This window comes from Leguminivora glycinivorella, chromosome 16, assembly GCF_023078275.1.
Source record: "Leguminivora glycinivorella isolate SPB_JAAS2020 chromosome 16, LegGlyc_1.1, whole genome shotgun sequence".
NCBI lineage: Eukaryota > Metazoa > Arthropoda > Insecta > Lepidoptera > Tortricidae > Leguminivora > Leguminivora glycinivorella.
Genome location: NC_062986.1, coordinates 14,786,495 through 14,930,673, shown reverse-complemented (window position 1 = coordinate 14,930,673; position 144,179 = coordinate 14,786,495). Strand labels below are relative to the sequence as shown.

The window sequence follows — 144,179 nt, the reverse complement described above, 5'->3', positions numbered from 1 at the left end:
TATAAGTATAGGTACGTAACAATTGCATACAGGTATAGGTTTATTTTATACATGCATAACTTTTCTCGTCATTGGTTTACTAGTAACAATTATAAAGTTATGCTGTATTTTACGATAGATTCCACGAATATTAGGCAACTATTTGGTATTCGGTCTTTTCAGCCATTTTGCCGAAAATTTGGTATTCGGTCATCATTGTTTATTTATTACTATTCTTCCGAACACCAATTAGGTAAGTAGTTATATTAGTCATATTATATGTACTTATTTACACACAATAAAAACAGACATAATATTAATAATTTAAGTCATGTTTTAAAATATTTAAAAAAACGATGGGCCTTATTTAGTAATACATAGTTTGTTCAGGTTGGTACCAATACCTGCCCTTAATAAGGCCCAGTGCTTAAATTTCTTCTAAGTTTTATCAATCATGCCGTTTTGTATATTTTCTTCGCAGACATAGAATCAAAAAAATGCCCTAAATAGTTACTTCTCTAAATAAGGCCCATCGCTCGCTTCTTAAGTTTTATAACTTTGTGTAAACATTGTGTTCATGAATTCAATCATCAATTTTTGTGATAAGTATTTATACTACGGTCTGTCGTCTAAAACCCATTTATTCAGGACTATGCATTTAGGATATGGTACTCTAAATTAGAGGGGTTCAAGTCTTAACAAGCAGTGCGTCAAGGTCAATGTGGTCAAGATAGGCAGACTTTATTTCATATTAAGTTTAAAGGGACAAAATTAGGTACTTAATTAAAGTAGTGTGGGGTAGCCTGCTGTCCTACGGGGCAATAAATATTATAATGTATTGTGTTTATGTGTATTGTGTATCATAAGTACTGGGCGTTTGCGGGGTCGCCTTCCACTCTGAGGCCACCACTCAAATACTGGCGCTGTTGATAGCTCATCTTTGAAGATTATATCCGATCCATCTCTATTTCCGCAGCGCTACTTCTTGGGTATCGAAGGTTGTGAACATGTGGACACATGGGCGGCATGGGCCTTATTTCATACCTGCATCAAATAAGACCTATAGTTTTTCTGTTTAATAATACTTACTTTTTACTTTTTTACTTACTGCACGAAATTTTTGAACCATTTACACTTATCAAGTTATAAAATGTACATAACATTTCGAAACTTAATAGCCGGGCCTTGTTTGCATTGACATTACATATGCCCTTAGTAGGTAGATGAAATGAGTATTACCAACGTTTTAATTCTGCGGTAACAAAAATGCTTTGCCGAAAAGTATAAATAAGATCTAAATAATAAAAGTATATAAAGTATCTATACGTTTAAATAGCCTAGGTTTAAACTTTAAATTTAGCTGGCAAATTAGTTAAGCATTTTTATGGTTGGTATGCATGTTGGTAACCACGAAAAAATGCACATTTCATTACATTATGATTATGTAAGTAATTAAATAATTAAATAAATATTGGGGATAACTTACACAGATCAATTTAGCCCCAAACTAAGCAAAGCTTGTACTGTGGGTGCTAGGCGACGATATAGCGTAGGACACCATCGCGAGCGCAGACTTCTGGCCGAAAGATGTGGTTTTTCGGCGATTCCGGGGCAACTTGCCGAATCCTACACCGGGGCAAACGACGCAAAGGAGCCACGCTGTTACGTCATCGCCCAAATAAATTGTTTAGTTTTAAACTTTATTGTTTGTTTTTTATTTCATGTTCTTACTTACTGTTTTTTTTTTCTTTTTTGTTATCTAAGTTTCGTGACGCATTGGTTTTACTGTAATGTCATGTAAACATGTTTTTACTAATAAATAAATAAATAAATAATACATACTTAAATAGATAACATACATACATACAATCACGCCTGTATCCCATAAAGGGATTAAAGGGGTAGGCAGAACACATGAAACTACTAAAGATTCAGTGCCACTCTTGGCAAATAAGGGGTTGAAAGAAAACGAAACTGTGACATTGCAGTGACAGGTTGCCAGCCTCTCGCCTACGCCACAATTTAACCCATATCCCATAGATAAATACAAAACCATACTTAAATAGATAAATACATACTTATATACATAGAAAACATCCATGACTCAGGAACAAATATCTGTGCTCATCACACAAATAAATACCCTTACCGGGATTCGACGAACGACGAACGACGACGGGAACCGAAGACAACATTAAAATTAGGTAGTTAATTAAAGTACTTTGAAGTAACCTGCTGTCCTACGGGATAAATATTATAATATATATAGGTATCCATATATTTTTATTCTTTTCCTTCCGGCGACCGTCCTTTGTCACCCATGTTTCACAACTAAAGAGTAAGACGAAATTGACGAGTGAAGATGCTCTGACTGAAACAATTACTTTTCATATTATTAATGTTTACCATTACACACAGAGCACAATCTCATCGGTAAATATTGTCAATTTTACTTTATTTCGACGTGCGTTTATCATAGCGCTCTTGAATAATACGATTTTGTAAAGAAAATATCTCCTAGATACATACTATCAATTGTGTCGCTTAGTTTCAAACTTGGGTACTTAAATCCATTCTGCTTTAAGATTGAATATATAAAAAATATATATTAACCTTGTAGCAGAATGGATTTATCCAGGTTTGAAGTTAAGCGACACAATTACGCTTAATTCGGTATGTAAGAAATACCTTATTTTTTGTTAAGTTACTGATGGGCCTTATTTCATACATGCAGCAATTTGGGAAAAGTGCACCTACTTAATGCACAATTGCACATGGACCCAATTTTTTGACCCATTTACACTTATCTAATTATAAAATGTACATAACATTTCGAGACTTTTAACCGGGCCTTATTTGTATGTAGATTACAGATGCCCTTAGTTGGTAGATGAAATGAGTGTTATATACGTTTTAATTCTATGGTAACAGAAATGCTGATATGTAAGTATAAATAAGTTAAATAATAAAAACTTTTTAACAAAAAATAAAACCGCCTTCAAAAATAAGCGCGTTACAAAACACGGAGAAACTAAAAAGCCAAAAATAATAAACCTTTGAATTCAGATTTCTTATCGTATTGCAATAATCTAAACATCCAAATTATAAACAAATCAATTATTTTTGAAGTCGGTACCAGACCTGTTTGCCCCTCCCAACCATACGCAGGCTGGCCCCGCCTTCAAAAATAATTGATTTGTTTATAATTTGGATGTTTAGATTATTGCAATACGATAAGAAATCTGAATTCAAAGGTTTATTATTTTTGGCTTTTTAGTTTCTCCGTGTTTTGTAACGCGCTTATTTTTGAAGGCGGTTTTATTTTTTGTTAAAAAGTTTATTTATTTGTTGATTTTTAGTGGTTCCTATTGATATTATATGTATCAGTCCGAATACATGTACAGTAGTGAAAGAATTATCCTTTAACTCCTAACCATTGAGGAGTTGACCTTCCATCATCAGCTCAGCCACATAAAATTACTACCGTCAGGCGTAAATACTGGTGTACCTTTGAAAAATACACTAAAAACCTTACATGTGCCTATAACATTTGAAGAGTTCCCTCGATTTCTCCAAGATCCCATCATCAGACCCTGACTTGGTCCCAATGGGACCATCTCATGGTTATACCCGTTCGATCAAAAAAAAAATTTTGAAAATCGATCCACGATTCTCGGAGATATCGAGTAACATACATACAAAAAAAAAAAAAAAAAAAAAAAAAAAACATTCAGTCGAATTGAGAACCTCCTCCTTTTTTGAAGTCGGTTAAAAATATCAAAAGTATCTATACGTTTAAGTACCGATACCTAGGTTTAAATTTAGCTGGCAAATTAGTTAAGCTTTTTTATGGTTGGTCTTGTTCTGTGCTAAGCCTTGTATTTCTAATGCTAGGTAGGTAATATGTATACACAACCCTAGAAAATTAGAAATATAAGATGCATATGTAGCTTTCCATCTGAAAAAGGTCCTTATGCTTCATATGCAATAAGATTTTGTTTGGCAGATTTTTTGTTAGAATTCTGCTAAAAAGTTCTAATTACCTTGGAACATAATCCGGAGTCTGGTAAGTACCTATAATAGGTACCAAATTGTTACCTAGTTAAATTTTCCTACGCTGTCACTTCTGTCAAACATGTGCAAAAAAAAAAGAATAAGATTCACATACATTTTTAGAGATACTGTCAACCAATTATGTAGAATCCTAGGCCACTCTAGAACCCTGTCGTATTGACACCGTCCTTTATTTGCTACAGAAGTCAGTTTTACTTTTTAAGAAAAGTACACACCAGTCGTGCAATGAAGCCCAACCAACGGTACCCTAACAAGGAATTTATTAATGACTCCAACAGCTCCCGCGAACCACTAGGCCTAACCAAGGTGACAAGCATTCGTAGAGAAACGAAAAGGAACTGAAATTTGAATTGATAATTTTCGAAATAATTAGCGCGACATGATCCTCGAGAGTCAAGAGACGCAAAAAGAGCATTTTCATAAAATAGACTAGCAATTACTCTTTTTTATCAAAATGCTCTTTGAGTGTGTTGTACGCTTTATTGTCATCTTGACTATACTCTCCAGTAGAGCTGCATATGCGTTTACGCCGATTCAAACCATTGTAAATTTACCTCTGAAATGAATAGAAATGATGCGTCTTTAAAGCCTTCTTAGACTGGTTTCCTGAGAAACAATTCGCTATCTATCACCGCCAGAGGAATGACATAACAGCCAAGATAATACCACTGTCATATACGAAAAGCTACATTCGCGCGACAACCGCGCGCCATGTTGCATCCATTACGGAGATCCAGTTGATTTTGATTGTTGGTTGAATTTCAGTTGTTTTCGGTTGTTCAGTTGGTGGGTTTTAGTGTTTCGACTGTGTGGTGTTATGGACTAAAATTATGTGGAGACTAATTTTTGGTGAGTGTTCCATTTTTTCTTTTTAGTTTTGTATAACAATTTTTCTTCATAAGGCGCGAAAAAGTTATGTTTGTGTGTGTAACTATGTTTGTGTACCCTATGAATGGACATTTACGTACCTAACGCAGATTATATTTCTCGTACTGATTGCATACATTTTGTGTGCAAAACTTTTGTGAAAACCTGTACTGTACTGTGTTTTTAACCTACAATAGTAAATAGTAACAACTCTGTAAATACTAATCAAAACTAGCAAGCCGAGTAAAAGTATGAAAAAGCAAGATAAACAGACCTCAATAAAATGTAGGAAATTGAATTCAAAGTTGCAACTCCCTTTGATGTTCCATCTTTAATTCTGCGGACTTCATCTGAGAACTAAAAACTTCCGTAGTTTTACATAACGCCAATTTGTATTTACTCGATTTCAAGGAGATATCAAATATGTGACTTATCTGTGAATATTTAGAGTCAAAATCTATTATATTTTTTTCGAAAGAGATACGATGTTGAGAGTTTAGCCGACGATAAATAACTTCGACGCTGTTTGATTGACTTTGCAGAGAGTAACTTACTGTCTTGTGAATAAAAACTGGAGGACATTTTTCGATAAAAATACAGTAGGTTTTATATTTAAATTACATTGATTTACGGGCAGTTTTTTGGAAAATGGAACATTCCACGAGCTGTCCCGTACAAACACATCATGTTTCGTGTGTCGCGATTTTTTTTCGGCGTTTAAAGCATGCAATCAGTTTTCTGTGCATAATTTAACATTAACTACATCAGAAAAATAAATAAATAAATATTGGGGACACCTTACACAGATCAACTCAGCCCCAAACTAAGCAAAGCTTGTACTATGGGTGCTAAGCGACGATATACATACTTAAATAGATAAATACATACTTATATACATAGAAAACATCCATGACTCAGGAACAAATATCTGTGGTCATTACACAAATAAATGCCCTTACCGGGATTCGAACTTAGGACCGCAGGAATACTTTTTACCCCAGCCAATTTTGAGAATATTCACGTTTCTACGGGACATGGTAGACTTTTTCATGGAATGGTCTAAATGACAGCAGAACAGTGTGAAAATGTGATGAAGTGAATTGAGTTAGATTTGGATCAGATTAAATCGCGAACCTGTGATACAATGTACGCTCTTGAAAGCTCGAATTTGAACTTTAGTTTTCAGTAGTCTACAGTATCTACTGCTTACTTTATTTGCAAAGTAACAGACCGGCATGAAAAGAAAAGTGCAAAATAGAGTAGAGACTTACCTACTGACTGTTATAACATAACAGCACATTCTTGACTTCCGACATCAAAGACCGCCGCGCTTCTGTCCAAAAGTCCAATATCGCTACGATGTTTTTGCACTTTGTCTATCTTTCGGTGCCTAGAAGCAATAAGAAGGTTTTCTTGACATAAAATAAATTAAAAACGTTTAAATAGTAGGTATAAGTAATTTAACTATCGTAGGGTTTCTCAAAGTGTATTGAGCGAACCTTAAAGGTCGTCAGCGTTCGTAGAGGAGTTTGCGACAAGCAACCGTTCGCATGGCATAATTTCCTGCCGATCGCACTCTCCAGCTTTAGTTTTGAATTTATAACGCTCTTTTTATTCAACAAAAAATTGTATCCTAGATGGCGTTGTTTCGTAACCCGGGAGTGGAAAAAAACATATTTTCACCCATATTTTTACTTGTTTTTATATTATACTATGAATAACTATCAAAAAACTTTATTTTAATATCAAAATATTGGCTCAAAACACAATTTTTACAAATTATATTTTTTGGTCGGTTGTGATCGCTTCGCTGGCTAAGTTTGTTCGCATGTTGTCTAATTATTGCCAAATAAAATGACTAGATGACGTTGGTGGACTAGGAAAATGTCACATCCGTTTCGTTGTTCATTAATATAATATACTTAGTGATAATAAACCTATATGTTGAGCTCAAATACGTTCAACAAAACGCAATCATTGTGCCAACAGATGTGACATCCATGTCACATCACAAATGTCATTGTATGATTTATTGAATATTCATAATATGGATATTAAATATTTTAGAATCGCAGTAGCAATGCGAGTAGAGATACAGAATTAATAATTGTATGACCAATGACCTCATACATAAATTTACCAGTTTAGGTGACAGAAGGCGAATCCAATTTGTAAACATTAAATGTGCTAAGAAAAAGAATCTTTCCGATTTTCAACGGGACACGGCTGAAGGGGCGAGCTGGTTTCGACTGCGCCCATGCATCTCAATTGTCCAGAAAGTTCATTCGAAGATCATTTTGCTTATAATAATCTTAGTAATCACAGTGAACGGTTTGACAGTATTTCAGCTAACATGTAGAGAGACTTGCTAGCTTCGTCGGTCAGGCTTCGTCTTGGACAAAACGCGGATAGTTCAGCGTTTCTTGTATGTCACTCCGAGCACCCTAACCATCGGCAGCGTAGGCCATGCACTGGCCGACTAGGTGTGGCACTTTGGATTACGTTTTTATAATAAATTAATGATAGATTGTATTGTTTTGGTAATATATTTTCTACTCTTATACTACTCGTTTGGTACTCGTATAAACCTAAACTGAGATAATAAATGAATAAAAAGAAATAATTAGTGAAACTCTGACATAATTAATGAGACTATGCGTTTTCACATTATCCGATCCGATATCGGATGTAGGACTGATACCCCATACATTACAGGCGCTATCTTGGATTTTTTCCATTTAAATCCTTCCGACATCCGATATCGGATCGGATAATGTGAAAACGGACTAAGACAATAGATACTTGGTTAGTGTTATATATGCCTATGTATATCCCACCAAAAACATTCTGTAAAAAATAGCCGTCTCGATGGAACTGCTTGTTTATCTCTAAAAAGTAATGAAATCTACATAAAGTTCCTTACTGCGGTTTCTTTATTATTATAGTTAACTAGCCTTTGCTGCGGCTTCGCTCGCGTTAAATTCGAAAATCTCTCCACAAACTTCCATCCTCCATTCTAAGGAAGTGGGGGGATATAAAAAGAGACAAAAAGTAGCCTATGTCACTTTCCATCCCTTCAACTATCTCCACTTAAAAAATTACGTCAATACGTCGCTCCGTTTTGCCGTGAAAGATGGACAAACAAACAGACACACACACTTTCCCATTTATAATATTAGTATGGATGTTGTGTGACTTGGCCGTTGAAGTGTAGTGGTGCTGGCGACAGATTGGTGCAATGGTGTCATGGAGCACCTGGTTATAAACTTCTTTATACCCTTGTGTATAATAGTACATTGTGCAACAAGGGGAGGAAGTTGAATATTACTAACGAGAGTAAGTTAAATCGCGACGGCTTGCCGGAGCGATTTAAAGACTCGAGTTAGTAATATTCATACTCCCCGAGTTACACACAATGTTTTTCATCACATTTGAGAGAAAAATACAGAGGAAACAGTCATAAGGCAAAACATTCAACCGGCGGCGTTGCGACTTGCGACCAGTAGTGTATCTTGATCTACATCAGATTATTCATATTAAATCCATTGTTTTTGGTAACAAACACTTTTTGAACGAAAACGAACACGAAAATACTGCATATAAATTAAATGCAACGTTCATAAAAGCATATAAATCATAATAATTGAACTAAAATTGTACTTATTTTTATGTTGTACTCTCCGTTGCTAGGCAACGGTGGGTGCCTCGCGTACGCCCGCGGTCAAGCGTGAGTAGAGAGTAATTGTCTGATTGTAAATTATAACAATTTATCTGAGTCAAATTTTACGAAATTAATGCAAAACACACTGAAATAATTGTAAAACATAAATAAAATGCATTTTTCATACCGTATAATATATTTTATAGCTTAATAGTCAAATTTTTGTTGTGCAATAAAAATCCTTGGCAGATTGAAACATCCTTTGCCTGAAGTATTGTACGGATTGTATTAATTTTTAAAACTAAATCCATTATTCCCTTGGGAATAAAATAGTACATTATGCTTCAGTACACGTAGACGTAATGATACCTTTAAACAGCAAATGTGATGAAAACAAGTTTATAAGTTTCATATTCGATGGTCCGAGCTAAGGTTCGTAAAGCCATGAAGCCAAGCTGATAATTATTGACGCTAAACGCCGATCGAAACGCAGTCTGAAGTGGGTGATAGACGTACGATACGAGCAAGTATGCGTACTTATGGCTCGACGACCTTTTTCGATTGTGTGCCACCGTAAGTACGCGTAAAAACCGCCGCGCATAGTAGTCGACCATCCAACGCGTACTTGCTCGTACGCCTATCACCCACTTGACGTCGCGCCAACACTTTATGGAAAAAGCGGGTTTTCGACAACTACCAAGTAGTTGAGTATTATTGAAGATTTTTGAATGTCTAAAATCTTCAATAATACTCAACTGTTTCGGTCGCACTCGTTCAAATATAGGGGAATATATTGGTGTGAGCGAGACGGTCAGGAGATTGATTGTCAACATGATATCTATCATAAACACCGTTCGAAATGGCCTCATTAAAATCTAAATTTTAAATATATTGAAAGTAATATTACTAATCATTGACGTCACGCTCAAAATGAAATAGATAGAAAATTTGACAGTATGGTACTCTTTTGCATGGCTTGTGTGAAACATGTATCAAATTAAAGAATGCTTTCGTATTTAAAAAAAAAACAACATTTTTATTCAAATGACAGTTCTACAAATATATAACATATTATAGGACTTTTTCTACTAGGTCTAACAAAATATGAGAAAATGTCCAGAAGTGGCAATAATTGTGACGGGGAAGGCTTGTTTTCAAAAAATTTCCAAAAATATATAATAGAAATTCATACATAATCACTAAGGCATAAGAGCAATTTTAGTAAACGTTGCAGATTAATTTTAACCCCCGACGCAAAAACGAAGGGGTGTTATAAGTTTGTCGTGTCTGTCTGTGTGTATGTCTGTCTGTCTGTCTGTCTGTCTGTCTGTCTCTCTATCTGTCTGTCTGTTTGTCTGTCTGTCTGTCTGTGTGTGTGTGTCTGTCTGTGGCATAGTAGCTCTCGAACGGATGAACCGATTTTGATTTAGTTTTTTTTGTCTGAAAGCTGAGTTAGTCGGGAGTGTTCTTAGCCATGTTTCATGAAAATCGGTCCACTAGGTCGCGGTCGGGGGTTTTTTCAAAATTTTTGTATGAAAATAACTCCGATGTGATGTAGACTTCGCGCCGCGCGGTTGATCCTCGTGACACTAAAACCAGCCAAAAACCAGCCCAAGTTGTGCTAAACCGTCAAGTTAGCATTTCGTTCGGTTCAATCATCAAATCCCATATCCCTTCCAAATGAATTGGCATGACAGTGACAAGGTTTAAAGTGATATGATCCAGTTAGTATGCCCGTCGGCATCCGTTATTCGATTATGAAAATCCGCATTCAATGGAGCAATATATTGGAAAACCAGGGTACGTAGCCAAATGCACAAACGCTCACGATAATATAGCTATCTCTATCTCTCTTTCGTATTAGCGCGACAGAGCCAGACTGCATTTCCATCGGCGCGGCGTTTAGCGCCATCGATTGTCATTCGGTTAGGCCGGCGGGGTTGGTAACGCCGTGTCTTGCGTGGGTGACGGTCGCGCGATCGTCGCGCGACCGTCGCCGTCGCGTCTCATACTTCCATATCGATAAGGTTTGATTTCGTATGCGTCGCATCGCCGTCGCGCGACCATGGCGCGACCGTCGCCCACGCAAGCCACGGCGTAAGGGTTGATCTATAACTTTCCCAAACATAGGTAGTTAGATGTTTATAGTACTTATATGTGATTTACGAAGACATCGAGCTTTTCTTACTTATTACCTTATAACCTAACCACAAAATTAAAATTTTGAAAAAACTCCCGACCGCTACATATTGGACCGATTTTCATAAAACATGGCTAAGAACACTCCCGACTAACTCAGCTTTCAAACAAAAAAAACTAAATAGAAATCGGTTCATCCGTTCGGGAGCTACGGTGCCAAAGACAGACACACATACAGACAGACAGACAGACAGACAGACAGACACACACACAGACACGTCAAACTTATAACACCCCGTCGTTTTTGCGTCGGGGGTTAAAAATACAACTCTGCAACCTTTGTGCAGTGTAGTAGCTCTATTTACATCTATATTTAGCCATGTAACGTACATGTAGATGTACATAGAGAAAACCTTTAGACCTTCAAGAATAGTACGTACACCCATCACAAATGCCGGCAATGCACCTCCAACCCTTTGTGCTTCGGGTGTCCATGGGCGGCAGTGATCGCTTACCATCAGGCGACCTGTCTGCTCGTTTGCCTCCTATTGCAAAAAAAACTCATTCGAAGCCGGGTCGGTTCGCTAGTAAAAATGATGAGTGGGATTTAGTGTTGTATTTTGACAGCCACAGCCAGCAATACTCAAAATGTGCGACAGTCATATGTATATTATTTATTAGCGTGTAGGGTTGAAGATTTATGCTTCACATTTCAATATTCATTGGAAGCGGAGAATGTCAAATGTCCGCCGCCCACTTGACCCAATTGTAGACCTCTACTGGGTCTCTATAACGCTCTAGTGCTCTTGCACATTCTTCCGATATCACGGTTAGTATTCCAAAAATACGCACGCGTTTCGCTTCAACATTTATTTTGCGAACCGCCAAGGAGTGGAATGCCCTGCCTGAGTCTGTGTTTCCACATGAGTACAATCCAGGTCTCTTTAAAGCAACATTATGAATAATACCTACATTAATGTTCCTTTTGCACGGAACTTTGACCTTTTGGTGTCTAACCCATTGGCCCATTGACACAAAAATCACACCCAAAACCATAATAAAAGTCTAATCAAGACCCTATTAACCTCGTGTCATCACTTCGCCTAAACTAGTCCATATCATTACCTAATACGTCGTGTCACCCACGAAGACTCATATTTTCGTTTGTATTTTCATACATTAAACGGTTAGATCACGCGTCTTCGTGAATGACGCGAGCTGTAGAAATTCACTTTCTAGGTTTCTACGCGAACACCGAATATCACGATCGTTGTAATTTATGCGAATCTTACGAAATCGCCGATGATGACGAATATTAATGAGGATATGTGGAATTGTGGATGTAGGAACTATTTTATGACAAAACAAATGATTATAGCGGTAAAGATAGATAGATACACAGATGTCATATAAACCATAGATCAAGCAAACGTATCTACTTAGCGTGTCAAATGAACTCAGTGAAATCCACTGAGTTGTCCGTCTTTAATCGCAGCTTGCAGCTTTCGGGCGTCAATATTTGTAAGTTGAAGTCAACAAAAACATTAAAAATGCCTCGTTACATGATATTTAATTGCAACAACATAAAACTTATCAACACTCAAGGGCCTGAGACATATTTAAAATCACAGGCAAGTAACAACTTCAGTACAAAATCTGACACGCTCGGCCGCCATACAAATAAATGAACTCGTTTCTTCTATCTAAATCTAATTCTGTGGATAGATAGAATACTCTTTATTGGCACGCCTCAGCAAAAGATACAGTGGAGACAAAACAAATGATTATAAATAGAGGCAGACAACAGGCGGTCTTATCGCTAAAGAGCGATCTCTACCAGACAACCTTTGGGTAGCGGAAATAACAAACATAATCAAAAAGAGTAGGTGCTTCGAAATAAAAAAATCATAATTATTCTAATGTCCAACATACAAATTGAATAAACATACACATATAAGAGAATATAAATAGACTTACATAAACATACTTAAATAGTAATATACAACAAACCAGATATATAGTATCAAACCAAAAATATACAGCAATCATACCAACCACAGAGTAAATATAGCAATACGATCACTAAGGGAGAGATAGATAATGTTCTTTAAGCATTTTTTTTAAAAACAGAAAGAGACTGAGCCCGTCTAATGCCCGGAGGTAGAGAGTTCCAGAGTCGAACAGCTTTGAGGGTAAAAGAGGAGTTGTAAAATTTTGAAGAAGAAGATGGGACAGACAGAAGTAGACTGCGGGACAACCTTACAGAATTAAGGTAACTAAAAAAAGCGGTAAAAAGCGTAGGTAACAGTAACAGATTTAGATAAACAAAGCGTGACAGTATTATTATTGACTGAGGTGTTAGCGTAGGTCCACATTTTTGTCTGAAGTTTTGGCATCTAGTTTGATTATATTGATTAAGTTTCTGGAAAATTTTCAAAATGAGGAAATTGCTGATATCACCTACGGCGCTTAACTTCTCTGCTTTGCCTAAAGGTTGACTGATTGAGAATACCTTATGACATTAAGTTCGCCTATTGTACATTGTGTTTCTTTGTTCAATAAAGATTAAATAAATAAATTATTATTACTACAGTTTTTAATATCCTCATGTCACAGTCTCACTCTCTTTACTTAATAACACAGCAAAAGTGAATGTACAAGTTTCTAATGGGGTGGCAACGCGCATGTGACACTGTTTGAGTTGCAGGCGTCCATAGGTTACGGTGACCGCTTTACATCAGGCGGGCCGTATGATTGTTTGCCACCGACGTAGTATTAATGATGAGATGAATGGTGATAGATATGTATGGAAGAGGAAGACATGCTGCCCCAAGTGAGTGGGATGCATGGGAGGAGGGCAAGAGGATGATGACGATTTATTTTGAAGGACAGTTTTAGCAATTTTTATTGTAAGGTAACGGACCCAATCATGGACAGTTTAAGAAAAATTTTCGACTGTTTTTGATATTTCACTCATAAATGTAAAAATTCTACCGCTAAGCGTGTTAAATCTTGAATGTCCTCTATCCTTCTTTTATATTTCAAGCGTATTGCAGAATGGATACTCCTATTAATTTCTTCATACTTAACAAATTAAAACTAGGTGTTTGTTCTCCAATTATGGACGGTAGTTCTCCAGTAATGGATCCCCCATTATGGACAATGAAATAAGTTAAAAATTTTACTTTTAAAGGCAACTGATACTCAATGAGTCAATTTTATATACCATAAATACAATTAGTTTGAGTTATTTTAACATAGCATTGTTTCTTGTAAATTTTGGTTTTGTAAATTGTTCCTTGTCCAATGTCCATCATAGGAGGTAGGCAGTTTTTCGGTTCCAGTAATGGACACTCGCAAAATAACGCCATTTCTTTATATCTTTGGAGCAACAAACTAGTATGTTTTATACCTTATCTCATGCTTAATGCAGTAAGTAAAACGCATTCAAGTTTACACCGAGTATTATTTTTTTATTATTTTATACATGAACTCAACTCTCTTAGCAACATTACTAAGAATCCGTCTTGATATTTTTTTCAGTAAACTGATGAATTTTATCTTGTCGCCAAATCCTTCAGAAATAACCGAATTAATTGAAACTTCAAAATGAAACAGCTCTACAACTCTAGTTTATGGTACATAGTCGTCAGTTTTTAGAAACTAATTTTAGAAACTAATTTTAGATACTTATTTTTAAGGATTTGTGTTTTTTTGCCCATAATGGCATCACCGTCCATTATGGGGTATTTCACCTTACCAAAACACAATCATTCACACATTGTCAAACTTTTGCAAGTTCAATTTGTTTAAGTAAACTTCGATCGACCAAAGTCCGACAAACAGTATTCAAATAACTCACACCTTACCTAATTATAATTATCCTAATTATAGCAACAATAACGCCGAACTTATCCTATGGAGTAACAATACCGCACATTGCCCTGCCATTGATACTGTTTTTGCCCGATTGCTGCCAACGCGACAAAAAGTATGGGAACTACTTGGTTAGATTGCGACATTTGTTACTCTGTGGAAAATGTACGCTGACGCCATGTGATGTCGATTTCGTTTCAAAAAAATTAGATCGAAACGTTTATTTTATTTACTTAAGTCACTTTATAACTTGAAGTATTTACATTTTATCAAAGTGTATTTTATCTCCATACATGCACTGCAAAAAAATCTGATGGAAATGTGCAGTTGTGTCACTTGTGTTGTGTAGAATTTGAAACAATTCTTATTAATAACACCAGATACTTAGTATGACTTTGTTATTTATTATAAAGCAAACGTATATTTGTACTTACACAAGCTTAGAAACGTTGATAGTAAATTTTCATTCTGCATCGTAGTGGTAATTTTGTAAATTTTAAATAGCACAATTTTCAGAACAACCTCTTCTGATTATTTTCGATTGTTTTACCATTAGGCCTAATATAAATTATGATTATGTTAATAAAATTATTTTACAAGCATTCCTATCATATTTTGTTATTACCTATAGAAAAATTTGTTAGGTATGACACTGTATGGGATCTGTGAAATATTTTCTTGAATTGTCATTATCTGGAATTTTGAAAGATTTATATATAAGTAGGTAACTTATATTGTATATATCTAAATGTAGAATCGATAAATTCTTTATGTTGCTGTTTTTAGAAGCATTTATTTACTACTTCCCATTCATCGATTGAATTGAAACTCTTTGTGTTTTGGTTTGTCATAAATTCATAATCATAATTGTCTTGATGAGTATAAGTTGCTGGAGTTACAAGAAAATAGTTAATATTTATCAAGTGAAAGAAAAAAATACAGATATGAAAGCTCGTGCGTATTCAAATTTAAGAAAATGAAAATGATGACTTAAAATATTAACAAAAACGTAATTTGGCTCAACGACACAAAGAGTTGACCTTGACTAAAAATGTATCAAAATTTGTGACGTTATCTGGGTGAAGGGACCTTGTTGTCGGTGGCACTAACGTCCAGCGGCGTCGTATTTGTATACGAACATCGTTCATAACGCCGTAAGCGCCATTGACAATAAGGTCCCTTTACTCAGATAACGTCACATTTAATATTCTCTATTTCAGTATGCTTGTTTTCCTGGGCCGGCGGGCAGAGCGGACGCGCTCCGCGTCAAGACCATCACGGACGAGGCTGGGACATCAGACTCGCAGTACCGGGCAAGCCGGGGAACGACTACCCAACCCTTGGGAATATCCCAAGAACGAGCTTCTCCTGTGCTGGTAAACAACCAGGTAAGAGCTACTGAAATTTTTTATTGGTTCACGGACGTAGATGGGACATCAGACTTACCGTGCCGTACAAGCCAGGAAGGCATGACTAACCCACGCTTGGCAACATCCCTAGTCTTGGTAATCTCTAAATAGCAGAACAATCTGAGTCACAGTTAATAGAGGTGATTTTTAGATATAAGATTGAATATCAAATTAACGTTAGACCCATTGCGTTACAGGTTACTATGCGGATCTGGAGACAAACTGCCAAGCCTTCAGGGTGTGCACCGCGGGGTCCACCTACGGCTTCCAATCCTTCCTCTGCCCCAACGGCACTCTGTTCAACCAAGCCGTTTTCGTCTGCGACTGGTGGATGAACGTCAAGTGCGAGGCCTCGCAAAAGTTCTTCAACAACAATGAAAAATTCGGAAACCTCAAGCTTGGACCTCAATTAATGAAAGATATCAAGAAGATGATTACGCATCCCATGAGAAACCCTATCGATAAAGGTGCCATGAAAGGGAATCTTGTTGTTATGCAGAACTATATACCTCCTTCCGGACAATTGTTCCCCAACAGTGCTCTAATAGCAAGTGCAGATAGAACTCCTAGTAATGTCTTCGTCCCACCAAAAATCACACAGCAGAACTTTGGACAAACAAACTTTATTAGAGATACATCATTTGCTGGTTCAACTCCGAGTCCATCGTACATACCATTTGACGTACAGCCGTCCCAAGCAGATGCAGAAGTGTTCCAGCGACAGCGACAAAATGGACAACAGTGGCAACAAAATGGGCAACAATGGCAAAACGGCCAACAGTGGCAAAACGGTCAACAATTGCAAAATGGTCAACAGTGGCAAAATGGTCAACAATGGCAAAGTAACAGACAAAACTCACAATCCGGAAATCAATTCGGTCGACTCGTACAAGCTACTACTAGTAACAGTAACAATGCTAATACACTTCGTCAAAATCAATTAACACAGACTCAGCTGAACCCAGCACCAACCACCTACAATCCACAGAATTTCAACAATCAACGAATACAGGGTAACAGACAAAATGCACAATACACTGCCAATAAAACTCCCGCACAATGGAATAGTGGAAAGCAAGCTGAATTTGGAGTTTCTTTTACAAAACAACAGTTTAATTACAACTCAAACCAAGCAAGTCAACAACAAAACTCAGGTTTCCCGAAATTCTCAAGTGACGTTAAAGGTCCCGCGGGCAATGCAGCCAAAGAAAATCTGGTAAGTAACAATGACATACCATCTACTGTCATAACAAAAACTATAACTGTTAATAGGATTATTCCAGAACCCAAAACAGGGCAGCCAAAATCTCGAGTAGTGTTCAAAACTTGGATTGTTAAACCATCTAAAGCTGCTAAATTAGTTGCACAAACAACTTCTTACACTTATAATCGTCCCACTCCTCCAATTAGTGAACGACAGGTAGAAGCAAGCACTCCCTATGTATATGATAGACCAACCACCCCACCCCCACCACCACCAGCAAAAATTGTCTCAGAACCTGACGAATCTTATGTTTATAATAAACCCACAGTGGCAGCTAAAGTAGTATCGGAGCAAGATGAAGCGTATGTTTATAACAAACCTACAGTAGCGGCTAAGGTAGTATCAGAACAAGATGAACCATATGTTTATAACAAACCAACAGTGGCCGCTAAGGTGAGGTCAACTATTAGACAAGTGCCTCAAGTAACTGAAGCAGATGAACCTTATGTTTACAACAAGCCAACAGCTGCAGTTAAAATAATATCTACAGTTAGACAAGTTCCTCGGGCGTACCTTCCACCAGCGACACCAGCTCCAACAGTAGCTAGATTATATCAACCACCAATTACAGTAGAACCAACTAAACCCTCTCATCTGTACTTGTCTCCAACTACGGTTAATCCTCTAGAAAGAATCTACTTACCGCCCTCTCCACCTGCCCCTTTTAGACAATACTTGACACCTAATACAGACCTGCAATCTCCTTTGTCTCAAAATGAGAAACTCATAGCAGCTCCGACCTCACCGTCGCCCGTCTATGTTGCTCCAACTAAAGATATATCTACTCAGCCATCTTTCACCCTCACTAAACACTCCCGTATTAACGCAAACCACAACAATTTGACCTTTGCTGATATACTAACTAAGGAAAAACTCGATATTACAGTTAACGATATCGTCAAAGACACCAGTAAAATTCTTAAATCTGCTTCTAACGAACAGTTTGGTCGACTTACTCAAGATTTGAATTCAGTTGACTATCCTGAAGAAAGTGCATATTTACCACCAGATTCAAATCCATCAAGTAAAGAGAGTTTAACTCCGTCAACTTTACCAGATACGGCAAAGAGTTCACGCCTCACCCAAGCCCCATCAAAAGACTTAGAACCTCCATTAGAAAGCCCTAAAGATATTCAAAATACTAATCAGCTCTCTAATCTGCCTTATTTTAAACAGCCCACAAACACCATCGAACGAACAGTTTCTTTGAAAATCTCTATTCCGGAAAACGTAGCCTCATATCTTTTTAAAAATACCAACGACAGTGACTTGGATAGGTTAGAGATACTCAATACGGGAAGCAGCAATTACTTAGTCCTCACTAACCAACTCGCCACAAGTACCACTCCAACTTTCATCCCAATAGGTAAACTAATTGCTGATAAAAACTCATCACTTTCAAATTCACAGGCACTGGTGTTCTCTTTACTGGCTAATTCTATCAATGTGGCCAAGGAATACAGCAACATCGCACAACAAAACGTACTACAAGCAACACCTACACAACCACAGTTCCAGAACGTAAACGAACAGGAGCTAGCTCAAATCACGAATCAAATATCACAACTCACATCATCCCAATACTCTGGCAATAATCAAAATGGCAATCTTGGTAATGCTAAGATTGTATCTACTTCTCAAACTACCACAACAAATTCTGGCACTCAACACAGTCAAACGCAATTGCCGAATAACTTAGTACAGAATAGTGAAAAGAGTGGACAGCTAAACGCGCCACCACAACAAAGCGGCAGCTTTTACTCATCACAATTTCAATTCGGAAATGGTTTCGGATCAGTAGTTGCTAAACAAAATCAAAATCAAATTTATAGCGGACAACTATATCAACTCCCGGTTCCACAAGTAACAGAGCAGATCTACAACAAAGGTAGTCCAGCCAAGCTTATTCAAGCGAACAACGTTAATAATTTTGCAACTGAAGCTGAACACTTGCAGACCAATCAACAGTCAAATGTAAATAATAACATCAATACAGCGAAACAGTCAAGTGCAGAAGTTGAAATAGTTCAATCACACAGTTTACCAGTGCCAAGCCCGGCGAAGTTACAGGTCGCACCAGACCAGGCTAATTTTAACAGCCAAGAATCTTCACAGGCTTTCATCAACAACTTTTTAAGTAACGAGGGAATATCGGCTCAAGTGCAAGATAATATTATCGGGGTAATACCGCATCCTTTAGAGAAAAATAAACTTGTTACATACAAAAAAGATCAATCATACTCTTTTTACACACGATTAGATGGAAATGGTTTAGAACAACCAACGCCGAGCATTAGAAATCCTCAACTGAATGCAGGGAACCAACAGAGTGCCAAACTTATACAAGCAAATGAAGACATTTTCCAACTCATCCCATCTGTTGGCTACCAATTAGAAGATGAGAAAGAGCAAGAAAAAATACTGAATGCTTTTAATATTAACGAATTTGGAAGTCCCAAATCAGAAAACATTAACAATAACGAAGGGTACGTACTTCCAACGCCTAATAATCGCAGGAGTGATGTCCTTACTACTAATGTAGATTTTTCTGTGACACATCCTTTTGCAAAGCAACTGTTGGTTCAAAGAAAACCTAATGCTATTTATGATGGTCCTTCGTCATATTTAGCTCCTCAAGGATCAGTCGGCTTTTTAGATAACAGGCAAAGGATATTGCAGAATCCAAATTTAAATGCTAGGCTAGAACAATTTGACATTAGTAGTAATGGAAATGGATATCCTCCAGCTCAAAGGCAAGTTGGATACTAATAAACCTCTGTCCTACAATGACGCGTTCTTGCTAAGCAAATGGTAAATGGACCTTTTTTGTCACTTTACTAGATTACTAGATAATTGTCACACCACTCGTTTTTGGCTGTTCATTTGCTCAGTAATGGACGCATCTTTACAAAAAGACTTCCTTTGTATAAAATTAAGATAGTGTAGATTGAACTGTAAATACGAGAAATAAATTATAACGAGATAGATATAAGTTTGTAGTTGTAATCGACTTAATGTCAAATGATAGTTATTAATACTTATTATGAACTAAGTAAGAGAATTTAAATAAATATACAAAAATCTGTTGTTTCGATCATTTTCCTTTTAGAAAATAAAGGCTACACCTGCAGCCAAAAGTCTAATTGTTGACTCTCCATGGCAAACGACAAGCAACTGGGTCTTTCGCACGAATAAGGAAGAGTAGGTAGAGAGAGATAGCTACAATATGAAAAGGGGCGTCAGCAATTGGCTGTCCTTGGCTTAGAAGGCGTTTACGATAAAAAAGATCGCCAAGTGCATAATATCATTTTCAGATATCCAGTTTCCCATATCAGGAAGATTTTAATTACTTGATATAAAACATAAAATGTCTCGATGTTTATTACTTGCACTAACCATTTTATATCTTAACATGATTAGCAAAACAATCTTTTTTTAAAAACTTAATCATTTATTCCAAGAGCGTAAACGTTTTGTTCAGTGATAATTATTACTCAGAAGCAAATCAGCAAGTTCTTAAAAACAAGTATAATATTTCTTGGTTCTAAGTAATAAAATTGTTGTATTAAGAGTTATGACGGTTTTCGGTTAAGAGTTATGCATAATTAAAGTAAAAGTTAATGTTTCTTGGGGTGAAACAATTAGTTACTTACACCAAATATATACATTTTTCATTTTAAAAGTTCTGACGGTATTAGATGAAGATTTACATGTTTGAAGTTAGATTTAATGTTTCTTGGGGTGAAACAGTAAGTATCTTAAACCAAATATACTTACTTCTTGGATGTAATTTATCTTATTTCATTTAAAATATATAATTTCTTGAAATGAAATTTTATATTTCTTAGATTGAGTAAATAATGTTTGTAGCGGGGGTGCGCGCGGGGAGAGAAGGGAAAGCCGAAATGACGTGAGAGGTGTGTATTATGTTCAATAACCCGTACGTTACAAGCTTATAACTCAGAACGAAGACGAGTTCCCCAGCCAGTTAGAGAGAGAGAGAGAACTGGAGCGGAAGCACGTTTAGGATAGTCCTCAATAATAGCGCGTAGTTCCCAGAGGGAAGCAGGGGGCTATTATGTCGGAATTTGTATTCCTATGATTCGATACATATCAAGTTCCAACCGGCGAGCCTAACCAAATCGGGAAAAATCTTAACACCGCGATGTACGAATTCTATGGGCTGGGGTCAGCGCCATCTAGCGGGTTTTTTGGTAACTAAACCGGTGTCGCCGCTCGGCGCGCGAACTAAATCTTGAAGCAAAACTTTATTATTTTTCGATCTAAACGTGTTGATTCTCAAATGGAACTTGTAGGCATTAAATCAAGAATTTGTGATATGAAGCCAAGAATGTAATAAATCTTGACCTAAGTCCGTGTTGATTTTTTATTTAAAACCTGCTCGAATTATGAATGAAGTCTATAAGCATCAAACCAAGAATTATTATAATCAAGCCAAGATTGTTCTGAATCTTGAAGTAAAACCTTGATATTTTTTGATTTGAACTTGTTGATTCTCAAATGGAGCTTGTAGACATTAAATCAAGAATTTGTGACACAAAGCCAAGAACTTAATAAATCTTGACATAAATCTGTGTTTATTTTTGTTTTAAGTTATTCTGGAACTTTGAATGGAGTTGCAAAGCATCAAATCAAGAACTATTAAAATCAAGCCAAGATTGAACTAAATCTTGACGTAAAACCGTGTATTTTTTTTATTTAAACTTTTATGTCTTGACTGTAGAACGTAAAAGTTAAATTAAGAAATTATGATTTCCTACCACACCAACTGCTAAAGGCTTACTTTGCAAAGCAAAGTGCAAAGTAAATTCATACAAATTTTAACATGATGTCTTGGTAGCTGGCTGGTAGAATTTACCCCTCCGGTACCATCGGTCCACTTTCCCGATCTGTCTACTTTACCAAACGGTCCACTTTCCCGCCATTTTTTGGACACAGTTTTTTCTCCTATTAGAATTGAAAAAGCTCGCGATTCTGAGTGGAAACCACATAAAAAATTTCAATTCCAAAAAAAAGTGGGGTGGACAACTTTGAAAAAAATGGCCCATTTACTTATAAATGATGATTTTGAATCATAAATATTGAATAGATTGAGGGATTTGATTTAGTTTGATGTTTTTTGTCAGTATTTTGTTCATCTTTCGCTTGTTCGGGTATCAATATTAAACAACAACTTTGCCCCCTTGTAAAACAAATAATTATTTATCTTCTAGAGGGCGATTTTTGAATCTCGCATACGGGATTTTGTCACTAAAATACCGGTTGAAAACGGTGACTTGCTTATTATTTTCGGTGACAATTTTCTGAATTCGAACGTGTGAGACTCAAATATCGGCCCGCTGTTAATGAACTCGATGAAGCGACACATGTCATAATCCATTCCATCAGCACCATAGAAATAGAACTAAGTAATTTTTCTATTATCAGGACTGACTGCGATTGTTGATCCATGTAGACCCTACATAGTTGTATTAAATAGTATTCCAGTACTAATTCTATGAATATCCAATTTAGTACAGCTAAACAGTAGAAATCTAAACGTTGCGTTTTCCGTGCGTGGATGTCCATTTCGGTTTGGAATTATTTTAATGTTTACTGATGACTCAATCGATAAACTGGATTATTCATGATTATTGGTAAATTTTTGCCTTGATTTTGAAAAAGTACATACCTTTTATTCAGTGGATAAGAGTTCACTAGCTTTCAATATTTATCAAACGAACGACATTATCCATTTGCTCAATTTTCTTTGACTTGTTCAGAGTATTTTAAATGTTCTTTTAGCGAAAATTCTTTTCATGATTAGTTTTTTCGATGAAATATAAAAAAGTTCCCACAAAATCTCAACATGATTGAAATTATTTAGTGACAGGCCTTGCAGCTGCAGTGTTGCCACTAATACATTTGCGAATTTGTCAGTGTGTGCAAAATGTATGAGTAGGTAGTAGGTAGTAAATCATAATCGGAAATTATTATTCAGGTATAATAATATTTGAGTAATAACAGTAAATCAATAGTACATTACTACAGAGGCCGGGACAAAGGGGGTTGCCGGCCGGAGACATATAGGCGGCCGAGCGAAGCGAGGCCGGATAGGTCTGAGGCGGGCAACCCCATTTTCCGCCGAGGTATGTATAGTGCTTTCCTCAAACATGGTATGAAATAAATAAAGTCTACTGAAAATAGTAACTTTGGATGGCTGTATCTCCTAAACGGTGCGTCGTAGCGCAAAAATAATCGAATTTTCGTTCCCCTTTGATACTCCGTATACGCTTATAAAAAAACAAAAAGTTAAAAAAAAATTCAAAAAAAAACGAAAATTTTTTTTTTTGTATGAAAACGCACTCAAAATCAAATATTGTCTAGGGCCCGTACCAGTTGCAGTCGGCACGTCTATAAAGCCCCTTATAGTTATTTTTTTAATTGGCTAAATACCTGGATGTTATGTCACAATTATCTGTGTTTGGAAATTAAAAAAGAGGACTTTGCCGGCCTTGGCCTGCAAGGTTTGTATGAAATTCCATTATCTATCAATCGTCCTAGCCGCACCTGCAACGTCATACTTCGCTGCCAATTATAAGGCACATAACATCAATATTTCATACCATGTTTGAGAAAAGTATTTATTGTAACTCTAGTCTTCCTTTATTGATTCATTAGACCTGCCAGTCCCTAGCCTGTCCAATAATACCGCATGAAAACCTCACCGTTGTCATAACAACGGTCGCTATGGTAACTTGTTTATGTTTTGTTTCCTGTCCGTCACTGTTTACTAAGTTTTCCTTCAGTTTTAGTTTAGTCAATAAATATAAACTTTAGTCTGTTATTCGTAGGACTTAGGATTATTATATTTGTAACTGTCGTCAATTCTACCAGGTCGTTGGGAGACAACACGGAAAAATAAGGAAACTCAGCGATGCCAAGCATATTTTAGTTTTCCGCAATGCAGTCCAGGTAAGTTTGTAATAAAATTTAAAATTCTATCGCCGTGCTACAAGTACATGTCAGCGGCCGCGACTTCGCGGCCCATTCAGTGGTGACGACTTTTGTGCGGCGCAATAAAATTCAATGTCGGCTGCTCGCGTGCGGTCCGTTTGTTAATGTAGGTAAGAATTCAAAGGAGTGAAAAAAAAACATCAAAGGAGTGAGCCTTCTGTACATGTACTACTATTATATGTTCTGTGTCATTATCAAAGTACGTTTAGAGGTCAGAGTATAGCAAAAGGGGCCCGATTCTGGGACTTCGAAAAATTTGTGTAAAAATTTTTTTATCACGTTTCATGTTTTTTGTTCTTATATGAAAGAATGCATTAAAATAAGCGTAAGCGTATCGCAGCAAGTTCCCTCTACAAGTAACTCGTATTGGCGCGACATAGCCAGTCGCGTTTCGATCGTAACGTAGACAACCACTGTCACTAATTATGGTTATGCTGGCTGGGGTGGGAAACTCCCCACAACATATATCGCCAGCTAATGTGGTGTGAAGTGAAGAATCTTCATAATTTCACTAGGTACCCCTTTTCTTTCCGTGCGTAGACGACTATGCGATATGGATTTAATTTGGGTGTGAGTAACAAATATGCTAGCATTTTCTCACTGCAATATCAAAATTTCGTTATCTTTGTACGCCTAAGAGTGGCGCTGGAACTTAAGCAGTTTCATTTGCTCTTCCTTCGCCTTTTAGGAGTACTGACCTTTTAGCAGAACCTGCCTTGTCGCGCGCGAGTCCATACATGAAGTCGCGCTTGAATCGCTTGATGTATGGACTCGCGCGAGACAAGGCAAGTTGTGCTAAAGGGGCAATGTGAGTTAAGTATACGAGTATGCTTAGGTACTTCATCCATTCCCAATCCATTGCAGGACAAAAGATCCCAGCACCCTCACGGTACAAACGGTGCAATCTTTGCCCGTGGATGACGTCGACCTAATCGACGTCAGAACTGACCCCAGAGCTCTATGGATCAAGGACCGGATCTGCGCATTCATGGGGCTCACTGATGAAGACCTGGTTTATAACATGTTCGATGAACCGGGGGTCACGGAGAAGTTTTCTAGATTCATTTCTGCTCCGATTGGACCCACGGAGCTGGGGTTGGATAAAAAGACGTTTTATCTCACAAAGATTATTGTCGATAAGCTTATACATGACGATAAGGAGTTTACTGAATGGAGTAAGTTATTTAATTACTATAAGTAGGATTTAGTCAATTTTACTTCGGCTATAGCGTATAGATTTCTTACCACTGATGGCTTAATTTTACTCTCTTTTATTACCAAAGGATTGAGCAAAAAAGTGCAGATTGAAGTACTTTGAATTTTTTTAACCAAATCACTTTTGACACTGACCAATCGGTGTTGTATAGATCTGGCACTGTTCGAATATAGGTTAACCGATACAGAAACCGCAAACGATTCAACACAATTTGAAATATTGCATTACCTACAGTCTTACCAAAAAGAGTAAATTAAAAAGTGTCAACATCGTAGTGTCGTCCCGTTTTCTCACATAATATATAATTAATAAATATTGGGGACACCTTACACAGATCAACTTAGCCCCAAACTAAGCAAAGCTTGTACTATGGGTGCTAAGCGACGATATACGTACTTAAATAGATAAATACATAAATACATACTTATATACATAGAATTGTACTGTTTTTGGTCAGACTGCTACTTTGATTCTTGATGTCCAACAAATGACCGAATTGATTGGAATTGGAACTGCATGGGTGTCTGGGTGTTTAGGCCTCCGCCACACATAAAGCGTTTTGATAGCGCTGCGTTAGCGGAGCGCAATGATGGCGGTGTGCGCCCGCTCGCAATCCGCGCGCATTCCGCTCGCAATCCGCGCTAGTTAGTTCCCGCCGGCGTCCGCTGGGCGCAACGCCAGCGTTCGTCCGGCGCACCGCTATCATTGCGCTCCGCTAATGCTCCGCCTACGCTCTCAAAACGCGCATGTGTGGCTGAGCTTTAAGTGCGTTTTCAAATTATCCGATCCGATATTGGATGTAGGACCGATATCCCATATATTTAAGTCGCCATCTTTGATTTTTGCCTCTTATATCAAAGATTCGAAATGTGAAAACGATCTAACGCACATATATGTGTCATACTGACGTGTGACGCTAAACATAAGTGAACTCCAATCTCATTTAGTAGTTTACGTAATAATTATGGCAAACAGGTGAAAGTTATGCATTTCAAATTATTGTTTATAGTTTTCTACATGACTTCTGAGTACATTTTACGTATTGTTTAGCCTGGAAATGTGTTTAAAGTGGAAATTAAAAGACAGCGGTGAAAGGCGCCATTTCGTGAGTAGATTCTATTACTGTGGTATACCACGGTAATAGTTAAAGTAGTGATATTAGTTCTTTTTGCTTTATTTTAAGTATATGTGATCAGTTATATAATGTCTTACAGTTGTTTCAATCTTGATCTATTCACGCTATCAAAGAACTATTTACGCGGTATGAAAATTATTCAACAAAACCTTAATTTTTAGCAAAAACTTCATGACTGATTTCGTAGTTTCTATGAAAACCGTTAATTTGTCAATTTTTTTAAACATTGACATAAAGTCTGATGCTTACTTACCAGTTATGTAAACTTGGTTTTAATATAAGGTTGCAATATTTTATTTTGATTTGTAATGAAAATACATCTGTATGACTTTGTTTTTATGGGTCGGAATTAGATTTTATAATACTCCAATTTATGCCTATTACCGATGGTACGATCAGATAACCCTCGGTAATAGAATATATAAGAATCTATTACCGATCCATGCAATATTTGTTTGGGTCGGTAATGGGTTCCTATAGAAGTATCTATTACCGAGCGACAATTAGTCTTGTATCAAAATATGACATTTAGTGTACCGTAAGTACAGATTTCTTAGGTGAAACTGAGTCTTCTGTGGGTATTCATAAAGGAGGATAGTATAGGTATATGTATTTGTCATAATTTGTATATTCAACCGTCGGTATTAAGCTCCGAATTTTGAGATGGGTTTCTATTTACCGATGGCAGAAAAACACTGTCTTTCTTACCCTCGGTAATGAAATCTCAATTCGCGTTAATAGAACTGCAACCTGTTCATTACCACGGTAATAGAAAATTTAGGTATGTTGGCTTCAATAATCATTTTATGACATATAATAAACTAAAATGATCCTAAAACTCTTCAAAACTAATAGTTCAATAAATACTCTTCCATAAAAAAAATATTTGTGGTCGTTAATGAGCTTTGATACCCTTAATTTTTTGGTATCTTTTGAAATCTGCCTAAGTACCACGTTAATAGGCGCCATTACCTTAAGTATTAGTATTCAACCTGAGTTTAGTAAATTTATGTTTGATGTCACGATTATATTTGTCTCTGTTAGCTATTATTTCTCCCGCGCCAACATATATGTCTCTGTTTAACCCAATGGTTGACTGGTAGAGAATGCCTTTTGGCATTAAGTCCGCCATTTGTACATGTTTCTTTAGTTGTGCAATAAAGTTTAAATAAAAAAAAAAAAAACGGTCCAAGGATTAAGAATAATCTGCTATTTCCTATTAGGGCTCGTCCCACCTCCGCCCCCTCCCCCGCCCCCGCCACCACCCAAGAAGAAAGGGAAGGGTAAGAAAGAGCCAGAGCCAGCAGCTCCTTCACCGTCTGCTGACAAACTGGAGACCATGAGTGTGAAGAGCATGAAGAGTATGAGGAGTCTTAGGAGCGTCAGGAGCCTTAGGACTTTTGGCTCTAAAAAAGGTAAAAAACATATACTTACTACTTACCTCGCTGGCTCAGCGACCCGAAGTGGATGGCCTCCGACACTAGACTTCGCCATTCGCTCCTTTCCTGTGCGATCTGATGCCATTCAGTCTCTTAAAGGGCACACAGGACTTTCTGGACCTCGTCGATCCATCGGAACCTGGGCCTTTCAACCGGCCGTTTCTCAGTGGAAAGACATGTTCGTAAATATTTGTTATTTTAGTTGCGGTTCCTGGCGCTAGGCCGGGGAAACGTTATTTTGAAAAAGAAGAAGTTGCGGTTTAAGAGGAATATCCCCCGCAAATGCTCTGACTGTAGAAAGTGTCATGAGGTCAGCTAGGCAATGAATCCCACGTATGGATTAGACAATAGATGTAGGTAGGCAGGCAATAGATGAAACGTCGTTAATGAATTTATAGATTACGTTCTGACTACTGATGTGCCGACGGAAAATTTCCAAATTTCTGAAATTTTCACATAGGAAAACTTCGGAAACTTTCCATACTTTGTATGGACAATTGTATGGATGGAAACTTTCCATTTCATAAATGTAAATTCCCTTTATTTTTCGTGAAACTTTCGTGAATTTTTCAAGAAATTCAAGATATTTTTGGAAAGTTTCCGCAACTTGCACATCACTAGTTCTGACATATATTTGCAGGTCTTCTTGAAGGAGATACTGGAGATGGTAAGATATTAATTTTATTATAATGGCTAGAACAACGATTTTTTTAACTAACGTTACCTATTTAACCCTCATAGATATTTGCATAATTTTGCTTCTAATATAACAGCAATGACTACATAATATTGTTTTCGGTTACCGCGATAGTTACTCATGGAATAAAACTATGGAAACGGATTATATCGCATTTACAATTCATCCCGACGTCCCGTTGACCACGAACTGACACTTCAGTTCGAAACGTCGGGATAAATTGTAAATTTATTATACGCGATATAATCCATTTCCATAGTTTTATTTCACGAGCAATGAATAAAGTTATTTATAAACTATGTATTAATGCTCGAATAGATATCGACAACACGGCAGTTGCTGATATAGAGGAAAGCGAGACAGAGGGATCGGACCTCACACTCGTAGAGGAGGAGCTGCCGTTGAAAGCGGAGGATTCTTACTACTTCCCACCACGTAAGTTAATACATACATACATACATACATACAATCACGCCTGTATCCCATAAAGGGGTAGGCAGAACACATGAAACTACTACGTAAGTTAATATTCTCAAAGTAATAAAAATATAAATGTAAAAACACTCCGTCGTCTACTTAATACACTTTAGTTCCTGCTTGAACCTGTTTAGATGAAAGACTAGATCTATTTACATAAAACATTTGAGTGTCGAGGAAAGACGAAGGAAGTAGGAATAACTAATAGATGGGTCGTAGATTCGTGGTAATGAAAATGAAAAACCAATTAGAAATGTTGTTAAAGCCATGTTCATAGTCAAAATATTTACCACTAATTGAATTACTTTTTCAGCACCCGAAGACATCGATCCGGAAATCGACGGAACTATCGAATATTACACAATTATCGTAAGACACGCAATTGTTTATACGGAAGCTTGTTATCTACATACTTATGCTTATTGAAATTTGGCTAAATATTTACCAACAGTTGATTTTTTTTAAGACGCAGTTCTCGCCTAACTCGTCTCTCTAGGTGTACTTAAATCTATAAAGCAATAGATACATACTCAACTGTTACTAAATTATTGAATTTCCCTTTACCAGAGGCCAGTACCCCGCATCATCAAATACCCGAAACTCGTTCCAATTTTCGGCGCCTTCACACCACAGACGTCGAACCGAAAATGCCGCTACATATACTTCATGAGGCTAGCCCCCCATGGTGTCCAGCTGGCTGAGAGCCCAGAGATCACTATGGCGACGATGCCAGAAAAGTTTCTGGTTGGCTTGCTGTCGGGAAAAGTTCTGATGAGCTTGGGATTGCAACTGAAAGAGGTGCGCAGTTTTGTATAATTACATCTGTGACTTGACAAAACCCACATAAAAGTCAATCTTATAAAACTGGATTAACAAAACCTTAAACTGACCGTCTAATCCTGGCAATACAAATCTGCAAAAAAAATTAAGCACAGCTTGTACCAAGACCAAAACACGACGAATGTCAGGAGGAAGTACGTTGCTAAGCAGTAGAATAAAAATAGGCTGTTCAAAAATATGGCAAATTAAATAAAACTTTGTTTTTGACTGTTCCAGTCCTTCATACCGCTGTTCAAGAGGCAGTTCCGAGAGATCTCCATCGCGGATGATGATGACGACGGGGCTCCGCTTACTCGCCAAGTGTCCTTCGCAGGAGGGCACGGAGATCGGGAACTGACGAAGGAGCAACACAAGTAAGTTTGAATTCTGTTTTAGCAACATGTGGAAAAGACCTTCTTTTTAACCCCCGACGCAAAAACGACGGGGTGTTATAAGTTTGACGTGTCTGTCTGTCTGTCTGTCTGTTTGTCTGTCTGTGTGTGTGTCTGTCTGTGGCATCGTAGCTCCCGAACGGATGAACCGATTTCGATTTAGTTTTTTTCATTTGAAAGCTGTGTTAGTCGGGAGTGTTCTTAGCCATGTTTCATGAAAATCGGTCCACTAGGTCGCGGTCGGGGGTTTTTTCAAAGTTTTAATTTTGTGGTTAGGTTAGGTTATGCCTGATATTTTTTCTGTGCGATCAAAAAAATTGTACCTTTTTTCTGTAAATAAAAATGTTTATCACCAGAAAATTAAAGAATTAAAATTTTCATCCATTGATTGACAAAGGCAGACCGTCTAGTTACTCAGTAGTGTCTGTCTTTGTCTGAAAGATTTTCGTACATGAATATGAGATGTTGGTCACTGACAGTATTGTCTATAAATTTATCTTAAAGAAGCAGGTGTTCTCCACTAACTGACGGTTAGTCAGAATTCGATTTAAGTAATGATTATTTAGATTTTAGTCGATTTATGGTTTGTCATAAGATCCTAACCATTTTTTCCCATTACTAGGTGAACTATCTTCGCCCTTCTGATTATCGCAGGATGTCGAACATAGCAAGAGGAGAAAATGCTGAAAAGAGGTAAACATGTTGCTCTTGCACTTAAAAACTCAATTGAAGAGATAAAAGCATCAGATCATAGGTGTTCTTATATTATTGCAAACGCTTAAAACAAGAATAAAAAATAAGAAAAATTGTGTGGATTTCAGGGACAGTTGATATTAAAAAGATAGACTTGGTTATAAGTAGCTATTTCTTGTTTCAGAATTAAAAGTATGCGTACCGTATCAGGTGTAGCTACTCCTCGGTCTACCAAGTCAAATTTTATGACGGTAAGCTTTTCATCCATTTGTACTTATTTCAACATGTTTGGCTCAAGTGTTTCACTATCACTAAACTCAACATTTTTGCGTTTCTCTTCCTTTATTTGATTTTTTCTTACTGCCTCGTCGATAAGACCAGCTTCAGTACACCTTCTTGGTTCATTTAATTACAACAGCCACGATATTGGGAACAGGCAATAATCTCATTGTTTTTTTAATTTTATTTTTAAGTTATTGTTATTTTCTATCTTTAGATTGACGAGGAAGGAGACCACCTACCATCGCAAGGCAAGACTGCAGCTGATGAAGTCACCAATGATATAACAGACCTCATCGGGATCGTCGATTGGTAAGGAAATTATCATGTTTGCAACCATGTAGCTCAATTGGATCACTAGAGTGAGCTACAATAACGGCAGTAGCGATTTAGATGATAATGGCTATATTATGGGGGCAAACAAATAATCTAGCTGGGTTTTATCTTTGGGAAACCGCGCAATCTTGACTTTTAGTATATTTTCTAGTTTAGTTATCTAGTTATAAACCTTAATCTTCTTCAATTTCCTGATATATTCTGGACTCCAGGACCATAGAGCACATAGAGGGTGAGATCCACCTGCCTATGCCGGTGATTCCAGCTCTGCAGGAAGAACAGGTGGTCCACGACCTGAAGGACGAAGAGTTTGTGAACCAGCTGCAAGAGGCCGTCAACATGTGGGCGAACCATATCGATGAGACTATCAAGGCTTGTCTGGGGAAGGTAAGACACTAGAATATGAAGTTATCCTTTTTATAGCAACAATGCAACGAAGTAAATTCACGCAAAGCGATACTCAGATTTAGTAGTTGTTGCCTACCACAACTACGTCCTCCCAAATTTTAAGTTCACACAAGGTTTAATCCCTAGGAAAGGTAGTTTAGTGAAATTCAGGAGTCACCGTCCAACACTAAACTCTACAGTAATTGTCCCTGCTGGTGACTAATGTTCCTCAATGACTCAGACCTCAATGACTTCATTGAGAGTGCGGAGTGACGGTGAGCAACGTTCATGCTGCATTCTAAGTTTTAGTTGTAGGAGTCCATTCAGGCTACAGAAACTGCTCCGACTGCTTATCATCAGGCGGCTTATATGCCGCTTCTTTGCTACAAATTGAATATAAAATTTGAAGAAAATGCTTTCGGAATCAGAAGGAGACCGTTTACATTTGTATTTAATAGTATTAATCAGCGTTCTGCATAATTTTCAGACTCGGCAAGGTGATGGTCCGGTAGCCGAATACAGGTACTGGAGAGAAAGAGACGCAGAATTGTCGCTGCTGGTGGAGCAACTGAAACAGCCGATGGTGGTCAAGATAATGGCGCTGCTGCACAAGGCGAAGCCTAAGGCACTGGATGTAAGCTAGGTTTCGTGTTAGTTACCGGACATATGTAGAACTTTCGATTGCTATAACATGAGCCGACTGCTCATTTTTATCAGGGACAGGGAATACTTTCGTGCGCAGAGTCAAAACCAACACGTAGAATGCCTTTTGTCACTTTATTTCTGTATTATTATTATCTTCTAGTGTTTAAATTATTATGACATTTTTTATTGTACTTACAGAGCTTCATGCACTATAAAGAGAACTTGCTTGAGCAGTACAACCTGGCGGGAGACAACCTGAAGTTCCTGTCTACTCTAATGCGGTTCTTTAATGTGAGTACTAGAATAAGAAGAGCGGGTACCCTCATTATCAACGTATCACTTATTATCATATCTAATATAAGCTATTTTAATATATAATCTATGTCGCGAGCAAGCCTCAAACACTCGACCGCCTGGGGAGCATACACCTGCCGTGTGTGGACGCAGGATTCTCTCACGCATTGGGCTATATAGCTCCAGCCACGAACGCGTCGTTTGGATGCTACTTAAATCATCTGACGTAGATGGAAAGGCCTATTATTATAAGCTGTTAACTGTATGTAGACCACAGACTTGCTTCTTGTAAAGGTTTTCATGTATAAAATAATTTCTAGGTGATAGAAGATGAGTCTCCCCTCGTCCAAGTGATGGAAATGCTGCCAGAACTAGTGGAGAGCATCTACATGATGTGGGTTCTTTCCAAGGGGTACAGGGATGATGACACCATGGTACCTCTGCTGTCGAGGATATCCTGGGCTCTTAGCAACAAGCTGGAGAGATTCCTGAATGTTCATAAGTTATTTGAGTAAGTAACAATGGGATTAGCTTAAGAAAGTTAAGGATTCACAAATGAAGTCCTAATAATGAAGAAGACCGATCTATTTTACGAAAACTTTAGATTCATACTCCGGAAACTTTTAATTACTTAGTCCTTAAAATGTGCATTGACCGATCGCGTTTAATAGTTATAAAAACCCGTTGAAATTTTAATGGAGTTACCATATTACACCTAATATCTTGTACAGGATTTCTACTTCATAAGTTCAATTTTAATAAGGTTTGAAGAAAACGAGTTCGATCAATTGAATTGAAATCGGGCAAATTGAACATCGAGCTCATACTTCGAAGTTATCTCACTATTAATATCCTTCTTTTATATTTACACCAGTAAATCCAACGAAGAAGTTCTCAGCGTCTCGCGAACCGGTCAGAAAATAATGGAAATGTGGCATTCCCTATATAAAGAGACAAGACAACAGATAGAAATGAGTGGGAAAGGGGCGAGGTGGGAGTTTGATCAGCCACTACTGTTCACCACCACTGATTATATAGGAGAAGTGGCGAGAGATCTCGGAGATGTTATACAGGTAATATTGGATAAGCAATAACGCGGCATGAAGCCACAAGCATAAATTGAGTATCAAGTGGTCATGGGCGCCACAAATTACGAGAGGCTATGGTAGACCAAAAACGAGATAGTGAAAAGACCTCATTTTGTTGCGGCTGGCGGGAGCATGCACACTTGCACAGAGCCGTGACGAGTGCCGGAAAGCAGGAGAGGCCTTTGCCCAGTAGTAGGACACATTATAGCTTACAGCAAAAAGTGGAAGCAATATTGGTTCGCCTTGAAAACGACAATCAATTAAGTCATTTCGTCCCTTTCTTTTCATCCATGGGGAGCCATCGATGTACTGTGGGATGGATCGTAAACAAATATTTTCATTTATCCAGGTGTTGATAGACTTCGAACGAATCTTTGGTCCAGAACTAGCATCCATCATCAGTGATCCGACACAGATCGACGATGTCCGCAAACGTGTCAAGAATCTCGTTTTCCCGATCAGAACTATTGATTTCAGGTACGTATGAAATGGCAATCTTGCCATTTCAGACTCGACTCAAAACGAGAAAGGCTCCGGAGAATCTGAAATTCAAGCACTAAGTCCATACTAGTCTATTCCTAATTTATAACCAACAGTACCTAATTGAATAAATTTTACATTAAACTCGGGAAAAATCAACTATAAGATTTTGCTATTTCGGTACAGTACGATTAACATCAGTTAACGATTTGGGTGTTATATCTATCTTGCTCGCACTTATGCAATCTCGATAAGAGCCGAAGCCGAAGCCGAATCTTTAACTGATTTTAGCCTCCTGGATCCCTGCTAAATTTTTGTGCGTTTGAATTTAGAACTTTCTTTTATTCTTGTAAAAGTTCGTACGAGGGCACCAGCCCCTTTAGCACAACTTGCTTTGTCGCGCGCGAGACCATACATCAAGGGCGACTTCAAGTATGGATCGCGCGCAACAAGGCAAGTTATGCTAGAGGGTCAGGATTCAGCTAGGTTAAATCGCACTGCATATGAGGAAAACGTTGCAGGGTATTTTCCCCAAAAGAGAAGTGGATTAATCTACTTCAGTTTCGGCATTTGGCAAGATTGTTAATAATTACTATTTTTGTCATTTTGCCTTTTAGTGTGTTCGTATACGACAACAAGGAGAACTGGGACGTCATCATGGGAGACTTTTGGACTGAAGTGCGCTTTCTGGAGGAGGAGGCGAAGAATTATATAAACTCCAGTTTTGCAAATTTGAGGTGAGATTAAATAAATAAGATTGCCTGAGTAATGTGTTTTGTAGTATTTGAATGAAATAAATGCCTCGTTGGGAAGTGAAAAAAAAAACATTAAGTATAAGACATTCTTACACAGATTGACTGAGGCCCACGGTAAGCTCAAGAAGACTTGTGTTGTGGGTACTCAGACAACTATATATTTAATATATAAATCCATACTAATATTATAAATGGGAAAGTGTGTGTCTGTTTGTTTGTCCGCCCTTCACGGCAAAACCGAGCGACGAATTGTCGTGATTTTTAGGGTTCCGTACCAAAAAGGTACAACAGGAACCCTTATGGTGCGACTCTGTCCGTCTGTCTGTCCGTCTGTCACATTCCTAAATATCTCGAGAACTACTAATGCTATCAACTTGAAATTTGGAATAGTTGTGAACATTGTAAACCTCTACAAATAGAAAGTATAATTTTTTTAAATATATTAATTTTAATTGTAGAAAATGGCCAAAATGAAAGGGGGGCAAACTGTAAATTTCAAGTTACTAGGTCAAGTGGGATATCGTTGGAAAGAGCTTAAATTGAACGTAAATAAACTATTTTTTATAATTTTTTTGTTGTGGAAAAAAACAGAATTTTGAAGGACAAAGTTTACCAACGAAAAATTATGACAATTTTAGTAAACATTGGTTTTATGCTATATATTACAGGAAAAATATAATCGTGTTTGTATTTTGAATACTTTTTTTTTAATTCACATAAAACTTTTCAGATTTTTACTTTCAATTTACCCACCCTTGCGGATGTATATCGTACTTAAAATTAATACGAGATGTTACGTAAGCCATCTTCTGTCCAATAAAGTAAAAACTGTTTAAATCGGTTAACATTATAAAGAATTATCCCTGAAAAACCAGGTCGCGCAAATTAGTTAGCAAATTGACCGGGAGATGGCGCTATACACTATAATACTCATTAGTGCCTATACTTTTGTCTTCTAGTCAAGTCATTAGAGTTATATGAAAATATGAGATTATTTTTACTAGGTAGTTTGAAAGAAAGTTTGTACGGAACCCTCGGTGGGCGAGTCCGACTCGCACTTGGCCGGTTTTTTATTTATAGTTGAAGGGATGGAGAGTGACATAGGCTACTTTTTGTCTCTTTCTAACGCGAGCGACGCCGCGGGCAATAGCTAGTACTTATATATGTTATGGACCAAGTGATTAATAAGGGCATTATGTATAATGCCCGGGCATTATGAATAATGCCTAGCTGTATTGGGCATAGTGATTAATCATTGTTTAGACGCCATTTTTTATCACATTGCCCGGTCATTATGATAATGCTACGTGATCGTTGGGCAAATTGATAATAAGTTTAACAAGTTTGCATGAACGCCATTTTTAATCACATTGCCCGGACATTATGATACTGCTACGTAATCGTTGGGCAATTTGATAATAAGTTTAACAGGTTTTTCTGAACGCCATTTTTTATCACATTGCCCGGGCATTATGATACTGTTACGTGATTGTTGGACAATTTGATAATAAGTTTAACGAGTTTGCATGAACGCCATTTTTATCACATTACCCGGGCATTATGATACTGCTACATGATTGTTGGGCAATTTGATAATAAGTTTAATAAGTATACTGGGTGTTTCCTAACAAATAATGAAAAGTAATTTGCGCTTTCTTGAATAAGCATACTTTTTAACCGCGGCCCTTAAATCTCAAGGAAGGTGGTTCTCAATTCGTCTGTATTTTTTTTATGTTTGTTCCACGATATCTCTGCCGTTACTGGACTGATTTAGAATTTTTTTTTTTATTGAATGTATATGCATACAGATTGGTCTCATTTTTATCAGAACCCAGTTCTGATGATGGATCCTGGAGAAATCGAGGGAACTCCTCAAATCTGAAAGGCATACATATAGTGATTTTTATGTTTTTAAAGGAACAGCATGCATTTACGTACGCATTCTGCAGAGCTAGTTCACCATCTAAGTTTATTAACAATTGCTTTTTGACACCTAAAGTGCTATTATATCCCTCTCCTAGCGAGAAAGGGACACTCGGTCATACCTACTAAACAAACTAGGCGTTTCACCATCTTTGCCATGCGTGAAAGTACACTATTATGATAGCGCTTACCGGTAGCTCTGCCTTATGGCTCTCGCCCTCCCCCGACATCATCTATGTCTCACTAAGGCTCGAAGCGAGCTCTGATCTACGGCCTATGTCGGACTTTTTTTTTTATACCACATCGGTGGCAAACAGGTATACGGCCCGCCTGATGGAAAGCGGTCACCGTAACCTATGGACGCCCGCAACTCAAGGGGTATCACGTGCGCGTTGCCGACCCATTAGAAACTTGTACACTCGTTTTTTGAAGAACCCCATACTGTAGTTCATCAGGAATACCTCGATAGGGAGCTCATTCCACAGCCGGAGCGTTCGTGGGAGGAAATTCCGGAGGACTTGTCGTTTAACTCTAAATCATTGATTATAAGTCCTATCTTAGCCATCCTTGACATCGAGAGGTCCTATGGCACTGCAGGCGGCTCGCGACGGTGTCCTTTGTAGTTTGATATGAAACTGCATACAGTCTCTTGAACAGATCGGCACGAAAGTCTGCTGAAGCTGCGCCAATCCATCTATTAGCTTTGCTACATGTTTTATTATTACTTTGCCCAACAGAGGACGGGCATTATGTATAAATCCCGGGCGAAATTGAGCTATTCGGTATGTTATTATCACTTTTCCCAACAGAGGATCGGCATTATGTATAATGCACGGGCAAAATTCAGCTATTCGGTGTGTCTTTTGCATATCTCTGGATCGTGGACATGCGTGGACCTTTGGGAGGCATACGTGGGGCCAAAGCCAACAGCACAGATGCCTTTTAAGACATTTTAATCTAAAGGCAAGGGATACACGTGGCGGATACCACCCCGAGCGCACAATATGATATGAGGTACAAACGTAGATGGTCCCCGCCAGGTGCTATTGCAGTGCAGAACTTCTGTGCTACGATGGGAGCTAAAGTCATGGGTTATTGTTTTATAAGTTGGATGAACTGGATAGAGGGCTAAACTATCGGGCACCTGACAATAAGTCTCACAATTGTAAAAGACAGGCGGTGACTTGCCAACTCATTGAGTGGGCCCTGCAAAACGGCCGCACACACGGTGCGACAACAGAGCAACACTTAAAGAGTGGCTGAAAGGTTGTCGAGAGGTAAGACTGCGGTAGCCAGCTTCCGGTGATCCATTCAGCAGGCCGCCGATGTTAGGACATTTTCCCATTTATAATATTAGTATGGATTCTCATACTGTGTAATTTTCTTTGTGTAAATAAAATAAAAAATCTCTATTCTTGGGCAAAATTCAGTTATTTGGTGTGTTATTATTACTTTGCCCAACAGAGGATGGGCAATATGTATAATGCCCGGGAAAAAAATCAGCTATTTAGTATGTTATTATCACTTTGCCCAACAGAGGATGGGCATTATGTATAATGCCCGGGCAAAATTCAGCTATTCGATGTGTTATTATTACTTTGCCCAACAGAGGATGGGCATTATGTATAATGCCCGGGCAATATGATTATTTGAATAGTTATTATCAAACTGCCCACTCACAATGGGCATTATTCATAATGCCCGGGCATTATGTATAGTGCCCGATTTATCACTTGGTCCATAACATATACATCGAAAACGTCCATGACTCAGGAACAAATATCTGTGCTGATCACACAAATAAATGCCCTTGCCGGGATTCGAACCCGGGACCACGGCGTAGCAGGCAGGGTCACTACCGACTGCGCCAGACCGGTCATCAATTGTAAAGGTAAAGATTTTGACGGTAGTCCCATAAACCAAGAGATACGAGATATTGTAATCCAATCTCAAAGGTGAAAGGTAACTTATAAGTATTTCACGAAATTGCGGAAATATCTTTAGGTTGCTTCCGATGCCCGCAGGGAAAATATTTTTTTCAAGAATTTTAATAACCCTTTTTGCCCCAAAAATCTCATCTGAATATCATTTCGTTACATTTCGTTCAATAACATGAGGTACGAGAATGATGTATTAATGGTGAAGTTATTTTGAGTTTCCATGTTGGCTAGAAGAATAAATTTAACTGTATTTTATCCCGTACAGATCTTCTGAAGAAGCTCTCGATGTACTTCTAAAATTCTTGGAGTTCGACACCCGGGCGTCCATCCGTAACCAACTGGTAACCAAGTTCGACTTTGTGATGCGGCAGTTCACTAAGGAGCTCACCATCATTGAGGACACATTTACGGTAATATTCTGATTAGACTTATTTTTTTTTATACTACGTCGGTGGCAAACAATCATACGGTCCGCCTGATGGAAAGCGGTCACCGTAACCTATGGACGCCTGCAACTCAAAGAGTGTCATATGCGCGTTGCCACCCCATTAATTAGAAACGTGTAGGTACACTCCCCTGTTAAGTATAAGTACACAGGAAAAAGGAGTGTACAAGTTCAAAGAAGGGTTTGGGTTGCCGATGACTCAAAGGACAATAGACGGAACAAATTAGTTCCGTAAGTCTTTCCGTCGTCAGCACCCCGCACCCTCGTTGAGCTCTGGCAGCCTTACGCACCGGCAGGAACACAACACTATGAGTAGGGTCTAGTGCTATTTGGCTGCGGTCTTCTGTAATGCGGGACGTTATTGACCGGGATCTAGACCGTGATTACCTTTTTGATTATTGTCGTGCTCCGAGTTCACTCGCAGCAGCATGCATCATGATCATGGAAAACTGACGAAGGCGGGTGGATGTCAAAGTTGCGTAGACAGCGCGCGATCTACGTAAGGTCTCAGCTAACGCGAGTGAAAGGGCCCATACTCACGGACTGCAACTCCACTGCAACTTCTATAAAAAACTGCACGTTGACTATGTGGCAACTGCAAAGACAAGTTTCTAAATTAAAAAAAAAAGTTTTTGTATAACACCTCCACACACGTCTATTTTCCTTTGAGTCGTCGGCAACCCGAACCCTCCTTGGAACTTGTCCATTCCTTTTTACTGTGTATTTAACCATAAATTAAATATAACAAGATCATACCATCCCATACATTAAAATGCGACCGCCTACGAACGCGCTTACACTCCACCACACATAGATGGCGCCACAGAAAATGCCTTGTTGCCACCGATTATTATATTTGTAGTTTGGCATTAAGTGACAATTCCGAGCCGTAAATCTATGTCAAAAGTGACACTTAACGCCATCTACAAGTATAATCGAAAGCTACAAGACATTTTTTTTGTGGTGCCATCTATGTGTGGTGGAGTGTAAGCGCGGTCTTAGGCGGTCGCATTTTAATGTATGGGATGGTATGATCTTGTTATATTTAATTTATGATTTAACACAGCAAAAGGGAATGTACAAGTTTCTAGGTGGCAACGCGCATGTGACACACTTTGAGTTGCAGGCATCCATAGGTTACGGTAACCGCTTTCCATCAGGCGAGCCGTACGCTTGTTTGCCACCGACGTAGTATAAAAACAAAAAAAAAACACTACACTAGTGTTAAAATTGTATTTAAGGTAATTTCATCAGTTACGAATAAGTTTACATCTAGAATAATTTAACATTATTATAAATTTGTAGCGGTTCCGTAAGAATCCTCCTTTACTACGGAACCACCCGCCCAGTGCTGGTGCCGTCTACTGGGCGCGAGCGTTATTCAACAAAATGAAGAGACCGATCATGAAGTTCCAAACAGTGAGTCACGTGATTTACTCGAAACCGTAGGTAATATTCGATGCAATTGTTGCCAACGATCATACCACGTTGAAAACACCGGTTCTCGTCCGATCACCAAAGTTAAGCAACGTTGGGTATAGTTAGTACTTGGATGGGTGACCGGCGACCGCCTACGCCGAGGAACACTACGTGTCGTTGGCTTTTTGCATTTATTGTATATTTTATTTGGCGTGTTGGCTTTTTTCATTTATTTTATTTCTACTTATATTTATTTTTTATTAAAGAAACTACTTGAGTGAAGACTGCTGAAGCTGTTGACTAGATGATCATTGATTACATAGTATTTTGCTTTAAGGTCCCTGAACTAAACGAATGCGAACAAAAAAAGGAAGCATTTATTCAATACAAAACCTTGTCCAAAGTCATGAAAGATTATGAAAACGTAAAATTTAAAGAATGGGTGTCTATGTCTTCAACTTTTGTCGACAATGTCATGAAGAAAAATATTCTGAAAGTTGAATTCAAAAAGGAAGACGGTAAGGATAACGACTCTTACGTAGTTTTCACTTGAAACTGTCTTTTATCATTTTCACCATTTTTAATTTATTCTGTTATATTAGTAAAATAAAAAATGATAAAATCATAAATTTGATGAAAGGAAGTAATTAAAACATAAATTTCAGCAATGTAATTTTTTTCATATGTCCCACACCATGGTAAATACGGGTACGATCCGCCTGGTGATTAGCAGTTACGGTAGCCTATGACGCCTGCCAATCTAGAGCCTCCACATGCGCGTTGCTGGCCCTTTAGGGTACCTTTCCACTATAGATGCGCAACGTGATAGTGTTTGATATCCACCAATCATGTTCACTGTTCACAAAGCGTAGCGCTAGTAGGAACGGGTTCGACTAAGCTGATTGTGGATATCAGAAGCATCCATAACACATCTCTGGTGGAAAGGCACCCTTAACAGTCCTCAGCTAGCTCGCAGGATAACGCGCGTCCGCGGGAGAAAAATCCTCCTATTGGGTAACCGTATTTACCATGAACTTGTATTTTGGTGGGGTTCAATATAAGTATATAAATTGTCGCATCCCATAAAAAAACTGTCGATAAAGCATTATATCGAACACGAGAGAAAACCAAAACCTAATAATCATCGGTTTTTCTAGTCATAAATCTGCGCATCCACACACCCTGGACCCGTATATGGTCGCACACTGCGGCTTCTTCTTCTTCAACCTAGCGTTTTCCCGGCCTAGCGCCAGGGTCCGCTTTCCTACTCACACTCAGTCTTCTCCACTTTGCCCGGTCTTCAGCATACTTAGACGTGAGATTGTTCTCTTGTATGTCCGCTCCCACGACGTCCAGCCAGCGCTTCTTTGGGCTACCGGGGCCGCGTGACTTAGAGCCTTGGACAGCGAGATTAAGGCATCTGTTTTCGATGTAGGCTTAGGAGGACTTTTCTCCCGCGGACGCGCGTTATCCTGCGAGCTAGCTGAGGACTGTTAAGGGTGCCTTTCCACCAGAGATGTGTTATGGATGCTTCTGATATCCACAATCAGCTTAGTCGAACCCGTACCTACTAGCGCTACGCTTTGTGAACAGTGAACATGATTGGTGGATATCAAACACTATCACGTTGCGCATCTATAGTGGAAAGGTACCCTAAAGGGCCAGCAACGCGCATGTGGAGGCTCTAGATTGGCAGGCGTCATAGGCTACCGTAACTGTTAATCACCAGGCGGATCGTACCCGTATTTACCATGGTGTGGGACATATGAAAAAAATTACATTGCTGAAATTTATGTTTTAATTACTTCCTTTCATCAAATTTATGATTTTTATCATTTTTTATTTTACCAAAATAGTGAAAAATATTTATATGTTTGCTAAACATCAACGCTATAAAAAAATTTGCCGCTTAATTCCCCATAAGTTGATACCAGAGACGATTTTTAAATTTTAGGATTTTTTTTCCATAGTAATTTTTCATACAACTTTTGGCGGTCGAAAAAACGCATTTTGCATAAATATATTTTACTATATTTTTAGTATGTCAAAAAGACACACACAAAGAACTAAAAAAACCAAACTTCGGTTCTGTGGGAATTATTATTATTACTTTTATTACAACAATCATGTTTTTCCAAGCGGATTCCTTTGAAGATATAGGTAAGTTACATCAAAGACGTAAAGACCGCTAAAGTCTAAGAAAAAACGTACCTCAAAACCATACAGAAAAAGGTACGGTAAGCTAGATGGCGATACATCTTTGGGGTACGCTCGGCTAGATGGCGCTAATATTAATATTTGATATTTTAACACATACTCGTATCAAGCTAAGAATATGGGCCAAATTGTCAAAACGGAGGTTCAAAAGTTTTAAGCCTGTGTCGAGAAATGGCAGTCTATGCACTGTGATTACACGTTTTACTTTGACAGTAATTCTCTATAATACTCGATCCTCTTTGGTTACATGTGTATTCTTGCCATGACTATCATTATCATCAAACTTCATAACAAAACTAAAAATAAATTTTAATTGTAAACAACCCGGCCTAACGCGAGGATCCGGCAGACCCCGCCGGCGATGGCGGGACGACTTGGATTGCTTCCTTAACAACTGGCCCGAAACTGCCCGAGATCGGGAAGATTGGAAAAAGAGGGGGGAGGCCTTTGCCCAGCAGTGGGACATAACAGGCTCCTAATAATAATAATATAATTTAATGCCAAATATGACTCTTTAGAACCGGCGACATCTACCGCGCCTGGGATGAAACTGACGGCGGCGGGCCGAGCGCACGTGAAGAAGAAACAATCCAGTACGGAGCTGCGACCGGCAGATGTCGTTAATAAGCAAATCGCTGAAAAACGGAAGAGAGATAAAGCCCGTGAGTGTTTTTAAAAATTAACCAATATTATGTATGAAAATAGAAAACAAATACTTAGCTTTTTTTACTTGTTTGCTTTGTTTTACACAATCGTTATTGAAAATAAGAAAAACTAAAAATATATGGTTCTTTAAATATTCTGAAAATAATATATTTTTGATATTTTTTATTTATTTATATGCTAATAAATAATTTTCTTTATTATACACAACCAGGAGTGTTTTATTGTATTTCTTATCAATTATAACTTGAAAGGACTGTTATTTACTTATTTACTCTTAATTTCTCTAAAAAGTTTTTTTTTTAATTTTGATTAAAATAAAATAAAAATGGCATGCAGTTTTAGTGATTAAAAAGTGGGCGAGTATATAAATCTATCCACCAAAGATAAACGAATAAGAATTTTGTTTTATTGGCGTTACATTCACTGTAGCTTTACTAGATGGCACTAGTAGTCATAGACTTTTGGTATACTCTTGGGTCGTCAAGTTCCTAAATTGTGCTCTAATTTACAGTAATGTTAATGAGGTTACCTGGTCAGCATTATGAAAACGTCAGATCCCCGAGCTCTGCGTCTCTACTTGCAAAAGAAGGATTGGTAATTGATATTTATTGTATGCATACAAAACCCTCCTCACTTGAAAAAAGCGACACATACGGCAAAATGTACAGCTTGGCAAAATAAGTAGAAATTGAACTATTTTTTTTATTGTAGCAGCACTTACTTTCTCATAATCGAAGTGTCCAAAAAAGTTGCCACATGCAAAGCAGTTAACACAGACGGTGGCACCTCTATTAATTATCTATTCTTTTTTGGTGCCGCTGCTAACGTTTTAACAACAAAATATTTATAATTTTGGAGTAATTCTTATAACAGATGGACGTGACGTGGCGAGACCTGACCGTGCACAAGTTAGTTCAGGAGTATGACCTGGAGTTCCAACCTCAGCTGGACAAGGACCTGTTCCTGTTGATACGCGAGGCTGAATTGATGGAGCAGCTGGGTTAGTAGCCTGTTATGACTACGTTTTTTTTTAATTGCTTTTATTTTTGCCAGAGATGAGCGAATCACTTAATTTGGCTATCTTAGCTCGAATTCTAGTAGAAAACACTTAAAATAAGCTGCAATCTTTATAATATTTAGGGGATACATCACCTCAGAACCGGCTTTAGCAGAGGTTTCGTCGTTATCTTTAGATGCGCCGCTTGTAATTCCTTATCTAACCATCATTAAATCGGATATCGAAGTACTCACAAAGCCCTTTCTGCAGCACCAAAAAACTATTTTAATAACTTTTTTAACGAGTACATTTCTCAGGTTTCGACCTCCCCACCAACATACGCGACGTGTCAATGCAGAAAGCCCGTATCTACTACGAACTGGAAGCTCTGACCGAGGTTATATCCATGTACAACAAAACTACGTCCTCCCTCAGTCTCTCGGAGACGTTTCTCATGAAGCGCCATCTGTTGGACATGGAGAGACATGTGATGCCGGGGCTGACTAGGCTCAACTGGAATGCGTTGGGAATTAATGATTATATTAAGGATATTAGCAAAGGTAAATTAACGGCTTCCCTGTCGCTCACAATTGAATTTTACTGGTAAAATATAACACAAGTAATGCCATCTGTTGGTATTGAGCGACATGTATAATAAATAAATATTATAGGACATTCTTACACAGATTGACTGAGTCCCACGGTAAGCTCATGATGGCTTGTGTTGCAGGTACTCAGACAACGATATATATAATATACAAAATTACAAATACTTATATACATTGAAAACATCCATGAGTTCCATGACTCAGGAACAGGATAATAAATTGCTAATACTTAATTTGCCCCTTTTCAACTCAAGTTTCAACTTTTCAAGTTTTAGAACTCTGTGTATTTGAAAAAGTATTCATTTTAGCCTAACGTGGCCAGTTATTAGAGAGGCCTAGTACCTACCTGATATTATGTAATTACAAATGAACTCTATAGTTAAGTAAAAAGAATTCATTTTCAATATACATAGGCTTACCCCCTTATTCATAAACGTTCTCTAAAGTTATCAAGCCGCTAAAGTTCGTTTGTCCCTTTCCGAGTATTGGTGTGATAGAAAGGGACAAACGAACTTTATCGGCTTGATAACTTAGATAACATTTATGAATAAGGGGGTAACAATTTAATTTCCCTACCTATGTATTGTATCTTATCAGACCACGTAGCCAAGTGCCAGTCGACTACACTCCGTAGCGAACGAAATGCCACTTTCACTGTGTCGTACTCGTACTGTACTAAATATGGAAGACACACAAAGCGTTGTATTATCGTAGACATCGTAGCCCGTGTCGTAGCGCAAAGCGATCGTCACATTAGCTATAATCCGGCCGGCATCGGCAGGTTACCTTATTAACTAAAAAGTATTCCATTACTGCCACAACGAGAAATAAAAATATAATTAGATATAGATATTACGCCTTATAATTCGCCAACGTCCATACCACGTTGAACACACCGGTTCTCGTCCGATCACCGAAGTTAAGCAACGTCGGGCGCGGTCAGTACTTGGATGGGTGACCGCCTGGGAACACCGCGTGTCGCGTTGGCTTTTTGCTTTTTACATCATTTTTTTTTCAGGTGAAAAATCGTTGAAAGCTGTTTACCAACAATTGAAGATGGTTGAGAAAGAGATTGTATTTTTGATGCAGCAGTTGGAGATGTTTGATTTATTCCCAGTACTTAAACCTAAAGATTATGTTGATCCGGTGACGAAACAACCGGATGATACGTGGCTGTATCCTTGCAAGGTATTCTGAAAATATTTGAGGAACATATCTTTTTCTATATTTGATTTCCTAACCAAGTAAACTATCTACATAACCCCGAAAAACTATCGAAACATATTTTAGTGTCACAACTATAAACATAAGCATACCTCGCTCGCTCAGCTTTCGTGATTCTGCTACCTTGATATTGGATTTACTTATACGTATAGGTACTCATGAATCTGGAAGAACTAGGGCTCAGTATATTCAGTTCCTATAACCTAATATGGATCCTTGTGCTGTGCCAAGAAATTATTCTAATAGTTCGCTTTACTTTCTTGTTATACTGATTATACCCACTGTATTTATTATACCTACTTTTGAGTGCTAGTTTGTAAACCACTTTAAGATTGGACCTTGCATGTTTTTATGTTGAAGATTGGTCAGGGTATCAAATGCTTTGCTGAAATCTATTAGTAAAATCATATTATTTGCGTGTTGTCTCATAACAGGCATTTGTGTGTATTGCAGACAATTTGCTGTTTAGATAACGGGTTTGATGACTGTGTTTCCTAGACTACTTTTATCTAAGCGCATAATATTGTGTTGTATTTTTGCCTTTTTGAATGCATCTCATCTACTTCACAGACTTACTTCGTGCAAGTATCTCACGAGCGCTTAGAGCGGGTCGCTCAACTCTCTCGGATCTACGACCGCATCGGACCCATACTCATGAAACTGGAGTACCTGATCCTTGGTTCTAGTACCGGAAAGTCCGATGTGATGATCCAGTACTATGATTACTGGGAGAAATACATATTCAAGGGGCTTGTTAAGTAAGTACAGAATTCACAAGAGCTGGCACGAATGGAACGAATGAGTGAATGAATATCTGTGACATATTAACAAGTAAAACAGTGGTTCTTGGCAGTTACGACTATATTACTATTTAGATACATTTTTTTCTTATTTTTAATATACATTATTTTTTAGGCTCACCCTGGAGAACCTGGAGAGTTTCCAACAGCAGCTGAGCGACAAAGATCCCATGTTCCAAGTGGACGCCATGCTAGTCCCGCCGGACATTACCATGCGACCCACGCCCCCTGAAGTCTGCAACATTTTAGGCCATGACATGAGACATTTCTTCAATAGGTAATCTTTATGTATATTTCGAACACATTGTCGCCAACGTCCATACCACGTTGAATACACCGGTTCTCGTCCGATCACCGAAGTTACGCAACGTCGGGCGAGGTCAGTACTTGGATGGGTGACCGCCTGGGAACACCTCGTGTCGTTGGCTTTTTGTTTTTTTTTTTTCACGATATATTTAATGGTATATCGACAATCTTAACATTATCACAACCTTCTATTATTTGTACACTGACTGACCAGGAAGGATATCGGTGTAGTGTAGTATGCAGAGAAAAACCTATCCCTTTTCTGTAGGTACCTACTAAAATTCCTAAGTGACGTATTTTTCTGTTTGTAGATTAACATCATTTCCCCGCTGGATGAAGAAGACCTGCTTGCCCTGTGCCCCCCAACAGATAAAGGAAGCCACAGGAAACGAGTTCTATGTATTCTCATTCTTTGAGGACATTCTGAGGGTAGTCTCTATTAACGACATCACCCTGCTTATACAGGACACCATCTATCGGCTGACCCAGGACATCAATACTTATATACAGAAGTAAGTGTTGTACCACTTTTGTGAAAAACACGTAAGTTGGAAAGAACTACAATGATAGGTTAACGTGTAAAACCTTGTTCAGGGTAGACTCCTTACTTGAAATAGGTACCTCTTTAATATTGCCTTTAGACTCGAGAATATCTCGGAGGCAGCTTAATTCATCCAGCAAGCGCGAAAGGAACTTTATAAACCATACAGTGTGCAACCATTGAGGTACTAAGGTTGTAAGACACCTACCACCCGATGGCGAGTGGTTCAGTGATAGAAAGAGGCCATTGGCATCAGGGTAAAATATGCATCAGAGTACACCATTGCACAAGGCTGCCACACCACAGCCAATTGTACAAGTTTTATGAATTTATACGGTGTTTTTGCATCTTTCACAAACATTTACACACATTTCTTTCTTCAATTTTGATTATTAACAGGTGGCATAAATACCAACACCTCTGGGCGTATGATAAGGCCTTATCCTGCGAAAAGTACATACAAAAACACGAGCAAATACAAAAATACGACGAAAAGTTCTTCTTCTTCGAAGACATTATAGCGGATTTAGACGCGCATGTCAAATTTGTTGATATCGGTGCTATAAGAGTTAATTTAAGACCAATTATACGACAAATACAGGACCATGCCAATGAGTGGAAACAGTGTTTGGGGAACAGTATCGCTGGTAAAACTAGAATGAATATGCAAGATTTGAAGAATCAAATTGAGGTCAGTCACAATCACTCATTTTATTTACACACATACAATCTGATAAGAAATTTCAGCAGCGCGATAGCCAACGTCCATACCACGTTGAATAAACTGGTTCTCGTCCGATCACCGAAGTTAAGCAACATCGGACGCGGTCAGTACTTTGATGGGTGACCGCCTGGGAACACCGCGTGGCTTTTTTTTTAACCAATTCGTTTTTTTTTCAGTCTTTCCGTATGACGATGAACATGAACATAAAAGGTCTTGAAGATTTTAAGTTGGTGATGGCGACAATCGCCATGGTACAGCAGTATACCATCACGGCTGAAGTCAAGTATAGAGGAATGCAGGATATATTTAATATGTTGAGACAGCATGGAATTGATGTAAGCCCTAACATTTATTAGCTTATAAGCTTTCAAAATAATTCATCAAAGTCTATGCCATATAACAAATCACAGTATTTTCAGCCTTCACCAATGATAAATCATAATCCGATTGACTTATCCTATCCATAAAAATGGTTTAAAAAAATAGTGTAAGAATTGCGTTACTGTATGTTAACAATTCGAGAGAAAACTCTATTCTGATTCTGTGTAACCCAGGTATCAGACGAAGACATCAATTCGCCAAAGGCCTCCAAGCGTCATGGGGCACACTGTACCAAACCTCCCTCTTCCGAGGGAACACTCTGAACAGACCAAGGAGAAGTTCTCGAAACTGAACGTGATAGAGATCGCCAACTTCCTTAAGGAGTTGGATGATTTTGTGGAGAAGTTCGATGCGGAGGGACCAGCGACTGTGGGAGAGGATATGGATAGAGGACTGTTACTCATGGAGGTACAATATTGGAATATCTTGTCAGTATCGACGATTTATTAAAATAACAGAAACCTCGATTTTATACCTCAAGATACTTAATATAGGAACGCAACTAGTGAACCATGATTTTATGATTTTAACCGTTAAATTATGTTATAGAGAATATTATAAAGTCAGAAAGTGTGAACTGTGATCGGCACATGTACCTTCTGAGTATTAGTCAGTGCAACAGGGGACGCTGATCTCTGTTTTTCTTTCTCGTAGCTTATAACTCTAAACTTTTTTTTTTAACCTAGACCTCGCCATGGTTTTATAAGACTAGTTATACAGGGTGGGGCCTGTAACTAAAGCAAAAAATTAAAACAGGGACTGACTTAAGTATATAGAGTTATTACAACGTGGTTTTAATGTTACAAAGTTTTGAAATTAGGAGAAATAGTGATTTAAAGTTACGATTAGTAATTAATGAATTTACACCTAGCGATACTGTCGCTTAGCTATCGTAAAATATCTTGGTACCGGGCATTTTGACAGATTGTAACATTTGTGAATATTTGATTTGTTGTGAATTATTTTTTTAAAGAAAATAAACCAAAATAGTCCTTACGCCTATACATTTAGATTGACAGTCGTACGTAGTTACTATTTTGTTGACCATAATGTTTTTGAAATAGTTGTAATTACTTATTATCTTTGCTTATTATTGTCAATCTCCATAAATTCCTGAATTATGGTTTTGATTTAATGGTTTAAAAATGATTGCAACTTTATGGTTCGTTAATAATGTCAAGATTGTCAAGTTAGAACGGCAGATATTATCAGCAATTCAAAATGCCTAGAGTTCTGTATGATTCGCGGGAATTGTGCGAAATGATTCTCCTGTACGGCGAAACAAGAGGCACGCACATCGTGCGCTGATGTTGTACGGTGAGCGATATCCCGATCGACGGCAACCACGCAACGGCCGAGTCATAACGAACGCCGTACAACGAGTACGCGACGACTTGCCTGTGACTGGAGCACGACTGCCACCCGCACCGCCACAGGGCCCTGGTGCGGCACTTAATGTAAGATTGGCATTAGAACAAAGAATTCTACGTCATTTTCGTCAAAGACCCACGACCAGCACCAGAAAAGCAGGCCGTCTATTTGGGGTGAATCACCGAACAGTTCAAAAAGTTTTAAAAAATCGAAAATATCACCCATATAAATTTTTAAAAATACAAGGTATGTTGCCACGGGATTACCCAGTGCGACTTGCATATTGTGACTGGTTTTTAAGACAGAACCAAGAAAACTTGAACTTCGTGCGTAATGTGATATGGACGGATGAATCCACTTTCACAAATAATGGAATATGGAACCCAAAAAATACGCATTACTGGAGCGGCGACAACCCATTTCTTATGAGACAAACGGCACATCAGTACCGCATTTCCCTAAACGTCTGGGCTGCTATTCACGGGCGCACAATAATTGGTCCAGTTTTTATTGACGGCACATTAAATACGGCACGTTTTATGCAATTAATCGATGGGACCGTGATAGATTACTTTAATAATTTACCCGAGAACGTTAAAAATCAAACGTGGTTTCAACTCGATGGTGCACCTGCACATTCTGTTGTGCCAGTCCGACAAAGGCTGACTCAAATATTCGGTGATAGATGGATCGGTCGGTATGGTCCCCGAAGGTGGCCGCCGAGATCTCCCGACCTTACATGTTTGGATTTTTTTCTTTGGGGAGCAGTCAAAGATTACGTGTATTCGGCAGAAGTAGACACGGTCGAGATGCTGAGGAGAAGAATTGTTGAGGCGTTCGAAAAAATTCGAGAAGTTGATCTTGACAAAGTGCACCGTAACACACTCTTGCGTTATGAAGCGTGCAGAACAGCAAACGGCCAACACATAGAAAATTTGTTTCATTAAATAGGTAGAGTAAGCAGACTGAAATGATTTAAGTAGTTTTATTTTGTAGTGTTGGTTTATGTTACAAATAATTAATAAACAGGATAACATTATTTATCGTCGCTTTTTAATCACTACGTCTAGCGGCTTTCATTACAAGTGGTTATAAAGACACCTGAGTTGAGACAAGTAGGCATGTATCATAAATAAATATTTACATAATAGAAAATAGTTATTTGTTATACAAGGGGGCAAAGTTGTATTTTAACGCCGAGTGTGGAATTGAAAAACGAGCAAGTGAAAGGATTCTATAGTTGAACCACGAGCGAAGCGAGTGGTTCGAGAATTGAATCCTGAACTTGCGAGTTTTTTAACACACGAGAAGTAAAATACATTTGCACCCGAGTGTAACACAAAACTTTTCCCCTCATTATAGCGAGGAAACTACAACGCAAAAAATGCGTTTATCACTGCTTCCAGTAGTTCCACAGGTGGTAAACCATCTTTATTACTAGATTCACCTTTTATCAATCTTGAAGCAGTTATTTTTATTTTATTCAAGGTCAAATTACTTTACCCACTAGTGGATAAAATGCGTTTTTACCCGCTGGTATTAAAGGACAAACCACGTGTTTCCGAGCTAGTGAGGGGAAAAATAAATTACTGTAATTAACTTTTTTGTACTTTTTAAGTATAAGGTACTTAGAGCGTGCGCAGACAGAGAGCGGTCTGCGTTCTGTCAGAGTTCCGCGTTCTGGTGACCGTTGACCGCTCAAGAGTTCCAACGTACACAGGCGGCGTTCAAATTCTCGCGTTCTAGTTTCGTTTGTGTCATTGTACATGCAACGTAATTGTCACTGGAAAGTTCGTTTTTCTATGAAGAATTATTGCTCAAAAATTCTACCGATTAAATTCTCCTTACAGATCAACAAGCGATTCGATATTTTTATTCGCATGTCGATTTATAGTTTCATTAATTGAGAAAAATAACGGCTAGTTGTATTTTTAGGGCATTGTAATTAATTATTAAGATAAAAATAAACATAACAGCATTTCGTCGTGTACTATCCGTAGATTCGACCTCAGAAATCCCTCCTTTTCCTAACCAATTCAGTATTTTTTCTGTGTTTGCAACCTCAGACATCCCCGCGTTCCAGCGTTCTCTGTCTCGGCGGGAAAAGAACGCTAGAACGCGGCATTCCGCTTTGACCGCCGCGGGAAGACTGCCCGCTGTGGGCGTTGTTGCTGCAGACTCGGTACATTCTAAAGAAATCAAAACTCTGAACGCGGAACGCAGAACTCCAGACCGCTCTCTGTCTGCGCACGCTCTAAACAGTCTGTTTAAAACTATGGTGTCTGTGGTCCATTACGCAAATATCATGAACTTTGTCATGAACCTTCACAGACATTCACACATTTGCAAATGATAACTTTTCGTTGTGTATTTTATTACCTACATGTCTATTGACAACATACGTCAAGTTGATAAGATACATCAAAGTTGTGCAAAAAAGCAACAATTTATTAAATTACAACGCACGTAAAATATGCAGGTACCAGATACCTATCACGAAAGAAAAGCGAAAACAAACCGAGCTTTGTGTAATAGTCGCGTTACATTCAACCCATTGCAACGAAAGTGCAGCCGCCAAATATGGTTCTGTTTGTGATCGCTGTATGCATCACAATTTTCACAGAAATTCTTTGTAAAAGGTGAAACTCTAATTCTCAAAAGATACTAACAAGCTGTATCTGGACGGGGTCAATTGGAGGACAAGCCACACAGAGTAGTTGCGGCTGAGAAATAGAAACATCTTCAACAAACTATTAAATGTGCAATTTACCTTGTGAAATGATTACCCAGTAATATTGGAATTGGAATACCTAATTTTTATCAGTGATTTCATTTATTGTTGGAACTTCGTAATAAACAGTAAGTTACGTTAAAACATGATTTACTTACTTTTATCCTTTCGTTACTACACCTTAAACCTGGGTACCTACTTTAAAGAAAATAGTTACCTCGCGTTGAAATAAGTGATTAAGTACCTATGTAATTTAGATCAACTGCATTGCATACGTTTAAACAACATTGTTAATAGGTTTAATAATAAGTATTATTGAAAACGATCCCAAATGTCACTGTCAAGTATTTCGCCTGGACATAATGTTTGAGGTACATTACTTGCTCGATTAAGTTTGTTAGAAAATAACAGTAAATTTATTTTTCATTTTAATTAATTAAGACCATTTGTACGTGATTACTGATTAGTTAAAGGGTGTATATTTTAATTTTTTGCTTTAGTTACAGGCCCCACCCTGTATAGAAACCATAATAAGGTGTATCTATTTTAGTTTTAATACCTTCTTTAGTGTCTAGATAAGGGTAGAAAATATTAATCAAACTTTGTTTCCTATGTATTTGACATTTAATCAATACACCTATTTATTTTGTAATACATTCTGCAGGAGTACACGAAACATTTCGACGAGCTGGACGCCAGGAAGAAAGCGTTGCAAGCCGCTGAACAGCTGTTCGACAATCCCCTTGCAGACTTCTCGAATTACAACCGCGCCAAAACTGACTTCTCGTACATGGAACAGGTAAACATCGTGCTCACGTTTTTGGATTAACGATTTTGGACCGCTCCAAAACTTGAGCTGCTGTTTCAGACGAAAGTTGACGTGTGGAAACCACGCAGTAGCATAACAAGGCGAGAACCAATGGTACCATATTTTTTCCTGGTTCTGCACATGTTTGCCTTAGGAGAAAAAGCCTTTCAATTGTTTACCTACTAATTAATAAAATAAATTAGTAATATCAACCAATCATTAGTGGATTTAGATTTAAACGTCCGGTATTCTTCCTTGCCAGGTGTACAAGATATACAAGGCGCAGAAGAACGCAAGAGAAATATGGGCCAAGACTCTTTGGGTTAACCTGAACCCTCAGGCCTTGGTTGATGGGATTGAGCAGTTCTTTAAAGAGTACAGGTACGATTTGCACTGGGAGACCCAAAGTCATTACGCCGGGTTGCAAAATAGAAACTTGGCGACAGTTATTTTAGGCTTTCACTAATGGTACTATCTAAAACATCACGTTTTTATCCAGGAAACTAGCTAAACCAGTGCGACTCAGCCCCACTGGTCTACAGCTAGACTTGAAGATGAAACAGTTCAAAGGTGTCGTGCCGCTCATGGTGTCTCTCAAAAACGAGGCCATGCGAGAGCGACATTGGAAAGAGCTCATGCACAAGACTGGTATGTTTTATAAATATATCTATAATAAATTCTACAAGCTTTACCCCATTTCCCTATTAGTACAGTACCGCAGCACAAATCGCGTTGTCCAACAAAACTGATGTTTCTACAGCGGAAAGAGCGTAACACATGAAGTTCTTTTTTTTTTCAGTCCCTGGACTGTGATTATCGTAGGTGGCAATTTTAGAGACCTATTTAATCCTAAATACTCTAATCATCCTTATGTTCATCTTTTAAACATACAGGGCAAACATTCGACATGTCTCCCGAACGTTTCACCCTCGAGAACATGTTCGCTATGGAGCTGCACAAGTACCAGGACGTGGCTGAAGAGATCGTCAACCACGCGATCAAGGCAAGTATAGTGGTCGCTTTTGATTTTGGACTATAAGCTTCGACTTTCTCGCTGCAGAGTACACAGTTACACACATCTCAAGGAGGCTTCGGGCCTTTGGTCTTGCGTGGAGCTCACCATCAGTCTTTGCTGGGATTTGAAACTAACTGAATCCAAAAACATATATTATGTAACTCCGAATAGTCAGCTACAGTCTAAGAAAAAAACGTACCTCAGACAGAACCATATAGAAACAGGTACGGTGGCCTAGATGGTGTTACACCTTTGGGAGACGCTCGGCTAGATGGCGCTAATATTACTATTTGACATTTTAACACATATCACGCTAAGAATATGGGCCAAATTGTCAATACTGAGGTTTAAAAGTTGCCCCCCAGTCGAGATTTGCCCCGCTGTAGGTACCTTAAGCGCAATATTGTCCACCATGTATTTTACAAATCTTTGACAAGCTATAGAGTAATTGAATTGAGAGTAGGTATCCAGTAAAACAAGAATCAGGACCCTTACCCGAATGGAATGAATCTACGACGCGAAACGAAAACGATATTTTCTGGTTTCAACTCGCGAGTTTCGATAGATATCTACAAGCGTTTCGTGAGCGTTTGGTGAATTAAGATTAAATCAAAATCGAAATTGGCTTTATAATCAAGTCTCACATTTGCAGGAGTTGGCCATAGAACGCGGAGTGAAGGACGTTCAAGAGACATGGGCAAACATTCAGTTCACAGTGGCCCGCCATTGGAACAGGGGGGAGGACCGTGGTTACACACTCAACCCTTGCGATGACATCATTGTCAAAGTTGACGACGACTCCATGTCGCTACAGAGCATGGCTGCTTCACAGTGAGTCGATCTTAGTATTTACTACTTACCTAATATCTTGAAACGATGAAATTAGTTGTAAGTATATATTTTAAATATGTTCTCTACGACAAACCTAAACCTAAACCTTTTATTATGTTACTACGAAACATTTTCTAAGAAACAAATTAGTATTCCATACTCTTCTTCAAAGAAGAGCGTTTTCTCGACCTATCGCCAGGGTTCGCTTTCCTACTCAGTCTTCTCCACTTTGCCCGGTCTTAGGCATCTTTAGGCGTGAGATTGTTGTCTTGCATGTCCGCTGTCACGACATCCATCAACCAGCGCTTCTTAGGCCTACTGCGGCCGCGTGACCTAATGAGTTTTCCATACCATGGACAAATAAATACGAATATATCGCGCGTTTTGAACATAGAACTCAGAGGATTTGTCATTCTCTTGGAATACTCCTCTATGGCTTCTCCTAGTTCTTGTTAATGGATAAAGCTCGCCCATGACGGCCATGACCCGCCCTATTCAATTAAGTTTGAAACTAAGTAGATGGCACTAATAGTCCTTAATTTCAAGTAGCTTTTAAGGACTGTATGACGTGTTTTACAAAGCATTTTATCCATTAACCCGTCGTCTGTTTCTGTCAAAAAATTGTCATAAAATAATTAACTTTGACATATTTTTTTAAAGTCCAACGCCATATGTTAGGATCCTTATCAAACACAGACGAAGGGTTAATTCATTCACACCTTTTTTATAGATTCATCGGCCCATTCCTCTCAGTAGTACACACTTGGGAACGCCGGTTGTCCACCATATCCGAGGTCATAGAGGAATGGATGGCCACGCAGCGCAAGTGGCTCTATCTGGAGGGCATCTTTGTAGGTGGAGATATTAGACAACAGCTACCGGAGGAAGCGAAGAAGTTTGATGACATTGACAAGTCCTTTAGAAAGGTAAGGGACGCTTATATTTCGAGTACTTGGTGGCAACTTTTGTTCATTTTGAAGCTCAAAAATCCTCACAACGTTCAAGACGTGAGTTTTTCATGTTTTCAAGTATTCTAATGAAGTTTATTAGTGATGGAAAACGGTATTTTCTAAAGCATTGGCAGAGTTAACATTTTCCCCAATGTACAGATCATGCTGGACACTGCAAAGAGGCTGAACGTCGTGGACTGTTGCTGTATCTCCGGACGCCTGGAAGAGTTCGTCAATCTGGGACTAGGGCTACAGAAGTAAGACTGATAAATTGACATAAATCTATTGAAGTTACATACTTAGTCACGTAAAATGTTTTCTTAGTTTCTCCTGTTACCGATTTTGACGCTTAAATGGGTTACTTAAATGACTTTGATACTGTAAGTATTTGCGTCATAGTTGATTTTGAGTCATATCAAGAAAAATTGATAGCAATTTTGGTAGCCCAGTCCTTACAAGGTTTAGAAGTTTGACATTTAAAATTAAAAACACTAACACCAATGATGAGGCTATTAAAATCTCTGTCTTGATACTTAGCTTGATACTCTATTCTATTATTATACTTACTCACTAAATGATGTTCAGGTGCCAGAAGTCGCTGAACGACTACTTGGACTCGAAGCGGCGGATATTCCCTCGTTTCTTCTTCATCTCCACCGATGAGCTGCTCTCAATCCTTGGCAGCAGCGAGTGCACCTGTGTGCAGGAGCACATGATCAAGGTGAACCTTAAGATACTACTGGTCTAAAACCAGAATTCGCAGAACGACTACTTTAACTCCAAGCGGATCTTTCCTCAGTTTCTCTTCATCTCCACCTCTGAGATCCAGAAATGTTGTAGTATCTAGTATCAACACTACAATCTTCACTTGTTTCAGATGTTCGACAACATAAAAGCTCTGGACTTGTACGTGGATCACACGAATCGTCCCGTCGCTGCCAAGATGATATCTGCTGAAGAGGAGGTTATTGAAATAAATATTATTAAAGTCACACACACAAGCTTCTTGTAATCCAGTGAAAACACGATACTTCATAATAATAAGCAAATAATTAGTACGTCATAATAAGCAAGAACTACAAAATCCACAACAGGTTTCGACAAAACCTGGATACTCTGTAGATACGAGCTCCAATATGAAATCTTAGCCTCTATTCCGGTTGAACCAGCCTTAGCAGAGGTACCAACAATACTCAAGTAATTCCCTAGCTGTACGGCTAGTAGGTAATATTTGTTGAAACAGGAAAGAACCGGCGTAGGCTAATGGCAATTGTCGACGCCAGACGCCGACAGAAATGCAGTCTGGCTCTGTCGCGCCAATACGCAAAATCGATAGAGAATATAGAGATAGATAACATCTACGAGACAGATATTATCGTGATTTGTGAGCATTTGTGAATTTGGCTACGCACCCTGAGGTTCAGAGCGGTACATGGTATCACTTCGTTTCTCTCAATCTGTATGAAAAATATTGGAATGTTCATATGTAACGAATAAATCGTTATTGCGAGTGTTCTGATGTTTCAGATAATGGAGTTCCGTAGCGTGGTGTACACCGAGGGACGGGTCGAGGACTGGATGAACCTGGTGCTCTGCGAAATGCGGCGCACCAACAAGTTCATCACCAAGAAGGCCATCTTCTACTACGGGAGGAATTGGCGGGTTCCCAGGTACAAAATGAGAAATAGTAACTAAATAATAATTGACATTTGATTCTGTTCAATCAATGGGTCGGCAACGCGTATGTGAAAACGCAGTAAAGAATAAACGTCAAACGCGTTTAAAGATTCTTCATTTGCTGTCTACCATTTTTTTTAACAGGACGGAATGGATTCTGGAGTACCAAGGAATGGTGTGCCTCGCAGCCAACGGGGTTTGGTGGACGGCGGAGACAGAAGAAACCTTCATACGAATCCGCAAAGGGAACAAGAGAGCCATGAAAGAGCATCTACAGGAGCAGAATGAGCAGCTCGATGGGCTGGTTGTGAAAGTGAGACAAGGTCAGCTGTTGTCAAATTAATATATATCGTCACTACTTTGAAAAAAACTTGTATCTTCTTCTGTCAATGAAGAAAAGAATGTAGTAAGTATGTATAGAATGCATAGAGACTTACTACGTTTTAACTTTGAGGAGCAGTGTGAGATACGAGATTTTTTCAAAGTAGTGACGATATACATATCCTATTTTTTATAACTATATTATTTGCCTGCTGGAGGCCTGCTGGATGTGTGAGAATTTGTCCATGCCTTCCCTCGATTCCTAAACGCCTTAGGCGTATAGCGATATCTACCTATAACAATGTATCTATCAATATGCTCTGGAGTCTCAATGTTAATATACTTACCTACACCGTTAGTTATTCGCTGTACAATTAACAAACCTTATCTAAATAAGCACCATTTATATGCCTCCAGACTTTGCGTGGAATTTTTAAGTTCTTGTACATTTCTAAGTAACTGGCTAACTGCAGAGTACAATGAAATCAGTTGTTCAAAAAATACTGCAACAGAACAACAGTACAACTTGGTCCGTCTAAATGAGGTCTTATTTAATTGAACGCCTTTTCAAAGTGACCGCCATTTATGACTTCAGATTTGGGGTCCAACGACCGGCTAAAGTTTCGAACGATAGCCACAATCGACGTGCACGCGCGTGATATCATCGAGAGTTTCGTGCGCGACAACGTGACAGAGGCAGCAGAGTTCGAGTGGGAGAGCCAGCTGCGGTTCTACTGGTTGAAGAGGGACGACGCTTTGTGGATACGACAGTGCACTGGTTTGTATCAGAACATCATCATTGACGTTAGACTTCTGCCTGTAGTGTATACCCAAGAAGATGGCGGAAGACCGCTTCACGCACATGGGCCGCGTCCTGATGCAGCCCCCACAGCGCTTAACGCGGAAGGGGCCAAACACACCCCAGTAGGGTAGTCGAAAGATCATCCATCCATTACTACGTTAACAGAAACGTAGGAATCGTGTCATGTTATTTTAGTCAGACTCAGTACAAGACGTACTGACAGTGTCTGAACTAGCATGACAAATACAAACGTTTCCGGAAAAATACGAAGAAAAAGCTTTTCGCACTACATCTGTAACCACAAGTATGTGTTCTTTAGAACAGACCAAAAACGAGTGGGAAAGTTAGCTAGGCTTCTGAAGAGAAACGACAATTTGTGGATTCAACAGTGTACTGGTTGAGCATGATCTGAAAATGTTTTTCGACTATCTTGAAGTTTGAAATTTTAGAGTAAAATAATTTGCCTGAAGGAAGCTACTTGGAGTAAGTTTTTTTGTTCTACGTTTTTTGTATACCTTCTGGGGCTGCGTAGTTTCAACCTTGGTTTACTTACCCTTTCAATACTTTCAGGGGTGTTCGAATATGGTTACGAGTACATGGGTCTGAACGGCCGGCTGGTGATCACGCCGCTCACGGATCGCATCTACCTCACCATCACGCAGGCTCTTACCATGCAACTGGGCGGTGCACCTGCAGGTATTCAACAGATAGTTGTTGGGAAGTTATGCAAGAGTGTGAAGTTTAGCACCAAAAGTGTGAAGTTTAGTACAAGTTTGGCACCTGGATAATGTCGATGTCAGTTTCTTTTCGCCTTTTCTTTGAATCTACCTTCCAATTTATCTTTCCTTCCAGGCCCCGCTGGTACAGGGAAGACGGAAACCACCAAAGACTTGGCCAAAGCCCTGGGGCTTCTATGCGTGGTCACCAACTGTGGCGAGGGCATGGACTTCCGCGCTGTGGGACAGATTCTCGCAGGGCTGTGCCAGTGCGGCGCGTGGGGTTGCTTCGACGAATTTAACAGGTTTAATCTCACTATTCATTATGAAGAATTGAAGACTAGCAACTAGCAAAGACCTGGCGAAAGCTTTGGGAGAGCGTGCTTTGTGCCATATGCGTAGGGCACAGACTTCCGCGTCGGACGATTGACACGAATTTAGTTTTAATTTCAACGCCCGGTTAATTTATTGCAACAATCTACTTGTTCCCAGGATCGACATCTCTGTGCTGTCCGTCATATCCACCCAGCTGCAATGCATCAGAAGTGCCTTGCTTATGAAGCTCAAACGGTTCACGGTGGGTATATACAGAATATACTCTTTGATAGCTTCATTTTTAGGGTTCCGTATCAAAAAGTTATAAAGGTAGGTCGTCTGTCTGTGTGTCACATTCCTAAATATCTCGAGTATTGCTTCGTCGTATATTCTTATCATCAACAACCAAATAAACCTCATGGAAAAGATCTTATGTACATTAGTAGTACATTACATACTATTTAGTAGGAAATTATATACACATTATCGCCAACGTCCATACCACGATGAACACACCGGTTCTCGTCCGATCACCGAAGTTAAGCAACGTCGGGCGCGGTCAGTACTTGGATGGGTGACCGCCTGGGAACACCGCGTGTCGTTGGCTTTTTGCTTTTTTTTATTCGTCTCAATGATTTCACCACAATGAATTTATAGAAAAAGTTATTTATTTTTAACTATGTATTTTATGTACCTATGTACAAACTTAATCACAAAATTATATAGGTCGTAGGAATAAATAACAAACGTTGATGTTATTTAAAAAAAAAGTACCTACTTAGGTGTTATTTTCAACAGCTTCCAGTTCTACTAAAATTAAATCTTGAATCTTAGATCTAAGTCTTAGCTTTCGCACCAAAGGAATTTTGTCCATATACGGAAGCAGGCTCTCGAAAAACAACATATCGTGATTTTTGTCTTTTTCGTTCTCTTTTTGTTTGCAAAAGTTGATCATTGTCCTCAATTATGTGAAGTCTTTTATTCTGTGGTGATTCTCCCATACATGCATTTTCTTCGTAGTCTATACTGACGTTTGTTTCATCTTCTGAATTTAGTGAGCGTTTTAGAAACATTAATGGCTCATAATATTGCCAGGAAGTGCAGGCGTTATCTGTTCCATCGACAGTTGGCTTTTCTGATATCTTCTTGTGTTCTTTGAAGAAATAGGCGCGCATGTTCTTCCATCTGGATTTTATTGTCTTGACTGCAATAAAAAAGTTATCTAATAAGTTAGAGGTCTAAAAAGGTTAGGTATGTACCAGACAATTTATCAATACATTGTTATAAAGGCGTAGATTTGTAATCTATATAGCCTATGTAGGTATGCGACCTCCAATTTTCACGAGACGTGATTCTCAAATAAATTATTATAATGTGTTAGGATACGAACCGTCTCTTTGCAACTCGTAAGCCACCTCTTCCCACAATTTCTTCAAAACAATCGCGTTTTTGTGAAGGTCGTTGTCCGGATTCCACAGGGGTTCCCTTTTGTACACAGCTTCTATCAATGCGTCATCCATCTTGAACTTCGTTAGCAATTGTTTTTGTAGGCGTCAAACTGTGTGTCTACTTCGCGAGACGCCAGGCGACTACCCGGGCTAGCCGCGTCGCGTGCTATCTGGATGCCGGAGGGCGTTGAACCCAGTGTTGAAAATTCTAGAAATTTTTCCTTATATTATAACCATGTGTCTGCTTCGTGAGACGCCAGGCGACTACCTAGCCGCGTCGCGTTCTATCTAGAGGTGGCGAAGGGCGTTGAACCTAGTGTGGAAAATTCTAGAAGTTTTAACATCATTTTGTTACGGATGTTGCGATACAAATCAATCTTCATATGTAGTGTAGGAATTTAGCTGACATTTAATCGTTCTTACTTATATTTTCATAAAATGGAAAAACATAACTTTTATTTAATATAAAGATAAAATAATTACAATCGAGACTTATACTACATATACTAATAACTAAATAAATTAATAATTACAAATGAAATTAAAATTAAACTATTTACTAACTAAATCCACTCCGAGTCCTTCCCGCTACAAAGGACCCACCACCCTGACATTTTGGCATTACAAGTTTACGTCCTATCTCTAGATAGCATTTCGTCAAAAACATCTACTTCTGGTGTCCATGGGCGGCAGGCGGCAGTGATCGCTTACCATCAGGCGACCTGTCTGCTCGTTTGCCGCCTATCTAGAAAAAATTGTCCTCGACACTAATAGATACCTACTAATATCGAAATTTATATTTATACACCACCTTTGTTTATTCTTAATCCAACTTATCAGACCAAGTACCTGCCATACTTATTTTGAAATGTTCTGTTAAAAAATATAAAATTCATAATAATTCATAATTCATTTATTTGCATAAGATAGTGTGCATGCAGGTTTACATATAGTCTTACGTAAAAGTGAGTAGGTATCAACTACCTCGTCGCAAAGTGACATGCAAATGATGATCTTAATCTATATATTTATAGGCGACTAATAATCTTCTTTCAGTTCGAAGGTCAAGAGATAGCGATGGACAGCAAAGTGGGCATCTTCATCACCATGAACCCAGGGTACGCTGGACGTACGGAACTCCCGGAGTCAGTGAAGGCTCTGTTCAGGCCCGTGGTCTGCATTCTGCCGGATTTGGAGATGATCTGCATGATATCGCTGTTCTCTGACGGATTCCTGACTGCTAAGGTACCTGTCAGCATAAACCAGGGTATATACGAAAGTATTATTAGTATCGGCGTACTTGTACTATTATATATTCTGTGGTATCGGTGAAGACTGTGCGTTGTTCAGACCCAAACAACACACAGTCGAGTTTTAACTTTTTGACATTTTTCTTCAGGAACAGGCTGTAACAGCACAAACGAGCTCATAATTTTTGACACCACATTCAGCTTTCCTATAGGTTTAAATCTGCCTCCAGGTCCTGGCAAAGAAGATGACAGTGCTATACAAAGTGGCCCGAGAACAGCTGTCGAAACAGTCTCACTACGACTGGGGGCTCCGGGCCCTGACTGCCGTGCTTCGGATGGCGGGCAAGATGAGAAGAGAGGGCGTCGGGCTGCAGGAGATCGTCGTGCTAATGCGAGCTCTAAGGTAAGGTAGATTAGATTAGATTAGATTTCTTTATTTCATGATAAAAATTACACTATAAATTTGTTACATGTCAAAGTTATGTTTATCTTCTCATCATGATCGTCAAAAATTACATTATGATTTGAAAATAATAAAATGAATAGTTTCTCCCAATAAGGATTGTCATTTACAAAGAGAAATACACAAAGCACAATAAAATTAACAAATGAAATAAAATCCGAAGTCAGTGTAATCAAATGCACGCTATCACAAATTCAATTCCATGTACTCATTTACAGAGTACAGAGGGTTATGTTATCTAACAAAAGGTTTCTCAATTTGCGCTTAAATGCTTCGTCACATGGCTCATTCCTAAGATCGGCAGGTAAGTGTTCGAAGTAATTAAGTAGGGCCAATGACACGCGGGTCTTTTTTATAATATCCTTTGTACCAAGCAATCGGTCACCATTGAAACCAGTACAGCAAAGTACTTTGTCTTTTAGACTAGGCCGAGCTCCACCTTATTTCTCTCTGGACATTCGTCATCCACGTTGTTCGCGGTCTACCCCTCCCTCTTCCATGCACAACCAACCATTGTAACTTAGTTTTAATGTGTCTGCAGGGATATGAACTACCCGAAGTTCGTGTTCGAAGATGTGCCACTATTCCTGGGGCTGATTAAAGACCTGTTCCCGGGCGTGGATTGCCCGCGAGTCGGCTACCCGGAGTTCAACGCCGTGGTGCTCGAAGTGTTGGAGAAGGATGGCTACATCATTATGCCCGTGCAGGTGAGACGTTCCATCAGTCATGGGGGTTGTCAAAGTTGTATTGTCATCTACTATAGAGTACAGAAGGGTTACCATGAAATACTAAAGCCGTTCTGTTTAGATTGAGAGAGAGGGACGGAGCTATATGTTTTATTGTGTCCCTTTCTATCGACCTAAACTGAACGGCTTAGTACTTCATGGTAACCCCCTGGCTCCTCTTTTGCATTCATAGAATGATCATATACGTGACAGCTTCTCTTTTGCACACTTCAGCAGTATTTAAGCGTAGGTAAGCGAAATGATAGGTTTGTGCGTGAAATTTATCATTATAGTTGTCGAATTTGTGTTGTCGTCTAATATACTATCACTCCGCAGGCCTCTTTTCATAAACTATGCTTTCGCCGCTTATCCCTATACAGGACTCTTAAAGCGTTTTCACACTATCCGATCCGTTATCGGATATAGGAAGGATGTCAAAGGGAGATATCAAAGATGGTGCATTTGATAATAGGATATCGGTCCTACATCCGATATCGGATTGGATAATGTGTGCTCTTATTTGTCTATGTCTTCTTCTGACTACTTCATTTAGTTATGTACTGTAAGTAAGTGTGTATGTATTATGAATTACTACATAAATACGAGGAGTATGTGATATCGGCTGTCTATAATTTCAATTGACTTATATGTATTGTAATCATGTTATGCCCAGGTGGACAAAGTCGTGCAGCTGTATGAGACCATGATGACGCGTCACTCATCCATGATTGTGGGTCCCACGGGCGGAGGGAAGACGGTGGTGGTACAGACCCTGGTTAAAGCTCAGACCAATATGGGCTTGCCCACCAAGCTGCAAGTCCTCAACCCTAAGGTAAGATTCCATACATACTGGCCTTAACATCAATTTCAGACGATTTATGGTGCAATGTACGAGAAACATCGCTTTTGGTGGCTAAGTAGACCTATGCGAGAGCAGCATACTTTGCCACATAGCTGACAAGGGAAGCTTGCAACCGATTGCGACGTTTTGCTACGGTGCCTTCTTTACCTCTTGTCTGCAAGTGCCGCAAGCGCAACCCCGCAAACCAGGTCTTATCGACGAACTTGCGACCATCTCCAATGCACTCCAGTACACATGCTTTCACACACTTACACATTTATCAGAATACTTACTTAGACTGACAAGACTACAAGAGATATATACGCTCTCTCTGTGACGCATATATTATGATTTATGATGCACATAAAGTGAACTGTGACTGGGGTGAATAACCAAACCTGTGCTAGCACAGCACAGTGTAAATGCCAAGTTATAGTTTAATTTATAATGTTGTAAATTACAGATAATTTATTATTCCCCTCACTAGCTCGGAAACACGCGTTTTGTCCTTTAATACCAGCGGGTAAAAACGCATTTTATCCACTAGTGGATAAAGTAATTTTACCTTGAATAGGTATAGCCAAATGTTCTACTTCCAAATTGATAAAAGTGGATTAATCTAGTGATAAACATGTTTTACCACCTGTTGAACTACTGGAAGCAGTGATAAACGCGTTTTTTTGCGTTGTAAGTAATTTCCTCGTGAGGGGAAAAGTTTTGTGTTACACACGGGTGCAAATGTATTTTACTTCTCGTGTGTTGAAAAACTCGCCATGTTCAGGATTCTATTTTCGAACCACTCGCTTCGCTCGTGGTTCGACTATAGAATCCTTTCACTTGCTCGTTTTTCAATTCCACACTCGACGTTAAAATACAACTTTGCACCCTTACACACAAATAAACAAATAATTATTTTCAGGCCTGTTCCGTAATAGAACTGTACGGAATCTTGGACCCGGTGACCAGAGATTGGACGGATGGACTGTATTCCAAGATTTTCCGAGAGATGAACCGGTTAGCTTTAATCACCTACTGTGATCAACTATTTACTTTGTCAATAAAGGGTCAACATGAATGACGTAGGTCTCTCACTGATCCTCCTGTCACATTACGAAATCACCTAAGTTCCATTTTCTTATTATACATTTTATTTTTTTATTACTACGTCGGTGGCAAACAACCGTACGGTCCGCCTGATGGAAAGCGGTCATCGTAACATATGGACGCCTGCAATTCAAGAAGTGTCACGTGCGCGTTGCCGACCCATTAGAAACTTGTACACTTATTTTTTGAAGAACCCCATACTGGTGCATTAGGTAATTACGAAAGTCGTCAAATTACGAAAGTCGCATAAAAATCACTATTATTTCCATCATATCAAGATTCCCCATTCGGAATTATTCGAGCATTTCTGTCATTCGGAATTACCCTAATGCACCTTATATTATTTTAAACAGACCGGCAGAGGAAGGCGAGCGCCGCTACTCTCTCTTCGACGGCGACGTAGACGCCCTCTGGATCGAAAACATGAACTCCGTCATGGACGACAACAAGCTCCTAACCCTGGCCAACGGCGAACGGATACGCCTGGCTTCATACTGCGCGCTGCTTTTCGAAGTCGGCGACTTGAACTATGCCAGCCCTGCCACTGTGTCTAGGGCTGGCATGGTCTTCGTCGATCCTAAAAATCTTGGATACGAACCGTATTGGGAAAGGTATACAAATAATTTAAGAAAAAAAAGTAAAAAGCCAACGACACGCGGTGTTCCCAGGCGGTCACCCATCCAAGTACTGACCGCGCCCGACGTTGCTTAACTTCGGTGATCGGACGAGAACCGGTGTATTCAACGTGGTATGGACGTTGGCGATTTTGATGGCAAAATTATAAAATGTTATGTTTATTACATAATATCATTATGTACATAAGTCACGTCACATTAATATTTAAAATACAGGGTGAAATAAAAAGGACCGTTTAAACTTTGCATATTTAGTGACTTTTGAGGTCATAATAGTGAACAACATAATGAACAAGATTTATTATGGGACCAATGCTGAAATCGCGAAAAAATATTTAGCTGTTCCATAGAAATGAAAGGGCATCATGATCATGACAGTCGAAATGTATGAAACAACCAATTTTTTTTTGCGTTTAGCATTGGCACACCTCGGACACTGGCGATCGAAATATAGGAAAGAGGCGCGTTCCTAGCACACAGTCTAAGCTCGTGTAGGTAAACGCGTACTATGCTTGTATGAGTGAAATATAACAGGTCGACTGGTCGCGGTTTTGACAGGCGGTAACTGTGAGGTAACCGAGAGGGGGTAGGCGGCACTTTCAGCGGGGAGCGGGAGTGACTACCCTGTACGATAGTACTCGTTATTATACTGTGGGATTGGTCCCTTAATAATATCTTGTTCATTATTACCTCAAAATTCACTATGCAGTTTGAACGGATTTTTCTTTTTCTTTTTATTTCACCGTGTATAATAAAGCTTCTTATTACAGGTGGCTTCGAGGCCGCAACAACGAGGAGGAACGCGAGCAGCTGAAGGATCTCTTCGACCACTACGTGGCCGGAGCCATTAACTACATAGTGTTTGGACTGTTCGGCCTGCAGCAGCAAACGCCTCTGAAGACCATTGTACCGCAAACTGGGCTTAATCTGGTATTTATATTATTATTTATAACCTTTTCTTATGTAAACACATGCTTAATTGAAGTCATTGTGTTTAAAGAAAAACTTTAGTTTAGAAAATCATATTTTGATATTTGCGCCATCTATGTCGCTCAGGTAAAACTATACAAAAATTTCATTTTCACGCCATCTATACTGTACAACTAGAACTAACAAGCGTCAGTACTCTCTACTAAACTAGTTGCCGTTGTAGTTCAATTGGTCAGCGACAGATGGCGCGAATCTCAACTATGGTTGTAGTAGTTTTGCGCGTAGGTGATAGATGGCGCTGATAACAAAAACATCAAGAGTCATATTTCTTGTTCAAGAATCTTATATTTTTATATAAATTTTTTATAAGTTATTATATAAATAATGTGATAAAATAATAAATTAACAATAACTATGTTCAGGTCACGCAACTCTGTTACATGATAAGTGGCCTGTTGCCAAACAGAGAAAATGCCAATGAACCAGTGGACAAATCAATCGTCGAGTGCGTGTTTATGGTGGTATGTACTATTTTTTTGTAAAGTACATAAAAAAAAACAAATATTATGTGTCATATTGTATTACAACGGAAAAAAAAGCATTCAAAAAGTTGGAGGTGCGGGGTATCGATCCCCGTACCTCTCGCATGCTAAGCGAGCGCTCTACCATCTGAGCTACACCCCCGGATGAGAGCAGAGTTGAAATTAGTGATCTAAAGCGTGAGACAACGTGAGAATCAAATTTGATGAAATAAGTTCGCTGTTTGTTAGCACTTCTTCAAACGGGTAAACAAAGCGAACTTATAACTTATAATACTATGTACCCACAGGGGGCAACAGTTGCTCGGCGAGTTTCGTATTTGTATGAAAAGTTGCGTCGCCTCGTGTGCGCACTTTCATACTAGGCCATGGTCGCGACAAAAAAGTCGCCGGCAACAGTTGCCCGTGTGCGCGCTCTCTTATTTTATTGCATGTCTTTGTAATTTAATTTTAGTAAACTACTTTTTCTTGACTAAGGATTAAAATAATGAAAGAAATAAAGATTGCCGCACAAAACAAACAGATAGCTTTGTCTCCTAAGGGCCCACGCACACGGATGCAACAGTTGCACGGCGACATTTTTTGTCTCTGTCGTCACTCCTTAGACGCACGACAGAGACAAAAAATGTCGCCGTGCAACTGTTGCATCCGTGTGCGCGGAGCGTAATGGTGCACACTTGGCTGTTATTTTAAGTGTTGTATAACGTATAATAATGGTGTATGATCCCCTCGGCTCGCGCTCGTGCTTGTCAATTCGCGCCATCCCCTAATGGAGACAGTTCATATAAACACAGAATATATAATCTTATACTTTTAAACGAGCAATTCTTGTATATTTATTTATTTATTTATTTATTTATTTATATATATATTTATTTACACTGACGATCTCGGAAACCGCTCTAACGATTTCGCAGAAATTTGTTATGTGGGGGTTTTTGGGGGTGAAAAATCGGTCTAACTTATCCTTAGGTCCCGGAAAACGCGAATTTTCGAGTTTTCATGCGTTTTTCTTCGCGCGCCATCTCGTGTGCAGTAGTTGTACTCAGCTATTTATTGCAAACACTAGATGGCGACACAGGTCAAGATCTAAGATGGCGACACATAAGGATAGAGAGCGAAGCTCGGTTGCCCAGAGACTCGTATGTGCCTCTCTGGGTCTGGAGTTGTAGACCTAACATAAATGGACACTGCAAAGTTGCAAACCTTTATTAGGCGGGGGGCCGTATCCTTGTTTTGCCATCGACATAGTGTGGACATAGTATAAATAACAAGTTGACCTCACTTGCGTCGCCCTCTTACCAGAATTATATTTTTAGGCATTCGGCCGCTCTGATGTTTGTAAGGGCGACTGTATTGTGAGATTATGACTGACGGATGGGTCATGAGAGTGAAGCTTCTCACAACTGAGGATCGTATAAGTAGGTAGTAGATACACTACACTTCACAGGACTTAGCATGCGATTCCAATTAATTACATACCTACTAAACTTACATGTTGAGGTTTATACAAGGTGTGGCGAATCGCCACGCATCCAGATATGCCTCGAAGAGAGGAGCTAGTTTTGTTATGTTGCCAAGATGGCGAGAGGTTCTGAGAGAGAGAACTGTGTTTGATTTCGCTAGATTAATATTTTGTCCTAAATTGTAGAAAATATAATAAAACACAAAAACACCGTGTAAATCAGCCTTAGTCCGTTTTCACAGTATCCGATCCGATGTCGGATTTCGGAAGGTTTTCAATGGAAAACTCCAAGATGGCGCCTGTAATGTATGCGATATCGGTCCGACATCCGACATCCGATATCGGATCGGAATGTGAAAACGCACTTATGGTTATTTGCAGTCGATGTACAACAGTCTGGGCGCCGCAATAGTGGATGACGGTCGTTTCGACTTCGATAACTACATCAAGAAGGCGTGTCCGATGATGCTTGTTGAAGATAGTCTCGAAAAGAAGGCCACTACCAGTAAGTTCTTACATAATAAATAATGTAAATTGTTCACAAATTTCGATCACGCCCTTGCCAACGTCCATACCACGTTGAATACACCGTCCTCGTGTCACATTCCTAAATATCTCGAGTATTGCTCCGTCGTATATTCTTATCATCAACAATCAAATAATACATTACATTACATACTATTTAGTAGGAAATTATATTCACATTATCGCCAACGTCCATACCACGTTGAATACACCGGTTCTCGTCCAATCACCGAAGTTAAGCAACGTCGGGCGCGGTCAGTACTTGGATGGGTGACCGCCTGGGAACACCGCGTGTCGTTGGCTTTTTGCTATTTTTTCCAATTACTTTTTTTTTAAACATTTTTTTTTCAGTGTTTGATTTAATGCTGTTTTGTTTCTAGAACATTTCCCCATGGCGTTCCCAACATTGTACGACTACTGTTTGGAACTGTCAACACTGACTTGGGAGGCGTGGGTGTGGTTAATCCCAGAATACGTCCATGACAGGGAGATGAGGTTCTCGGGTATATTGGTCCCGACCGTGGACACTTTACGGATGACGTGGCTTATTAAAATTATGGAGAGCGTAAGTTGCCTTTTGACCACCATTTTACCTACTTTATTTTTGGAAAGTCTTAACTGAAGTAATATTTTTGGAATTTCTTATTAGGTGGAAAGGCCAGTGTTACTCGTTGGCGACACAGGGACTTCAAAGACTGCCATCATCAGCAATTACTTGAGAGGTTTGCCGCCTGAAAAATACGTAAGTATTGTCGATAAAAATACGCTGTGTCGTAAATAGTGTAGAAGGGCAAAGGGGAGACTTGTATGAAACAGCGTTTTTATTCAGAAACATATTTGTAAATTGACGCGATTTAATGTCTTCTATTGAAAGCTATAACTATTACCTTATTACATGTAACATTTCATTTTGCAGCTGGTCCAACAAATGAACTTCTCCTCTCGAACTTCGTCAATGGACGTGCAGCGCAACTTGGAGTCAGTGGTGGAAAAGCGAACTAAAGATACATTCGGTCCGCCTGTTGGGAAGAAACTTCTCGTCTTTATAGACGATATGAACATGCCTATTGTAAGTTTTAATTTCGAGTTATCAAAGTCGCCAACGTCCATACTCCATACCACGTTGAATACACCGGTTCTCGTCCGATCAACAACGTCGGGCGAGGTCAGTACTTGGATGGGTGACCGCCTGGGAACACCTCGTGTCGTTGGCTTTTTGCTTTTTATTTTTTTGTACAGAATAAATATTTTTTTATGTTCAAAAATATTTCTCCATTGCGCTGTACGATGTGTTTATTTTATTGCTAATTTCTTAGTCAATATTTCTGTATGAATCAGGTGGACACATACGGCACTCAACAACCGATAGCTTTGTTGAAACTTCTATTCGAGAGGAAAGGTTTCTACGACAGGGGCAAGGACCTGAACTGGAAGAACCTGAAGGACATAGGCTTCCTTGCTGCTATGGGTAAAGCTGGAGGTGGTAGGAACGATGTAAGTATACAAATGTAATTAATTACCCACTATCCACTATAACAGCAGATAACTAAACCGAATCTCGTAAGATCTAAAAACACCGACGCTATTTTTATTGCTTATTTTCTAACATAGATACCTTATTGGTATTTCGTCGGTGTTATCGGTGTTCTGTGATGGTGTGGCGTCAAAAATTTAGCTACAAAACATGGAAGTCGGTCAAACATGTTCGCCATTGGCTTTTACCTATACCCTGTAGGTAAGTCCAGCCATCACAACTGATGTACTATGAGCTGCAAAAGTGCATAGCGAATTTATCAATGAATTCGTTCATAATTTCTCCATGCACTTTTGCAGCTGATAGTACTTAGACTGCCTCATCAGGCAGGCAAGCATGGTCGCGCGATAAATGATAAAACATCAGGCCGTCCCTATCGCACTATAGGCAAGTGCGACAGAGACGGCCTGTTGTTTTATCATTTATCGCGTGACCATGCTTGCCTGCCAGGATACCTAATTACTTTAGTCGCTGCAACTATCATCTGGAAAGATGCTGTGGCCAATGATGACGATGATGACACACAAAATCCAAATCTGTCACAATGGCTTCCAGGTGGACCCTCGCTTCATCTCCATGTTTTCGGTGTACAATCTGCAGTTCCCTGCAGAAACCACCCTCCGGCATATTTACACCTCCATCATTGCGGGCCATTTTGATATCTTCCCAGAAGAAATACAAGAAATAACTGACAAAATCGTCCAAATGACTCTAGACCTTTACAAGGTACCTAAGTATATTTTATTAGTTCTAGATAGGTATCAGGTGATTCGTCTGTTCGTTTTATTATAAAGCCTATGGGTGCCTTTCCACCAGAGATTTTCTACCCCACGTTACTGGATGCGTCTGATATTCACCAATTAGCTTAGTCGAACCGGTTCCTACTAGCGCTATGCTTTGTGGAACAATGAACATGATTGGTGGATATCAAACACATCCACGTAGCGCCTCTCTAGTGGAAAGGCACCTTAAAGGTGCATCACATCTACCAGTGGAAAACCTTGGCGTCATATACGTTCAGTACATCACACCTACCAAATGCAATTAGATTTAAGAGATTGCCACTGCCAAATAAAGAGGAACCCTTATAGTCGATAAAAATCGCGTAGCTTTTAAGTCCAATTATGCGATAGCAAATAGAGCAAATCTGATCTCAGCAGTCAGGTCGCCTGATGGTATAAGCGATTACTGCCGCCTATGGACACCCGAAACACCAGAAGTGCTGGAGGTGCGTTCAATGTACGCTCTTTTCTTGAACGCTCTTTTATTAAACGTTTACAGATTATAATAGTGGAGCTCCCGCCGACCCCCGCCAAGTTCCACTACATCTTCAACCTTCGCGACCTGTCCCGCATCGCCGCTGGCCTGCTGCTGACACACCCCAACTACTTCAGCGAGAAGCGCGCCATGGTCCGGTGCTGGCGCAATGAGTTCACAAGAGTAATTTGTGACAGACTTATCAACATGCAGGTGTGTGTACGAAAATGTCGGTCTACTTGGTGTACCTCCTACCACTTATTAGTCTACCGCCTAATCTACTAATACTTGATCTACTACTAAACTGTTTGGACATTTTTAAATTGGCACATTTGCGAGAAGCGGTTATCATCTCATCCTCATGCATGTGTTTTAATTCAAAATTAGTCTTAAGTATCACATCAATGGCCTCTAACATCAATAATATGATGGGTTGACGGGTTAAGCAGCATCCATTAGATTGCGGCACTTCCGCAAATAACTAGTCACTCACGCAAAGCTGGCAGGAGAATGTCGTGGCCGTGTCCAGTGACAAAGGTTGGTTAGCGCGCTGCGCTGGTGTCTTAATCTCGTGTAGAGTGGTGTAAGAAAGTCATAATTAGTCTACGTCCTTCCTTTTCTTATCATATTGGTCACCATGTCATAAATCAGACTTCAATCATTATCATTTACCCGGCTGCTGTTAAAACTAAAAATTAGATTTTTCTACATTATCAAAACCTCTGCTTTTCAACTGCTTTATTTGGGTGTCTGTTTTTCTGTTAGGTACCCAGAACACAAAAGAAAATTTACCATTTTTATCAAACATCATTTAGTCAAGTACGTATCTTCTAAGTTTTAAAACGAATTCAACAGGACAATGAGCTCATGCGGAACCACATGAAAGAGCACATAGTGAAATACTTCCCTGAGGAGGAACCCGTAGTGCTGGAAGAGATTGTCGTCCCTGAGGAAGAGGTCAAGGAGGAGGAGGAATTAGACGGTATAACGCTTTGACTTTAGCGCAGACACCGGCAATACCTAACATATATGTTACTCTTCGAAGGCCGCAAAAGCATCTGGCACGATCTTATGAGCGATAGGGCTTCGAAGGTGTTATTGCTGGTGACTAGGCTTCAATCAATTAAACAAAAAAAAATTAAAGACAGAACTCTCGACAATGAAAATAAAATGAAATTGATACAACATCATCATCCTCCTTGCGTTATCCCGGCATTTGCCACGGCTCATGGGAGCCTGGGGTCCGCTCTGTCAACTAATTCCAAGATTTAGCGTAGGCACTAAAAAAACTGCCATCTGACCTTCCAACCCGAAGGGTACTTAGGCCTTTAGTCCGGTTTCCTCACGATGTTTTCCTTCACCGAAAAGCCACTGGCAAATATCAAATGACGTTTCGCACATAATTTCCGAAAAACTCAGTGGTACGAGCCAGGGTTGATACAATACAACATATTGACAATTTATTCTGCAGAATTTGGTGACCCTATAATAAAGGAGAAGAAACCGGAAGAAGCCGGTGCAGACGCGGACGAAACCGTTGAAGAGGAAATTGAAGAAGAACAGGAAAGAGTGTTGACGGTACGAAGAAAAACTTATCATAAAGTTGAAAAAGTTTTTATTAGTAAGGAAATTAAACATTTCATTGGGTCAACACCGATATTTGACAATGATTTGAATTCCAACTACCTATGTACTCGTATAAAGAAAATCTAGCCTTGGAACTGCGTCATTCAAATCCATACTAATATTATAAATGGCAAAGTGTGTGTGTCTGTTTGTTTGTTTATATTGCACGGCACAACGGAGCAACGATTTGATGTGATTTTTCATGTGATAGTTGAAGGGATGGAGAATGACATCGGCTACTTTTTGTATCTTTATATCCCTCCTCTTACCTATAATGGGGGTGGACGTTTGTATGGAGCATTTCGCAATTTTTGCGAATTTATCGCGAGCGAAGCCGCGGGCAAAAGCTAGTAATAGATAAACCTGAAAATAATAATTGGTCTAGTCCATACGTGCGAATAAAAAGTCCCATCGCTGTTCTCGCTCCAATGTATGGCCACATGTCGTGGCTGAGCCGTTACAGCTTTAGACCACATGTGTGGAAGCTTTGACTATAGTCAGTCCAAGGGTGGTTTTGAATTCAATTAAATTAATATTCTAGTTGGAAGAATACGTGGAACGAGACCCGTTACTGTTCGGCGATTACAGAAACGCACTAGATGAAGAGGAGATCCGATACTATGAGGATCTGCTTGACTACGAGGCCGTTTATTTCTTGTTCCAAGAGGTAAAATGTTGTTACAAATATACCGTCATTACTTTCATGAATGGATAGCAAATCATAAGCATATTATAATCGTTCTCAACGAGTAGGTACGTTTTTATTCGTCACTGGCTTATTGTGTTACTTTTTTACGTGACAACCTGACAGCCATATTTAGAATCTATTCTGAAGAACGGTTTTCTAGGTAAGTATTCGTAGTAATAACCGTTAATTGATATTAAGAAAGTCAACCACTAAGTAATCGAAAAAAAAAATCAAATTTTCTATGGAAATTAAACCTTGCCTTTCCCTTTTCTTAGTGCCAAGATTTGGTTGGCCTTCTAGTTAGCCATTATAACATTTGACAGATCCTGGACGAATATAATGAGCGCATTGGCAAGATGTCAGTCGTGTTGTTCGAAGATTGTCTGGAACACTTGACGCGCACGCATCGAATCCTGCGCATGGACAGAGGCAACGCTATGATCATCGGCGTTGGTGGGTCGGGCAAGAAGAGCATTTGCCGGCTGGCTGCTTTCGCTGCAGGTATTCACTACAAATAACTTTTACTAAATATTATTATATTGCATTTCTGTCTATTTTGGGCCAGGTATCCTGCTGGCAATGTAACTGGGTCTTTTCGTAATGGACATTGGACACTGAATATTACCCACTTATTCATAAACGTACTCTAAAGTTATCAAGCCGATAAAGTTCGTTTGTCCTTTTCTATCACACCAACACGTCGGAAAGGGACAAACGAACTTTATCGGCTTGATAACTTTACACCGTGTCCAATAAGTCCGAATACTCACATTTTACCTCAGTTCTAAAGATATAGGAATCACAGGCCATCAAATTCTTATTTAAACTAAAGAGTATATTCCTCTTAATAAAATACAAGCACAAAGTACATGAAATTTCCGAAGTGTCTAAGAAAAACAAAGAGGTAAAGTGCCAACAAAATACTTGCTCGGCACGCAGGTGACGAGTTATTTTTTATAAGGAGAATCTGTATGTGATAAAACAGACGCCACGTGTCCAAAATAAACTATTATGGGTACCGAGGATAGATAACGTTCCGGGCAACTAGAAAAATGTGCCTAGGTTCCAGAGCTCACCATCGGCCCAGGTGTGGGATGCAGTATGTAAGCGAGGTAAACTACCTTCAGTACTTACAGATAAAAGCGTTAAAATCAACGTTTTTTTCTTTAAAACCAAGGTTTTGGAGAAAAAAATGCCTTAAAGTTAAAAAGGATGCTTGGGAATGAGTATCATGTGTCCCAACAAGACGCACCTCCAGCACATTCGGCAAATGGTATTCTAGCGTAGTTTCAGACTAATTTGGCAGTTTTTTATCCGAAACATGAATGGCCACCCAGGCCTCCAGGTTTAGGTATAGGCTATTTTGTATGGTCATACATGCTTTGAAGACTAAATTTTTATAAAATCATAAACCTATGTCATTTCAAAAAGGTTATCGAGAGTATTTGGGATGAAATGTGAAGAAAACGGTGCGTGCCGCGTGTGATCCATTTGAGAAGCGTTTGAGGCTGGTAAACAAGTTAATGCTGGAGTTATTCCAAAACATTTGTTGTGAATGTAGTAAATAAGAGTGCCATTCATAAAATATAATAATAATGTAGTAACTATTTGTTCATTTTGTTTTATTGGCTATTTGTGCTGTATTCAAACTTATTGGACACGGTGTAGAGTACGTTAATGAATAAGGGGGTTAATATTTTTTCTGAATTTTGAACTGACCACCGTTCTCAGGTTGTGATACATTCGAGATCACGATCACACGCAACTACAACGAGAACACGTTCAAGGACGACATGAAGCGGCTGTACAACCAGCTCGGGGTGGAAAACAAGAAGACCGTGTTCCTGTTCATGGCTGCACAGGTAATTAACCCTTTAACCGCCAGAGTCTGATATATAAGACATCACATATCCAGCTCATTCCGCCATAGTCTGATAAATAAGACAAAGATCTGATTTGGTTTTTACAGCCCATTTATAACTCCCATAACTATGCCAACCTTACTTTGCGTGGTACAATACCTGTCGGTGGCGACACGAGCACGCTCGATCAAAAATTTCTGGCGGTTAAAAGGTTAAACTGTATCTTGAAAAAAAAGTAAAACCTGATTCTCACAAATCCTGGTGTTCCTGGGCTCATTCTAATCAAAACCGACAGCTCTCTCGCTCTCCTCCACCATTGAAATGGTCCCAAACGTCCCTTCATTATGTCAAGTTTCAGTAAAAAAAAAACTACTTGCACATGCCAGAAATTATAGAAATTGAGGTTTCCACAACCTCACATCAAGAATGGTCTTCGATCAATTTTGTATAATCACTTAATCAGGATTTAATCTCCTAGTGATTCTGAATTCTGAGTTAAACGAGCCCAATCAATAAAGGATTTGTGGGAATCAAGTCTTCGTCTCCTATTTTAGAAAAAGGTGCACCTACGTTCAAAGGTGCAAGCTCTATACTGAAGCCAACCATAAATTTGATTCAACTAATGTACTTATGTTCCATCACATGGCTCTCCACTTACTGCTGGGAATTAGGGTCTCCTCTATTTCACTCTCACTTTAGCTTATAGGAATATTTCTTTTAATCAGATCCTGGAGGAAGGTTTCTTGGAATTCATTAACAACATTCTGATGATCGGCATGATACCAGCGCTCTTTGGCGACGATGAAAAGGACGCCATCATCAACTCTGTGCGTAATGCCAGCGCCGACGCTGGATACGGAGTTGCCAAGTAAGTTTATCAAAATGCTGCAGCCAATTTGTAAGGGTTCGGCAAACATTAGTGATGACACCTCTTTCATTTCCCTTGAGCGAAGTATGCCCCACCACGAATGTGTGGCCGCACCTTAAAATGATACAACTAGAAAAAAACAATAGACAAACGGGTTCCACTTGGATTGCCAATTTTACTTATCATCTGAAATTACCCTGCAGAGACGCTGTCTGGGCATTCTTCTGCAACAGATGTGCTGATAATCTCCACGTAGTCCTCTCTATGTCGCCAAGCGGTGACATCCTCCGTAACAGGTAAAAATTAATCTTGCATTCGTGCAGTTACTAATTTGAGCAGAAACTAACCGATAATGTTGTCTCCAGGTGTCGAAGTTTCCCAGGGTTGGTGAATAATACGACTATTGATTGGCAGTTTCCGTGGCCAAAGCAAGCTTTGTTGGCAGTAGCTAATGTATTCTTAGCAGACGTAAGTACCGCATGTATCAACCACTCCCAGATTGAAAAGAGAAGAGAAATTCGAGTGCTGTCCGAAAGTGGGATAGGTAACCGCTTGGGATAACTATGGAGTATGGACATTTACATTCTTTTTATCAAGAAAATCATTGTTTCTTTATTCCAGGTTGAAAAGATACCCGAAGAGTTCCGTCCGATAATAGTAGAGCATGTTGTTCATGTTCATATGTCTGTCGCAAGATATTCAGTGGAGTTCTTGCTACGGCTTCGTAGGAACAACTACGTCACGCCAAAGCACTATATGGATTACTTGACTACTTATTTGTCGCTGCTAAATGAGAAAGATTCGTTCATCATCGCACAGGTCAGTTCTGAATTAGAATGTTCAAAATATATAAAATGAAGGCAACTTAGAAAAAAGATTTTATGGAGATCCGTTATGTGACTTGATATATTTGTAGTGTGAGCGTCTAATCGGCGGTTTAGCGAAGATCGAGGAAGCAAACGTACAGTTAGAAGACTTGAATGCCAAGCTCGCCGTCCAGAAGGTTATAGTGGCTGAGCAGACGAAGGAATGCGAAGTACTGCTCAAGGAAATTTCAGTCGGTACGGACTTCAGTTTAGATTTACAACAGCTACAGTCCACCACTACATCTTGTTTCATCCCAAATCTCGACGTATACAATGTTCTTTTTTTTCTTAAATTATTTTTTTACTGTTCTTCAACGTTCGCTGCAGTAGGTACAAACTGCAGACTTATTTTTTATTACTGTTATGATAGCATGAAAAAACTACGGATAAAGCCGCCAAAAAACTGACATTCTTGTAACGATTGCAGCAACGGACGCGGCTCAGAGCAAGCAGCAAGTTGCAGCCATAAAGAGCGCAGAAATCACCGAACAGAAGGTCGTCATTGCTGAGGAGAAGTCAGAAGCCGAAGAAGCGCTATCAGCGGCTATGCCTGCTTTGGAGGCCGCTAGATTGGCTTTGGCCGATTTGGATAAGAACGATATCACTGAAATTAGGTCCTTCGCCACTCCGCCTGAGGCTGTGCAGGTTTGTGGTCTTATATCACAAGTACACCCATTGTAATGTCACCGAGAACGTCATCATAATCGAGAAGACGTTGGGAAGGCCGAAAGTTAGTCTGATAACCTTGCTTTGATGCTTTCTGATTTTCAATTCTTTCACGTACTTTCTGCTGTAGCTGTAGCACGGACCTTCCATTCTTACAGGTGGTATGCGAATGCGTAGTCATCATCCGCGGCATCAAGGACGTGAGCTGGAAGGGCGCGAAGGGCATGATGGCGGACCCCAACTTCCTGCGGAACTTGCAGGAGATGAACTGCGACCTCATCACGCAGAAGCAGGTTAAAGATGTAAAGGCACATATGAAGAAGAGCAAGAAGCTAGACACTATGCAATCGATCAGCAAGGCTGGGTTTGTGGACCATTTATATTTAAAGTTCTATACTTCACTTCCTTGAAATAGTTTTTTTTTCTACTCAGATTTAGGAGCTCTTTCAAATAGGAGAAAACAGGTCTCCTGAGATTTTTCCATTTCGTTACTATTTTTTAAATCACTTGAATCACTTCGTATGATGGTCAAAGAGGGGCACAAATGAAAATAGTATGAAAAGTCTGGGACACCTCTTTACCCCAATAAGGATCAAAAAAGCTCGTGATTCAGAACAGAAAATCTCAACTTTAAATAAATACAGTTAATTATTCACAGCTATTGCACTTTCATCGACGCTTATGTTTGTAACTTCTTTATATCTTAGATTAAGTGTAAGCAATATCTTTTTAACAGATACGGTCTCCTCAAATTCGTCATCGCCGTACTCGGCTACTGCGCAGTGTACAAAGAAGTCAAACCGAAGAAAGACAAAGTGGAACAACTAGAGAAGGAATACACAGAAGCCATTAACTATTTAGAGTCGCTGAACAGGGAAATCAACAGGCTGCAGAGGACATTAGATGGTCTGAACGCGAAGTATGACACGGCTATGTTGAGAAGACAGGAGCTGCAGGAAGAAACCGATATCATGATGAGGCGATTGGTTGCTGCTGATAAACTGATGTCAGGTAATTATTTACGTATAATTCTTGATTATTTAGAGATAAACAGGAAGGATATTAGGCTGCAGAGAACGTTAGATGGTCTGAACGCGAAGTATAATACGGCAGCTATGTCGAGGATATAAGAACTACAGGAGGAGACGGATATTGTGATGGGACGGTTGATAACAGCTGACAAACAGATGTCAAGTAATTTTAGGCGTGTAGAATTACCGTGACTTGATAGTGGCCCGGCAATAAATTCTAATTCTTATAACACTACTTCAAGTCACCAAATTATTTCCAAGATGTACTTTTTATAAAAAAAAATCATATTATGTACTTCTCTAAGAAATATTTTGGATCATGTAGAACAATTTGCACATCAATTAAAATTTCTTTCCCAGGTTTGTCAAGCGAGCAGAAACGCTGGACGATCGACTTAGCAGCCCTCTACGTGGAGCAATCCCGGCTCATCGGCAACTGCCTGCTCTCCGCCTCGTTCCTCTGCTACGCCGGGCCGTTCTCGTTCTCGTTCCGCGCGACGATGATCTACGAGGACTGGTTCGGGGACCTCACGGAGAGGGGGATACCGCTCACGCTGCCGTTTACCGTCGAGAGGAACTTAACTAATGAGGTGGAGATTAGCGGGTGGGTAGCGCGAGCCCACTGAGGGGACACTAGACATATAGTTGAGAGCGACAGAAGGGATACCGCTCACGCTGCCGAGAGGAACTTGACTAATGAGGTGGAGATTAGCGGGTACGAGCTCGACTGAGGACCAACTAGGGGAAGAGGATAGACCACTTATGTATAAATACACTGGGACATAAACAGGGGGGTAGACGGCAATATTATAGTGTTGCTGCAAATCTCCGAAGGGCATATAGTTAGTCGTGACAGAGACAATAGGGCATTGCGCTCTAGGTGCGATTTTAGCTGTGAGTAACAGAGATAGCAATAACACAAAATCATTGTACAAAAAAGTTCCACTTTCATCCTTGCTATTAAAGATAAGATAAGTACATGACATAAAACAAACTAGAACTTCTCATAAATAATTCATTCTTACCATTTTCAGTTGGAATTCTGAAGGCTTGCCTCCAGATGAGTTGTCTGTGCAGAACGGTATCCTCACCACAAGGGCTTCGAGGTTCCCACTATGTATTGATCCTCAAACACAAGCTCTCACGTGGATCAAGAAACGGGAGGCTAAAAATAATCTGAAGGTATCTTTACATTTTAGTAAGGACCCTCTTAACCTGGATACAGTAGCTACTTCTACTACCTCTAGCTTCTTCCTAGTTTTATCCCGGCATTTTGCAACGGATCATGAGAGCCGCTTTGGCAATTAATCCCAGTAATATCTGGGCGACCGAGCTTCGCTCGGTTCTATTTGAATATATCACGTTTTTAGATAAAAAAAAACTCTTATAAATACAAAAACAAAAAAAAGACAAAAAACAAAAACTTAATTTCTGGCCGGGATTCGAAGCCCTGACACCTACGATCTATCTGCGTACATTAGACCGACCTCGTACGACTGAGCTAAGCGGAATCGATGCGCGCGCGGCGAAATTAACGACCATATTTTACGTTTACTAACGCGAAAGAAAAACTCATGAAAACTCGAAAATTCGCGTTTTCCGGGATCTAAGTCTACGCTAGATCGATTTTTCACCCCCGAAAACCCCCACATAACAAATTTCAGCGAAAGAGCGGTTTCCGAGATCGTCGGTATATATAAATAAATAAATAAATAAATATACAAGAATTGCTCGTTTAAAAGTATAAGAAAAAGTATAAGATTTGTAGTAGTCCGGTTTCATAATGATGTTTTCCACGAGCCAGAGTTTGAATTGATATTGACAATAAACCACAGAATATATAATAGTACAAGTACAGAAGGCTCACTGCTTTGATGTTTACGAAATGCCGCCTTTTTAAATACCTACAAAATTCTTACAAAGAAACGAGCCGCACGTGCGCGGCGTCCGGCGATAGGGTTACCTATGGATTAAAACGAATTAATACTCACATAAAATGTTATACTATTATATTCAAGTCTTGGGTACTTTCTAAGTATATATACTGTATTTATATATTTTTGTTCAAGTTCCAACATTACAAGCCTTATTGAACTTTTTCGTGGGACTTAATTAGTAGTAGATCTGTGTAAGAATGTCCTATGGTATTTATTTTATTCATGATGTCTATTTAACTAAGTATTATTAGCCATTCGACACGCGGACATCGCATATGAACCTTAAAAAAACTCGCGACGTAAAGTAACAATAGAAAGTGCGAACGTGCATTCCGTGAGAACGCGCGCCACCCCTGAGTAGGCCGCGAACTCGCGGCCGCCAGGATGTACTTGTAGCGCGGCGATAGAATCGCGGAGTGAGCCGCCCCTGATAAACTGAAGTTAATTTCAAAATGGATGAGTTCCTTTAAGGAACTTCCTTAATAAGTCTATGGGCGAATATTTATTGTCGTTTTTTTTTTAATTATCAATGCTTACTTCAGGTTCTTTCCTTCAACGACCCACAATTCCTGAGACAGTTGGAAATGGCCATCAAATATGGAATGCCAGTACTCTTCCAAGATGTCAACGAATACATAGATCCAGTAGTGGACAACGTACTGGAGAAAAATATAAAAGGTTTGTACATAGAACATAGGTACTTACTGCGCTGGTTCAGGAACCTGAACTAGATGTTGGCTCTGACGCTAGACTTCGCCATTCGCTCCTGTCCTGCGGTGCGATCTGACGTCATTCTGTCGATTGAAGGCCACACTGGTTTTTCTGAACCTCATCGATCCACCGGTGCCGGTGCCTTCCGAGTGGACGTTTCTCGATACTATGTCTTATATTCTATTCTAGGTCTTATATGTAGATGCAGAAACCACAAGAGTTTTGGAGTTTACCTGTACAGCTCAAAGTTTACCAATTATCATATAAACAAATGTTGCAGTGGAGAGCGGTCGTACCTTCGTGATGCTGGGCAGCAACGAAGTGGACTACGATCCTCACTTCCGGATGTATCTCACGACCAAGCTGGCCAACCCGCAATTCAACCCTGCCGCCTACGCCAAGGCCGTAGTCATCAACTACACTGTCACTGTGCAGGTAAAGTGACTACTAGGCGAGTACATTCCCTTTTCCGAATATAATGTTGATTATGATCTTTCCGGCTGGTTCCAAAGTTCCAAATATGGCGACCACTTCGACTTCTTTGCCGAAACTGCTGGCATTTTCATACCCATGTAAATCTAACAAAAAAGACAGAAATACTAATCTTGACAGAAGAAGTTTAAAATAATAAAAAAATAGTGTGTAAGAAGGGACTCCACACACTATTCTTACACGCGGAAGTGAAACTTCGTAACGTGAAAATGAAAATTGGAAGGGGTATTTCAAAATTCGAGTTTGAAACACTGAGCGTTAAACGTTTAACGCTGTCAGTGAGCGTTAAACGTTTAACGCTGAAAAATTGGAAGTCGCATTAAAAGTTTAACTTCAAAAAGTTTACCTGCAATACTAGTGCATGCCACGAATTTCTGCAATTTATGGAGCATTTTACTATTTCGTTCCTTAGGGTTTGGAAGACCAGCTCCTCAGCGTCGTAGTAAGAGCAGAACGAGCCGACTTGGAGGAGCAGCGTGAAAGCCTCATCATAGAGACCAGCGCCAACAAGAGTCTGCTGTCTGGGCTAGAAGACAGTCTGCTCAGAGAGCTGGCCACGTCCACAGGCAACATGCTGGATAACGTGGAGTTGGTCAACACTTTGGAAAATACAAAGTCGAAAGCTGGTGAGGTGAGGGATCATTCCTAAATACTAATCGCAGAACTTTTGTGTCTTTAAAATAGGCCGGACTCTAGAAATTGACAGTCAAATTTCTAACTGATGCTAAATGCCAAAACTTTTCAACTATCGAATACCTAGGTCCAAGGAAATCAATCGTCCAGAAACTTTATATAAACAAAGTCTGTATCTGCTCTGCAGTCTGTACTAATATTTTCTCCATCCAGGTGATGGAGAAACTAACTCTTGCCGAAGCCACAACGAAGGACATCGAGAAGTTCCGTGACGGATACCGACCTGTGGCCAAACGTGGCTCCATATTGTTCTTCGTGCTCTCCGACATGGCTGGAGTCAACAGCATGTATCAGTACTCGCTTTCGTCTTATCTTGAAGTGAGTGCCATTTCATTTGTTTCTGTTTCATACTTCATTCAGAAGAATTCTTATGCTTCAAGTGCAATAAGAATCTTGTTATTTTTCGAAATCTGATAAAAAGGTCCGTTCTGTGATGAAAATACAAACTGCACAGCTGTATAAATGACTGGTGTGGTGTGATTGTGTGTTGAATAAGCTAAATTTGATGTTGTATTGAATATTTTATGATCCAGGTGTTTGCGTTCTCTCTGCGTAAGGCTATGCCCAACGTGATCCTGGGTCGACGTCTCCGAAACATCATCGACATGCTCACAAAGAACGTTTACGATTATGGTTGTACTGGTGAGTTAGCCTTATCCAAAGGTAACGTAAAAATTTTGCCACGGCTCATGAAAGTGGCTCGCTCGTTCGTTTCGTGAGTTCGCTTTGGGAAATAATATTAGGATTTGGCTTTCGTAAAAACTACTTAATGTCTAAGTTTTTACGAAAGCGACTTCAACCCTGAGGGTAGGTAAATATGGGAGTAGGGAGTAGGTAATCCAGTTTCCGCGCAATGTTTTCCTTCGCCGAAAGCAACGTACATGACAAAAGTTCCGAAGAAATCATTGGTACTAGCTAGACTTTAACCCCAAACTTTTAGAAAAATCTAATTAAAATCGCATGCTCATACCGCTAGGTCATCAGCGCTTCAGTCAGATCAGTATTTAGTTAGGTTTGCGTCTACAGAAATATCAGCCTATCCAATAGATATGATAACATAATCGATCACTTTCTGTTCAAAGGTATCTTTGAACGGCATAAGCTGTTGTTCTCGTTCCAAATGGACATAAAAGTGGAACAGAGCGAGGATAACGTCAGTCAAGCGGAACTGGACTTCTTCATCAAGGGTAACGTGTCTTTAGAGAAGGCTGCAAGAGCTAATCCTACTACCTGGCTTCCCAGCTCCGTAAGTATACTGCTAAAATACAATTTTTGATGGTAAAATTATAGATATCGTCTTGGTTGGATCCAACTACCGAATGTTATGATTTAATAAGAAAAAGGCGAACAATTTTGATCAAATACGACAGACTACTGACAAACCTTACGAATTGACAATAAAATTCATGGGACTACTGATGTGCCGACGGAAAGTTTCCAAAATTCTGAAATTTTCACATAGGAAAACTTCGGAAACTTTCCACACTTTGTATGGACAATTGTATGGATGGAAACTTTCCATTTCATAAATTTAAATTCCCTTTATTTTTCGTGAAAGTATCATGAATTTTTCAAGAAATTTAAGATTTTTTTGGAAAGTTTCCGCAACTTGCACATCATTACATATGGGACGATCCAAGACGACAATAAATTACAGTAAATTTCTTAATATATTCGTGGATCGAACTGAAATATTGATGCATTTCCATGTGCTTAGTGATCACTCCCGGCTTTGATTAAAAACATCGGAAACCTCGACAAGTCGACACCTTTGACAGAAAATGGTGGGAGGAATGTATAGACCAAATACGTGGAAAGGATTTTTCCGTAGCCTATTCGGGTGACTACTAGACAAAAGCCTGTTCCCTTGATTTCCACGACTCCCGATTTCGTGTTTCCTCTGGCCAGTCGATGAGAAGTATTATTATCATCGTTGTTTTTTGTAACAAGCATAATGATCATGTGTTTATTTTCAGGGTTGGCAAGACTTAGTTAAGCTGAGCAATGATTTCCCGGATGCGTTTGCTAATCTCCTCGACCACATCTCTCGTGGAGTTGATGAATGGCAAGAGGTACCGAAATGCTTTTAAAGTTTACATTCAGTATCTCTTATTCCTTATTCCTAAATTATCGCAAAAAGTAGTTTGGACAAGCCATGTTCTTTTATTAATTTCTTACCTGATGAAATAAAAACTCGTCGACAAAGTGTACATTTTTCAGTTCTCTCACTATGTCGATCTTAAATGGCCCCTTTGCAGATTTAAACGAATATTTGTTAGTGTACGCTTCGGTTGTCTCTCTCATGCTTTCTCGTGAGTCACGAGATTTAAAAAAAAATAGTGCCTACATATTTTTTAACTGATCGGGCTTGCATGTAACACCTTTAAGTTGCAGGCGTCCGCATGGTACAGTGACTGCATACCATGAAGCAGGTCATAAGGTGATGAAAAACTTTTTTTCAGTGGTTCGACAGTGACACTCCAGAAACAGCGCATATTCCCAATGGATACCGCGAAATACTCAAGCCTTTCGAACTCTTAATGTTACTGCGATGCTTCCGAGTGGACCGCATCTACAGAGCGTTGACGGACTACATCACTGTAACCATGGGCGAGGAGTATATCACCCCACCAGTTATCAGGTTTGAATACTAGTCCAGTTGATAGACAGGGACAGAAACTACGACCATGCCCAACGGTTTCGTTTTCGAGCCCTTCGAACTCTTGATGCTACTGCGTTGCTTCCGAGTGGACCACATCTACCGCGTGTTAACTGACTGCATCACTGAAACCATGGGCGAAGAGTGCATCACCCCACCCGTCATCAGGTTTGAATATTAGTTCAGTGGTCCAACAGAGATTTGTCAGAAACTACGACCATGCCTCAACGGATACCGAGTTACCGACACATCCTCATGTCATTCGAACACTTGATGCTGACGCATTTACCGCGCGCTGACTCGGGAAGGTACATCACTTTGCCTATGGGCGGGCACATCACCGATATGTCAGCAACTGTGTCCATGCTAAGGTCGCTAAGGATACCGCGCTTAAGCCCTGTTGAGCCTTAAGTAATATTTCGGTGTGTGGACCTGTTGTACCACTTATTAATATCTCTTTGCTTTTCAGCTTCGACGTGATCTTTGAGCAGACCAGCCCGTTTACGCCAGTAGTATTCATTCTGAGTCCCGGGTCCGATCCAACAGCAGACTTGATGAAGCTGGCCGATCGCTGCGGATTCGGCGGAGGCAAATTCAAGTATTTATCACTTGGGCAAGGTCAAGAAGGGGTAAGATCTGCACGTCTGTTTTTATCTGGTCTTTTTAATCGATATTTGAAACCAGTTCGGACAAAGAACTGGCTAGCATATTCTGTTCTACTAGAACTTCGAATCTTCCAAGCAGGGAAAAGTGGTGCAGTAGTGCCACTTTGAATCTCCTACATGGGGAAAAAACCCGTTTATGAATAATTCGGATATTGTTTTTTCTAGGCTGCCCTTGCTCTGCTGGAAGGCGCGATCTCCCACGGGCAATGGCTGATCCTCCAGAATTGCCACTTACTGGTGTCCTTCCTTCGGGAGCTGGAGAAGCAACTGGAGATGATGGAGAAACCTCACCCGGAGTACAGACTGTGGCTCACCACGGATCCCACGCCCACCTTCCCTATTGGCATTCTGCAGAGGTCGCTCAAAGGTAATAAATAGCAATAGCACTCCAGAACTAGAACAGAAATTACCACCTACTGGTATCTTGCTGGAACTGAAGATGGTGAAAATCCACAAAGTACAGGCTGAGGATCATCACGCCTTGATGATCACGGAACCCACATCCAACTTTCCCTGGTATTTAGTAGAGGTCACTCTAGGACTAACTAGTTAGTCGTGTTTTACTGCTGTTCACATGCTGACGTCTGAACACGCGTGTGCTTTATTGTCCAGGCCTTACTTACGTGGTTAAATATTTTTTTGAGCGTTCCGCTTTACCAGAAGACAGTTGTCTTGCAAATAAAGAATCAAAATCCATGTGTATATTTACTGGTATTTGTTCGACAGTTGTGACAGAGCCGCCCAACGGCCTGAAGCTGAACTTGCGCAACACGTACTTCAAGATGCGTGCGCACGCGCTCGAAGAGTGCACGCACCCCGCCTTCAAGAAGCTCGTCTATGTGCTGGCTTTCTTCCATGCTGTGGTCCAGGTGCTTTCAAATTATATTGAATAAGTATATTCTTTGCTGACTTTAATGCTTTGTGACTGAAATGATCACTCGCTCCGCGTCCGCTTCTGTCCCCCGCTACCGTGATAATGTGAGGGTATATACCCTTTAAAATTTCTTCTTCAAAACCAGAGTCCTTCATGTAATTTCTTCCGTAGGTGGGTTCTGTTCTACTAGGAGTTAAGAATATTAAATACAAACTACTCAAGATGATTGACCGGAACACAATATTGTAGGTATACTTACCGTGACTTTGATAACATTCTTGATCTTGACTAATCTAATCAATAACATACCTACATTGATTTAGGTAGCAAGTTGGCAATAGTATGATCTCATTATTGAAATCGGTGCCGATTTCCAGACAATTGCTATAAAACTGTAAATATTAAAACATGTGCTATAAATTAATGTCTATTCATACAAAATTTTGATCAAAATAATCTGATAAGAAACATAATGTTTACATAAATGGTCAAACAATGCAATACTCAATTTCGTCGCGTTCTTCAATCGGTTCCATGGTGTAATGGTTAGCACTCTGGACTTTGAATCCAGCGATCCGAGTTCAAATCTCGGTGGAACCTACTTTTTGGTTTTTTTGTAGAAAGTAATAAAGCTAAGATTTGCTCGGTTGATAAACTATTGTTTTTTTTTTTTTTTTTCGATAAGGTTTTATTCCTAGACTTTTTTACAAGTTATTATTATATTTTTTTTTATGGATATTAGTGATATTACTACTGAATAATACGTCTTGTAGCGTACGGCTACAAAGAACGTAGGGGGGGAAATAGTATACATTATGACATTACGATACAAGTGCGTAAAAAAGGAAGTTCGAACGAGTGGCGATCAATTAAAACACGACCGAAAGGAGTGTTTTAAATCGACACGAGTTACGAATTTCCTTTTCGCACGTGTATCGTACGACGTTTTTCAGTACAGATGAGCCTCTGAAGTTTCGACCTGGCATAAAATGAACCACTTCTCGAACTAGTGCGTAAAAAAACGACCATCTGTACTGAAAAAGATTTTTGCCTTTGCCTTTGTCAATATGAGTAGCATTTTATACAAATTTCTAACACTCATTATATCGACAGGAACGACGAAAATACGATAAAATCGGATGGAACATCTCATACGATTTCGGCGAGTCGGACTTTGCCGTGTGCATGCAAATTCTGAACTGCTATCTAGACCGGTGCTATGCGGCCAAGGGACCAATTCCGTGGTCAACGCTGAAGTACTTATTTGGAGAGGTAAGTTCAACGGTTCACATTTTTTTACGATCAGTCCGTCAAGTGCAATGTAAGCCAAAATAAGAAATAAAGCGTAGGAGGGAGCCAAGCATAGGTATTGCTATTATCTAAAGCCACCTCCGCTGAGTCCATTAGCAGGGGCGGCTCACTCCGCGATTCTATCGCCGCGCTACAAGTACATGCTGGCGGCCGCGAGTTCGCGGCCTAATCAGGGGTGGCGCGCGTTCTCACTGAACGCACGTTCGCACTTTCTATTGTTACTTTACATCGCGAGTTTTTTTTTAGTTCATATGCGATGTCCACGTGTGGAATGGCTAATAATGCTTAGTTAAATAGATATCATAAATAAAATAGGACAATCTTACACAGATCTTATTGATTAAGTCCCACGGAAAAGTTCAATAAGGCTTGTGATGCTGAAGGCTTAAACAAAAATATATAAATACTGTATATATACCTAGAAAGTACCCAAGACTTGAATATATAGTATAACATTTTATCTGAGAATTAATTCGTTTTAATCCATAGGCAACCCTATCATCCGACGCTGCGCACGTGCGGCTCGTTTCTTTGTTAGAATTTTGTAGGCATTTAAAAAGGCGGCATTTCGTGAACATCAAAGCAGTGGGCCTTCTGTACTTGTACTATTATATATTCTGTGCCATTAGATCGACCCATGTTAGCATTGGCAAACCACCATAAGGCCTAATTTAGACGGCGTGCGAACTCGCATGCGATTTTATTTACATTGCGGGATGTTGAGGTCACATACAATTTTGCACAACACTCAATAAAACTCGTATGCGAGTTCTCGTACCGTCTAAATAAGGGCCCATTTAGACGGTACAAGAACTCGCATACGAGTTTTATTACATTGCGGTATTTGATGGCTGTGCAAAATTGTATATACCCTCAACAGCCCGCAATGTAACTAAAATCGCATGCGAGTTCCTACACCGTCTAAATCAGGCCTAATTATGTGAACTCCGTCAGGATTACTCTACGGAATGTTAAAAGTCCAACAAGATATTGTTTTAACGCTGTCTGAAAGGCCATGGTGACGGATTCGTCCGGTGATATTTACAATTGTATCCATGGTCATACTTAAATTCAAAGTTTTTAAAAATCCCAATCTGTATCCAGGTGATGTACGGCGGCCGAGTGATCGACGATTTCGACCGGCGCGTGGTGAAAACCTACATGGATGAGTACATGGGAGACTTTTTGTTCGACAAGTTCCAGCCCTTCCATTTCTACAAGGACTCGGTATTCGACTACGTTATACCGCCTGATTGCGAGCGAGACGAATATATCTGTAAGTTACAGCTTTTGTATGATTCTCAACAGGAGAATAGGACTCTGGCCGTTCTATGGGCTCACTTCTTTACTATTCCAGGCATAGATGAGCAAAAACGAACGAACGAAGTGATTCGCAGTATGCTCTTCAGTTTTATTGTACAAAGCTCGACGATTTTTTTTTTCATTTTGAAACTGTTTAGTAGTAGGCACTAGGTACCAACGGCCCTCGCTATTCATACGGGCGACCGTTTTCTTATATTCGAGGTTCCCGCTGAATACGGAAAACCTATTTGTGTAATATAGCCATATCGTGCTTGAAACTTATTGTTATCAGTTTATCACTTCTCAAAACTAGTCATTTCCAAAAATATAAGTGCATTTTTCCCACGTGCTCTGTGGGGTTGAGGAATTGTGGATTAGTTTTCTGTTCTCTTAACTATCAGTACGTATATTGTTTCCCAGAAAAATTACGTCTCAAAACGTTTAACCTAATAAGCGATCCCTCCTATAAAAACTCTTCAATAGCACTGGTTTCGTAAAGTATTAAAAATTCTTCGATCGCAACTGGTTACGTTCGAAATTCTAACAAAATGATTTTCCAGTGTTCATCGACACACTGCCCTGGTGAATTCGCCGGAGGTCTTCGGGCTGCACCCCAACGCTGAGATCGGATATTTCAGCCAGGCTGTGCGAGAGATGTGGGGACATCTGATAGAGCTACAGCCTAAGACGAGTTAGTACACGTGTCAGAAATATTTGTAAAAAATCATTGATTTATGTTTTGCATTGTGAATTTTCTGAGTAGTTGGAGATAAGTATTCTAACAAGCATCCTCATTATCTAGACAGTAGACACGGAAATAGTTAAGGTCAGTGTGGGGAAGACCGTCTACCCGGAAAGACCGTCTATTGACTATAACTTTTGTGTTTATATATCTACGCCTCTCACACCTCCGAAGGTATATCAGTTTTTCATCCTTAAGCCATTGGTCTTCAATACATATCCCTAGGACGAACACTAGTTAACAATAAACTTGATTCGTGTTTCGAACTCGAGCATCGAGTTCAACATGGTTCCGCAAAAAATTAAAATAAAATAGAAGCAGTCGGAATATTTGTATATCATATATGTAACGTAGTCATTTAATAACCGTTCTTTCTGACTAGTACTATTAATCTACTCAAAACGCGTTCAATTTCTTGTTTTATGTTCTGAAATATGTAACTTAGAAATTGTGCCTACTCAGAAAGTCCGGCATAAAAAAGAAAGGCAAAACCGATACGATAAACAAGGAGTTGCCAACCTTTTTTAGGCTCTATTGGAAATAAGTCGAGTGTAAACATTATCAATATATAAGTACGTTTTTGGCTTATGATAATTGTACCGTTTTTGATTTTAACTTCGAAATACAGTTTTGGTAATGATTCGTATGATTTTACTAATATCACTCGAAAGTATTAAATAAAAATAACATAGTTGTAAAGAATTATAAGTGGTGAACAGAACTAAGCCTACTTGCGATTAAATAACGACTTTAAAACGCCCTTGTAAAAAAAAATAACTTGGTATTAACTAGGGTTTGCAATCCGGATATTCGAATATCCGAATTATTCGAATATCCGCCAATATTTTTATCCGAAAATATTCGAATAATCCAAGTGAAATTATCCGGATAAACGGATAATTTCTATAAACATTATTTTTTATTTATAAGTAATATATTTCATAGATAGACGTCACTGAAACCAATTTCGATCAATTCTTAATACGGACAATGTTATTGCTAACAAGTTAACACCTATTTATCTTCAAACTAATATTTACAAAACAAAGAAAGCCTTCGTGGACAACAAGTAAGCAGAATGCCTCACCCCACGCACTCAGTTCTTATCAAATATTCGATTAATTGGATGATTTAAAAAAACAGAAAAACGTTCAAGTATTATTTTTTAATATGAAAACGTTACCCCAACCTACTTTCATTACTGCTAATAGCTAACGTGAAGTTATCTGTAAAACCGTACTTAATAAGGGAGATTTATACCTAGATTTCCTGGTCCCTTGTTTTTTTGAAATTGAAATTTAGCGCCTCACTCCGAATTTAGCTGTTATCAGTTCCATGGCAATTTAGTACGCCAGAATTCCCTCCACTTCACTAAGAAATATAAGGCATTTTCCTTTTAAGTCCTTAGTTACATTCATACACAAAAATCGGTCTAATACTACTTATACTTTGAAATCTTAGTCGATCTACTATTCTACTGATCAGCTTGGAAACTAAAACCCATCAAATCGCTGCCGAGCAATGTGAGGCGTTTTGGATTTGAATATTTAAATAAGTTCGCCTTTGTACCTCCTCCTTCTTCATTCTTTTAAATTTTATGTCTTGTATATTTTATGTTGGTGGTACAATAAAGAATTTACTTACTTATTTATCACCTCTCCCCTTCCATTGGTACTTTGGTACCAGCCACTGTGCAACTAAGGTCTGAAATGATCCACACCTGGATAGGAAGTGTCTTCGACTAATTGGTCTTCTCTGTTTTTGGTTATTCTGTTTTGAACGAGTACCTATATCTTTGCTCACTCCTGTTCTTAGACCCTAACTAGGACGCTTTTGTTTAGAGCCTACGAAAAGAGTTTTCAACTTTTTATGTTAAGTATCCGATCCGGTCCAAGATCTGGTACGGGCGTAGGTATTTATGCAAATGACTAGTGACTACAGTGGTAGTATCAGCATGGGCAATTATGCCACTGTCTTTTAAGACGAGACATACGCAATAATTACCTGTGTACATAAGAATATAGTTAGACAAACCCAAGGAAAGAATATCTATATACTCAGCGACAGTCAGGCGGCACTCAAAGCCTTCACATCGCCCAGAGGTGACTCTTGACTGGTATTAAACGGCATCCAAGCTCTTAACAAGCTTGGAAGGCAAAACAAGGTGCAACTGGTATGGATACCGGGGCACGAAGGCTTCATTGGCAATGAAAATGCTGATGAACTTGCCAAGGCCAGGTCTGAAGACAACGTGACAAGGAACCATTAAAACGGCTATGAAAGACCATACAAAGGCTAATCACCAAAAAGAGTGGTATGCCCTGGTAGGTCTGAAGCATTCAAAGCTCTTTATGCGGAGGGTAGAATCTGGATGGAGCAAAAAGCTAGGAAAGCTAGGCAAAAGACAACTCCAAATTATAACGGGGGTGTTCACAGGCCATTACGGGATCAAAGGAATGTTGTCCAAGATGGGACACGCTGACTACACAGATTGTCGCATGTGCGGCGAAGAGGAAGAGACCGTCAGACATCTAATGTGTGAATGTCACGCCCTCGCCAGACAAAGAATGAAGAACTTTGGACCAGGCTACCTAGTACCAAAGGACATCAGAGAGCTACCCATGAGCCTCATCATCCGATACGTGGAGATCACAGAGAACCTCCTATAGAGTAGCAGTCTTGTATATTTTGTTCGCGATACGAGTCACCAGTGCCAGGGGTGCGAGGAGCGGGCGGGGAATGTGTTAAGCGCGCTGTGATTGGCCGTTTCAAGGACGGCGGGCAGTCGCGCCAGATGAAAGGGACTGTCCCTTTACTGACGCGTAAGTGGCCAATGTAAGTTGACCTATGCCGGCTCTGAATAAATTATAAATATGACTTTTATGTGGAATGTAATGACGTCTGTTTTTAAATTTGAGCTTCTTGTTACCTTTCCACACCATTTCACACTACAGGTGGACATCTTTAAGACATCAAAATACCCTTTTTCAATTTTTTTACTGCGAAAAACACGCGCTGCTTTCGGGTCTGTTACTTGGTCGCTACTGATCGGGCACGGCGAGCGCCCGCGCCTATATCAGTGCAAATACTAGGAAGGCTGGCGACCGCGAGTCGTCTTGTAATGGATGTCTATAGGGGTTGGTCTGTGGTGGAGATGGTCGAGAAGCTCCTGAATAGCTGAAGGATCTTAAGATCGAAGGGGGTAATTGCACAAAAGATCCCGATGGGCCGAAGTGTATCCGGAAGGGCCCCGCAGATTTAAGATAAGATGAGTATCCGATCCGATCGAGCGAAGGACCGACTCCTATACATTCTCGAAATCATTCAAGGCGCCATCTTTAATTTTTGCCTTTGACATCCTTCCTATATCCAATATCGGAACGGATAATATGACAACGCTGTATGGCCCTATAACCATCATCATATCAAATGATGTTGTCTCACGTTCCACTCTACACAAGCCATCCTCTCTACCATCCATTTCCAAGGTAAAGGTGTTGTCAGAAAAACTTCTCGTTATACCTAACACATCAACAGCTCACTATCTGATTGTAAGATTCTAGTCATAGAACTAAAGATAGAGAGATAGGTGTGTTTTAATTTCTACAGTTTGCTGATTTACGCAAAAAATAAATAAAAATTTAGGTAAATTTCGCATTATGGCGCTCATCTATCTCAGCCGTTATCAATTCCACGCTTATACGCACCTGTAACATTAATTTTGTTCCATTTAATAAATTATCCGAAATTATCCGAATTATTCGAATATTCGAATAATAAAAAATGTATTATTCGAATTATTCGAATATTAAAAATCCGTCGGATAATGCAAACTCTAGTATTAACAATGCCAATTTGACGTATTTTAACAAAGGCTGTAATGGATAAATAGTAGGTAGTATTAGTATTTTTTTATTTAGCATTTAATAGCACATTGTGCATCAAGAGAAGGAACTTGAATATTACTAACGAGAGTAAGTTAAATCGCGACGGCATGCCAGAGCGATTTAAAGACTCGAGTTTGTAATATTCATACTCCCCGAGTTACACACAATGTTTTTCATCACACTTGCAATATAAAATTATGTAAAAAGTATTCGCAGGTGTTCGTTGGAAAAACAGTATTATGCAATATCTGGACCTGAAAAGAAAAGGTTATGAACCCCATCTACGGGACATATGCCGGTCTTGCCTTATAAATAGAAAAATGCTTATATGTTCAAAATTTCAACGTTATTTTAATAATTATCTAGCACATTCTGCCCCGTTATTACGTAAAATAACAATGATCATGATTTTGGAACCTAGTCTCATATGAAATTACGCGACAACAAGCACTAGACGGTCTTTCCGTGCTCATCGCGGGAGAACGGTCAACCCGCCGAGCCTTAAAAAATGTGATTTTTATCACTTAAAAGTACCTTATTTCACCAAAATACTGTAAAATCTTTGTAAAATATAATATTTGCTATCCCATAGGACCATGCGCATTACGCCAGACTGCATTAATTATAGAGTTTTATCCACTCAAACTTTATTTCAAATAAACTATGCCGGTCTTGCCCGCACTGACCTTAAATACTTTCTCGTTACTTAGGCCCACTTGCACTAACCACCTAACTCAGGGTCATCTGTCAAATTCCATATAAAATGGTCGGTTTAACCCTCCATTTTCGTTGGTGCAAGTGGCCCTTACTCAAGTATCTTTAATTCAAAATTTTAATTTGTATAATATTATATTCCATGCTGCTCTAATTAATAGCATCAGTTCTGAAAAGTAAGTAGTAATACCTTAGTATAATAAGTAATCAATCCTGATAATTAAGTATATCATATACTAATTAAGTATCAACCTTTTTATCCACTAGATACTAATTACATGAGTATAAATCAAAGACAAGGATACTTTGAGAAGATGTACCTAATTGCTTGTAATTGCCTTTTCCTGCGCAGTTAATTAATAAGTGATTATGATTGTCGATCTATGATGTACTAAGATAAATTCTAAGTAAACTAACGATGTACGTTTGGAATGTTTTTGCTGCTACTTTAGACGGAAGTCCAGGTACGTGTTGAAAAAGCAATAATAATATAAAAGAGGTACTTATCTTGAAATGCATTTCCTGGGCCAGCCTAAGGTTTCATGTCAGTGAATAGAAACCTTAGACATGTATCTGTTTTCGCACACCCTGAATACAAAGAGTAAAAGCAACATGCATAATACACTTAGCCACAGTATAAAACCAGTAATAATGCTTCGCCCCAACGCAGCGAGGTGCAGAGAGTACATGCGGAAGATGATGCCGGTCGCGACAGTACGCGCCGCGCTGCGTGGCGCCGCCGTGTCGCGCGCGAGAGAGACCAAATACCGATCTCGTCGCCGCTGCCGGAGTAATACTCGAGTCGTCCTTATACTGTGCCTTAGCAGAAGAGGTTGCTGATATTTTAATTCTCACCGCTCGCACAGTCACATTGACGGCATGAAGTTGGGGTGGTTGAGCTGGGACAAAAGTATCTAAACCTACGCACGGTCGATAAACATAAGAACAGGCGATCATAATAATTATGAAGCCTTTGTTCAGTATTCGTACCGGACAGTAAATTACGATCCTAAGGCTTTATTTCTTCACAGGCGAGGGCGGCGGCGCCATGTCACGAGAGGACTTCATCGACAACATCGCCGTAGACGTGCTAGCCAAGCTGCCGCCGTTGTACGAGGTGTGGCGCGTGCGCAAGGCTTTCGAGATGAACCTCACGCCGACCGGAGTTGTGCTCCTACAGGAACTAGAACGGTACTCTTTAGTAGCTTTTATCTAGTTTGAGTAAGTGTAAGGTCTGAGTGCACGCTCATATTGGGCGTGCAGCGGAGAGAGCCTGCGGCGTGCATGTCAAACAATGGAAGCTCATACAAGTGTCTTGAATCGACGCTGCATAGGGTGGACGCACGCTTGCCCGCCCCGCCGAACGCTCCGCTCCGAATGTCCACTCAGGCCTTTCACTAATTTAAGCAAGGGACCATTGTGATTCCCATCCTCTCTTTCATGATTGAAATCGAGACTAAGGGCCAGTTGCATCAACCACATTTGACAGACACATCATCGTCACGCAGCAGACTTCTATGGAACTTCCAATACAATAAAATTTAACGAACGCTTGAACGGTGACAGACGGTTTGATGCAACCGGCCCTATTAACTTGTATATGTTCCAGGTTCAACCGCCTGATCAGCCGCATGCGTACAACCCTCACGCTTCTTCGCAAAGCGTTGGCGGGCGAAATCGGCATGGACGCTGTTCTAGACAACGTGTCCTATAGCTTGTTCAATGGACAACTGCCTAACGTGTGGCGGGCACTCGCCCCAGCCACTTGTAAGGGGCTGGGAGGCTGGATGGATCACTTTATGTCTCGGACTAAGCAGTACACTGACTGGGTAAGTGATCTACTGGATTGTTGGACAGCTAACTCCTTGTTCAGCTGAAGTTAGCCCTTCAGGCCTTCTTTGCAAGGTGTATGGTGACGTGCTGGACGTGTCATACAGCCTGTTTGTGTGGCAAAGGGTGGATGGACCACTTCATAGCTCGGACTAAGCAGTAGATACATTGACTGGGGAAAGTGTCTAACAACCCTTGATAACTAACTCATTACTTCCAGCTGCTGGCCGGCAAGATTTTTATCTTTTCCTAAGCGAGCTGGTTGAATTGATTATTTTATGTATCTTTCTATTATATAACTGATTGGATATATTGTACCTCTAGATACGTGTATGTTTCACGTTCTATAACAATTCTTGAGGGAAGGTTCCCTTCAACTTAAAATTTACAACATGAAATGTCTTTCAGGCCACAATAGAAGAGCCAGTGGTGATCTGGTTATCGGGGCTGCATATCCCCGAGTCGTACCTGATCGCGGAGATCCAGATCGCGTGCCGACTGTACACCTGGCCCCTCGATCGCTCGACGCAGTTCACACGCGTCACGCAATGGACCTGCGCTGACGACATCGAGGAGCGACCGACTACCGTGAGACATTGATATACACAGTACACACTGGGTTTTACCGCCAGGAGCCTGGGAAACCGGCCAGATATGTCAGGAGCCTGGAAGACCGGCCATACTTTCTTCTGGTTGGTGCAATAATCCAAAATGAGTATTGGCCTCCAACACAAGAGCACGCCACTTTGCTCGATCTTGAGCGGTATCGTGCCAGCTATCGCCACACCTCGGACACTGGCGATCAAATATATGAAAGAGGCGCGTTCCTAACACACATTTTAAGCTCGTGTAGGTGAACGCGTACTATGCTTTTGTATGAGTGAAATATGACAGGTCGACTGTTCGCGTTTTTGACAGGCGGTAACTGTGAGGTAACCGAGAGAGGGTGAGCGCCACTTTCAGCGGGGAGCGGAAGTGGCCATACTGTACGATAGTACTCTTTATTATACTGTGCTATCGCCGATCCTCCACTCTATCCGCAATATTTCGGGTGACCAACAGGGGCCCATTTCTCGAAGCTATTACAAGTTACAAGTGGTCAATGTCTAATACGACAAGTTGAAAAGAGACATTCGCTTGTAACTTTCAGTTTTGAGAAATGGGCCTCAGGACAGCGACCATTTGTTCGACCCAAGTAGGGGCCTACTTTTTGGTTGCCCGATCTTTACCAGATAATGACCGTAACTAGGTGTTTTTATTTCGGTGACACGTTTGTTTCAGGGTTGCTACGTCCGCGGTTTGTACCTCGAAGGCGCGCGTTGGGACCTCGAAGACAAGTGTCTGCGACGCTCGCACCCTAAAGTATTGGTCACGGAGATGCCCATCATATACATCATTCCCATCGAGTCGCACAAGGTCAAACTGCAGGTAACCAGAAAATAATAAAGGAGCTTGGTTCTGCCTTGACTTACTGCATGTCCCGTTGTCCCGCTTTTATTTCTTGAGTACACTCTGACTGCAATGGTTGTCTCTGCTATATTGCTTCATTCATATTTTGTACGAGAAACCGAGCTCTAAGGAGCGCTTGCAAGGGAGCAACACTACCGCACTTACTGAATAGTGCAACTTTTATCCATACGCTTTCTCATCTCAGCTCAAAAATTTACAGATCTTGACCACAAATTGTATTGAGTTTCTGTAGAATACTCGATCGTATGATGTTAGTTTCTTAGGCTGGCTTTAGTATCCGGACCGGTCGGTCGGTTCGCGTGGTCACGCGGAGCCATCCGCACCGGACTAAGTAATATATGTTTCCCCACACTAAGCTCGAAAACACGTGTTTTATCTTTTAAAGCCAGCGGGTAAAAAACGCATCATATCCACTAGTGGGTAAAGTAATTTGACCTTGAATATAGTCAAATTAACTGCTTTAAAATTGATAAAAGTAAGTGAATCTAGTAATGAAGATGATTTACCACCGTGGAACTACTGGAAGCAGTGATAAACGCATTTTTTGCGTTGTAGTTTCTTCGCTATAGTGAGGGGAAAAGTTTTGTGTTACACACGCGTGCAAATGTATTTTACTTCTCGTGTATTGAAGAACTCGCTAAGTTCAGGATTCTGTTATCGAACCACTCGCTTCGCTCGTGGTTCAACTATATAATGCTATCACTTGCTCGTTTTTCAATTCCACACTCGGCATTAAAATACAACTTTGCCCCCTTGTATAACAAATAACTATTAAATTTAGGGAGCGTTTTAGAGTGAAGCGGACGACAACATCAACTTCATAGAAATCGGCCGTGCGGATCGCTTCGCGTGAAACTAAAATCAGCCTTATAGAATGAGAAGGTGATAGGTACCTTCTGCTGAATCTATGTTTTTCTTTCGTCAGAACACACTCCGGTCGCCAGTGTACACGACGTCGACTCGCCGCAACGCCATGGGAGTGGGTCTGGTGTTCGAGTCCGACCTGTGGACCGCCGAGCACGCGTCGCACTGGGTGCTGCAGGGCGTTTGCCTCATCATGAACACTGACTAGAGCCATGTGTGAAACCCTAGTATTACTATTAGCACAGTATAATAAAGAGTACTATCGTACAGTATGGCCACTCCCACTCCCTGCTGAAAGTGCTGCCCACTCCCTCTCGGTTACCTCACAGTTACCGCCTGTCCAAAATGCGAACAGTCAACCTGTCATATCTCAGTCATACAAGCATGGTACGCGTTCACCTACACGAGCTTAGAATGTGTGTTAGAAACGCGCCTCTTTCATATATTTGATCGCCAGTGTCCGAGATGTGCTATTAGTACCTATGTAGCAAGGAGCTTGCCTGATATGATGGCACAGACTGAAGGTCAGACCGTCAGAGGGATGACATGATCCAATAATTACTTAGTTAAAGCCTGACCAGACATATATGACTACGCGCCATTTTGCCGAATTTCATTAGAACTATTGAACTGTCACTTCATACATCAGAATAACAGCGCCCTCCTGACAATAGTCATACACATATATTTCGCCCAAATTAATTGTTTAATTTTCTTTTTATTGTTCTCTATGTATGTCTTTTTCTCTCTTTGTTTTTGTTATCTAAGTTTCGTGACGCATTGGATGTACTGTAAGGTCATGTAAACATGTTAAAAAAAAAAAAAAAACATTTCTGGTCAGGCTTTATGTGTTTGTCGCAGTGGGTCTCGCGTTTCTCTAGGGGTCAAGGACCCGCCTTGGATTGGGGGATTGCTGACCAATCTGGGCAATGCATAACTAACAAGAACTGTGGAGATGGGATATCGCAATAAACGAGAATAGTGGTGTCTTTTTCCCACACCGGAGCAGCGTGCGGAAATCCGCGGCAGTTTGATGATCGTGTAGCGTGGAGCATAGTTGTAGCAATAATGCTGGCATTTATTGGTCAACAGTATTTCTACTTGATCTCATAGAAATGTAGGGTAAACTACAGTGTAATTGGCAGTTGGCATTGGTTAGATGAAGTTGTGTGCCTTACTATTCTTACTAACATTAATGTAGTTTACACTTCCTATATTTCCTAATTTTATACTTTATTTTATTGAACTGTGACTGCATTTTAAGGTAAAATGTTTTAATAATTATGTAGCCCTTATGATATTAATAAAGACTGATTTTAAAAACATGTTTTATTTAAAATTAGATAATAGTTTTAGACTTAGCTTGTGGTAGGCATAGATTATAGAAGGAGGAACTTAGGAAGTCTCTAAGCGGCTGCCATTTGACCCAGCCCTTGTTTTGTAGGAACTCCTTGGTTAGATCCTTTCCCACGAAGTGAGGATCCTGAAAGTAAAATATTAACTTAATCCTTTGAAGGTCAACAAAACCTAAATCAATATTTTGTTTGGAATGAGAAACAAAGAACCTTATTATTATTGAAAGTCACATATAAATATAATAATTTTTTTGATTTATATTTATTTGTATGCCTTAGTTAACACTTTGGACACCGCATACCCGACACTTGGGCACTCATAAACTCAGATGCTGGCATACCCAGTAGTCGGGCAAGAGCTATAAACCTTCCGACAACTCTGAATCTGACAAGAAATTTTCATGTGGAAAAGCAGCGTAAAATTTTAATTATTTCATTGTATAATAATTATAATAAAGTCTATATGGGCTATGGATGATTCTCTAAAGTCGCTGTCAATAGAATTTGCAAACAATGTAAACAAACGTAGTATTCAAAATGCCTTTAATTTCCATTCTGACTAATCAAATACTGGCTTTAAAATGTGTTATTCGGTCAATTCATATCACACCATGATCCTAGACCATTAAAACAATAAAAGAGTGTTGGAATATGGATATTTCAACCATTCAGTTTGTTTACATCGTTTGCAATTTCTATTGACAGCGACTTTAGAGAATCATCCATAGCCCATAGACTTTATTTTACAATGAAATAATTAATTTTTTGGCTGCTTTTCCACATGCATATTTCTTGCCAGATTCAGAATTGTTGGAATTGCCACTTCAAATATTATGTCAACCAATAGTGACAATTTGCCGTACATAATGGGCTCATCATCAACTATGCTAACAACAAACCATTCATGCTACAACCCATAACAGAATATTATTAACATGATGTTCAGGGTGTACTAGAATTCATGCATATAGGTACCTAATAATTAACAACAGTAAAAATCTTACTACAATTAAGAGACTGGCTTCAGACTTATCCACATGAATCCCCATGATGCCCTTAGAAGAGCAGTCCACATCTCCGCCCATCATAATAGGGCTCCCAAATTTCTCAAAATGGGTCTTCAAAGTTTCCACTATGGTACTTAAGTTGTCTCCTTTGTTGACATGCACTATTTTACATGGAATGTCATATAACTTGTCTATTACTAGACAGACCTGAAATTTAAATAGATTTATTTGAAAATTAAACATTGGACATGGACCGTGGCTCGCCCACCACTGATTTGATCCTTTTATTAAAAATATTATGAAATATTGTGTGTTAATTTATCTCTACATACTTATCACTGACATTAAATCCATCAGTGTATATAATGAAAGATATTTTAATAAAATGTATTCAGTTTTTTCAAGTTTCAATTAAATAGCTTTTTCTTGTAGTGGGAAATTAAAACAACTATTTATAGTATTCATCTCACCTCAAAGCTACCAATCCATTGCCTAGACCCTAAAAATGATCTAGGTTTATCTTCTAGCTCAACTAAAATCTCTTGAATCTTTCTGATTGAAGGCACTTCCACATTTTGCTGAAAATTGTCGTTCATCCAGGAGCAAAGAGTTTGTAATGTTCTGTAACCACATCCCCAGCCCTGAAAAATAATAATCAAAAGTTAGTTCATAATATTTACATGAAACAAAATATATTGTACTTTTTAGGTTAGAAAAGTTTTAGTGGGTAAATATACTGTAAAATGATACATAAACTTACTCTGTCATCAAATCCATCACATAAATAATGGTAATATTCATAATTTCCAGAAACTAGATTAATATTTCCGGATGAAAATTGAACTTCAGCGCCTTCGTGGACGTTTGACAACAAATTTGTCATTTTTTTTTTAATTGCGTTCCATTTCAGGTGACAGAAGAACTTAAAAAAAATCTCGATGTTGCCCTTTTATTTTGAGCTCAATGAGGTTCAATATTACGTTTAAACTCTGTCAAACAAGTCTGTCTGTAAATAAGAACAAAGAAAACTATATGCATCCTTTTCTTTAGGGTGCTAGAGAAAAGGATACCTATAGTTTTCTTTGTTCTTATTCACTGACAGACTTGTTTGACAGAGTATACTTATTAATTATTTAATAAAGTTAAAACTATTTTGAAGTAAACTTAAAAGTTATAAAAATTACACTAAAATTTAACCTTTCAATAATTATGTTGCGTCTCGGCTACCACCATCCACAATTATTATAGCTTAGAATTTAAAAAAGCCATGGCACTAAAATGGCGGCTTTGAAAAATGTACCTCACCGGCCAATAAAATACGGTCTTCATAAAAAACTCGTGCCTTGTGTACAAAACGAGACGAGAGATCATTGACGAGCCAATAACACTTAAAATATGGAGTTTAACTTAAAAGTTGATTGATAATGATAATATTGATACTGTAGGAGCGAAGGTTTAATTCCCATAGAAAATTTTAATTTCGCGCCGTTTTTTAGTGCCGAGATTTCGTTGACCGTTAAGTAATTAACTGAAAATATTTTGAATAAGCATCCAATTAGCGGAAATTCATATTCGTCTCAGTTTATCAATGTATTTTAAATACCTATTTGTTTTTCTTGTTAAATTTCTGAGAGTAGGTTAAACAAGTCGGTTTCCGCGTAAGCCCGTATTAAAATAATTCATGAATAATATGTATATATTCAAAATACATAATATAATTATACCTATATATATGTACCTATATAATAACAGATGTCTACGTGGGTAAATAATTTGCAGTAATTAAGTGGTAATTAAAGCCGTTTAAGAATTAAGGTACTTATTACCTACTTATTTGTATAAGTACCTACTTAGGTACGTCAAATTTTATCCTAAAGAAAATATATATCTCGCTTTTGTTGGAAGGTAGCCTGGCTATCACCGCGAAAGTCAGTTTTGTAATTTTCTCTGTCAATGAGATCATGCCTGTAAAAGAGAAAAATGTCCCAATGTGAGAAAAATATATGGATTAAGTAGGTAATTTTCGAACTATGGTGTTGTGGGCAGGCCAGGCACTCAGATCTACCGTCTTTACTTTCCTGATTACTATTCCTGACGGTGTTTACGGAAACTGAAAATCTCACCAGATTTGGAGGGTTGGTTCATGGAGGTACATTTTGGCGCTCATGACGGTCCCTGGAATGTTTATATACAGTATGGAGTATGGACCATTTGAATAGAACCCCCCCCCCCCCCCCCCCCTGAACTTTCCATATCTACGTGCTTAGTGTTTTATCCACTTTTATCACGTTTGTTTGTATTGTCTGGTTACAATGATAGATACTACTTAGACATCCGCTGTATTGTTAATAATTTCGCGCATACCTACTGAAAAACACTTTTGTTCCTATGAGAAAACATTTGTGCTAACAAAGATGTTTTTTCAGAGGCCATAACACTTAATTTACTTATATTGTTTCCATCCTCATATTGTAGATGTGGACAAATTACATCATCCTCTTCCTAGAGTTGTCCCAAGTTTTTGATATAGCCTTGGTTTCGTTTGGTTACTAATCCCAAGAATAGGTAAGTATTAGAAAGCAATGACGGAAAAGGGTTTATTAGAATGACAAACACCAATCATGGGACATTATAAGTGCATAATTAAGAGAAAAAAAAAGAAAATTAACCCTTAAAAGTAAGTAGGTAAGTACCTATACTCATAGCTGGGCACCGTTAATCAAATAGTTAACTTCGATAATCGTTAATCCGTTACTTAAAAAGTTAACTTCGTTAATCGTTAAAGCGATACATTTCGGTAGATTTAACGGAAGTTAAAGTTAATCGATAATCCGTTAACACGTCATAAATATAGGATTCCACTGTAGGTATTATGTATTTCTATTTACTAAGTGTCCACCAAAAACCATTAATCCCTGTGACGCCAATCGGTAAAAAACCGAAATGTAATAATTACGGTTCTTCAGATTGAGATTTGAGATGACAACTCGATGCTGTGGGCCACGATAACTTGGTAGAGTAATCTAAGGCCCGCGCCGGACTCTAACTCGATGCGTCGGTTGCGCGATTTGTCTGTCATACCTGATGATTGCACTCTATTCCCAGGTTAGTGATTGATCTAGCACGCCTAATAAAATTAAGAAGATCTCGAATAAGTGATCCAAAGTCGCCAATTGGTCTTTAGACTGTTTATAACCGACGGATCTGCTTTTACCGATAAAACCTAGGTTTTGCCGTACTACGGGCTTTTACAGTAGCAGTAAGAACGTGGTTTTCGCGGCGCAGCGAGCCGCTTGGGGTGCTGGATTAACGATTAACGGACTCTATGAAATTTAACGGAAGTTAACGAATCCGTTAACATTTTTTAAAGTTAACTTAAAAGTTAATCCGTTAATCGAAATGTTAACTTCGTTAATTAACGATTAACGGATTAACGAGTTAATGCCCAGCTATGCCTATACTACCTATCAAGAACCATTTACAAGTATAGCCAATTACTGCAATTATATGTAGGTAGGTAAAATAGTTATAGCAAGGATTATTTAATATAGGATTGACAATCTTCATACTAAGAATCGTACCTCCATTTTTTAGTGCCACCTATCATTAACTACACTGATGATGCCTATTTTTTTTTTTCGAAAAGTGTATCGACGTGATATCATAATATTTAAAAAATACAACCTGTCACTTGTTCTTATAAAAAATAAAATAAAAACATGAAAAATATTTGGGGAAATTGCGCCTACGGGTACGCCTTTTTGTATGGGCTTTGTCAGTCCCGTATTTTATCGTTTTTACTCAGTAGGTATAATCTGTTAAACCGTCTTTTTTGAAAAGTGAAATAATGCCGTAGGGTAAGGTGGTTGACAGTGGGTCGCTGGTGCACAATAGGTCACGCACACTACGACGAATCCAAATACACTATTATTAATTTATTACGCGCCATGGATACCTCTGGCCAACACGTACCTACTAGCTCAGTGCCCACGGGACCGCGCGAACAGAACGTCGTGTGCAGGTGTGAACGTGATATATCACTCCGCGGGCAACATATTTACGTAAGCTGGAATTTATCGTATAATTTCGAATTATGTGCCATTGAATATCTTGTTATCGTTTTTATTACTACCTTGATTAAAAAGCTATTGTGTGCTTTAACATTTTCCGCTGTAAATATTTTTTTGTATTTGTTTTTAATTATTTAATTTTTTTGGCGTGTGGGTTGACACTGGGTCATATGGATCAAGTACACAATGGGTTAGATTTAGTACACACTGCTATGTTACAGACTGCTGCGAAAAAGGGTCACCTGTAGAAAAGAAGGCGGAATACCAAATGAACGAGTGGAAAAAGCATTGGCTGCCATTAGAAAATCTTGGAAGACTATTTTTATGTGGCTCTTACTTATGTTGTATGGTCAGAAATGTTCATTTCAGAAATATTGATCTCATAAAAGCATTTTGAGTAGTTAATTATTTATATACGCATAATAATTATTGGTCTAATTTTCTTACATTATAAAGTTTAAGTTAGATAACAACCAATATTTATTTTTGTTTTATTGTATGGCGGTTGACAGCTTGTAGTGGCCGAAACTGAAAATTCATAGAAATTAGATCTTTTAGTTAGATGGTCAGTACACCTATGTTACTAGGTTTGATATTTATTATTGACTATTTTAATAAAAAATAATACATGTTCTGTTTCATTATTTTTCCCCTTGTCTTTCTGATATGATTCTCTTTGGTCCACTGTGGACCACTGGTATATTCATTGTTCACACCCCCTGTTGCACAGTGGATCAAATTCCTTTTTTTTTTAAAAGCGTTAGTGACCCGACATGGCTCATAATACAGCTTTTAAACCACAACACAATAAATCTTAACACTTTCGCTACCAAGAACCCGACTGTCGGGCACACCGCTCGTAGAAGCGTAGCCGATTACATGGGTTTCCCCGTATGTAGCGAAAATGTCGTAGCGCCGCGTAGAGCCCGGTTTCGAAAGTGTTAAATAAATTATGTATATAAAAGTCCACACAAAATGTAAATATGTCAAACCTTTCCTGAGATATGTCCTCTGAAAAATAGAGTGATCCACTGTCAAGCATCTTACCCTAAGTTTATTTAGGTATATTGATGAATTATAGACTACCTTTTCCTTTGATTCGTATGTTCGCCCTTTGCTCTAGTCTCGACTTCAAGGAGTTCGAGGCCAAACGTTCGTTAGGTATACTCTGTCAACCAAGTCTGTCAGTAAATAAGAACAAAGAAAACTATATGCATCCTTTTCTTTAGGGTGCTAGAGAAAAGGATACCTATAGTTTTCTTAGTTCTTATTTACTGACAGACTTGTTTGACAGAATATAGTAGGTACTCTTACCCTGCAGGCCTAGCACATGTTGGCCGCGGGAGTATGTCGCCGCGAGATAGACTACCTGTCCTTATGTCATTAATACAATTAGACAAAGACGTTTCATCTATCTCGCGGCGACATACTCCCGCGGCCATCATGTGCTAGGCCTACAGGGCGCACACGGAGGCGACAGTTGCACGGCGACATTTTTTGTCTCTGTTGTTGCTACATGCGTCCAAGACAGAGACAAAAAATGTCGCCGTGCAACTGTCGCCTCCGTGTGCGCTCAGCCTTACCTTCAATTTGTAAAGTTCGCAATGTTCGCACTTGGCCGGTGTATAAACTAATAGGTATTCATCATAGCTAATCCCTATCTAATGTTAATTTCTAAGGCTATCGAATATTAGTTTTTTATATTTTTTCAATTACCATATTATTATTTGCGTTTAACAAGATTTTGCGCGTGTTCGCACTAATTTACTTAGGTGCTAAATAATTTCACGTATTGCCACAGGAAAACGCTCGCATTGTCAATTTGTTTGGGTTGTCAATATTTGGCCAGGTCGGGGGGTTATCCGCGGGTATATAACGGAGCACCCACGAGACTCGCCAGCTGTGTCTGTTGGACGTTGTCAAAAAATCACCATGAAGGCTGTTACGGTGAGTTACATTTTATATGACCTATATAATAACATTTTATGTAAAGAAACCCACCGACTATCAGTTCGCCGGACGATAAGTAAATCACCGACTTGTCAGTTATTCAGCCTTGTAGAGCAAGATCCCAGATCCGCTCCCCTTCCTAATTATGGTTAAATGGTCTGGCAATTTAATTACAATTACAATTATTAAGAATTTAAGAAAAGTTTGTGTTTTTACAACTTTGTACTGGTACCTATAGGAAAAAAGGCCATCGGCGTCGGTCAAACCTAGCAGATAAGCACAGACGAAACATTAAACACTACTTACTCTATAATATACATTTAATCCTAATAATCCTTGAGAAAATAGTCAGTGTATCTCTCAACAGAATGTCGCAAAATTTCACATCTTGATCAAAGCAACAGGTTCTAGCATTCATTCAGTAGGTGACACACTTGAACATGCAGTCGTTACAAATTTTGGAAACGTAATATCAGTACCTTAGCATGAAAATGTTAATTAATTTAAAAAAGTTTCGGAATATTTTCAAAAGAGGATGTTGATAAGCTTTAATATTTTTATCTATACATTTTCTGATATTATAAATTTCAATGACTCTGGCAATCAATACAATTTTTTTATTTGTTTTTTATAAAACAAATATTGGAAGACTAGCTTTTGCCTGGGGCTTCGCTCGCGATAGATTGAAACAAAAAGTAGCGTATGTCACTTTTCATCCCTTCAACTATCTCCACTTTAAAAAATCACGACAATTCGTCGCTCCGTTTTGCCGTGAAGGACAGACAAACAAACAGACACACTCACTTTCCAATTTATAATATTAGTAATATGGATCATTGGAACTTCGGAAGTTTCCTCAAATAGTTATCTCTATTCTCTACTCATGTTAAGGCTAGGCCAAGGCCAAATGCTTATTCAGTTATTTGAGTTCAGATAAGTAGGTATTACCTACATTACATAAGTAAGTATATGATGTAGTAATATAATAACTGAGTTTATAGAAATAGGTACAAAAGGTTGAGGTGGGTTCCCTTTATCTTGCAGAATATCGATTGTCCGAAATACATTTGGCATAGCAGCTTCCGCAGAAACATTTTTACCCGAATGATACTTTTGCATAATTGTACAAATAGCATAACTGTCATATCGCATATCATTCATTTGGCAGAATTCTGGATAGCAGAATACTAATATTGTCGATTTTAATATAGCAGAATTGTATATAGTATACATTACATTTCACCGAATTAGTAATAGCATACTGCTAATATCGTCGACTTTAATTTTGCAGCATTTTATGTCGCATAGTACTCATGTTGCTGACTGTAATTTTGCACCGAATAGCCGGTCCGCCGAATTTATTTTGTCATGTTGCCAGAAATGTACATTAGGTTAGAACCCCCATCCAGACAAAATACTCACACGACACGGAAATCTTATAGGTCATAGAGTCGGTTTAGGTGCGACGACGAGCGAAGCGAGGAGGGGCGTGTTAGGTTGACAGTGAGTAAACCAGAAAACCCTTTTAAGTGTAAAAAATTAATAAAACATAAGTGACATTATCCTGCCCATCAACATTATGCCTAAGAGAATTGTGGGAAATGACAGTATGCCAAGTCAATAAAATGCGAACAATTTTCGACAAAACAATTAATCGATTATACGACTATTATACAATTTACCATACCATTACCATTAATACCAATTGTATTAATACCATTGTATTACTCTGCTTTAAATAATTCTGCAAAAAGACAGTATGCCAAGAAATTTATGCAAAAAGTCATTCTGCGAAAAGAGGATTCTGCCAAGCGTTGTTATGCGAAGGTAAAATATGACAAAAAAAATTATGCAAGATAATGGTAATCCGGTTCTATGACACACTTATCCGTATATTGACCTTAATTCGTAACAAAATTCAAATGTTGTTTTAACAATTCTATCTACCTATCTATTTTTTTTTAATTAAATGGCCTCAGCCCCATTGGTTAGACTATTTTGCCAGTGTCAAGGTGATATAAGTAAGCTAATTGTTTTAGATTTTGGTACGGTAAGTGCGACGTTGTTCGGTAGTTGCCACTTGTAAATTGATAGCTAGATTTTACAAGGGCACGTGGACTATATCGGCCGTCGATGACAAAAAAGGGGCTAAACTCGTTTCTAGATTAATTCTTCATCAGCTTCTCGCTATAATATTAGCTTACTGCATAATAAGCTATCGATATTACACTTTAAACAACATTAATGAGCAAAAGAAGGAGAAATTATTCACGACACGATACCGCTAAGGGTCCCCCCACATCTAGCGACTCGCGAGCGTCGCGTCGGGCCAACTGTATGGGCAAAGCCTGACGCCGCGTCGACGTCGCGTCGACGCGGCGTCTTTTTCCATAGATGTGGGGGGACCCTAAGATGGCACCCGAACCGGAAGACTACCTATCTATTCATTCAAGATAGGTTATAGACAATTGTCACTGAGGTTGCCGAAATGATTTCCATTCTCAAAAAAAAAGTTGTACCTGTGGTTGTACCTACCTAATTCTCAAACATTTAGTAAATTAGATGTCGCGAATGTCGCGATATATTCGATGCTGATTGTACTGTTAATTTTGTGCAACGCTTTTTTGTTATTTTTTTTATGGCTGGCCATTTCTGTTATCTTCAACTGTTTAGTCCGATAAGCGCGATTAATTTGTCAATGTGAATCTCTGACAACTACGAACAGTACGAACCTAGACATATCTGTTTGTTTCCCATACATACATATTAGGAAGCAATTACCTGAAGTGTGCGAGTTATTTTAGTTATTGTGAGGTAAGTTAATCGCGTTAATAGTAGGTACAGGTACTTAAATAAGGGGGCGTCCATTAATCGCGTCATACTGCATAGGGGGGGGGAGGGGGTCATGAAAAAATCACCAAATATCACCATGGGGGGTGGGGGGGTTAGGAACATATCACGTGTATTTTTTTTTATTACACTAACGTAAAGAAAAAATCTTATTTCTGAGCTATTTTTATATCAACTTTTACAGTCAGAACTTGCGTTGTGCAGTGCAAAGAGAACAGAATAGAATAGAATATAATTTATTCGTGAACACAGTCAAGATTAATTGCACATTACAACACAAACAGAAAGGAATGAAGTGCCACGAAATGGCCTCATCTCAGCGTGTTGCTGGTGACTTCCAACGCTGATCTTCCGATGAGACCATCAAGTGAGAAAAAAAGAGCTGTGTGCAGTCAGTTATTTTTAATTCTCAAAGATTTTTTTATTTTGCCCTCATCACGTGTACACGGACGGTCGGTTATAATTTGACAAATGTAGAGCTCACCGGCCAACTGTCTTCAAAAAACGCGTGCCTTCCTAAACCTTGACGTTGGCGGAATCATAGAAGAGCCATAACACTTAAAAACCGGCCAAGTGTGAGTTGGACTCGTGTTGCAAGGGTTCCTTACATCACAAGAAGAGCGCCTTCTGGAGCGCTTAAGCGCCTTCTGGAGGCGCTAAGTCATTTTAGAAAATAAAATAATCGATATTTTGAACAATTTATAAAAAACCGGCCAAGAGCGTGTCGGGCTACGCTCAGTGTAGGGTTCCGTAGTTTTTCTCAAAAACTACTTAACCTATCAAGTTCAAACCAATTTTCTTAGAAAGTCTTTATAAAGTTCTACTTTTGTGATTTTTCATATTTTTTAAACATATGGTTTAAAGCGGACCCCAGGCTCCCATGAGCCGTGGCAAATGCCGGGATAACGCAAGGAGGATGATGATGGTTTAAAAGTTAGAGGGGGGGGGGGGGGGACACTTTTTTTTTCCTTTAGGAGCGATTATCTCCGAAAATATTAATATTACAAAAAAACGATTTTAGTAAACCCTTATTCATTTTTAAATACCTATCTAACAATATATCACACGTTGGGGTTGGAATGAAAAAAAAACAGTCCCCACTTTACATGTAGGGGGGGGGGTTACCCTAACAAAACATTTTTTTCCACTTTTTATTTTACCACTTTATTGGCGTGATTGATATACATATTGGTACCAAATTTCAGCTTTCTAGTGCTAACGGTCACTGATATTACCCGCGGACGGACGGACGGACGGAGAGACAGACATGGCAAAACTATAAGGGTTTCTAGTTGACTACGGAACCCTAAAAAGACGAAACAAAAATGAATGTACATGTAATATTCAAACGCACTCAACACTTTCAAAAGATTTGGTAACTCCTTGCAGCCCCAGTGAGTGAAATTCGTAATTTGAGTTTTTTCTTTTAAGTCCAATTTAGGCTTGACTATATATTTCTAATAGGTTTTCTTGTAATCTATACATTAAAGGCTATCTCGGGTATTTTTTTGAAAATTTTATGCTAATTAGTTTCTGAGATAAGGGAATGGTCATTTTTGCCTGTTTTCTTAAATTGCTTGAAAATTACCTACTTGACTGAAAATTATTAAAAACATATATCTTTGAAATACGTATATATACGTATACATACGTATATTATTTTTTTCAAAGTTGTCCACCCCACTTTTTTTGTAACATGGGTATTTTTTACGCGATTCATATTCAGAATCGCGAGGTCTTTTGATCGTGATAGGAGAAAAAATGTCCCAAGATTTCCATATTTTTTTAGACCTTCCATTCCGTTACCGCCATACAAAATGTATGAAAAAATGGTAACGGAATAGAGAAAACCTTGGGACACTTTTTTACTCCTATTAGGATTGAAAGAGCCCGCGATTCTGAGTGGAAAGCACATAAAAAAATCCAAATTAAAAAAAAAATGGGGTAGACAACTTTGAAAAAAAAAATGGCCCAATTAACGCTCTTTCGTTTGATATGTAACATGCTAAAAACTATTTCAAAAAACTTTGATTTCTAATTTACACTTTTACCCCCCAAAAGTGGCCCCTATAGTTGTTTTTTTTATTTTATTTAAATTACATGCCCGTCTCTGGGTCACAAGTTTACATATGTATGTGTGCCAAACAAGTTAATCGGTTCAGTGGTTTCCTTTTTGAGGTACGGAACCTTAAAGGTTTAATTTTCATAGAAAATTTGAATTTCGGGCCAAGATTTGATTGATTCGTGGGTTGGAAAAAAGTCTACTTAAGTTGCCAAAAAATTACACGTCATATTGGCCAGGGGGGGGGGGGGTCCTGAAAATATCACCAAAGATCACCATGGGGGAGGGGGGGGGGGGTCTAAAATAAGCCAAAAACGTATGACGCGATTAATGGACGCCCCCTAAGTTGAAGTGAAAAAAAAAAAAAACAGTGATTGTTAGTAGCTAAGTCTAATATTTTATCAATGACATACATGCGATAAGAAGAATTCATTCAACCTGTTTTATTACTCATAAGCCTCATAACTCTGTTTATACTTCATAAGTTTTTTTAATCTGCAAATATTAGTTTTAATAGATGTTTTGGTAGGGAAAATAACCCATGTTTTTAATTGAAGACTTGTTTAAAAGTAGTGGAGCATTTTTTACATTTTTTTTATAGAATTTGTTCGTTCATTGCCTACATAATTATTTACATCGATTATTTCTAGTTTGTTGACAAAAGGGTACCAACAGTGGATGATCCATACAAGTACCTAATGTAGAAGTAGATTTATTTTTGCTCAGTGTTGCCTAGCAAACATTTTCACCAGCCGCCACTGAAAAATACTTTCACTAGCTTTTGCCGCGGTTTGGCGTTAGAAAGAGACAAAAGTAATAGCCTATGTCACTCTCCATCCTTTCAACTATCCCCACTTAAAAAATCACCTCAATTCGTCGCTCCGTTTTGCCGTGAAAGACGGACAAACAAACAGACACACACACTTTTCCATTTATAATATTAGTACGGATAGGTAATGTCATTTCCATTTAAAATTACGAAAGGATTTCTTTAAAAATGACTGTGAGCCATAGAATCAGCGGGCGTAGCACACTGGTGGGATAAAGTTTATCGCAACGGTGCGTCCCTATCGCACTTACAAATAGTGCGAAAAGGACGGCCTGACGTTATATCGTTTATCACGCAACCATGCTTGCCTGCCTGGTCCCAACATTTTACGACATTCGGTTGAGAAAGGCATAGAGTAAAACATCCGGACATACAAAAAGAAAATATTTCGACACGAAATAAAATAAACTCTATACTCTGTATTATATGTTACAATTGCAGAGGCAGATATTCTTTTTTTATTTATTTATATATCTGGGCCTTTGGTGGTTATTATTGATTTAATACCTACGTAATTAATTACGTACCTGCCTATTTGGCCATAAAGCGTATTATTCTTATACTTGTACAAATATATACCAAACAAACTTACTATGGGATTGTTTGTATTGTATAATAAAATATCTGGGCGACCGAGCTTTGCTCTGTTCTATTTTAATATATCACGTCTTTTGATAAAAAAAACTCTTATAAATACAAAAACAAAAAAAAGACAAAAAACAAAAACTTAATTTCTGGCCGGGATTCTAAACCCTGACACCTACGATGTATCTGCGTACATTAGACCGACCTCGTACGACTGAGCTAAGCGGAATCGATGCGCGCGCGGCGAAATTAACGACCATATTAGAAAAACTCATGAAAACTCGAAAATTCGCGTTTTCCGGGATCTAAGGCTACGCTAGATCGATTTTTCACCCCCGAAAATCCCCACATAACAAATTTCAGCGAAATCTTTAGAGCGGTTTCCGAGATCGTCGGTATAAATAAATAAATAAATAAATATACAAGAATTGCTCGTTTAAAAGTATAAGATTATTAAATTAGTTGTAATGACTAATGGGCGAGCGCCGTAGCAAAATGTCCTTGGAATCATTGTTTAACCCCAAAGACCTTTACAGGGGACAGCTCAATCACATTTTTTGCCATACGAAATTAAACCTTATTACTGAAACAGAAAGTCGATCGTATCAGACTAGCGAAAACGGTCCACATGAGAGGGCATTGTTTGGGCTGGTGTCCCTCTCGCACGTGTTGCCAGTGTTAATGAGGTTCCCATATTAGTAGTATTTTTATCTGTATATTACCTGACTTTATAACTTCTTATTTTATTTTAATGTTATATTCAAACTAGGGTTTCGATATATTTCAAAAAATTTGAAAATAATTATAATGTAATTATTTTGATGCCAGTAAATCAAAGATTTGTATAATTAAAAACTACTTTCAATTGGGTGTTAGTAGATTTAGTAGTAACTTTGAAAATTGACTGGTATCCCCAATTTATGACAGTGATGACGTCACTGAATAATGTTGACATTGTCAGCAAGTGCGAGAGGAACACCAGCCCAAACAATTACCTCTCATGTGGACACACTTTTTGACCTAACTAAACAATCTAGTTTAATAATTCTAAATCTATGTTTGTTTAACCCATCTTAAAAGATCTCTGTGTGTTTTTATTTTAGAGTTACGTCAACACGTACCTATATCACGTATGTTTATTTAGCGATTAATTTATTATAATAGTTTAACTAGGTCTTCAAACATACTTTTTGCCACGTAGGGACTAACTTTCATTTAGAAACTTACGCATATGTATATAATAAGTAGTACACAGGCTTAATAGGCTACCTATGGTATTGGTACGTAATGGTATGTTTTCAGTACAGATGGTGTTTTTTTACGCGCTAGTGCGAGAAGTGCTTCATTATATGTCAGGTCGAAACTTAGGAGGCTCATCTGTACTGAAAAACGTCGTACGATACACGTGCGAAAAGGAAATTCGTAACTCATCGATTTAAAACACTCCCTTCAGTCGTGTTTTAATTTATCGCCACTCGTTTCGAACTTCCATATTTACGCACTTAAATCGTAATGTACCTACTATTCTGTACGCCGCCGCTAAGCAACTCGTTTAGCACAGACAGCGTGCGTGAGAGATGATATCAAAACTACGATACCAGTGCGAAAAAGAGGAAGTTCGAAACGAGTGGCGATAAATTAAAACACCACCAAATCGTCGTACTGGAGGGTGGCTTTAAACCAAATCGAAACGTTACGAATTTCTCTATCGCGCTTGCGTATTGGCGCGACAGAGCCAGCGGCGTATCGCTTTCGTTTGGCGTCGGAGAAATGCCATTCGGCTACGGGGCCAGTACAGATGGGACTCTAAAGTTTAGATGACAAAAAATCAATCACTTTGCGCACTAGTGCTTACAAAAAGCGCTATCAGATCTGTACTGAACGTACCTTTTCTTATACGGAACATTTCTCAACAAAACCTTAACTAACATATACAACTTATAAGTTATAACATAGGTTACCTATGACCTTGATATGAAGCACCCAAACAAAAAGATTGCAGCCAATCTATTTTTTACATACCGCGACCAGGCGCATAATAGATGACACAATCGTGATTATTTTGCAGTCATTGTCAAAATCTGAGAAAACTATATCTTATCTAGGAGATAACTAAAATATATAAACAGATTCACAGGGAATTTGTTTCAATCTGGTTTAGAACGTAGTGTGAACTGACGAGACTCAAGATGAATCGTTTTTGTGTGTTGCAGATTGTTCTCCTGGCCGCCATTGCCATGGCTTCTGCGCAAGGCGGTAAGTTGTAAATGTTCTAATGTTCTAATTGACATTTAATATATATTCGTACTTTAACCATATGTGGAGTTCCAGGGCTAAAGGGTTCTTATGCTTCATCTACGGAGGCATTCTACGATTTGCCTTCCAAAATCTTCTAATACTTCTGTAGGCCTAGCACATGATTGCCGTCGAGAGTCGAGAGTATGTCGCCGCGAGATAAATGACACGTCTTCTTCTAACTGTATTAATGGCATAAGCACGGGTAGTCTATCTCGGGGCGACATACTCTCTCGGCAATCATGTGCTAACCCTGCTGAGAACGCTAAGAAAGCAATTATGTGAATATTTATTTCATTATTTCATGACTGGCCAACAAAACTTTACATTCTTGAGCTTCACGGATTTCATTGAAGTAGTTGCCATAAAAAGTAACAGCATTTCGTAATGGACATTCTCGTAGAATGCACCTAAGTACAATGAGAACGAATTTCTGTAGGCTTTTTATATGACAACGTCGTTAATGCATTTAAAGCATACGGACTCGGGCGGTCATAGGAAACCACATACAAAGTACAGTCAACAAATTGGAACCCTAGGCCACTCTACAACCATATCAAAATGACAAGCAGTAAGAGATTCTACAATTTGATTTATAACGTCATGGATCATTTGCATTTGTCCCCCAGTCAAAATTGCCCCGCTGTGCCTTATACAGGGTGTAACAAAAATGGTGGTGATCCGTTTAAGGGCGTATTTAGTATCGTATTCTCATCAGGAAAAAGTAGGATAAAAATTTTTTCGCAAAAAAATTTTTTTATCTTTGTATGGAGATTCGACTGATTCGCGCGGCCCGGCTCATACAAAAGTGAAAATTTTTTTAGTGAAAATAATTTTCTTCTACTTTTTCCTGATAAGAATACGATACTGAGTACGCCCTTAAACGGATCACCACCATTTTTGTTACACTCTGTATAATTTATCGATAGTTTAACATAGTCGTAATGCTGATTTTTTTTTCTTTTTTTCCATTTAACATAGTGGACAACCCCGGCCCCACTGCTGGACAAGGTACCACTCTACTAAATTGTATTGCTGCAGCTGCACCACGAGTTTATAACATTTGACATTTACATCAAAAACTGAGTCCAATGTCTGAGTTTTTAGCATTTCAGAATACGTTACCCGATATAAACGTCAAGGAAAATGTATGTAATTTTTCGTTGTAGTCTAGGTTGTAGTGTAGTTGTTGCCTAGGTACCTAATAAACGTCTAAAATTTATGGTAGTTAAGTAGTAACCTAAGGCACTGGTCCCACCGCGAGCTAGTAAGCTATGAGCTATCGGCTATAAAAACGAACAAAAGATAAGCACCCCTGTAAAAATAAAAGAGACACGGCGATTTTAATAGCTCACCGCTGGTCAAGTAACTATAATAATCGCCGTGTCTCTTTTATTTGCACGGGACGGGAGCACGCGAGTAATTATCTTTTGTTCGTTTTTATAGCCTATAGCTCATAGCTTAACTCGCGGTGGGACCAGTGCCTCAACATACCTACTATGTCAGTTAGTAGGTAATTTTACACAAAAAAAAAGTTCTCTTCTTCTAACACTACATTTTATTTCTTACAGTCAATGTTGTGGAGCAACCAGGTGGAGCAGGTACCTACTTATATTTTTAAATCAAATGATATTAACTGATTTCCATTGATACTTTTTAAATATCTTCATTGTTTTGTATCCGATTCTAATGCATGTTCTATTTATTTTTTCAGTCAGAACAGTTGGACAACCAAATCAAGGTACACACAAAAGTCGATTTCACTTTATTTTATTTTATTCTTATGTCGTTAAAACTCATACTAAGTAATTAAGTATATATAACTACATTTTATATTTCGATACGATTTATAAAAATATAAAAATTAAATTTTTAGTGTTTGTCTATAAATTACTGCGTTAATTATTTTAAGCTTGATGTAAGATAATTTACATATTGGGGACCGTAATGGTTTTAAATTTTACAATTTAAAATATTACTAATAAATATTTTTAAATTAAAGGAAAATTCACAACTTCGTCAGGACAGGCCTTCTGCATTGGCAATTCAGCCGCTAAATTCCTAAACGCCTTAGTGCGCTTTTTAACATTATCTGATCCGATATCGGATGTAGGACCGATATCCCATACATTACAGTCGCCATCTTGGATTTTTTCCATTGAAATCCTTCCGACATCCGATATCGGATCGAATAATGTGAAAACGGACAGGGTGGCGTAGTATCGTTCGCAGACGTTTTTGCATGATAATAATATTATATTCATATTTTTATTTTATTTCAGGAGTAGATCCCGGCTTCTACTTACCATCGGCTGGCAACGGCGGCAACAACGGTGATATCGGTATATGTTTTATAAACTAAAAACTAACCATTATTACTACTATTACTAGGCAACAAATAAATTAGGAATTAGTGGGGCCCTTAGATTTGGTCAAAAAGGCGCTTAGCCTTATCAGAGAATACACTAGAAAATATTCTTCGGGTACAGTCACCAGCATTAATTAATATGTGATGATTTCTGAACCTTGTCACTTTAACTTCGTGTTTGAAATGTCATACGAAATTGTAATATAATTAACAGCGACAAGGTACAGAAATCATCACTTATTTATGCCGGTGACTGTACCACAGCGGGCGGGTGGTCCAGTGGTAATGACGTCAGCCGCGTAAGCTGAAGGGTTCTATTCCCGGTTCGGCCACCAGTGAGCCTTGTTAGGGTTCCGTATCAAAAAGGTACAAAAGGAACCCTTATGGTACGACTCTGTTTCTTTTGTGTATGCTATCTATTTCGATTTATAACCATTATTATATTTATTATAGCGACAAGTGAAATTACTCGATCTGCTAGATAATTATGACAAATCTTATTTCAGTCAACCCGGACCCAGGCTTCTATCAGGGTGGCAATGCCAACCCCCGTGAGTATAACCAACCTTATTACTAATTTTTGCACTTGTGTTTTGAGTTTCATAAACCTTTTTCATCACACTTGCTCAGCTAGTGTGCAATTTCCACACAGGCATAGCGGTTGTTATAGAAAAAAAGCATTTTGTAGACGTTAAACTTTCGTGAGACTTTTTTTTTAATGAAAAATTATTTATTCAATTCGCAAAACATATTCAAATATTTAATGAATCTACTGTTGTACTCCCGTTATTATATTGCTACTGTTGCGACATGTTCGGGCCAATTTTTCTTCGAGCGTCCTCGTCCGGTACTAACGACGTTCAAGTTTAGGAAACTAAAAAAAAAATCTTCTGATAGTTCTGATTATGAGAAACGTCTGCAATCGATCAGTGTAAAGTTCAAATTTCACCCAAGGCAGACGTTTACCACTTTTAAATTAAAAATAAAAGTTATTGAAAATTTTAGTTATTGAACGGGAACGGGAAAGATGCCATATCCGTACAAAAATGAAGAAAGTTCCAGCATTTATCCTACGCTAACGCAATTTTTGAATTTTTCCGTCGGCACGTCTATGGCTGGTACGAAGTCATACGAAGATTTTAAATAATCATGTTTAACCGACAGACGACATTATTTGCAAATTAAATAAATAAATAAATATTATAGGACGTTCGACGACCGGTCTGGCCTAGCGGGTAGTGAGGTAGTGACCCTGTCTGCTAAGCCGCGGTCCCGGGTTCGAATCCCGGTAATGGCATTTATTTGTGTGATGAGCACAAATATTTGTTCCTGAGTCATGGATGTTTTCTATATAGGTATATAAGTATTTTTATATTATACATATCGTTGTCTGAGTACCCACAACACAAGCCTTCTTGAGCTTACCGTGGGACTCAGTCAATCTGTGGAAGAATGTCCTATAACATTTATTTATTTTATTTTATTTAGGTATTCTTACACAGTTAATCTATGTCCTATAAATTAGACAACGGCGGTTCTTAAAGCTTTTTCCTCTATTAAAAAAAATAAGGTAATTCGGCATTTTTAATTACCGATGTCCCAAATTAGGAATTGTTAAAGCATAGATTAAATTATTCCCTTTTATTATTACAGAAATCCAAAATCCAGTCGATCCAGGCTTCTACATGCCTATGCCTGGTATAACAGACGGTTATAACAACGGTGAGTTTTTATAATTATTGTAGGTAGGTTTATTGTGCTAGTTTCTCTCAGCTCTAATTTTCGTTATCTTGAATTATGAAGGGAATTTGAATATTAAACCTTCTTTGCGCTAAAATTATCTACGCAAGTAGCATATAATTAATTAATATGTGATTAGATTAATCGTGACAATTTATTTTTACATTATACAAACTAATTTTAGGATATGTTATGTATTTAGTATTTTGCATGTGAAACTAGAACAATAATCATAAAAGATTTTATACGTAGGTACACTAAGTTACTGATTATGATTCAAAAAAAACTCTAATTCTAAGCAAGTGAATTGGCTCTATCTATTTTTTTATTTGAATGTCATTAATTTATTGTCTTTGTCCTTGAAAACTTTTATTATACGTATTATAAATAATCTAATAAAAATATTTTTAACAGGCCAGATTCCTTCATCGACGATCAGTAAGATTAATGTCAAATGGTTGTTGGGAAATGTGTTTATTAAAAATATTTAAAATGGGTAACTCATCATTTACAGTCCGACATAAAATAAAATTGGGGTAATATTTTATTTTACTAAAATGTAGCCATTTTACTTCAAATATGTGACAGTTTACAGTAGGCAACAAAGATGGTTTATTTTATCTAATATATTTATATAAAATGAGAAAAGCCACGTGTGTCTGGCCACGCTCAGTGAAGGGTTCCGTAGTTTTCCGTATTTTTCTCAAAAACTACTAAAGCTATCAAGTTGAAAACAATTTTCCTAGAAAGTATTTATAAAGTTCTACTTTTGTGATTTTTTTCATATTTTTTAAACATATGGTTCAAAAGTTAGAGGGGGGGGACACTTTTTTTTTCATTTAGGAGCGATTATTTCCGAAAATATTAATATTATCAAAAAACGATTTTAGTAAACCCTTATTTATTTTTAAATATCTATCCAACAATATATCACACGTTGGGGTTGGAATGAAAAAAAAAATCTGTCCCCACTTTACATGTAGGGGGGGTACCCTAACAAAACATTTTTTTCACTTTTTATTTTACCACTTTGTCGGCGTGATTGATATACATATTGGTACCAAATTTCATATTTCTAGTGCAAATTTCATATTTCTAGGTCACTGAGATTATCCGCGGACGGACGGACGGACTGACAGACATGGCGAAACTATAAGGGTTCCTAGTTGACTACGGAACCCTAAAAATTAACAATTAAGAACATAAAAACTCCAGAACGTATAAGTATTACATTCCACACGAAGGGGGTCCAGCCAGATTTGGTTCAGACAACTGTACAGGATAAAAATTGCTGCACTTTTGAGGTTATAAAATTAATTCGGAATTTAAAGAACGAGTATAAAATTATTATGTAGCTAAAACCAATGTGTGTTCGATTTTTGGTTTATAGCTTCATCCACTAAGGTGGAAACAGTGGTGAATATAACCATGTTATGTGTACATAATTGTGAATAATATCATTCTTCTTCTTCTATGTCAATCCTACACTTTCTAGGATAGTGAATTAGCATTTTTTATAGCAGCTTTCCACATATTTAATCATATTAAATTATACTCAATTAAGGGATTAATAATTGAAATAGACCTGTAAAAAATACCTCATGAATATACTTCAGTAGTCGAAAACGCTTCTTTAAAAATCTAATTACTAGTTTACTAAACACTTTATCCACTTGATTGTATGTGGATATTTTATTGTGGATCATGCAATAATACTAATTTTTAAATGTTGTTAACAGGCCTGTGCCCTATACCACAAAACTTTACAAGTGTACAATTCTACAAAATTGTTAAATTGTATACAAAAAAATGTACCACAATCATTACAAATATGTTATGGTTACAATTTGCGGTAAACAAATATGTCACTTTTTTTAAAGCGTACCACAAAGAATAAAGGTATGTCACGACAGCTACATATTTGTAGGATTGTAAACTTGTAAATATACAGGTGAAAAATTGTCACGACACCTACATATTTGTAGGATTGTTAATGGCCATCTTACTTCGCTTCCTAGTAATTTGTCCACTATTTGTGTACATACGGCGTGAATAGAACGAAACATTGTCATTTTTGAAACACCATGAGCATCGCTAGTGACGTGATATTGGGAACCTGAGCCTAACCATCTTAAAACAGTCAATAACTGTTGTTTTGGATCAAGAGCGTGACTTCTTCGCGTGGGATGTCTAAGATTTCCACCAATAGTCTGTAGTATGTAAAATCCGTTATGGTCGTAGTTAAATTTATACGTTCTCGATATATTCGAGGACGTCTCACATTTATTTCTTCTTCAGTATCACTGCTACTTGAACTAAACATTTCTTAGCACACAGAGTAGGTCGCTAAATAATTTATAAATTATTATACTTTAATTATATTGCAATTAATGATAATGACTCGTATAATATAAAACTGTGAGAGGGTGTGACAAGCATTGAGAGAATTGTTAATTTGTAGTTACAATTCTACATATATGTATAATTGTTACTACAATTTAATGTAGCACAGAACAATTGTCAGCTACAAATTTGTACATTTTCCGGAAAACATATGTAACGTATGTAAAGTTTTGTGGTACAATAAATTGTAGATTATTGCTACAATTTACATATTTGTAGGGCTTTTCCGGTACAAATATGTAACTTGTAAATTTTGTGGTACACACGCTTGTATTATGACAAATTTGTAACTTGACACTTGTCAAATTGTAATTGTAAGTTTTGTGGTATAGGGCACAGGTTTCTCCGCCGACAAACAGTAAGTTTAAAGTAAAATGTTTTTATTGAATTGAATTTTTTTTAAATGGATCAGGGGATAATCAAGTTTTTGTTTTCGTCAATTGTTATAACTTGAATATATGTATATTGAGCGAATTAGTCATTTGATAAAAAATAATTAAATAAGGTTTCTTTTTTTTAACTTTTAACATGTAATTTTCTTCTGTGGTGGAGCTTGTGTGGTCGTGAATATTCATTTTCAATTATAGTCAGTTTTCTTACATTTTGTTCGTTCGTCGTTTTTTATTACAGTCCCGAACCCAGATCCAGGCTACTACCTTCCAGGAAATAATGGTGAGTGCTTTCTTGAAAGGCACAGGAATAAAAAAAAACACGTTTCATTACATTGTAATACTGATTTTTAATTGTCTTCAATTTATTCCTCAGGAATACAGACCCCGTCTATAGATGGTTGTAAGTATACATATATCATTATTTTTATTAATTATCATTGTGTACCGCTATATCATAGAAATATGATTCGTTCGTTTTATAACATTCGTTCATTATTTTAAAGTTTTTTTTAATATTCTGCAGCTGTGGTGGACTCAGGCTACTACCGACCTTCTGGTTGTAAGTACCTATTTTTTTCTAAAATGTATATGCTGACCACACTTATTGAGGCAAATCTAAATTGCATTACATGTTTTAAAACCTAACCCCTCTTTGTACTTCGAATCGGACAGCAAAATGAGATGGCGTGGCGCGAAAATGTTAATTTAGTAATTTGTGCTAGGTATGTAAAATGATTATTTTTTTTATTTTAGGTGATAACCAGCCAGCTGTGGACCCATCTGGTAAGTTTGAAAATGAAGTTAAATAATACTTTATTTGCTGAACACAAATACGCACTAGAAAAAATCAACTACTAAGTGAAAAATAATTTAATTTATTGTTTATCTCATTCTCAACGAGAAATGCGATACTACGGAACTAACAATTTTTAAGAAATTAAATAGGTACTTACCTAACCTTATATATTTTTATCTATTCTATCTAGTAGCTAATATATACTAATGATTTTTTTATCAACAGTTTTGGACCCCGCCTTCTACAGACCTTCGATCCGTAAGTGAAAAAAAAGCCACTGAAATGAAAACATAACGACGACAGAAGATGGCGCTCACATCATGTTAACAACAACTCCATGATTCATTTAAAAAAACTTTTTGTGACCAAATCAAGAAAAACCGTACCTGTGCTTGTATTGTGTTTTCTTATTAACTTTTTAATGTATGATTTTTAAAAGTAATTTACGGATTTTCTATCTGTGTGCTTACGAATAAACCATATTTTATTCTAATTTCGGAAATAAAGGAATGAATATAAATACCTAAAGGACGAATTATGTAGAATACACCTAACCCACCTTGTCTAGTAAGTAATAGTAACCGATGCATTCGGTAAATGTGTGTTAAAACTTTGTACTTTCAAATAGTTAAGGATGCTGATACGCAATAATGTGTTCTACCCAACTTTTTGTAATAAAACGCATTTTGCAATAAAATGTCAACTTTAATCGTCAAATTTTTGATTTGACATCTTATTGCAAAATGCATGTGAGTAGACAAATTATTGCGTACCAGCATCCATTATTTATTAATTTATTATTCTATTCTGCCAGATAGAGCCAATTCATGTAAACTTCGTACAGTGCGCCATGAAATAAAGGGTACCTACAAAATAAGAAAAAAAATCTTTTGCGCATTTGACGCCCAAAATATGAATATTATAAAAAAAGAGCCACCTCATTTTGTTTCCCCTAATTTATGACGTTCTGTATATAAATTGTGTAATATACGAGTATGTTCAAACATTTCGATTGTATAATTTTCCTAACCATATTTATTTATTTTTATTTTACAGATGACGCCGGACGTACGTCCCACCTCCTACGGAAGTGAGTATAACCTTATCTAACCTGACTAAATAATGTACATTTAATTATTCAGACAAGAATTTTGCGTACACATTTGCATATTAACTCTTAAAATAAAACTAAACTATTAAATTATAGATCTATAATTTATAATAGATCACCAATATAGGTATTTTAATCGTTATTTTTGTTTCTTTCGCAGATGTCAGGCCCCCGAAATGTAAGCATATTTTAATTACTTATTATTTTAAGTTACCTTCCCTTCAAACGATAGCAAAGTTACCTATTTATCATAATATATCTCTACTTAGATTTAAATAATAATTCTAAACACATATTTTAGAAACTGGACTCGCGTGCTCCAAAAATTTGCGAAATATAAAAAACAACATGTAGGTACATTATTTCACCCTATAACAACGAGTTAATGCGAACTATACACATATTTATCAACTGAACTATACCTATTGTCTTATAATTATTTTAAGTGTTAAATTTCTGTTCTAGACCCCAACCCAGCTGCCCGCACTGGAAATTAAATCAACGGATTCGAAGGAATTTCTACACAATACAGAGGTAATGGAGACCTTTAAAGGGATTATAAAATAAGTATATAATTACAATAAATCCGGGTAATAATCGTAGCACATAGAATACAATAAATGCTATTAGACAACAACAGTTCTATGTAACAAGCCTCGGTTGATAGGTGTTACAAAATAAATTAACAGATTCTTGAGTATTCTTACATGCAGAGTGTTAAGTAAGAAATAAATAGATATGTATTTATCTGATTACCTTCTTGGGCTTACCGTGGGACTCAGTCATTCTGTGTAAGAATATCCTATTATATTTATTTATTTATTTATTACCATGACGTCCTTTGAATCAGATTTTTTTTAACTTAAATCATTTTTCTTCCAGATTAATCCCATGAAAAGTGCAAATGGCAAACGGACAACTTAATTTCGATTTTTAACTTACACACCTACATTTTTTATGTAAAATAATGTTTAAGGTGGAATAAACACCTATTTTTGTATCGATTTTTTGTACAGTAATACAATATTGTGACTGCAGCATTTATGATTATTAAATGATTAAAATTGTCATCCGGTGTATAAACCTTGTTTAATTTTATTAATATTCGCCATAGAATTAACCTAGCAAAACATTGTAGAATACTAACCATATATTTAATTATTATGTAATTGCGTACTAACAACAATGATCTCAGTTGGTCCTTGAAATAAATGAATTGAATTGATATAATGGGGGATAATTTAATTTTGTTGTCGATTTCACTTTTTTTATTTCTGGATATTTTTGCCCTTTTTCTACTCAGAATCATGAGCTCTATCGATTCTAATATGTAGAAGACAAAAAATGTCCGTAAATTATCATACATCTTTTTGCCTTCCTCTGAGTTACGATCAGAGAAATTGTAACTCAGTGGAAATAAAAATGTGAGACATTTTTTTCTCATGCGGAATCGTAAGAACTCATGATTTTGAGCAGAAAAAGTACAAAAATTCCCGCATTTGAAAATAAAAAGGTGAAACAGACAACAAAATAAAAATTTACCCAATATTGATATTCGCCATAGTCAAACATGTATAAAGCGAAAACTAGGTTGATTCTTACGAATATATATACATCACAATTTTGTAAGTGTGTACTTATCTGTTAAAAGCTATTTAGTATTTACTTAACAAACTGCCCGTTTCGAAATTGAATAACGTCTCAAAAGTCTAACGTCTCTATTAGGTATAGTCACATAGTATTAGTACACAGAAGTTAGTTTACCGACTTCACCCTACCCGATTCTGGCAGGCAAGCATGGTCCTTCGATAAACGATAAAACGTCAGGCCGTCCTTATTAATAGTGTAGTTAAATTACAAATAGTGCGATAGGGACGGCCCGTTTTATCCTTTGACGCGCGACCATACCATACTACATAAGTATAATTTCTGCGACGCAAAACAAAAACGAAATGCCGCGAAAGGTAGTCTGGCTCTATCGCGCCAATAGGCAATAGCGATAGAGATAGATATCTACGAGTGTTTCGTTTCGTGAGCGTTTGTGCATTCCGCTATGCACGCTGATGTACATAATAACTATGTACAATACGTAGTACCTATTAGGTAAATTAAGTCCCTATAAGTAGGTACTAGAAAAATATCCGCGTCTGGGGCCTATAACAGCTAGAGCTAGTAACACATAAAAATCACAATAATATATAATTTATGGATAATTAGAACAAAATAATTTATAAAGTCCCCGTTGTTTATCATTTATTTCAGTAAATTTACACAAAAATATTAATTACACATTAAATTAAACATAAACACACATACATATATCAGCCTTAACATCATTTATAAAGTATAAATTAATTAGTAAGAAATAATATTTTCAGTTGGTAGAGGTTAACAATGTTCATAAACCATTCCAAATTTCATATCGATAGACAGACGGACAGTGCGGCACCATACGGGTTCCTTTTGTACCTTTTTGATACGGAACCCTAAAACAATGTAACTCCAACCAAGATGGCGGCCGAGGCCCTAGTTAATTATTTTGTGTCCAAGCTATGACACGTGACAATCATTACAGTAATCACTGTCATCGGTAATAAGAGATTGAATTGTTCTTTTGTTCATTTTTTGTCGCTTATCGACATGTTATTGACTAGGGAAAGCAGTCGGTTTCACTTGTGTCAAACTTAATATAAAGATGATGACAGTAGTATATGGTATATGGCATACAAATATGGTGAATCAGATATTCTTGTCCTGCTCTATTAGAAACCACAATTATAAAAAAACGGCACAAAAAAAAGCAACACTGTCACAGTAACACCTCACCTTAAGTGCGTTTTCACATTATCCGATGCGATGCGAGTCGGAATGATTTCCAAGGCAAAAATAAAGATGGCGGCTTAAATGTATGGGATATCGGTCCTATATCCGATATCGGATCGGATAATGTGAAAACGCACTAAAACCTTTTTAACAGTCAATAAGTAATAAAATTATATTTAAGTAATACATCTACTACGCAAATAAAAAAATATACAAATCAGTTTCATTTACGTTTATGTTCGTGTACTTACTAATTGTTAAATTAAACTTTGCCTGTAAAAAAATAATCGACTTTCCTTCATCGAAAACCGATCGTGGGTAACATAAAATGATTTGAAAAAACTCATTGATATACCGAGGTTTTTTCCATAAATTCTGAATTAAAAATTACATGCTCATAACGTGGCGTTATTTATAAGTTTAATTAGTTTTATATGCTACATATAAGCAGATCACTGATTTAAACTTTTAAGATTTACACAATTATTTTTAAATCGGGACTTAATCGCGTATGAGTCTTCTCCGAGACCACGGGGACAACGCCGTCCCTGAAACGATGGAGGTAAATTTAATACGCGATTAAGTCCCGATTTAAAAATAATTATACACACCGTATTTTTATGTTTTCCGTTAAATTCGACACGTAGTAAGTTCATTATCTGAAACCACCCTGTATATAACTTTTAGTTATATTCGCAAAAAAAATCATTATTTTCATACATAATAAATTAATTTATTAGTGTGAGAGACCCTTAAGAATAACATTCAAGTTAGTGTCAAATGATTGATCACATGTCAACACAAATAACATTGGGAATTGGTAAAGGCTGTCACACACATGTTCAATTATCTTTATTTTTTTAATACCTCGATAACCGTAAGTGCGTTTTCTCATTATCCGATCCGATATCGGAAGTCGGAAGGATTTCTAAGGAAAAAAATCAAAGATGGCGGCGTAAATATATGTGATATCGGTCCGACATCCGATATCGGATCGGATAATGTGAAAACGCACTAAGAGTTAAGAGGCTAGTTTCTTAGAGAAATTAATTGTATTTGATCTAAAGAACCTTCCTTAAAGTTAACGGAATTCAATAAAAACAGGGTGTATAGGCAGATGATACCAACATGTTCAACAAACAAACAACCATTCGTGTTCATGTTTGATCGTATAGTTCTCTAACAATGTGTAGATCTACTTCTGTCACATTAAGCGATAATCTATCAATTATCTGTAGCACGCGCGCGCAGTTGCTGTATAAAAGGCAGGTCCTTTTCAAGGATTGTATTAGGATCTCTGACTACCTTTCTTGAAGATGTCGCGTGCTGTGGTAAGAAACTTTCTTCATTGTTTTACTTCTTACTTGTTTTCTTATCTACTTACTCCCTAAGCTCGCCGTTGAATATTCAGAGAGTGGAATCTTGAATCAGGGTTTAAAATCTTTTCACCATACCAACAGGAAAATATTTACTTTTCGGTTACCTCACCCCCTCTCGGTTACCTCACAGTTACCGCCTGTCAAAAACGCTAACAGTCGGCCTGTCATATTTCACTCATACAAGCATAGTACGCGTTCACCTACACGAGCTTAGACTGTGTGCTAGGAACGCGCCTCTTTCGTATACAATTTGATTGCCAGTGTCCGAGGTGTGCCTACGGTCCGCCTGGTGGCGCGAAGCGGAGCTTATATATTTTTTTTAACATTTATGCTTCAAAATCATCATTGTTTAAACACAAATTCCACCAGCAACCTATCATCGTCGTCTCATTTTTCAACATCAAGTAAAAAATTGTATGAAATTACTTTGCACTCTTGTGCAACTTTGTCATTCGTTTTTGAAGTATCAAGAGAGCCTTTTACCAGTTGGTGTGGTGAAATAGTATTTTATGCAACAGGCGTTTAAAGGTGGTCAAAAAAGACGAGTGGCGTGGGTAACAATTTGAGGCGAAGCCGAAAATTGTTATTAAGACGCCACGAGTATTTTTTGACTCAGTTAAACACCGTTGCATACAATACATTTTATACGACCATGCATACTTTTTAATAGTTTTCTAGAATAACTTTCGTGAAATTCGCACTGTTCCCTGTATTTTGACTTGTCCTCTGTAATGATCCTGCACTCACCCTGTCGCTCGCACTCCCCCGCGCCGCCGCAACCCCCGGCGCCCCGCGCACTCACGCTATATCCCTTAAAGGCTTCCTAACAATGCTTTAAGAGCTATATCGTATGCGTGGGTGCGCGGGGCGCCGGGCGGGGGCGGGCATCTTTTATGTAGGGTTTTAACGATCTATGCACGACCCTGTAAATGACGAATAACAGTTCGGGAGTAGAAAAATAACTACTACAGTGAGTCAGGAACCAGGTATCATATTTCTATAGTGTGTTATTTTTTACGTAGTTACCTAAATACCTTTTGTTTAATGTCTTATTGATGCAGACGTTTACACAGCTGCATGTAGCGCCTGTTGTTTCCACTGCCTATTTACATTGCCGAAATGAATCTTTAATAAAGTAAATAGTATTGATCGTTTTACTCAACACGTGTGGCCAAATTTCTATAGACGAATAAATTATGTACCTACTTAGTTTACTTTCTTAGTACCTTATTTGTCAGATCTCCAATTGAAGTTGTATCCAGTAATCTAATCTTAAAACTTTATCTAAATTTTAATTCGCCATTTTGTTACTTTTCGAATTTAACACCCTTCATAGCATAAGTTCGGATTTGTCTGTTTTCTTGGATTTTGAGAAAAACATTTTTGAAACTTTGACAGTGAAACATAGAAAAAAATGTTGAATAAAACTTTTATAGTCTATGTCTAAAATCTGAAATGAGTCCAGTTGGATAGTATTATATCATGAAAAATTTAAAACATTTATTTATTTATTTATTTAAACTTTATTGCACAATATAAAAAAGTACAAATGGCGGACTTAATGCCAGATGGCATTCTCTACCAGTCAACCATGGGCTAAACCGAAAGATTAAGTAGGTGCAGGGTCCTAGTATAGTTAGCGTGTAATGGAAAATAATTTAAGATACAAACAATATCCATATATGCTACATTTAAATATATATATACAGGGTGTCCCAAGACCATGGGACATGAAGGGAAAGTACCTAAAATATCACAGATAGGATATATTGCTGAAAGAAGACTTTATTTTATTTTTAAAACTTGGTAAAACTGCATTCAAAAAAAAAATTTTTTTTTTTTTAATGTATGGACAAATTTTAAGGCTAAGGAGTCTGCCATGTAAAATGTTAAAATTCATGGTCTTCCTTTTATCTCCGACACTATGTTATTTAGAGAAAGATAATCTTTATGATGAAGCCTATCGATCGGTATGACAAAATTACAGGATGTTTTTTTTTTCTCGTGTAGCGGGTTTGATTCCCGGTTTAACCATGTAATTATTTAAAAATCTATGAATGGAGTTTTACTTAGTTTTAAAAATAAAATAAAGTCTTCTTGTAGCAAAATACCCTATCTACGATATTTAAGGTACTTTCCGTTCATGTCCCATAGTCTTGGGACACCCTGTATATATACAGACCTAATATTATACATAAATAGGTATATAATTATACAATACATAAATATAATATAAAATATACCCATTGTGAAAGATCATTGAGGGTGACTATCGAACCTTGTCAAACAAATACTTACGCAGCATGCGCTTGAAGGCGAATTTGTTCCGAGCATTATATTTTTTCTAAGAAAAACACATTTAATACATAATCCAACATTCGTGAGTATCTTTTACTAGAACCACAAAAGAAGTAGAGTTTTTATTCTCCAAAAACAAATAATTGTGTATTATTATTTTTTTACTTTATAGAGTATTTATTCTTAAAAACATTTTATTAATAACAGGGTTAAAACGTTTGTACAAAATACACAAGCTCGGGTAGATCATTCTAATAAAAGGTTGGTTATCTTTCAGATTTTTACAGTATAATCATTAAAGCCACTCACATAACGTAATTCCAAGACACTCACATCCACATTAATTTTGCATTACATCACAGCTGCTCCTCTGTCTCCTGGTGCTGGTCTCCGCGGCCGTGTCCCTGGACCTCCCCGGCGGCCTGCCCAAGACGCCCGACCTTGGCAAGCTGCCCGACGCCCCGAAACTGCCCGACGCTAACCTGCCCAAGACCTTGGCTGACGACATGGACGTGGACAAGTAGCGACCACTAACATGCTGGTACTGATTTTGTAAACTCCATGCAAAATGTAGTACCAGACATGCCATCTATACGCTTGAAGATTATTGATGACCATGATGGATTAGTAAATAAGTTTTATATGTATATTATGTATTTATGAAGCAAATTAAAAGCTGCAGCTCACTGTGTTTTTTTTTACAAACCTAAAATCATAAAGCAATCTATTATCCGAAGTTTATTGGTAATGCACTATTCTAACCAAAGTTTAAACCACAATAAATTTTAGCACCAATAAAAGTATGACAAAAGATCTAAAATAAGTTCCACAACAGTCTTATCAACTATTCCTAATAAAAGTAATAGGTACCTAGGTTATGGGTTTATGTAGCTGGATCAAGATCAGAATAAGTTGGATTGTCCACTTTTCCCAATGTTAGCCAGTCGTCAGTATCATCCCTGGACCTCCCCGGCGGCCTGCCCAAGACGCCCGACCTTGGCAAGCTGTCCGACGCCCCGAAACTGCCCGACGCCAACCTGCCCAAGACTTTGGGTGACGACGTGGACGTGGACATGGACAAGTAGCGACCACCTCAGACGAAAAAAAAAGGCAAGTAGCGACCACTAACATGATGCTGGATAATTTAATATTAGCAGAAATGAGGCTATAACTGCTATAAGTACTGCTACTTATTTGCCATTGTCAAAAATACCCTGATATAAAGTTACCCCCGATGCACCCCAACTGTGATTTTATAGCGACTTTAGTTGCAACAAATAGTTCGCATACAACATAGGTATTGCATTAGTAATAGGCGTCTTATTTTTCCTCGTTCTTGGTCGTTAATAGTATAGAAGATATTAAATTAGTCAATCGGTTTGAAACTGCTCCTAGGACCCTTTTTGCAACCGTGACTTGGGCCATATCCTACGGGCACTAGAGCGAAAGGACGGTATGGAGGAGCGGGACGGCACAGAATAACTAATAGTAGCTGCTTACGAAAGGACACTTGGAAAGGACACTTCCTACAAAATCAAAGTTGAACACCTGTTCAGGATTTCTAATGTATGTCGCATGGCTCGCATCCATTTTGATTATTTAGGGTTGTCAAAAATCACGTAGGTAAGTATTTAATCTGTGATAGCTGCACACATAAAGGTACATCATGTTGTACCAACTATAATAATTGATACTAACAATGCGACTTGAACATTGCTGGAATCGGCTGATCGTTGGAGTGTCCAGCCACTGGTGGAAATAAGTTATATTTCGCAACTTCATTCTTTGCGATTTATTGTTTACATATTGTAGTTACGCCCCCACGCATCAGCCTTGCACGGTTTTTTAAAGGTTTATTTTTCTTTTATACTGGCAACACTAAAAAAAAAAACTTGCTCCCACTCCCTCGGTGTCATGGCAGGTCCACTAACCGCCATTTTCCAATCATTCAACGGTTCCGTGCTCAAGCCTTCGCACGTCACGCAACACTCGTCACTCACCGAAGAAGAGACGCCGAGACAACGACTACGACGACAAGCTGGAGCGAAAAACGTTAAAGTGATGCGTACATGCTAATTGCGGGCTGTTACCTTCACGTAAAAACGTTACAAAAGTGATGCGTACATGCTAATTGCGGGCTGTTACCTTCACGTAAAAACGTTACAAAAGTGATGCGTACATGCTAATTGCGGGCTGTTACCTTCACGTAAAAACGTTACAAAAGTGATGCGTACTGCTAATTACGGGCTGTTACCTTCACGTAAGAAACGATGCGAGCTACTATCCTGGGTAGTCTCTGTCGTAATTTAAGAAAGCTAACATTTGCGAAACCGGTGAAGACCAGTTCGATTTGGCGGCAATGGACCACGTGCTTGACGTCGAGCCTCATCGGGAAGATCGCAGCTGCCTGCTTCACCAGCGCCGGGGACACCGCACCAGGAGCTATCGACTCGATCCAGCCAAGAACGATCACGATCAGGCCAGTCGTCCGCAACAGATCATATGTAACCGCGGACCCTACTCAGGCCGCGCAGCGCAGCCCGCTGAGCTCACCCGGTCCACGGAACCCGTGGAGCCGTAACGTCCTAGCAGGGGGACATATTATTAGACGAGGATATCCTCGATTTATCTACTGGGCCAAGCCTAAAAATCGGACACGCCTTTAAAAGGACGTTCCTTGTTGAAGGATTATAAAACATTTTAGCAGAAGAATACCTAATAAACAAATCGCTTCAACTTTGTCAGCACTCTCAGAGGCTACGGATTCAGCAAAGGACATTCAAAAACCTATCAACGACACATTTCGCATTATATAAGCATGTGGTTATCATTTCGCAGAAAGAAAAAGGAGACAAATCGTTTGAGACTTTAACGTTTACTGATTTTAAGGATACTTTAAAATACAGAATCAGACAAATAATTATTGGCAGGAGGAAAATCAGGACAAATACTACGTTAAATGTTCACAAAACTCATTTAATCCAGTATCTCAAGAGAATCGCAACAGCAGGTCGGATACGGGGCAGCTTCGTGCAGCAGCGTGGCGCGGCGCGGCGGCGCCCTGCGGCAGGGGCGAGTACGAGTACAGCGCCCGCCGCCAGGCGCGGGAGCGCTCGCGCACGCCTCCTCGGAGACACCAGCGGAGACGATACGCCGGTCGCTTGCAGCACTTCACTTCACTAAAAAATCCTGGTCAGATATCACCAATGATCCTGTTATTGTACCCACACGGGGTTGTAATATGCTATTTTTTAACTCATTGGCCACGATCCTCCTTCATCAGTGTATTTGAGATACAGAACAAGAAAAGCTTTTATTACAATATACCTATGTAATTATTTAATAACAAGCGTATACACAAACAAAAGCGCATTTTTTATTTCACTATGCCTATATAGCATATTTTTAATACTCAAATCCGATGATAGTAGGATATTTATCCTGGATTGAAAATCTTCACTTTATATGTGAAAACAACCTGTTTTAAAAAACGATGTTTATCGCACAATGTCCACAGTCTATATCTACGGTAATCTGAATGATGCAAAATTATTATCGGATTCCCATTTACAAAGTACCTACATAGAAAGTAAATTTGACTCATGATAGTGTGGTTCTCTTCAGGTGTGTCGACCCGACGACGACTTCAATTAAATTAGAATTATTAAATTAAAGTTAAAATTCGAACTACTAAAATTACGTATGCCACTTAATTGTTAATTGTTCTGGGTTGTTGTATTCCAATGATTCCGAAGTTCCAAACATAGCATACTAATCTCTCTTACTTACCTTTTAATACGAAAAGTGTGTCTTATTTTTATTTAAATAATACCCTCCGTTTAGAAAAAACATCGATAAAAGTTGACAACACGTCAACGAGAAATTTAAATGTATCTAAATTGGTAGTTTTAGTTAACTATTAAAGAGGGAACATATTCACCAGCATAGATTGCAAATTTCTAGAATTTGTATTTGATTCTATATGCATTTTTTTTTTTTTTTATAACTACCCTTACAAAGTATAAACAAAATTAGAGATAATATCAATCCTTTTTAAACGATGATAATGGCAAATAACGTAACCTTGAAAAATGTTAAATGGTTATCTTGCATTTTTTTTGTGGTTGCACGTACACTAAATTACTTCTTTTTTTTTAACACGCTTTTATTTTACTTGATCAATCTCAAATTACAATGCAGCTATGTATATTAATAATGTCTTAAGAGTATTATACCTCTTGACAATAGATCTATACTTTGTCTCGTTGTAGCGAAATTATCTGTTTCTTAATTTAAACCTTTTTTGAGTACTACAGGATAGAGGGCTTACAACACTGGTATGCCCAAGAGTATGAGAAGCAGTCAGAAATGCTATGCCATAGTAATGTATTGAAATTGAAAAGAGCATTTTTGGCTCAGAATATTAATCTGATAGTTTTTAAATAAATAAACTATAGTGGGTACACTCTCTACACCACTCCAGACATATATTTGCATGTAAAAGACCAAGTAGCATTTAAACTTGCACACTACCAGATAATTATCACAGTAGTACATGATTCATACAAAAGAAATATATATATAAATATAATTATCCCATAATAATAAAAATTTATCATTGAATGTAAATTTCCATACCGGAAAAATATCCTGACATTTAGAAAATAGATAAGATGCGCTTATTTTATTTCCTTCCACTCGGTTTACTTAATATTAAAAATGCAAGGTACTTAGTTGGTCTAAATTAACCAACACGACCTTGTTTCTCATTATTTCAACAATAGAATAGAATAGAATAGAATAGAATATTTTTTATTCGTAAGCACTTAACAACGACGATAACAATATAATATACACAAAAATTAACGACACACAAACAAGTAACCATACACACAAAGGCTAACAGACAAAAGTGCCACGAAATGGTCTCATCTCAGCATGTTGCTGGCGACTTCCAGCGCTGGTCTTCCGATGAGGCCATTCGGTGAAAACAATCACGACAGGTAACAATTTATGAATACAACACTAATAAAAATAAAAAATAGCAAAAAAAGAAAGTATGCAAAAGACAACAAAGATTTATAACAGACATAAATAGTCATTAGAATCCAGAAACTTTGACATGAAGTCGACAAATATTTAATTTGTTGCAATCTGATTCAGAGCAATCCACGGTTTTCACAAGACTAGGTATCTAGATTCTACATATTTGCTTCTAGATTATCAGGAAAGCACTATTGGAGAGGTTATTAACCTCGGGGACTGAAGAAGTAAAACGCATTTAACCTTAATAATTAGCAATATGTATTTTTTTTTTTCTACAAAAGCAAGGGATATGCTTACGAAAAGAAAAACAATAATACATACTTAGATCTGTAGATACTGGTCTTCGGTATGAGAAATTTGAATTAAGAACCAAGTATGGCATTATATAATAAATGTACACATTTGTGTATAAATACGCCATATAATGTTATCATGACTACAAGTAAGAGCCCTTCATGGCGGATAATATAAGCATTTTAAGAACATGTTTTAATTTGCGACTTAAGGTACATAAGTATAATTTGACCTGAGGCCTCAGCATTGTGTTTAACTATCTGGCTCATAATGAAATCTGAATCTAAAAACACTTCCCAAAAAGATACTTATCCTGTTAGCTTCGTGTACAGATTCTTACGTTGCATAAAACTAATATTGATTAGAATTGTGCTTTGGAAATATTTGCAAAAGCACAAATCGAAGACCTCTATCAAATATAGGTATATAACAACTTCTTTTTAAAACAGAAATCCTGAAATGTATTTAGCTTGACGTATACAAACCATGTACTTATGTAAATAAAACTTCCTCATTTAGAAAAAATACTAATTTATTAATCAGCTATTAAGTATAATCATAAAGTTATCAATTTATCATCCTCCTTGCGTTATTCCGGCATTTGCCACGGTTCAGGGGAGCCTGGGATTCGATTTGACAACAAATCCCAAGATCATCACAAACTGTCATTTGTTTAATGTGTCATAAACTTCATAATTATAGTCATCCTTGCCATGTGCAAGACTGGTGCTAGCCCTCATTTTGTGGGCTTTTCCATATCGTCGTTGTATGGTATCAAATTATCTCCAACGTCCGCCGACTCCGCCGATGTCATTAATATTATATATAAAAATCAGCACCACTAAGTCCTGGTCACACACACAACACACGTTGCCAAAATAGTAACATACAAAAATATTCACTGCCACTAGCACTATACTTCCGGCCACTTCGAAATACAACAAATAGGCTGTTAGCCTAGATGATAAACGAAAAATAGCAAGTGGGAGTGTATCTTCTTCTGTTTTTGCTGCTTTACAATAAAGAATTGTAATTGCTTAAATCAGTTTGCCCGAATGAAGAATCAAGAGAGAACTCTTATAATATTGTAAATAACCTGTAAAAATAAAATAAAAAAGTACATTACTTCATTATAAAAACATGGTGAAAAATAACTGAAAATGTGAAAATAATATCTGGATTGTTACATAACCATCGCCTACCTTTTGAAAGGGGTAGGTCTATGGCTCCAATTTCAGTTATTTTATCTCCTTTGTGGGTTTGAGAATTATTTCACATTTTGTGCTCTGAACATCCTACAATATGTAAACAATAAATCGCAAAGAATGAAGTTGCGAAATATAATTGATGATCAAACGAACTTACCAAGTGAAGTTCGATCACAATTATGTGAGCAACTTCATTCGACGCGATTTATAACAACCCACCCTCAATATTAAAAAGATTGTTGACTGACGTCACCCTACCCTACTTTCTACTTCAAAATGGTGAAATAATTCCTCAATATTTATGCTGTAAACAAAATGATTGGAAAATGGCGGTTAGTGGACCTGCCATGACACCGAGGGAGTGGGAGCAAGTTTTTTTTTTTAGTGTTGCCAGTATAAAAGAAAAATAAACCTTTAAAAAACCGTGCAAGGCTGATGCGTGGGGGCGTAACTACAATATGTAAACAATAAATCGCGTCGAATGAAGTTGCTCACATAATTGTGATCGAACTTCACTTGGTAAGTTCGTTTGATCATCAAGTAGCCTGGGGAAAATCCAGGATTCTTTCCCTTTGCCTAATGCGGTGTGATTCCTAGGCATCACATGAAATAATATTACTAGGGAACTTAAACTTTTATTTTTATATTTTTGTTGCTAAGTACACTGATAAAGTAATATTTATTTTTATGAAAATATTCATTAAGACAATACGGTAGGGGTCAATTCTCCATACAAACGCTCTCGACTATTTCCTCCCTGGTTTTTGAAGATAGAGCAATGATTTTTTTAACACAGATTGTTATTATTTTTATCTGTGTCGGACCGTTTTGATTTTTTTGATATTCTGCTTTTTAAAGATTCTCGAGCCAATCAAAAATTTCCAAAAACGGCCTTTTTCATTGTGGCGCAAAAAAAGGTGTGATACTCAAGATTGTTAACAATTAACCAAAAAAGCTAAACGGTCCGACATAGATTATTTCATTGTTATTCAGATTCTCAAATTTCGTTCCGATTGATTAAGTTTTGAAGGAGGAAAGAGTCGAGAGCGGAACCTCGATTTTAAAGATTATTTTGAAATATCTTTTGACTGAGTTGTTCTTAATGGACAATTTTTTTTCGATAAATCTAGTTAATAACACTTGTATATATAACTAAAATTCCCAAGTTGAAAGGGAGGCTCCTTTCCATTTTAGCATTTTCGCTACCGTATCCTCTTAAATTTAATTTGTGATCTTAAATTTAGTTTTTTATTCGTTTCTCTGATAGTTATAGTAAACAATCTGATTAAATTGATAAAACAAGCAATTTCGTAAAATAACATTTACACGACACGTGTACCTAAAATTTATTGTTTTATTTATATGTTTGTTTTCGTTTAGGTCAAGGTAACTGGTCAAGATATCAGTTCACGACAATATTTGGTGTCTCGTACAAAGGTAGGGTAAGATAAGAAACACAATTTAAGAATAATCAATAATTTATTTATAAACTTAATTATTTGTTAAGATAGTTTATGATTTTTAAATAATGATTTTTAATCAAATGAATGAAGAATGATTCATCTAATTTGTTATTTTTTCATATGTGCGTAAGTAAGGCAACAATATGGCTAGAAGTCACACTTCTTTCCCCACTTTATAAATAAATAAATAAATAAATTATATTCATAAGAGTCATAAGGCAAAGCATTATTCAATTGTATGAGAAAGAGCGTTGATAAGTCTTGAAAGTTATGGAACCGATATTTTGAAAGCCACGTCTTCTTTTAAGGGGTAATTAGGTATTAGGTACCTACATTTTTTTTCTAATTTGAATCGTTTAGATAGACAATTTTAAATAATTTCATATTAACGTGAATAAACAATTATATTTAATTGTGAAATTAAACGATTTGGTTAGAATTAGGTGTGACGATATTTTTTTCTTTCTGACATCCTTAAGAGCGTTATGATGTCCTTAGCGTCCGAATTTATTTAGTAGTTCTAAATTAATCAAATGCACAGATGGTAATACAAGAAACCGTCAAAGAAGAGAGATCTCAACACTAGCACACACAGTCATTGCCTCGTAAGTCCCAAGTATTTTTTGCCGATTTCGACTTTGGAACTTTCTTTTATCATTAAGAGTTCAAAACTCGAATTCAATTTGTACTTGTACAAGTACGCTAGGACTTACGAGAATATAGTTAGACTTCTAGGGACACGCTAGTGTGGAGTGCCAGTATCTAGCTTATCTGCTCCCCTGTTTTTCAGTATTAGCAGCGTTCGGCGTTTGGTTAGGTTGTTGGTCGGCGGCGGCGGGCGCGCTGTTGCTGGGCGCGAGAGCGGCGTCAGCGGCGGCGGGGGCTGTGTCGTTGCCAGGGGCAACGGTGGTGGTGGGGTCGGCGGGCGTGGTCGCGTCGTCGCCGGCGGCGGCCAGGGCCACCAGCATCAGCATGGAGAACAGGATCTAGGGAAGAATATGATGAAATCGGGTTAATAGTAAAGAAGCTTGGGAACCTAGCCCATCAAAAAAATCTTGGTCATCATTTGTACACATCCACATCCTATAATCTTTGATCTTAATACAAAAAAATATTTTATTGGTTCTATCTTGTCTATGAAAAATCAAGCATGACATAATGACGCTTAACTGACACCCGTTTGATTTGATGTTTTAATGGTTTTAGTTTAATTTATTTAAGTGAAACATGTTGAGAGTTGAGGGTGTCAGTTCCTTTCCTATTCGATCACCGACAATGAAAATGCAACCAAAGTTAGCATTCAATTGCTATTGTGTAACTAGTAAAGTAATTCGTCGCATGTAATCGTGGTTCTGAAATATGTGCTTCTACCTCTATTGCAAGCGCTATGGAAACAGCTAATGAAGAGTTGGAGATCATGTAAGTCTCATTATATGTACCTAGTAATTAAACGCTTATCCGGTGATGACCACACTCAATCATGAGGGACTAACCTATTGGTACTAACCATATTTTAGGACATTCTTAAACAGATTCCTTAAGCGCGGTTGTTTTATGCGGAGTCCCACCCCACGGTGAGCTCAAGAATACTCGTGTTGTAGGTACTCAGTGGGGACTCAGGTCACTCAGGAACAAATATCTGTGCTAATCATACAAATGTACCCTTGCCAGGGTTCGAACCCTGAACCGCGGCTTAGCAGGCAGGGTCACCACCGTCTAGGCCCGACCAGTCGTCAATATACCTCTATACTTCGCAATTCGGCATTAAATTACAGAAACAGTACGGTACGGATTATTATTTGCCTGCTTGATGATCATCAAATACCAGGGGCCCATTTCTCAAAACTTAAAGTTACAAGTTACAAGTGGAAGTCTCTTTCCAACTTATCATATTACACATAGGGAACCACTTGTAAATTGTAACTTGTAGCTTAGGGAAATGGGCCCCTGATAAGTACTATTTGACTTTTTAATTTTAATTTAGACAATAAAGCACTAAGTCAACATCCTCCTTTTATTTAACTAATCAGCGCAAATATTTATAAGTAAAAAAAAATACTTACAACGAATTTAGTCATATTTATCCAAGTAACTGCTCCACAATCACAAGATACAAACTCAACAGCAGTCTGTCCGATGGATCACTCCTCTAGCCAGCCATCCTTATATACCATAAGGAAACAGACGATAGTGGTAAGCGTGCTGAAAATTAGATAATGATTGAGATCATTCCAA

The 144,179-nt window shown here is 38.3% G+C and overlaps 4 protein-coding genes, 7 non-coding genes and 2 pseudogenes across 14 annotated transcripts; 10 read left to right on the top strand and 3 right to left on the bottom strand.

The window, feature by feature from the left end:
- The first annotated feature begins 4,761 nt into the window (after positions 1 to 4,761).
- Positions 4,762 to 20,330, top strand: LOC125234528 (putative mediator of RNA polymerase II transcription subunit 29). The gene is made up of 4 exons (XM_048140794.1): positions 4,762 to 4,902; positions 15,817 to 15,984; positions 16,203 to 17,221; positions 18,680 to 20,330. Exons 1-4 carry the CDS (start codon positions 4,884 to 4,886, stop codon positions 20,036 to 20,038), a joined length of 2,565 nt encoding a protein of 854 aa, XP_047996751.1. The 5' UTR covers positions 4,762 to 4,883; the 3' UTR covers positions 20,039 to 20,330.
- Positions 20,331 to 24,233: 3,903 nt separating this feature from the next.
- LOC125234939 (dynein axonemal heavy chain 10) lies at positions 24,234 to 101,980 on the top strand. Its single transcript, XM_048141362.1, is given in 91 exon segments — positions 24,234 to 24,244; positions 25,151 to 25,461; positions 27,861 to 28,052; positions 29,092 to 29,208; positions 29,564 to 29,619; positions 29,818 to 30,048; positions 30,307 to 30,443; positions 31,339 to 31,405; positions 31,651 to 31,745; positions 31,982 to 32,156; positions 32,644 to 32,790; positions 33,000 to 33,092; positions 33,416 to 33,606; positions 33,970 to 34,168; positions 34,533 to 34,660; positions 35,281 to 35,400; positions 39,547 to 39,691; positions 41,032 to 41,145; positions 44,902 to 45,028; positions 45,343 to 45,585; positions 46,652 to 46,821; positions 47,428 to 47,615; positions 47,773 to 47,934; positions 48,275 to 48,475; positions 48,904 to 49,195; positions 49,405 to 49,511; positions 49,790 to 49,857; positions 49,860 to 50,017; positions 54,376 to 54,510; positions 54,782 to 54,900; positions 55,019 to 55,167; positions 55,413 to 55,522; positions 56,187 to 56,365; positions 57,096 to 57,291; positions 57,475 to 57,572; positions 57,901 to 58,036; positions 58,193 to 58,279; positions 58,843 to 58,985; positions 59,137 to 59,315; positions 59,909 to 60,091; positions 60,686 to 60,811; positions 60,968 to 61,136; positions 61,324 to 61,408; positions 63,651 to 63,839; positions 64,075 to 64,247; positions 64,849 to 65,014; positions 65,706 to 65,864; positions 66,793 to 66,887; positions 67,331 to 67,588; positions 68,383 to 68,542; positions 70,928 to 71,051; positions 71,452 to 71,636; positions 71,721 to 71,813; positions 71,988 to 72,140; positions 72,410 to 72,565; positions 73,161 to 73,331; positions 73,887 to 74,075; positions 74,718 to 74,844; positions 75,334 to 75,440; positions 76,030 to 76,155; positions 76,500 to 76,677; positions 77,908 to 78,038; positions 78,764 to 78,906; positions 79,110 to 79,202; positions 79,272 to 79,374; positions 79,528 to 79,725; positions 79,823 to 79,967; positions 80,200 to 80,417; positions 80,597 to 80,802; positions 81,175 to 81,449; positions 81,830 to 82,073; positions 82,504 to 82,651; positions 83,949 to 84,084; positions 84,398 to 84,552; positions 85,022 to 85,240; positions 85,456 to 85,620; positions 85,836 to 85,944; positions 86,385 to 86,548; positions 87,279 to 87,374; positions 87,765 to 87,943; positions 88,431 to 88,590; positions 88,792 to 88,993; positions 89,353 to 89,495; positions 90,614 to 90,772; positions 91,916 to 92,091; positions 92,674 to 92,804; positions 98,488 to 98,647; positions 99,066 to 99,285; positions 99,695 to 99,874; positions 100,568 to 100,714; positions 101,682 to 101,980. Coding segments are annotated over 91 exon segments (14,100 nt in total). The 3' UTR covers positions 101,829 to 101,980.
- On the top strand, positions 41,197 to 41,328 carry LOC125235041 (annotated as a pseudogene).
- Positions 46,502 to 46,622, top strand: LOC125235052. The gene has a single exon (XR_007178048.1). It is a non-coding gene; the product is annotated as a 5S ribosomal RNA (ribosomal RNA).
- LOC125235049 lies at positions 47,967 to 48,085 on the top strand. The gene has a single exon (XR_007178045.1). It is a non-coding gene; the product is annotated as a 5S ribosomal RNA (ribosomal RNA).
- On the top strand, positions 49,262 to 49,380 carry LOC125235042 (annotated as a pseudogene).
- On the top strand, positions 61,635 to 61,753 carry LOC125235050. The gene has a single exon (XR_007178046.1). It is a non-coding gene; the product is annotated as a 5S ribosomal RNA (ribosomal RNA).
- Positions 67,621 to 67,739, bottom strand: LOC125235040. Its single transcript, XR_007178041.1, has one exon. It is a non-coding gene; the product is annotated as a 5S ribosomal RNA (ribosomal RNA).
- On the bottom strand, positions 69,154 to 69,226 carry Trnaa-agc. The gene has a single exon. It is a non-coding gene; the product is annotated as a tRNA-Ala (tRNA).
- On the top strand, positions 71,256 to 71,374 carry LOC125235051. Its single transcript, XR_007178047.1, has one exon. It is a non-coding gene; the product is annotated as a 5S ribosomal RNA (ribosomal RNA).
- Trnaq-uug lies at positions 90,029 to 90,100 on the top strand. Its single transcript has one exon. It is a non-coding gene; the product is annotated as a tRNA-Gln (tRNA).
- On the bottom strand, positions 101,975 to 105,246 carry LOC125234535 (probable Ufm1-specific protease). The gene is made up of 5 exons (XM_048140809.1): positions 105,180 to 105,246; positions 104,743 to 104,928; positions 104,453 to 104,623; positions 103,980 to 104,189; positions 101,975 to 103,103 (listed from the first exon to the last, which is right to left on the bottom strand). The coding sequence occupies exons 2-5, from the start codon at positions 104,863 to 104,865 to the stop codon at positions 102,960 to 102,962; spliced, it is 648 nt and encodes a 215-aa protein (XP_047996766.1). The 5' UTR covers positions 104,866 to 104,928; positions 105,180 to 105,246; the 3' UTR covers positions 101,975 to 102,959.
- A 4,701-nt stretch (positions 105,247 to 109,947) lies between these two features.
- LOC125234536 lies at positions 109,948 to 128,512 on the top strand. Of its 4 annotated transcripts, none has more exons than XM_048140811.1 (12): positions 109,953 to 109,999; positions 118,542 to 118,584; positions 119,596 to 119,634; positions 120,195 to 120,224; positions 120,338 to 120,364; positions 120,906 to 120,965; positions 121,498 to 121,542; positions 122,645 to 122,713; positions 127,379 to 127,412; positions 127,594 to 127,611; positions 127,899 to 127,967; positions 128,316 to 128,512. In XM_048140811.1, the coding sequence occupies exons 1-12, from the start codon at positions 109,985 to 109,987 to the stop codon at positions 128,326 to 128,328; spliced, it is 462 nt and encodes a 153-aa protein (XP_047996768.1). In that variant the 5' UTR covers positions 109,953 to 109,984; the 3' UTR covers positions 128,329 to 128,512. The 4 variants fall into 4 exon arrangements, with proteins under 4 accessions (XP_047996770.1, XP_047996768.1, XP_047996769.1 ...); XM_048140812.1 differs by having other exon boundaries at positions 109,960 to 109,999; positions 120,347 to 120,364; XM_048140813.1 differs by lacking the exon at positions 119,596 to 119,634 and having other exon boundaries at positions 109,948 to 109,999.
- Positions 128,513 to 144,179: the final 15,667 nt, after the last annotated feature.

Bases quoted from the DNA above. Each gene is read 5' to 3' on its own strand.
- LOC125234528 (XM_048140794.1), top strand. The intron at 15,985-16,202 runs GTAAGAGCTACT...ATTGCGTTACAG, and splicing joins CTGTGCTGGTAAACAACCAG to GTTACTATGCGGATCTGGAG. The intron at 17,222-18,679 runs GTAAGTAACAAT...TCAAATTCACAG, and splicing joins ATGCAGCCAAAGAAAATCTG to GCACTGGTGTTCTCTTTACT.
- LOC125234536 (XM_048140811.1), top strand. The intron at 120,225-120,337 runs GTACCTACTTAT...TTATTTTTTCAG, and splicing joins GGAGCAACCAGGTGGAGCAG to TCAGAACAGTTGGACAACCA. The intron at 120,365-120,905 runs GTACACACAAAA...ATTTTATTTCAG, and splicing joins AGTTGGACAACCAAATCAAG to GAGTAGATCCCGGCTTCTAC.
- LOC125234535 (XM_048140809.1), bottom strand. From the start codon at position 104,865: ATGACAAATTTGTTGTCAAACGTCCACGAAGGCGCTGAAGTTCAATTT. The intron at 104,190-104,452 runs GTGAGATGAATA...TTTAAATTTCAG, and splicing joins AATGGATTGGTAGCTTTGAG to GTCTGTCTAGTAATAGACAA. The intron at 103,104-103,979 runs GTAAGATTTTTA...TTTTACTTTCAG, and splicing joins AAGCCAGTCTCTTAATTGTA to GATCCTCACTTCGTGGGAAA.